The sequence below is a fragment of the Durio zibethinus genome, chromosome 8, assembly GCF_047325235.1.
Source record: "Durio zibethinus cultivar Kanyao isolate XHJ-2024 chromosome 8, ASM4732523v1, whole genome shotgun sequence".
In the NCBI taxonomy this organism is placed as follows: domain Eukaryota; kingdom Viridiplantae; phylum Streptophyta; class Magnoliopsida; order Malvales; family Malvaceae; genus Durio; species Durio zibethinus.
Genome location: NC_143169.1, coordinates 535,024 through 664,992, shown reverse-complemented (window position 1 = coordinate 664,992; position 129,969 = coordinate 535,024). Strand labels below are relative to the sequence as shown.

The 129,969-nt window shown below is 32.2% G+C and overlaps 8 protein-coding genes, 1 long non-coding RNA gene and 2 pseudogenes across 19 annotated transcripts; 6 read left to right on the top strand and 5 right to left on the bottom strand.

Annotated features, from left to right (window-relative positions):
- Window positions 1-15,424: 15,424 nt before the first annotated feature.
- LOC149516947 (uncharacterized) lies at window positions 15,425-16,892 on the top strand. Its single transcript, XM_089764460.1, has one exon. It carries the CDS (start codon window positions 15,642-15,644, stop codon window positions 16,605-16,607), a length of 966 nt encoding a protein of 321 aa, XP_089620586.1. The 5' UTR covers window positions 15,425-15,641; the 3' UTR covers window positions 16,608-16,892.
- An 8,402-nt stretch (window positions 16,893-25,294) lies between these two features.
- LOC111278861 (2-oxoglutarate and iron-dependent oxygenase domain-containing protein CP2-like) lies at window positions 25,295-29,927 on the top strand. 6 transcript variants are annotated; one of them, XM_022865551.2, is made up of 10 exons: window positions 25,295-25,332; window positions 25,557-25,961; window positions 26,631-26,678; window positions 26,832-27,008; window positions 27,102-27,252; window positions 27,372-27,458; window positions 27,996-28,120; window positions 28,654-28,772; window positions 29,495-29,606; window positions 29,687-29,927. In XM_022865551.2, the coding sequence occupies exons 2-10, from the start codon at window positions 25,662-25,664 to the stop codon at window positions 29,720-29,722; spliced, it is 1,155 nt and encodes a 384-aa protein (XP_022721286.2). In that variant the 5' UTR covers window positions 25,295-25,332; window positions 25,557-25,661; the 3' UTR covers window positions 29,723-29,927. The 6 variants fall into 6 exon arrangements, with proteins under 6 accessions (XP_022721286.2, XP_089620584.1, XP_022721287.2 ...); XM_089764458.1 differs by having other exon boundaries at window positions 25,315-25,332; window positions 29,384-29,606; XM_022865552.2 differs by lacking the exon at window positions 25,295-25,332 and adding an exon at window positions 25,335-25,441.
- Window positions 29,928-30,716: 789 nt separating this feature from the next.
- On the top strand, window positions 30,717-33,990 carry LOC111278860 (tubulin beta-5 chain). Its single transcript, XM_022865550.2, has 3 exons — window positions 30,717-31,252; window positions 32,293-32,562; window positions 33,069-33,990. Exons 1-3 carry the CDS (start codon window positions 30,859-30,861, stop codon window positions 33,743-33,745), a joined length of 1,341 nt encoding a protein of 446 aa, XP_022721285.1. The 5' UTR covers window positions 30,717-30,858; the 3' UTR covers window positions 33,746-33,990.
- Window positions 33,991-39,588: 5,598 nt separating this feature from the next.
- On the bottom strand, window positions 39,589-52,673 carry LOC111278859 (histidinol dehydrogenase, chloroplastic). 4 transcript variants are annotated; one of them, XM_089764454.1, is made up of 15 exons: window positions 45,594-45,858; window positions 45,385-45,496; window positions 44,808-44,929; window positions 44,649-44,701; window positions 44,466-44,538; window positions 44,254-44,355; window positions 44,076-44,177; window positions 43,912-43,983; window positions 43,780-43,842; window positions 43,630-43,671; window positions 42,803-42,862; window positions 42,570-42,680; window positions 41,199-41,369; window positions 40,809-40,899; window positions 39,589-40,087 (listed from the first exon to the last, which is right to left on the bottom strand). In XM_089764454.1, the coding sequence occupies exons 3-15, from the start codon at window positions 44,898-44,900 to the stop codon at window positions 39,804-39,806; spliced, it is 1,317 nt and encodes a 438-aa protein (XP_089620580.1). In that variant the 5' UTR covers window positions 44,901-44,929; window positions 45,385-45,496; window positions 45,594-45,858; the 3' UTR covers window positions 39,589-39,803. The 4 variants fall into 4 exon arrangements, with proteins under 4 accessions (XP_089620580.1, XP_022721283.2, XP_089620581.1 ...); XM_022865548.2 differs by having other exon boundaries at window positions 45,385-45,514; window positions 45,594-45,777; XM_089764455.1 differs by lacking the exons at window positions 45,385-45,496; window positions 45,594-45,858 and adding an exon at window positions 50,988-51,673 and having other exon boundaries at window positions 39,596-40,087; window positions 44,808-44,913.
- Window positions 52,674-53,553: 880 nt separating this feature from the next.
- On the bottom strand, window positions 53,554-70,983 carry LOC111278857 (obg-like ATPase 1). Its single transcript, XM_022865546.2, has 12 exons — window positions 70,681-70,983; window positions 70,436-70,603; window positions 69,989-70,112; window positions 69,395-69,486; window positions 61,198-61,296; window positions 57,915-58,028; window positions 56,149-56,213; window positions 55,375-55,491; window positions 55,132-55,207; window positions 54,563-54,655; window positions 54,199-54,249; window positions 53,554-53,855 (listed from the first exon to the last, which is right to left on the bottom strand). Exons 1-12 carry the CDS (start codon window positions 70,765-70,767, stop codon window positions 53,757-53,759), a joined length of 1,185 nt encoding a protein of 394 aa, XP_022721281.2. The 5' UTR covers window positions 70,768-70,983; the 3' UTR covers window positions 53,554-53,756.
- Window positions 70,984-74,761: 3,778 nt separating this feature from the next.
- On the top strand, window positions 74,762-77,792 carry LOC111291631 (protein LOL3-like; annotated as a pseudogene). The gene is made up of 5 exons (XR_016344250.1): window positions 74,762-75,166; window positions 76,282-76,398; window positions 77,218-77,375; window positions 77,486-77,539; window positions 77,663-77,792. The product of XR_016344250.1 is annotated as a protein LOL3-like (transcript).
- Window positions 77,793-78,795: 1,003 nt separating this feature from the next.
- LOC111278401 (fasciclin-like arabinogalactan protein 19) lies at window positions 78,796-79,997 on the bottom strand. Its single transcript, XM_022865046.2, has one exon. It carries the CDS (start codon window positions 79,813-79,815, stop codon window positions 79,081-79,083), a length of 735 nt encoding a protein of 244 aa, XP_022720781.2. The 5' UTR covers window positions 79,816-79,997; the 3' UTR covers window positions 78,796-79,080.
- A 2,991-nt stretch (window positions 79,998-82,988) lies between these two features.
- Window positions 82,989-84,852, top strand: LOC111291628 (uncharacterized protein At4g14342-like). Its single transcript, XM_022883423.2, has 4 exons — window positions 82,989-83,174; window positions 83,306-83,391; window positions 83,480-83,603; window positions 84,589-84,852. Exons 1-4 carry the CDS (start codon window positions 83,169-83,171, stop codon window positions 84,634-84,636), a joined length of 264 nt encoding a protein of 87 aa, XP_022739158.1. The 5' UTR covers window positions 82,989-83,168; the 3' UTR covers window positions 84,637-84,852.
- A 1,089-nt stretch (window positions 84,853-85,941) lies between these two features.
- LOC111291629 (uncharacterized) lies at window positions 85,942-88,966 on the bottom strand. The gene is made up of 3 exons (XR_016343904.1): window positions 88,527-88,966; window positions 87,984-88,062; window positions 85,942-86,128 (listed from the first exon to the last, which is right to left on the bottom strand). It is a non-coding gene; the product is annotated as an uncharacterized LOC111291629 (long non-coding RNA).
- A 14,991-nt stretch (window positions 88,967-103,957) lies between these two features.
- On the top strand, window positions 103,958-106,017 carry LOC111278701 (beta-amyrin 28-monooxygenase-like). Its single transcript, XM_022865327.2, has 3 exons — window positions 103,958-104,947; window positions 105,035-105,222; window positions 105,306-106,017. The coding sequence occupies exons 1-3, from the start codon at window positions 104,005-104,007 to the stop codon at window positions 105,603-105,605; spliced, it is 1,431 nt and encodes a 476-aa protein (XP_022721062.1). The 5' UTR covers window positions 103,958-104,004; the 3' UTR covers window positions 105,606-106,017.
- A 20,357-nt stretch (window positions 106,018-126,374) lies between these two features.
- Window positions 126,375-127,692, bottom strand: LOC111278855 (uncharacterized; annotated as a pseudogene). Its single transcript, XR_016343903.1, has one exon. The product of XR_016343903.1 is annotated as an uncharacterized LOC111278855 (transcript).
- Between the last annotated feature and the right edge of the window lie 2,277 nt (window positions 127,693-129,969).

Sequence of the window (129,969 nt, the reverse complement as noted above, 5' to 3'; positions counted from 1 at the left end):
CCTCACCTAGAAATTGCTATTGCAACTTTTTGATAATTTCATCATCGAAAGATTCAAAACAAAATTTTATTTTTAAAATTTCAAAAAAAATTAATCATAAAGAAAATTTTGATATTTCAATTTTTTCCTTAATATCTTCAAAAGCCATTTTATTCTAAAGAAAGATTGATATTTCAACTCTTTCTTTTGTGCTAATTAATTTCAAGGGAAGATTGATATTTCAATTCTTTCCTTATTTTTCAAAGCAAATTCAATTTTAACGAAAAATTGATATTTCTACTTTTTTCATAATTTTTCAAAATCAAATCTAATTCCAAATTTTATTACTCCAAACAAATCAATAATAATCAAATAAAATAATTAATAATTAAGCAAAAATCAACAACTAGGCCATAGGTCAAAGGCTTGATTAGTAACTCAGTCAATTGCTTAGGACTAAAAAAGCGGCTCAGTCAAACGGATTGAATGTGTGAGTCAATGAAATAGTTCAAGTTAATGGGCAGATCTCTCTATGTCTGTTAACACAAAACGATGATGTATAAGGTAAATATAAAAGCCAAAATTTTTTTGTTTCTTTTCACTCTTCTCATCTTTTTCTTTTTCTTCCTTTAGATTTCTTTCCTTTCTCATTAGAAGTATTTGAACGCCTATAAAAAGACTCACCAAATCCCAATTTTTGACAAAAAAAACATAATCTGGCAATGAAAAATTCAAGTAATTGACTGAAAATTTTAAACTTCTATCAAAATATTTTGTCGAAATATTCAAAAAACCTAGATTTTTCAAAAAAATTTTAAAAAATAAAAACATTATTCCTTAAACTCATATTTTGACTTTTTCTTATTTTTCAAATCTAAATCTTCCCAAACCAACCTAAATATGAAAATTTAACCAAGAATTTTCCTAAAAAAAAAAAACTACTCAAAAGAATTGCCATAATTTTTTTTTTATTGTCTAATCGCCACATGATTATTTTTGCTCTCATTCTGTAATTGCTGATTGATTTTTCTTTGTGTTTGATTGTGTGTTCTAGAACGGGCAATTAAATCTTGATTAAGATATAACTCCAAATCAAAATAAAATTTCTAGTTCAATCTTATAGGATTTCAATCTTAAAATTCAACTCCAACTCTTACTAGGCTTTCTCTTAAAAATTAGGCTAGATGCATACAATCTTCATCAACACCACAATTTCAATCCAAAATAATATTAAGGATTTTAATCCTTCCTCAAATCCAATTCCTTATTTCAACCAGACTCCTTTTTCTTTTTTGAGTCAATAAAAATCAAATAACTAGAATAAAAATAAAAAATCAATTAAATAATAATCATACAAAAATAAAAATTTTAGACAAACTAAACCCCAAACTAAATGGAGTGTCTTCACTCTTCTTTTTTTTTTATTTAATGTTTAACATTTTATTTATTTATTATCAAATGAGATTTACTTTTTATACAGAACTTTATATAAATTTCAAAATCTTTGCTTCTTTTGATCGTATTATAATATATTAGATGATTGATTATTTAGTTAAATTATTTGTTAATTTAATTCATGTGAAAGCATTGAGTTAGTATAAGTTATTTATCATACATCTAAAAAGTGATATAATGTCTTTATTACATTAAGAAATCGTTACATGCCTTTAAAGGTACTTCAAGTGATTCCTGGATTGTCAGCTGCAAATTTAGAAGCTAACACTTATTTTTTTTTTTCAGAGTTAAACCCTATTATAGAACTCAAATATAAGAAATCAATCAGTAATCATCGAATAAAAAAATAAAAAACTTAGCAGTAGAAAAAATTTTAGGAAATGCTAGTTTCTTGTTTTTTTGGGTGAAGATCTTGAGTTGATGTTAAGTTTAGAACTAGTTTAGATTTGGAAAAGATAGTGAAATCAAAATTTAGGCTTTTGGGGTTTTGTTTTTTAGAATTATTTTTTTTTTAAATTCTAAATTTTAGTAATTTTTCAACAAGTTTTTGAATTTTTTGATCCATTTCTCAGCAAACTCTTTAAGATTTTAATGACCTTTTTAAATAATCTGGCTATAACTAAGCAAATGTTGGTTTCAACTAACAAAACCGATCAAAACTGATATTATTAGTTTAATCGAGATGGGTTAATCAATTTTGATAGGCATTTTGGTTAAGGCTTTGGTTTAGACGATTTATATGGTCAATTTTCAGTGAAAGTTTTAAAAGCCTGAACCGATTAAAAAAATCGATCTTGTTTACCTTTTCACATTTTTACTTTTTATTTTCACTTATTTTATCAAATTGACAAAACTAAAAACAAACAACCCTAGCCACTCTATAAATTCTCAACATTTTGAGACATTTCTTCAGCCCTAACACCTCTAGTTGTTACCCTCTCCCTTAACCTATTTTCGGCTCTCTGCCAAACACCAATCTGCCTCTTGTTAGTTGACTTTTCTTACACTCTGCCTCTCGATCTTTTCTTACACTCTGCCTCTCGATCTTTTCAATGTTTCGTTTCACACTTCGCCTACCCCTAGTTCACCTCATCTCTATAAGTCTAATACAACCATTGATGACTTCACCACTCCAGCAAAACTTCAAGGCTTAAAAATTTATCAAAGGTCTGTTGTTTTTGCTTTTTATATTTCTTGTGAACAACAAAACAAGAAATAGGTTTTTGTTTCCTTTGTTTATTTGATGATCATGGTGATATCTAAGCCAAAGAATTTGTGGTCCTAATAAGTTGAATTCAAAGTTTAGCTCTTTTGTACATGAATAGTGGACCAATCACGAAAGTAAGTTCATGAAACATGAGAAAAAGTGTGGTATTTTATTTGTTTTATTGGGATTTTCTTATTATTACTATAATTTTTTATTTTTTTTAGATTTTTTTTATAATGAGTAAATGGTTCGTGTGTATCACGCAAGTTAACTATATGCTGGAAGTCTAGTAATGGCTGTCATATGGTTTTCGAATTGAAAGTATTCTTTAGTATAGTTTGATAAGAATAGGAAAAAAACTAAAAAATTCCAAAAAAAAAACAACTAAACCGACTAAACCGACTGACTTAAGTCCATTTGGTTAATTTTGGTTTTTATCTCATTAAGCGATTGGTTTGGTTTTTTTTATAAATTAAATCAGTTTAGTCGATTTTTTATTTTTATAACCGAATAAACCAAACTAACTGAATGCTCTCCTTTAACATTCAAATTTTTCTAGAGAATGGAGAGAATTCAAATGAAAAGAGAGAAAGTAAAAGAAAAAGTGAGGTGATTGAGAATCTATAAGTGCACAGGTCATACAAGTAATAAGTAAAGATTATTCCGACAATAATTGTAAATAGAGTTAATACTAAGTACCAACATTATATCACCTTAATTATATTCAAACAAATTAAAGCTAATATGTGATAATTAAATTAAACTACTTACTTAATCAAACCAGAAAATTTGCTTATGCAATAAACTAAATTAAACAAGCTTAAACTGAAATTAACCTGTAATAACTAAAATAACAACTTAACTAAAGAATTAGAATGCAATTGAATGATTAAATTGAAAAACAGCAAATGAAAATAACTTATATAACTATGTAGCAACCAATTAACAATTAAACATGCAAAATTAAACAATTTAATAAGAACCGAAAGTAATATAAATCAATTAAACAAAATATAATATTATCTAAGCTAACTAAACTCAATAACATGCAATTAGATACAAATATCATGCAAGATTACTGAATTTAAACTTACCAAACCGAATTGATGCTAATTAAATTAAACAACAAAGGATTGAAACAAACTGAAACTTAACCTATCTAACCCTAATTAATTCTTAAAACATGCACGTAAACTGTTTTGTTAACTTAAAAACATTCAACAAAATCTAAGATACAACAAGGCAATTTGAAATCAACCTCATGAATAAAAACCAAAATTATTTTGAAAGTTAAAAGTGTGCAAATCAAAATTATCATGCAATTGTACATGTGATTTAAACAAATTTAAACCTAAGGCATGCATATCATGCAATAACGCAACAAGATGAACCAATATTAACTTAAGTGCAATAATCGAATGTAATAACAAAGACTAATCATGCAATTAAGAACAATGAAAACAGAATATGAATCACATAAATAAAGCAAAGAAAATTACAAATGTCATTAGAACTTAATAAGAATTAAGAACAAATTTGCAATAACTAGAAAACTAAACTAATTGCACTAAGATATTAAGTAAGCAAGTAATTAAATTACAACCATTAAAACTAAATTGAAAAAACTTTAAAATAGAAGTTTATTAAGTTGAAAACTTAAAAGAAACTGTGTATAAACTAAATTAAAAAAAAAAGTAAAAACTTAAAAAACAAAAAAGCTTTAAAAAATAGAAGAAAAAAAACTATAGAGATTGATCTGTCACCCTAACCATACTCATTTCTAATACCTAAAACAAGTTATTTCTAGACCAAGAACTTCTAAGGTATTCGGCCAAGTTGAACTCTAAATTTGCAGACTTATTTCTTTGATTGAGTCGAACTTCTTGAGTAAAAGAGTCTTTCTTGAATCAAATCTTGATTGGCTAAATTAGAACCTTTTAAAAAAAATTTTCTAAATCGAATCTTGTCTTATAGATAGTGAGTATCTTCTAGCAACTTATTTTCTTGATATATAACAACTTCTAAAATAAAAGAAAAGAAAGAGAATTCAAAATCTTGCAAACTAGAAAATGATTTTGGTTTAAGCATTACAAATTTTTTTTAAAAAATCCTCAAATTGTATGATCTTGAAACTCTTTTTACATGGTGCAACTTGAGCTTCTAGTAGCATTCTTAAAGAGTTTTCATTCAATTACGACTCTTAAAATCTTTATTAAGAATCTCTCATGCCATCCATTTTTCATTCAGCTTTTATATATTCATACAAATCTTATTCTAATTAGGAATAAGTGTAATCCTAATAAATATAGGAATTCCAATTCAAAGTAAGAATAGCAAGAGTTATTTGATCTTTTCCAACGTGGACAAATTTGCAAAGTCATTATGCCATATAAGTCACCAAGTCATCTTTCTTAGCTAATCAGAAAATACTTGTTGCCATATCATCCACTAGTAATCGCATGCATTACCCACTATATAAGCTACCATGAACATGTATTCAACTTGAAATTATCAATCTACCTTTATTATAGCCAAACATGCCTAGCTTGATTCTTATGTCACGGATCGAGACTTAAGCTCCAATCTGTGTGACTCCAAAACTCGGGCATCCACTCATCCGAGGTTTCGAATCAGCCTCCCTATCACTGTTCACATCTTTGTGAGGTATTATTCACTCTAACCCCCTTAACCTCACGATTTTATCTTACAAAAAGTTTCTCATAAAGAAGAGATAGTATAAACCCTTTTATACCCCAATGACCCTCTTTTTATATTCGATGTGGGATTCAGGACTTTTCTTTAGATCCGTGACATTCTCTCACACCCAACCTCACGATGTCCTCGTCACGGAGGCCTGTCACCCTGCATACCTCCCTCGAGACGTTTGGTGTGGATCGAATGGTTTAGGGCTAGCTCTGATACCACTTGTTACGAGTCGAGACTTAAGCTTCGAACCCGTGCGACTCTGAGACCTGAGCATCCACTCATTCGACATCTCAGATCAGCCTACTTACCACGGCTCACACTTTTGTGAGATATTATCTGGTCTGGCCCCTCTGACCTCACGATTTTATCTTACAAAAGACGTCTCATAAGGTAGAGGTGTGTGAACACTTATATACCCCAATGACCTTCCTTTTATGTTTGATGTGTGATTAGGACTCCTCCTTAGATCTGCGACACTTGTAAGAATTTTTTAAATTTTCTACCAAGATTAAACAATTCTAACTCTTCTAAGTTAGGCAAAACAGATCTTGCACATTTTTCACTTCAAGATTTTCAAGAACTTTAAGAACTTCAAGAATCATCAAAAACATACCAAGAACAATCTAAGATTGATAAAAAATTATCAAAATTCTTCAAGATTTAACAAGATTCAATCTTTTATTCAAGATTTCTTACAAAATAGAAAATTGAGCACTTTAGGAGTAAATTAAACCTTATTTCACCAAGAACCAAGCAAAAAAAACTCATTTAAGTACTAAAAATAATTCTATTTCATAAAGTTATCAAACCCTCAAACTTGAACTTTTGCTTGTCATCAAGCAAAATAAAACTAAGCTAGATAAAACATAACATGCTAGGTATCATAATAAATACATGCAATAATCAAACTTTCATAAATTCCTAAAAAATTACACGATAATTATAACTTAAAGAAAATCATAAGCATAGATTAAACATAAGAATCCTTCAAGAATAAGCTTGCATTTCAATTGTAAATTTTCGTGTGTGTGAATAATCTATCACAAATCAATGCAAGACATTTTAATTAAAGCTATGCAAACATTAAATTAACAAATCACCTCAAAGTATGCACAAATTTCATAAGCTTGCTTTTCATATACTCTCTCCACTGGTATAGCCACACTTAACCAAAGATCAATAGGTCTTTATTAAACTTGTAATGTCAGGCAAGGTCAAGGAAGGATAAAGAGAAATTTATGCTCATAACTTTACGCATGCATTACATAAGATCTTTTTATTTGTGATAAAAGAGTTTTGGAGAGAATTGTAATACCCTTAAACTTAAAATCTTCTTTCTTTTCTTTTCAAATAGAATTTTCTTTTGATTTTCATGAATTACTTTGCTGTTTTTCATGTTTTCACCATTCCTTTTCTCTTTTTACTTATAACATTCTATATTACTTCCTTTGAAGCTATTTTTAGCTTTTATTTTATTTGTTTGTAAATAGAATTTTGCACACTACTTTCTTTTCATACTTTACCCACTACTTTCTTTTCATACTCCACCATTTCATCTCTATATAACATAGCTCTCATATTTAACTATGATTGATCCATCTGCATATAAGGTAAGATAAAAAGATAAAGATAGTAAATGAAAGGGTAGCTAAATCATGTAGGTGAAACAAAAAGAAAGAATATATATATATATATATGGCTCACAATGGGTGATAAGGGATAAACATACAATGTTAGTTTGAAAAATTCAAACGATTTAATGATAGCCTAAATCATCTCCTTAGTTAAATGTAGTCTATGATTTTGCCTTAGGAGATGCTTAAACAAATTCTAAAATCAGAACATAACTTTAAAAAACCAATATAATTCCATAACTACATAAACCTTAACTAAACATGTTTACACTTTAATGATTAAGACTAAATGCTCAAAAATGTGAAAACATCACAGTTATAAGGAAACAAATTCCAAAATTCATCTAATGCTTTCATTACAATCATTCTTTTCTAATAAGCTATATTCAAAGTCAATCAAAGTTACTATCATTGAATTGTGACAAAATAACCAAAAAAAGTGATATTCTAATTTTAAACATGATAATTTAAGCTTTTAATAGAATATTTGCAAATTTTTGAAAAGTTTTACTCAAAAATTTCTTTCCCACAACTTAAACAACACATTGTCCTCAATGTGTGAAAACATAATAATAGAGCATAAAAGGAAAAAAGATACTCAGCCTAGGTTCTTTCAAAATTGAATCTAAAAATTTGAAGAAAATTTTCAAGTACTACTATTTATCTTATCTTTTTGTTCCTTGTTCCTATAAAAACAAAAATAAATAAACCACGCATTACTTATTCCTAATGAAAATTGAATTAAAGAAATCTAATCCTGGGTATGCAAAACTTCAAAACTAAAACTTGGATTACCTCTTAAAAAGCATTAAGTCATAGTCACAGCTTGACTATCTTAAAATCCTCCTTCAAAATGGTTTGAATGGCTTAAAGATAGATTGATGCACATAGTGTACCACTTTAGCAGGAACTTCAGTGCAGTTCTTGTTCATAAATCCCACAATCAATGGTTAATTTCAAAACATAATGAATATCAATTACTTATGGTTTAAAAATATTAAAGAATGCCACTTGTTGGTGTTTGTCAATCTTTTGAATTTGAACTTCCATAATAAGCTCTCATTCCTTAACTTTTTCTTTTTCTTGATACTTTTCATTTACTACAATCTTTTCTTCAATAAAATCAAGTGGTGTAGGCTTTTCAATATCCTTTTCACTTCTAAGATCTTCAACCACACTTTCTTCTTTAATTGACTACGGTGGTAAAGATTCTCTCTCTTGGATTTGTTCTTAATTTTCTACCATAATTTCTCTTTCAATGAACTTTGATGGTGTAGTCTCTTCAACATGTTCTTCTTCCATCATATGGGTGATTGCCTTAAAATTTTTTTTGCTTTCATTCAACATAACAAATTCAGTATCAATAGGCAAAGTCTCGTAAGGGAGGTTGTTGATAGCTCTTGTAATCTAACCCATTCGATCTTTAAGTTTCTTGATTGAAGCCTTTTGGTTATGAAACAATGTCTTTTGATCGTGAACGATAGAATAAAACATTGCTTTCAAATATGGTTTTTTCTCTTTAAATTGAGCATGATAAACAAAATAACCTAAATGCATAAACTCTAAAGAAGATAATGGCAACTCATGATTATTATTCCAAGAAAAATTTTAATAACTATTACAAGTTGAATTGTATAGAATAGGACATCTCTCATTAGCATGACTACCTCCATATATTTCATAATAAACAAAGGAACTTTGAATGGCATTTGCTGTAAAAGTGTTAAATGCTTTATATCGTCATGGATACTTATTGGAAGCTATTACTTCTAAAAGTTCATAAACTTTATCAATAGATTTCCCCATTAAAGCTACTCTAGTTGTAGCATCAACAACATTCTAGTTAAATCAACCAAATAAAAAGTATGTACTTGAACCCACAATGGAATCCCATGGTAAGAACATCTCTGGAGCAATCTTTATATCTTTCTCACGTTTCATAAAGAGATTTAGAGTTATGTTGCCTAAAAGATATGATGTTATTCCTCATATTCATTGCTTTTACTATTTGAAAAAACACCGCTAAGAACTTATGAGCTAATTCATCTCATGTAGTAATAAAATTTCATGGAAGTGACTGCAACCAATTTTTTGCTTTGTCTCAGAGTGAAAATGGAAAGAGTTTAAGGCAAACGGCATCTTTAATAACACCATCATATCTGAATATATATATGAATGTATCACAAATCTTTAAAAAGTTAACAATATGTGTTTTTGGATTTTTATCAGGCAAACCTCTAAATTGGATTGGCTTCAAGATCATTAGAATAATGTTTGGATCGATCTCAATGCTATTAACTTCAATTTCAGGCCTCTTAATGCTTGATTAGATGTCAACTACTTTAGGTATGGCATAATCTCCAAGGATTATTGGCTCCCAAGGATATGTCGTACCATCTTACATTAAGAAAACAACAAATTAAAAATAAAGAAAAATAAAAAGGTCTGAATTACAAATAGGCATAGCAATAGTGCCAAAAATTTGATTAAGAATCTGCAAGCGCACAGATTGTATAAGTAGTAAGTAAAGATCGTTCCCACGAGAATTGTAAATAGAGTTAATACTAAGTATCAAAATTATAACGTCTTAATTATATTCAGATAAATTGAAGCTAATATGTAAAAACTAAATTAAACTAATTAGTTAATCAAAACAAAAAAATAACTTACGCAATAAATTGAATTAAACAAGCTTAAACTAAAATTAACTTGTAATAACTAAACCAATAACTTAATTAAACAAATTAGAATGTAATTGAATGATTAAATTGAAAATCAGCAAATGAAGATAACTTATATAACTATTTAGCAACAAATTAACCAATTAAACATGCAAAACTAAACAATTTAACAAGAACCAAAAGCAATATAAATCAATTAAACAAAAACAGAATATTATCTAAGCTAAATAAACTCAATAACATGCAATTACGTATAAATATCATGCAATTACGTATAAATATCATGCAAGACTACTAAATTTAAATTTACCAAACCAAATTGATGCTAATTAAATTAAACAATAAAAGATTGAAACAAATTGAAAATTAACCTAACTTATCTAACCCTAATTAACTTTTAAAATATGTACGCAAACTGGTATGAGCACAAATTAACCTAAAAACATGCAATAAAATCTAATATACAACAAAGCAATTCAAAAATCAATCTCATGAATAAGAACCAAAACTATTTTGAAAGCTAAAAGTATGCAAACCAAAATATCATGCAATTGAACATGTGATTTAAACAAATTTAAACCTAAAGCATGCAATTCATGCAATAATACAACAAGATGAACCAATATTAACTTCAGCGCAATAACCGAATACAATTAAGAAAGTAAGATGAAAACAAAACATTAATTGCATAAATAAAGCAAGGGGAATTATGAATGCAATTAGAACTTAACAAAAATTGAGAATGAATTTGCAATAATCAAAAAATTAAAATGATTACACTAAGATATTAAATCAACAAGTAATTAAATTAAAACCAATAAAACCAAATTGAAAGAACTTTAAAACGAAAGTTTATTAAGCTAAAAACTTAAAAGAAATTTGTATAAATTGAACTAAAAAGAAGCAGAAACTTAAAGAGGATAAAAGCTTAAAAAAAATCAAGAAGAAGAAAAAATTATAGAGATTGGTTTATCACCCCAACCATACTCTTTTCTAAGACCTAAAACAAGTTATTTATAGACCAAGAACTCCCAATATATATTCAGCCAAGTTAAACTCTAAATTTGCTAACTTTTTTTTTTGATTGAGTTGAGCTTTTTGAGTGGAAAAGTCCTTGTTGAATCAAATCTTGGTTGATTGAATTAAAACTTTTTAAAAGAATTCTTCTAAACCGAATCTTATCTTTTAGATGGTAAGTATCTTTTAGCAACTTCTTTTCTCGATATATAGCAATTTCTAAAATAGTAGAAAAGAAAAAAAAATTTGAAATCTTGCAAACCAGAAACTAATTTTTGTGTAAGCTCTACAAACCTTCTAAAAAGAATCTTCAGGTTGTATGATCTTTAAACTTTTCTTGCATGGTGCGACTTGAGCTTCTTGGAGAGTTTTCTTTCAATTAGGACTCTTAAAATCTTCATTAAGAATTTGTTATGCCACCCCTCATCATTCAACTTTTATATATTCATGCAAATCCTACTTTAATTAGGAATAAGTGTAATCTTAATAAAGATAAGAATTCCAATTCAATATGAGACTACCAAGGGCTATTTGATCTTTTTTCAATGTGGATAAATTTACCAAGTCATCAAGCTATATAAGCCTCTGAGTCATCTCTCTTAGCTAATAAGAAAATACTTGCTGTCATGTCATCCACTAGTAATTTCACGCATTACACACTACATAAGCTATCATAGATTTACATTCAACTTGAAATTACCAATCTACCCTCATTATAGCTAAGCATGCTTAGCTTGATTCTTGCATGAATTTTTTGAATCTTTCACTAAAATTGAACAATTTTAACTCTTCTAAGTTGGACAAAATAGATCTTGCACACTTTTCACTTTAAAATTTCAAAAAACACCAAGAACTTTAAGAATCATTAAGAACATACCAAGAACAATCCAAGATTGGTTAAGAATTATCAAGATTTTTCAAGATTCAATAATATTCAATCTTTCATTCAAGATTTCTTACAAAATAGAAAATTAAGCATTTCAAGAGTAAAGTGAAGCTTATTTTACCAAGAATTAAGCAAAAATAACTCATTTAAGTACTGAAAATAACTCTATTTCAAAGAGTTATCATGAGGAAAAAGAAAAAATATTTTTTACATGCCTTAAATTATGTCACATAGATCAAAGAGGATTCACACATAAACTCGCGCATCAACCCAAGATGAACACTGAGTCATCAAGTCATTTTTTATATCTAGAGTCAAGTTGAGCCCTATCTTTCTTAAGCTAAGCCGATCCCTTTTGGCAATTTTTTATTTTTAATTTAATTTTTATTTTGTTTATTTAAATTAAATATTTTTTAGATATAAAATTTTAAAATAATTTATTAATTTTACCAAATTATTAGAGAATTTAAATTTTGTAATTAAATCTTACTAAACTATTGGAAGGTTTAATGATCCTTGTTTAAAAAAATAAAATTTTTTAAATTAATCCAATCAAACTATTAAAAGATTTAAATATTGTAATTAACTCATATTAAACTATTGGAAGGTTTAATGATTTTTTTAAAAAGTAAAAATTCTTAAATTAATCCTACCAAATTATTGAAGAATTTAAATCTTGTAAGTAAATCTTTTTAAACTATTGAAAGGTTTAATAATTCTTTAAAAATTATGGAAATTAATGCTACCTAATTATTGAAAATTTTAAATTTTAAAATAATATCTTATTAAACTATTGAAATATTTTATTAATTTTTTAAAAAATAATTTTTTTGAAAATCTTAATGAATCCGACGACAGAGTTTTTTTTTTAAAGAGTGATAGTAATATTCTTGAATACTTATAATGTGAGAAACTATTCTTTAATTACTACCAAACTATTAAAGTAACTTTAAGAATAATTTCCAGCATTAATTTATTTGATAAGATTTTTAACATATTTTGAGGCTGAATGAATAATATGAAATTAACTAGTACTATTTTTTGTATGGAAGTTATAAGGTGTTATAATATTCTTTGCACGTAAATGTACTCCTAAACTTTATCTGATTTCATAGATGAGAATTTACTTTTTTAAAGAACTTGAGTCAAACTTAGCATCTATTGAAGAAAATAGATTCAATTAAGTGATCATTATTATCTAAACAAAAAAAAAATAATAATAACTCTATATTTATATTTAATGATTGAATTTTCATTTAGACAAGTGTATTTGATAATTTTAAATATAAAATCTTATATTATTTAAATCAATTAATAGTATAGAAATAAAATTGAGTAAATCTAGTTAAAATGAAATATATATATATATATATAAGAGAAAGCATCATGAATACCATGTGACGTGCTTCTCTTTTTAATGTCCTAGCCAAACAAAATAATTTTGGCCCATTTCCTGTGACTTTGCTTTCCCTTGTCTTGGCAATTCTTTTTTAAACACATCTTTATCAAAGAAATCTAGCATTCACACTGCAAGTGTAAATGAGTTAACTTACTGAGTCAAATTAGTCAGATTCAATTTGAAAAAAATTTGAATTTGTTTCATTTATTATCAAGTTAAGTTTGAGTTTAAATTATTTGAGTAATGAGTGGAGTCAAGTTTGAATAATTTAATACTCAATTTGATAAACTCGTAAATCTAATTAAATTTTTATTTTTTAATATATAAGTAAATGGTAAAAATATAATGTTTAATATCAATATTTACAATCTAATCAAATTTATCAAGTCAAATTCATAAGGATCAATTAAATTATGAGTCAAGTTTGAACATAAAAAATAAAACTCGATTAAATTTTTTCCAAATTTCAAATTTTAAATTTTTGAATGGAATCAAACTCAAACCTAATAAAATATCAACTCAATTTGACTTGATGACCCATGTTACTCATTTACGCTATTTTTTCTCTACGATTTGTTGAACTTTATAGTTTTAACTAAAACCACAACCACATTGGCATTTGCCTAACTCTTTGAATTCGGTAATTAATATGAATAAAAAAATGCCATTTTGGAAAGTGACTTGGCAAAGTAAGAAACATGCTATAATTTGGTAAGATGTAAAGCACTGTCAAATGAGTTGAGTAGCTTATGACACGATACGATTCAATATAATATGAGATGTGTTTAGCATGATTCATTGCTATAACCACAGACTTTGCCAAGTACAACTCATATACTTGTGTCATGTTGATCTAGAGATTTTGAATCTATTGGATTGGCACGACATGACCCATTAAGGGTCACTGCTAGCTTGAGGCACATAGGTTGGCCCAGCATGATACACAAGCACTAATGTACCATATTGTGCAGCCTCATAAATATTATAAATGAGTTTAATCCATTAGTCTTTAGTTTAATTTTATATTACTTTTATTACATAATGAACGTTCTTTTATCTTTTTTATACTTTATATTAGCGGTTTATAAAAATTAAATTATATCATTAAATCTACTTATAAAATATTTAAACTATTGATAGATAAAATTAAAATTTTTTTCACTTGATTTATCATTTTCAAAAGAAAACTATGAAATATATATTACTTAAAGATTAATTATGAAAAAGCCAAGAATAAGACAAAACACATTATATAAATGAATCGTCATACGATGAAAATGACAAATAAAATAATAACATGATATCCATTTTTTTTAATTTAGAGATATAACATTAGTATTTGTTAATTTTCATATATTATTTTAGTGAATTCTTTTAATCTTTACTAATAATATATATATTTTTTTGAACTATATAAATTATGTGCCTCACATATTAATTTCATATTTTATTTTTTAAAAAATAATTAGAAAAAACAAAGAACAAAATTTTCGTAAAAATAAATTATAAAAATTTAAGAAACTATTAATCAACGGTGCTTGACCCAAAACAGCATAAAGGATAATACCGTGTTAGACACAACACGACCCATAAAGATTATGGGTCATACATTGTACTAGACTATACTTTTAATTTTCAAGAGCCGTGTCAACATAACACATTAAATAATAGTGTCGGGTTGATACAATACATTAACACATAGGTTAAATTTTTAAAAGGTTGACCAGCCCAATATAGCTCATTTAACACCATTTGATGTAATAGACTAATTACAGCTATCAAGGACAGAGAGCATATCATTTATAATTTTTTAATTATAAAATTATAATTATTCAATCAAAATAAATATTTATGTAGAGATTTATAACTTATAAATGTGAGTTTTATATAAAATTTTAGTAGATATTACATAATTTTAAATTATAATTAATTAATTATACTATAATTATTATACGTGATATAATCTCAAAAACACGCATTATGTTATTAATTATGGGATGGACTTTGCAATTGAAATAAAATTGGTATTCAAAAACAATTTTTTGATATTTAAAGATAAAATTATGATTTTTTTGTTATTTAAAGATTAAAAAAATTACGATTTTTTTGGTATATAAAGACAAAAAAAATTTTGGTATTTAAAGACAAAAAATTATGATATATATTAAAAGTAAAATTTTAAAATTTCACCAAGAATTGCCGGCTTATTATATATACATTAGGCAATAATTAAAAAAATTAATAAATTAACATGATTATTAAATAAATATGTATCAATTATATAAATCGATTTACTAAATTAAAAAGCTTCATTACTTATAAAATAGTGATCTATAAAGTAAATAAAAGACGAAGAAAAATAAAAAGGATTGAAAAAGTAATCTTAATAAGAGGAGTGCAAACAACTGAAAGGATCAAATTTACTAAAGATAAATCATTTTTAAAACTAATACTCCTACAACAACTAAAAATACTAGAATTTCCTCTTGCTTTTAGGAAACAAATACCAAATATTAGATTTAAGAAAATAATCCAAAAAAATAAAATAAAAATTGACGGACAAAGAGAGAAAAAAACCATAACAACTTCCCCCCACTTTTGTCTGAAACCAAGCCATCTCCTTCACGCGTCTACTACTTTCTTGTTTTTCTGGGTTTTAATACAGGCATCATGTGATATGCTCATTTGCATTTCTTCCTCAGCCAATTTTATTTTTAATTCAATCCACTTTCCCTTTAACCAAACAAGCAACACAAGAACCACAAGAAAGACCAAAAAAAGAATAAAAACCCAGTTTGTTTTTTTTTTTACCATGCCTTTTCCATGGAAGAAAGCCAAAATAACTCGTATCTCCCGGCTGGTTTCCGACCTCCGTCAATCCCCCAAACGCGGCAGATCCCTTGTGGTGCAGACTGGGTTCCCAACGTCCCTCGTCGATCTCTTCGTCAAGAACCGTGATCGCTTGAGAAAATCCCCCAAAAGAAGATCTAGTCCCCAGAGCCAAACAGCTCCCACCAATCCACCCTCATCGCCTCCCCAATCATTCCCTGCCCCTCACTGCAATACAAAGCTACAACATGGAACTGATTCTTGTGGGTTGATTGAATTGGAAGATGATTGCGTCGAGGAAATTCAGATTGCGGAATCGAAATTCGATTGCGTTGGTGTTGGTAAGGGGTGTGAAAGTTCGGAGATGGAGACAAGAAGGGAAATCTTGACAGGTAAGAGTGAGCGTAGTCGGAGTGCCAGAATTAATAGAAATTTTATCAAGAAATTTGTTCCAAAGAAGTTGCGCCATGGAAAGAAGCAGGGGAAGAGCAATAACAAGAATCAATGGGGAGTAGATATACATAAAATGGACGAGATTGAAGAGGAAAAGCCAGAAGAGCTGGCTGACGATGATGATAATGGAGAAGATGAATCACAAAGAGAAGAAGAAAGTTGCAAAGAATTCGAGGAACTTTTATGGGTGGAATCAGAAATGGGAATAGTTAAAGACAAGGTGGAAAATGTCAGAAAAGGGAAATCAGGGTATCTGATTCTGTTTGTGATTGTTCTTGCTGGACTTGTAGGAGGGCGAGGTGTTGCACTATTGCTTACACTTGTATGGTGTTTGATACTAAGATATATCGGGAGATGTTGAAATGGGCACATGATCTTTGTCTGTTCTCTTGTCTGAATCTCAAACCAGATTCCTGGGATGGCTGGCCTGTCTGTCTGGTTGAAATGGGCACATGTGCAGTTTGGGTTATGGTTGAATCTGCTCCTTCAAGCCTGGGCATGATATGGAGTCCAACGTTTTTGCTGGCAAGGGAACTTGAGTTTGTTGTAATCTGAATTGTAAATTTACATATACAATTCTAAATCTACTATGTTCGTTGACTTAACTTTGAAATTCAAGTGTTACAATGCAGTTTGATTAGTCTCATTAATTTATGTAATGGAATATTTGATAATTTATATATTTATTTCGAGTAAATTAATTATAATTTATGTATTTGAATCATATTTTACACAAAATTATATATCATAATTAATGTTAACATAAAAAATATAAAATATATTTTTTCATTTTTTTTAATTTATATAAGATTTTTGTTAAAATTTTAAATCATACTAGTTTTGCTTTAACATATGAAGATCAAAACTTCATTTCAGAGAGATCTTATGGTTGTCTAACATAATTACAAGTTTTTATTGTTTAAAGAATTACGAGATTTGGAATTTAAGATTGCACTTAATATGATATTGATAGAGGCCAAATGAATTATTTGTGAACTTGTATAATTGGTAATTTGTGTATTTATAACGTATAAATCAATGATAATTTATGTACTCATATTATGTTTTATATAAAAATTACGTATTATAATTCATATCAATACAAAAAATACAGAATATGTTTTTTTTTATTAAACTTATATATGATTTCTGTTAAAATTTTAAATCATATTACTTTTATATTTTTTTAATACCATGTCCATATTGTTTAAATTGTGAGGTCTAAGTTTGTCATATATATATTGAAAATCTCAAGTAATGTGTTACATTTGCCATTTGCAAGCAAAATGCATATGGGGAGCGAATAGTGACGAAGCGTTAAGCTTAAGATAATTTAAGACAAATGAAAAGCTTTTCATCAAAGATGTTGTCTATCATGGAATTCAAAAATGGGAAACATTTGAGCTTAATTTATTATTGGGTTAATATTTTGAGATTCTATGATGAAAAAAATTTGTAAAAGCAAAATCAAGTAAATCAAAAAAAAAAAAATTGAGGTTGATAATATCATAGAAAATTTATAATTTATAATTATTTTATTTATGCAATGTGTTTGGTAACTCGTATTGAGACCTATTAATGGAAACTTTTAATAAAAAAAATATGTTCAAAATGTTAACTAAGAAATTAAAATTACTTATTTAATTCAGTACATCAATGATATTTGAAGTTTTTTTTTTATCATTTTAATTTGTACAACTTATCTGCTAGAAAATCGGCTAACAAGTTTTGATTGATTTTGTTCTCCATACATGTCACCTTGTGAGCTTCATGGAACAAACAAGAATTTTTGTCCTTGTTAATGGTGTTTCGAGTGCTGATACGATGAGTGGAGACTTGGAGGTTGCCTGACGGAAGAGCAAATTCGAAAAATGCAAAACCAATTAGGCAATTTTCTCGTGAACAAGTCTTATAATAAGGCTCTAAACTTCATAATCATAAATATTATCCTTTCAAAAAACATTAGCAATCCAGCCTCTATATAGGAAAAGATTTAGCTAAAGTTTTTATGTAAAATTCGTAAAAATTTTTATTAGAAATCATTAAATAAAAATTAAAATAAAAAATTAAAGTTGATAGATTAAAAGATCTCGTTTCATAAATCAAGTATATAAAATTTAAAAAAATTTAATAAATTTTGATATATTTTTATATGCATATTTTTAGTAAAAATACTGATAAAATTTTTATCATTAAATAAGTATAAAAAATTTAAATCATAAATAATTTTTTTAATAATTTTTTTATATATTATTAATATTCACATTGAACTGTATTAATCTATTGATTTAGATTTTTTATTAAAATATTTATTAAATTATTTTTAAGAAAGAACAATGTAAATTTAAAAAATTTCATATAAAATTTATCTTTATTTTATGACGTTGGTGCAAAAGACATACTTTAGATGCGACTTCGCTATTAATCCTTTTTAATCATAAAACAAACTTGTGGTATTAATACTTATAATCGACTCTTGATTTTCAATTAAAAAATTGGGTGATAACTCTCAATTGCTTTAAATGGCATGTCTTGAATCTAATTAAAGTTTGGCCTTATAATAAAAATCTAATGGAGTGATACCTGTGCCGCTTATAGCAACTATACTACCACAAAACAATTCACTTGTATTTCTTTTTTTACAAAAAAAAAAAATTATAATAATAAGATGATGGAGGTTTCTTTAGTTCAAGGTCACAGCAGACCATAGGTCTTAGACTTATATTAAATCTACAGATTGTCTATAAAAGAAAATTATTAATAACAAAAATAATTTAACAATGTATAAATGAATGAATATGCATCATCAAACTTGTAATCTTTTTTCAAGAACTCATTTAATATTGATTTAGATTGTAGACTAAGTTTCGGCCTCCACATTGAACAAAGCAACTTGGATAATGAAAAGCCCATATTCATGGCCCAAAAATATAAAAAACCTAAAAACAAATTTGGGAGATTTTATATACACGACAAAATATACTTTATATAACTCAATATTTGGTTCCAAAAATACCAAAACATGAAATAACCTTATATCCTTTAGTAAAATATATTTTTAACCCATTATGCTTTTTTTACATTTTGTTTGTTCTCTTTTTTGTCTTCTCCTTTATTTTCCTTCTTTTCTTTTTTTTTTTTTCCTGATATCAAAAACCCTAAATCTTTAAAACAAATCATAAATCTTTTAAACAATTATTAAATCTTGTAAAAATAGATAGCCAAATGGGAAACAAAATTGGAGGGGATGATATGCAACTTGATGAAGTAATTCGTTTAAAACTCATTTTAAATTGAAAATTTAATGTTTATGAAAATAAATATCTTAAATAAATATTGCATTACTGAATATGTATATTTTGTACGTTTCTTATGTTATCGTAAATGCATATCCAAAAATATAATATGATTTTTGAGTATGCATTTCCAGTAATATTTATGCGTTATTGGATTTACATTTACGGTAATACAATATTTCATTTTGGATATACATATCCAAAAATCATATGCATATGCGTTAAAGTAAAAAATGTCTCTTATATGCATATCCAATAATGCAAAATTAGTTCCTATTTTCACTTTCTAATAGTATTATTATAATTTTTTAATATCTTGTAATAAGCAAATCAATTTGAGAACTACACTAATAGAGTGAAATCAATCAACAAAAAATTTAGATATCAGATATAATTATATGGATTCATTTACTACAAAAGAGGTAAGATTATATTTTTTAGGTTAGTTTGTTATAAAGCCATAAAATGTTAGTTTGTATAAATGTAATAAATTAAATATGTTGTGCATGTGTTTTGTAATAGAGAAGTCTTGATTTCACGGGCTAGGCAAGTTAGAAAAGATAATGATTTTATAATTGTGATTAAAAATTTTGCATTGAAAAGTGTAACGAAGAAACCTATAATAAGATTGACGAAGTGGAAAATACTTGTAGCAAAAGAATATGGGTAAGGTAAAAAAAATGCAACGTAAGAAAATGAGAACAAAAAAGTGTTCTTGCCCATTTGATTTACATAGGATTAAGTTGGCAATGGATAATAAGTGAGGCGTGAAAGTATTCTACGGGTTTCACATTCATTTACAAATCGATTATTGAAAAAAAAAAAGAATAGTGGCTGATAGTTAGACGATATAGTCAAACCCAAAAACATACCATTGATTATAAAATAACATAATGAAAAGAATGTCAACACTATAAAGATAATATACAATGAACATAAAAAATACATATATGTTAATAAAGCTAGTAGATAACAAATACAACAACTCATAAAGAAGTTAACCAATTGTAAATACTTGGAGTGGCATGAAACTAATAAGTCAAGTGATCGTATGAGAGACTTGTTTTGGGCTCATCCTATTGATATAAATTTGTTAAAACCTTCATAAGTGTCATGATTATGAATTACTGTTGGCCTTGAATTGATCCTTATTTTGAAATGACAAAACATTAAAGCTAAATAAACTTGATTAAGCTTTTGAAAAAGATTTATTTAGTACATGCTCTTAAGTTTTACATTTTGGTACTAAATAAATAATATGATTTTCAAAGCTTAAACAAACCTTTCTTTGTTTTCATATTTCTCAAACCAAATCTATCTTTAAAGATTATTTATTTAAGCTAAATGAAAGTTCAATTGTTGTTTTTAAAGTGAACTTATTCATTTTGGACTTAATACAATTTTGACAATATTGATTTTGAGAAATAGATTAACTTAAGAAAGCTGTTTTACAAGAACACAATTTTCCAATATTGAATTTGTTTTATTTTTCTGTATTAATTCACAAAGTTTTAATATTTGAATTTTATATGGTTGGAAAGCTCTTTGAGTCTACTTTCTAATGGATCAAACAAAATTAAAATCCAATTTTTTTAAGAAAAGATTTTGAATTTTTACTAGACACTCTGTAGTTGTAAAAAAAACTGCACAATGGATAACTTTGAAAATTCACTATAATTCTTACACGGTGAATTAGGTGATGTACTTTACATGGATAGAAGATCCTTTAAGTATAGTTTCTAAATCTTCAAACGGTTTGTAATTTGTATTTGTATAACTCAAGTTATGATTAAATTAATGAGTAGAGTACAAAACATGAAACTACCACCCAGCATGGATAGGATCGATCCCCTCTAGAAAAGATTGATTGGTTTTCAACCAGAATGCCCCAAGACTGAATTTCCAAAAAGGGATCGATCCCCCCACATAGGAGATCGATCGGTTAGGCAATTTTCAAGTGAAAAATGGTTCAAAACATGAACCAATCGATCCCTCATGGAAGGGATCGATCGGTTCTTGCCCAAAATGCTCCAACGGCTACTTTTTCATGCTTTCAACGAGCATTTCTTCACTCCAAACTTTCCCAACGGTTAGTTCATCAATTTATCTATAAAGGGGGCACTCCAACACACTAAGAAAATAGAAGAATCAAGAAAGCAAAAGTTAAGAAGCAATATTTTTATTCTCTCAAATAATCAAGAGTTTTTAGAGCTTCAAAGTCTATATCTTTGTATTTATTGTATCCAAACTATTTTTATTGTTCATTCATCATTCTCTTGTCTATACCTTTGTGTACTTCAACTTAGCAAACACCCAACCTTTGTGAGGTTCTTAGAGTTTGCAAAACACTTTATTTTTCTGTTTTATGAGTTTATAAGCTTAAGGAGGAGGATAACCCTTAAGAGTATATTGTGTTGAGTTTGTAAAGCTTAGAGAAGCTTGGTTGTAATCTTCAACACTTATAGTGGATTGAACTTCTTGGCACGAAAGGCTAAGGGAGAGGACGTAGGTGCCTAAGAAAGGACTGAACCTTTTATAAATCGCGATGTTATTATCTCTATCTCTATCTCTATCTCTATCTTTTATTTACTTTCAATTATTATGTTTAATTGTTTAGCAAAATTTGTGCTTATTGAATATTGTTTTTGAAAACTTCATTAAAACTAATTCACCCCCCTCTTAGTTTATTCTAAATCTTTGAGCTAACAATTACATATATAAAACAAATAGATAATATCTCCCATTGCTTGAAATTGTTGGTGTGACTTCCATTCAGATGACATTGCTTGAAATTATCCTGATTATGGACAATATAACGTTGTGCTAGTCCACATCAGTTTGAGACAATACCTAATATATTTCTCTATTAGATCTGTACCATTTTTGTCATTGGAGCACAGAGTCATTGCGATTAGATTTGTTAATAATTATCATTTTATGCAAGTAATGGTAATTAGAATTGATACCTATCGTTTATATTATTGATAATCACATTACTTATCATTTTTATTTTGTGCAGATGTTAATGAAACCAATCTCACTAATACATCCAATTGCATGTAACTATCATAAGATTCATATAATTGTGCTCGATGGTGAAAGATTCCATATTACCTCGCATTGAGGATTTCAAGTTATTGTTTAGTACAAATTCTGATGATGTCATTTAAAAAACAATAAATATTGATTGATTATTTAGAATACTTGTTTAGTAAATTAATCTATATGTTAACAGTTTATATTAATATTGTATATATATTGAACATATTAGCTAATGGGATATGTTATATTGATCAGTTAATCTAATGAATGTGCTATATTGAACAGGTTATCTAATAGATGTGTTATATTAAACATATTATCTAATGATGTTTTATAAATACAACATAATCTAATAAATGTTTTATAAACATACTTTATTAAGTAAAAATAATAAAGTTACAAAATCACTATCCTACTCCATAGTGTTAATACCTTGCTCTCTCTCCCTCGACCTTTTAAATCAAATATATATATACACACTATGGATGAACAGGTTGTGCTGCTGTCAATGTAGTAGGTGTGGAGCTCTCAAGTAGGGCTAATATTATCATCAATGTAATGGGAAAAAGCTTGCAAGCAAGGTCAATGTTGTCGTTGCTACTACGGGAGGGACAAAGCAAGCACAGGCAACCTAGGTAGTGCATATGTTGATAATGGAATTAGGGATGGAGTAGGCACGGGCAGCTTCGTCAATGCATGTCTCAATGCTGATGATCTAGACTGAATGAGCAAAGGTGGTTTGAACGCTTGAAAAATGGTGCAGGAGTTGATGTTTGATGTAGTACTACCAATCTAGATTGACTACTATTAGTTGTTGCAATTAATAACCTAAACAATATAGTATGTGCTATGATAACTATGTCTCTTAATACATCAACATTCTTCTGTAATCCACTAAATAAAATATTCTCAAAAACATACAAAACAATCGAGCTCTATTTGTATAAATATGCCAGGTAAGCTGTCTCTTAAACATATTTACCAATGGCATTGAAGTTGCTCAGTAAGGTTAAGTACGCTATCGATACTTTTGTCATGCTCTTATAAAGAAACAATATACACCCTAGCAAATAGAGTAAAAAAATCCTAAATGCATACTCTATTACCTGATCATCTGATGTATCTATTACATTTTTAAGAGTATTCCATAGCCACTGCAGCCTTAGAATAGGTCAGCAAACCCAATTAGTCTTTGTTGCTCTTCAAATGCAGAAACTCTAACGAACCTGATCAATAGTGTGTTTGCCTCGTCAATCGTCAAATAATTAACTAAAATCATGGCCATGATGATTGAAATGTGTAGAATTGCGAACACATCATCTCACATGATAGCATTTCTTTAAATGGTAAAGGAAATGTGTTGGTTTTAAGTTATCATCTTTCAACAAAAACTAATACTATCGTATTATTCATCAAACGATAGGTACAATCAATACATAAATCCAACCTTAACTCGATTACATTGGCTCATATATGTTTACGTGCATCGTCTAATTGCCATTATTGTAATTTAAGTCAATAATTAATCGATTTCAATGAATTTTGCTCATGTAACAATAACAATAATAAGATCAGCAACAACATAAACAATATTAACAACAACAATCAACTAATTCACTTTAAAAACACAAACTAATACTATCATAGTATATGATTTAAGTGATTAACTAGCCATTCCATATTTACAATGCAACATGAGATTCAAAACTCTAAATGATAGACATATCAATCGGACGTTCTAGGAAAAGGTTAAGAAACTTGCTTTGCATTGTCATTTCCACCTTTATCATAATGCTCGTGGGTGATAGGTTCTTCGTAAAAAGTTGAACTTATGGAATATCATCCCATGCATGGTCTTTCACCAACTCGCTATCATCTTCTTGGATTTAATGTCTCTTCTTAAAGGCAATAAGACGCACCTGACTTAGACTAGGATCTGCTGTTATACGTCTAACACCTCTATTAATGCCCTTACCTCTTGTTTGAACACATCAAACTCTCGTTCAAGCCATATCTATTGTGACATAGTACAAAATGCAACATTTCAATAAACCCATATAACTTAAACAAAATTCATTTCAACTTTGTACTTATGAAAATAGATTTTCACAAGCTTTGAAAAGCTTACGGATATTCAAATTCTTCAATTTTTGTAAGCTTTAAAAGACTTACAGATTTAAATATCCGTAAGCATTTCAAAGCTCATGAAAATGAATATCTAAAAGCTATGAAAGGCTTACAATTATTCACATCCACAAGTCTTATAAAACTTAAGAAAATGGATTTTCGTAACTTTTTAAAGGTTTCATAATACTCAATTTTACCAAAAAAATCTCGTAAACTTAAATTATAAACTTTAAAAAATTTATCAAATAAATCAACAACAACAACTAAATCTTACATTAAATAGATCAAATAATAAAAAAACTTGTAATTTAAAGGTTTGTTTGATGGTTTTAAGTTGAGTTTAAAAGAAAAAATTAAGAGAATGAAAAAAAGGATAAGTGTTAAACATATGAATGAAAATATAAAATGTTAAGATAAAATGTTATAACTAAAAATATTAATTTATATTTTAAATTTTAGGTATATATAATTATGAGATTGAAGAATACTTTTATCAATATATTTTATAAGTGTATTTAAAATTTTTTGAAAACTTTTTGTTTTATTTTTAATACAATAAAATTATTAAAATATCCTCTAACTTACTCTTGGATAAAGGGTAGGATACCTATCACAATTCAGGTGCCAACTTAATTCCTTAAAACCCTAACTCTGAGCAGACCCTTGTAGAAGTTAATTCAGGCTTTCAGCAGCTTCCTTTATCCTTTTATTTTTTTTTTCTTTGGCTACTGTTAGTCTTTTCTTCATTGTGACTGCATTCTTTCGTTTCTTTGATAGAAATGGTTGGGAAATATTGGTAGGGTAAATGTGTTTGATTTGATTTTTTTTTTCTTCTTTTTGGTCAGATAGAAAATTCGTTTTTTAGGGGCTTCCGAACGAGCCTGTTTATGAGCTCGATAACGAGCCGATTCCTCCTTCTCCCAAATCTTGAAATAAGGATATAAAAAATCATGTCTTTAGATGTGTCTGGAAAAGAGACCCAACAACCAACGCCACCAAGTGCTGGTCATAACGGAAACGGCGTGGCGGTGTTGCCGAGCATGGCGACTACGCACCGGTTACGGCTGAACCCTAACACGGAGCACAAGCCGGAGAGTTACGAGGGTTTGCAGTTGGAGTTCAGTCCGCTTCTGTTCAGCTCCCTGGAACGTTACTTGCCTCCTCCGATGCTCTCACACTCTCGGGACTCCAAGCTCCATTACATGCGCGATATTATCCTTCGTTACTCTCCTGAAGGCGAACGCACTCGCGTAATCTTCTTTTCTTTTTTAATTGCCTTAATTTTTGCATTTTATTAGTTTATGTTTGAATTTCTTGTTCGAATGTTTCTTTGCTTAAGAATGTTGTTATGAAATGATAATGTAATTTCTTGATATTATTTACGTTAATCAGGTGAATTTTTATAATAAAATATAGGCAATATATTTTTTCTTTTAAAAGTTTTCTCTGGAAACTAAATACGATTGGTCTGTGACAAATTTTAAGTTAAAGGAATGCTAAGAAGTATTATTGTTTTTAACTCCATTTTTGATTGATTGATTGAGAAATAGTGGAGAACATATACTTTGAACAACGGAAAAACAAAAAGGGAATTTTAATGTCTTAATGCGGATTTATCACCTGCTGAGTGTTGTTAATGTTTGAATTGGGATGAATTGATGTATTAATTGATCTGTAAAGGGCTTTTGTGTTTCCTAATTGTCATTGGACCAATTTTAAGTTTCAATCTATATCATTATGCTTATATCATTTCTGAACATTGAGACTTTTTTCTGAACCACTAATTTATGCTAGCTATCTGGTCTGTGGATAACTATCTCTCTTAATTTTCCTTTTCTATTTAGATGTACCTTTTTTTTCACTATTTTAAAACTGTTTTGAACATTTGATCCAAAAAAAAAAAAAAACTTTTTGAACAGGTTCAAAGGCATCGAGAATACAGGCAAAAGATTATATCACACTATCAGGTACCAAGTGTAATTACTATTTTACTAGGATTACTTTACTCAAGCTGGTCTGGAATAATTAATTTATGTCTGGCACAGTGTAATTTGGTATATTATCTTCATAAGGTTTATATATAAACAACTTTTTGCTTAAGTGATCTCTACATTTTGCAGCCTCTGCATAGGGAATTGTATGCCATGCATGCCTCAAACTTCTTTGTCCCCTCATTTCTCAAAGCAATTAATGAGAATAAAGAGGAAAGTTTTAGAAGTATAATGGCTGAACCTACTCTAGGGGTTTTTACATTTGAAATGCTTCAGCCCTGTTTCTGTGAATTGTTGTTATCTGAGGTATTATCATTGCCTTCTTCTCTTTGGTATTTTTTACTTTAACTTTCTTTTTTTTAGTTTTTATATTTTTCTTATCAGGTTCTGATTGCTTAGGTAGAAAACTTCGAAAAATGGGTCCATGAAACAAAATTCAGAATCATGCGACCAAACACAATGAACAAATTTGGTGCTGTTTTAGATGACTTTGGTCTGGAGACCATGCTTGACAAGTTGATGGAGGACTTTATCCGACCTATATCCAAAAGTATTTAATTTTCCATCTGCCTTGAGATTGTAAATGGATGTTACTATATATATATATATATATTTAGAGTTAAAGCCTAGACCTTTTTTTTTTTTAATATCATGGGAAATGTTCTGCAGTTTTCTTTTCTGACGTGGGTGGATCTACACTGGATTCTCATCATGGTTTTGTTGTTGAATATGGAATTGACAGGGATGTTGAGCTTGGTAGGTTCTAACTTCTTTCTTTTTTCATTTTAATTAAATCCATTATATTAGTTCTCTGAATGATGAAAGTTTATAGTTTGTGATATAAGCTGTGATATTTATCATCCACTACACTTAGGAGATTAAAGTGTTAGCTACGATAGATGAAAACTGATGATTCTTTGGATTTTAGAATTTAAGTGTTCAGAAGGTATTGCACAATTTAATTTTCTGAAATTCCTGACTTTGCTTTGTGCATTGCTTGGTACTTCTTTCCTTATTAAATGATGGCATCATCTATTTTCTTAAATTTCATGCTCATTAACTCTTTTCTCATGATTACTACAATTTTGGCATGTTGGCTATCTTTTCTTGCAAGTATTTTTAGTTTGGTGCACGTTAAAATTATAATCATTGATGCTTGTTCCATTAATCTGCTTGTTTATAAAACCTTTGTATTATCTTTTCTTCTATTGGTAGTACTCTTAGAGTTGTGTAGCTTAAAATCTTCTTGTTAAAGTTGTAGCTTCACAAACTTCTGTAGCTTTGTGTTTGTAGGTTTCCACGTGGATGATTCAGAAGTCACCTTAAATGTTTGCTTGGGTAAACAATTTTCTGGTGGAGACTTGTTCTTTCGAGGTGTTCGTTGTGATAAACATGTCAACACGGAAACCCAGTCCGATGTATGCTAATCCTTCTGATTAATTCTTCCTTTATGCTGTTCATTTTAAGTCACAGGAACTGAAGCTTTCCTTTGGCTTAACCATTTAGCTGTAATTGCATGCACTACAAAGTGTTAGGATGAAGTTTAGTGTCAGTTTGATAAAAAGTTCCTTGTAGTAGCAAGTTAACAAGGAGAACCACCCCATCTCTGATGCAGCACCATCTCTCTCCCCTCCCCTATATATTTTTACTTCTCTATTAAAGCGAAATATCAAGATAACCTATTATGCTTCTTTGAATCCAATATCAGACTACTTTCTTTTGTAAGTGAGAACATGAGATTACAAATAATTTAAACAAAATGGCTGCAGGTGTCCCTTTCATTTTGTAATTTTCCTAGACAACATGGGGTAGGCATATGGTATTTAAATTGGTTAGCAGATATTGGTTCATTGAAGAAAAGATGTAGGCCATGGTACCTTTTCTGGTGTTAATTTGTTAGTCATTGTAACAAAATGCCCATTTAATGTGTTCTCTTTATTGTGCTTTATAGGAAATTTTGGATTATTTCCATGTTCCTGGACATGCAGTTCTTCATCGTGGGCGCCATAGGCATGGTGCAAGAGCCACAACATCTGGTCATCGGGTCAACTTACTTTTGTGGTGCAGAAGGTATCTTTTTCTTACACTTCTTAGTATAAATACACCAAACCCATAATACACTAGGTCAGGTTGTAATGTAGCAGGTTGGAAAGAGATTACCACTTGATTAAACTTACTCATTGGTTTGCATTTGAATACCTTAATATAATATTTAATACTGAAATATGATGAACAGTATAGAAGAATTCTTAGAGGAAGCCAAAGAATTTAGAATATTGATGTATTTATTGGACTAGATTTAAAATTTAGACTTGTTTATGGAGTTGAAATGTAACAAAATATCAATGGATGACTGATTTTAATCCTTGGGGCATTGTACCACCTGAATTCTCTATCTTGTTTTTGTTGGAAAGAAAATTATAATGGAGTTGTCTAGGACTTATTTTCCATATTTCCTGACAAAAGTATGAATAAAGGTTTTGTTCAGAAATAGTTGAGGCTGTGTCGTCCTTGTGTTGTTCAAAACTTGTCAAGGAAGTCAAATAAGATGAATTAATCTAGTATTTAATGGTGTTATTTTCATGGTTTCTTTGATGTTACTATCAATTTTGAACAATTTCATGGTTCAATGTGTAAGACATAGGATGCTGTCTGGTTTCTTAATTGAGTAACTGTTGCAGTTCATGTTGGTGCACATTCCTTAAATTGAATGATGAGGTTGAGAACTGGTGCAAAAAAATTTTATTTTATTTTGGCCAACTGTTTAAAGTGCATGCAAAATTTTATTATAGTTCGGTGTTCCGTGAGCTGAGGAAATATCAGAAAGATTTCTCAAGCTGGTGTGGAGAGTGCCAACGTGAGAAAAAAGAAAGGCAGCGTGTCTCAATTGCCGCTACCAAACAGGTAGGTATTATAAAGTCGGTATCAATTGCTTTTGTAAAAAATAATAAAAAAATATTAATTCTGACATATACTTTAATCAGGAATTACTGAAGAGGGAAGGGAAACCTGCGACTTGAACTCAGTATTAGCTTTGTGGATTATTGCAAAATTTGTTTTTCTTATTTTGTTGTTAGTGGTGCACTTATGATGGTGTTGTGTATCTTCATTGTTTTGTACTTCAATGCTGTAAATTCGCATCATCTTGTTTGACCGAGTGTGAAGGCCAACTAGAACCATAACCAAACTCCTCTTTTGTAGTAACAGTTGAATGTGTTTTTTCCATTTTAGAATGGCAGTTGTTTGCTTCTGTTTCAGACTTCAAAATATTTTTCACGATTATTCTTTTTAAATTTTGGAATAAAAATTTATCAATTTTGTAAAACATTTTAAAACTCCTAGTATAAAAATACATTAAAACCAACGTTTACAAATCAAGCATGGCAAGGCAAAATAATCATATTAAAAGAAAACCAATTATCTGATGTTACAACGTGGGTAGATAAATTTTTGGAACAAAAATTTATGTAATAAGCCCAAAACAGAAAAAGGTTATCGAAGGCCGAAGATACGGAGACTGGAGAGGAACCGAATCCAAAAGCAAGCAATTTGCAATCCAAATCATCTAAACGACTCACTCAACTCACTCAAATTTTGCATTAAGATTTAAGAAAAAAAACGATAAAAAGATTTATCCACTTTATTATTTATATAAATTTATCACATATTTTTTATTTAAACAAAAATACTAACAACAGTCCATTTAAATAAATGCAATTCAGTTTTTTTTTTTTTTTTAAGAAAAAATTTATGAGTAGATAAATTATTTATTTTTTTAAATTAAAATAAAATGTGTCATATTTATAATTTAAAATAAATAATTATAAATTATGTATTCGATATAATTTTAATAAATGATTACGTACTCAAATATAAGAATTTTTCTTAAAAGAAAAAATTTAACCCATTAAGTCAATTATTTGCTGGTATTCAAATTAGTTTATTACACAAAAAAAGAATTGTTATTACAACTCACAAACGCTTTAAATAGAAGCATTTTTCCAACAAAAGTCTGTGTTGACTTTCTATTTTCATCGTCATCTATCGAAAGCAAATTTTACTGGCCATCCTTCACTCCCAACCTTCCGTTTCCCATCAAAAAGCAAAGCAACCCAATTTCCCTCTCCCATCACATTCCCGAGGACAAAGCAAAAAAATGAGAGAAATCTTGCACATCCAAGGAGGTCAGTGTGGGAACCAGATCGGCGCTAAGTTCTGGGAAGTCATATGCGACGAGCATGGTATTGACAACACTGGAAGGTATAGCGGTGACTCCGATCTACAGATCGAGCGTATCAATGTCTACTACAATGAAGCCAGTGGTGGAAGGTATGTCCCACGTGCTGTTCTCATGGATCTCGAACCTGGTACTATGGACTCCGTCAGATCTGGTCTTTTTGGACAGATCTTCCGCCCCGATAACTTCGTCTTCGGCCAGTCTGGTGCTGGGAACAACTGGGCCAAGGGTCATTACACCGAAGGAGCTGAGCTTATTGATTCTGTTCTTGACGTTGTCAGAAAAGAGGCTGAGAATTGTGATTGTTTGCAGGGTACAAACTTTTTTTTCATGCATTTTTGGCATATGGGTTTAGTTCATTTTGTTGAGATCTGAGTTTTTTTAATCAATTTTCATGTTTTATTGGTTTTTATGTTAAATTTATCTTTTATTTTTCCTCAATTTTAGCTTTCGTAAAATATGGTTTGTTCTTTAATCATGGGTTCAGTGAGGCATTTTGGGTCTTTTCCAAGCGCGTATCTTTTATTTTCATTTTTTTCACTTTTGGGGCTTTTAAGGATATTTTTGTTTTTTAGTTCAGATTCATTGTCTGTTTCAGTCCGGGCTATGTCTTCTTGTCTGTTATGCCTATTGAAAATTTCTATTTTGAAGTAAAATTGTTATATATATAAAGGAATTTGCTAAGCCATTGAGGCTAAGTGTTTATTTCTTTCATTGTTTAGGAGGAAATGATATTTGTTTTCACCTCTTGCTTTGAAATGATTGTGGTTGCATTATGGTCTGATTTTGCATTTAGCTTTTTTGTAATTAGTATTTTATTTATTTATTTATTCCCTCAAAGTTGGAAAACAAGCCTTTCCTTTTTCTTTTCTTACAATTCCCATCAAAGCTGTACTGGTTGGTTTGTTTGTATAGAGACCATATGTTGTAAGCTTGTCCTCAATTTGATTTAAAGAGATTATTTGAGCCATTTGTTTATGTTTTCTGTAATCATGTGTGAGAGTGATTAGTGTATCTTGATTTATTGTGGCTTGGTTCCTTCCTACACTCTTAACTTCTAATTTTGAACTTGTTCTTTTTTTTTTTTAATTTGGTCAATAACCTTTGTACTTGTTCTTGCTTTCGTATTTGATATCATATTTAGTGCTTTTTTGCTACCAATAGATGGTCAAATCCCTGCATGGATAACCCTTTCTAATTGCTCATATTGGCCAGTGTCTTATCTATTCATTCATTTTCTTTTGTGATCCTGTTAAATTTACTTTGGTTTTCTCAACTTGCATTTGCCTTGCAAACCCACAAAATAAAAAGCCTGTCTATCTTCAAATCTCACTTTACGTGCCTTTGGGACAGGATTCCAAGTCTGTCATTCTTTGGGTGGAGGTACTGGATCTGGAATGGGAACCCTTCTTATTTCCAAGATTAGGGAAGAGTATCCAGATCGCATGATGTTGACATTTTCGGTCTTCCCATCTCCTAAGGTGTCTGATACAGTTGTTGAGCCATACAATGCTACCCTTTCTGTTCATCAGCTTGTCGAGAATGCTGATGAATGTATGGTGTTGGACAATGAGGCTCTGTATGACATCTGCTTCCGCACTCTCAAGCTTGCCACTCCAACTTGTAAGTTCTGATCTATCATCCTAAATGCCTACTGTATGCAACATAGGGTTTTAGCTTTGCGTAACAAGCTGCAAGTTTTTCCTTCAACAATTTAAAAATAAAACATGTAATGGCATTAATTTGATAATGCTGCTTTACCTTCCTGTTCTGGGTCTTTATGAACAAGAATTGACAAAGTTATTATTTATTGGTTGCTAGCTTGCTCAATTATTAAGGAATTGCTGGCATATTAGCTCCTAACTGTGTTACTAAGTCTTAGTCGGGTTGGTCATAAGTTTCTTTCTTACCCAAAGATTCACCCACCTTTTGTCCCCACAAACATAAAAGAATGTGACGTGACAGGAATTAATGTCTTAATATTTGTTTCAATGAATTGGGATAATAACTAGTATTTTCTTGTGTTTCTTCTTGAAAAATATTAAGTGGCTTCTTGTAATGGAATTAATTTCCAGAGTATACATGCTGTGATCTCTGCTTATGTTCTTCTTCTTTTTAACTTGACTCAGTTGGTGATCTTAACCACCTCATATCTGCTACAATGAGTGGTGTGACATGCTGTCTGCGGTTCCCTGGACAGCTGAACTCTGATCTCCGCAAGCTGGCAGTTAACCTTATCCCTTTCCCACGACTACACTTCTTCATGGTTGGATTTGCACCCTTGACATCCAGAGGATCACAACAGTACCGGGCCCTGACTGTGCCTGAACTGACCCAGCAGATGTGGGATGCCAAAAACATGATGTGTGCTGCTGACCCACGCCATGGCCGTTACCTAACTGCTTCTGCAATGTTTCGTGGTAAGATGAGCACGAAGGAGGTTGATGAACAAATGATTAATGTCCAGAATAAGAATTCATCATACTTTGTCGAGTGGATCCCTAACAATGTCAAGTCTAGCGTGTGTGACATCCCACCTAAGGGTCTGAAAATGGCAGCCACTTTCGTTGGAAATTCAACCTCAATACAGGAGATGTTTAGGAGGGTTAGTGAGCAGTTTACGGCGATGTTCAGGAGGAAGGCTTTCTTGCACTGGTACACTGGTGAGGGAATGGATGAGATGGAGTTTACTGAAGCTGAGAGTAACATGAATGATTTAGTTGCCGAGTACCAGCAATACCAGGATGCAACCGCGGAGGATGAGTATGAGGAGGAGGAAGAAATAGAAGAGGAAGTCGTCGCTTGAGGGAGGAGTCTTTTTATTGTTTCTTCAGGTGGGTCTGAAATTTGCATTTTCCTAGGGTTTGGCTATCGTTGAGGGGTCAAATTTAGATTAAAATCATGTGTATGGTTGTGGGTCCTTGGATCTAGGATGTGATTTTTCTTTTTAAAGCCTGATGAATGATGTGTGTTTGTATTTCGTAGAATACTTAGCATTCTATTATATTTGGATGTAATATTATCCGTCTGATGAGTATTTCTTTTATAGAATTAATGCCAAGCAGCCTCTTGTGGCCATAAATGTATATATATATACACACACGCTAAAATAAACACTTTCCGATATTAAATTTAAAATCTTTTTTATCAGATAAATTTAAAAAAAAAAACACGCACAAATTCAACTCGGAAACCAGAAACTGAAGCATAATTTCAACATCCTCATTTTCCAACATTGCCACGTGTATTCAATCTTGTAAATTGATACTAAACTCAAAGCCTAAAAACTTGTTATTGACAACACAAAATCAAGTAAAACAAGCTAAGTGTCACGGTCCGCGCGTTGTTCGTTCTGAAATTACGCGTATGTGCAGCACCAAAATTACTCTTAGTCAAAGTCAATCTTCACATAGTTCATATTTTTTTGGACAGATCAATTTTCGATCTTTTAAGTAGCATGCCATCAAGTTTTTTTTGGCTTCGACCCGTAGGATCGTTCATTCCGAACTCTATAAAGAGGAACCCAACTCTTATTGCGCATCAATTCACGATTCTCAAAGTAGCTCCGAGTATTCAGCTCTGTCTGCAGGGCTTTAGATCTCGAGCATCGATCCTCGAGTGCTCGTAGGGACACCCAGTCCCGGTTCTCATGATATTATTACTTTTTGATATTGTGAGAACCCAATACCATACCCGCCCGTATCGTACGTAAGCTCCCGTATCAAGTTTACGCAAGACCACATTTAAGCTGGTCAGCAGTCAGCTCTGAGCCTTTAGGCTCTTTTTGTCCCATGGGACTCGATTCTTAGGGCTTAGGCTCTTAGCATCAGTATCGGCTGTCCGCACGCATAATTGACACCCAACATCATGCTAGTCCTACAAGAAGAACTAGGGTGGACTGTCCCAGCTGCAGCCCACCTATACCGATTAGCGGCAGGGGTCTAGCAGCGTACCTGCCTGCCAGCCCGCGCATCCCTCAGGCTCGATGGTATCCCTCCTACGCAAACACCATCACATGATCCTTCCGGCTCAAGGAAGGGAAACCGAGGGGCATAACGATCTCTACCGTGTAACCCCATGGCTCAACGCAAAGGCGCGATACGAGGCCCGCCAACCCCAACCGCCCTTGGGTTTATCGTGACCCGAGAAAACACCTTGTCACGAGTTGAGACTTAAGCTTCGAATCCGCACAACTCTGGGACCCGGGCATCCACTCATCTGACGTCTCAGATCAACCTAACTGTCACGGTTCATACCCTTGTGAGGTATTATCCGCTCTGACCCCTCTGGCCTCACGATTTTGTCTTACAAAAGACACTTCACACTTACCTGCGTATCTTGAGGTTTATGCTCAAACCATCCACACACAATATCCCCAACATATTCTCATGCTCAGAATGCCCGCACACTGCTTCCACTGATAGCACCCGCCAGACGACTTCGCTTGAGGGTGCTTGACCACTGTCCCGAACTTCCTCGCGTATCTTGCGGTCCAGGGCTCCCACTGCCCACACAACATGTTAGTAACATATTTCAAAGCTCCAAATGCACGCCCGCATCTTTTAGAACCACTTTCCCGCCAGCTTGGTCTCGACAGCTACTCGATTCAGGATCAGTCATGGCAGGACCAAGGCTTGGCCATGACACTCTCCCCCACTTACTATGTCGATGCCCTCATCGATGCCAAGACCACACCCAACTCTCTTGTTGCACACAGCTGACATTTGCTCATATGTCTCTCATTTGTGCCTTTAAGGATTGGATCGAGGCCTCGTCACATGGGGCACCGTCTACAGTACTCGTCCATTGTTGATGTAGATTGGTCACGTTGCCGCACTCATGCCATTCTGCTCTATTCCAGCTCGAACTGTCTAACCTTATCTTGGTTGTTTCACACGGGCCATACCATTGTTTCATCTCTTGATCATGTCATGTTGCGACCTCGAGGCACCCTCATTGATCAATGACCCTTAGTAGAATGAATGACCACCCACTTTGCCACTCATCGGTGCATCCCACTGGACGTGACCCCTTACACCTACTGCACTCTTGCAGCATCAACTCTTGATGCGCCCCTCTGGACGTGGTGCTTAGGTCAACCACACTCATACGGCACCCCACATGATAGACCTTAGCACAGTGGTATTCAGACACTTTGGTCATCTCTCAACTTGGGTCCTCTTGACCCTTCCAAGGTCACCCCTTTAGATGTGGCCCTCTAGCCAACCGCCCTCAAGATGGCACCTTAGCGCATTCTGATTCGGTCTTTGCTCCTAGCTCGAACACTAAGCTCCATCAGCTTGAGCTCCTCTGTCTTGACTCCGTCCCACAGGGAAATCGTGTCTCCCTCACTTTTACTCGAAAGTTGGTTTAGCATTATACGCAACCATGTCTCCTCGATGGATCTACTGCTTATCTGCCTTGACTCTAGCATGGCTCCTACGACATCTCAAAATTCGCTCATACTCGAAGATCCACTGATCCAACTAAACGCCTAGTCCATTGATTTGCTCGACTCGGGGATTCACCAACCCACTCAATTCTCAAGGTCCACCAACCCACACCATCTGAAGGCCTTGTCAACTGGCCATTTCCCAATTGTCTGTTTTACTAGATTACCGTCTGTCGTGGTTCACTGACCACTACTACATATGAAGCCTTCCCTCCCGACCAACACAGACTCTACTCATTGATTCACACACTCTCGTGATCTTCTGACCACGAGAACTCATGGTCCACTGACCAACGCAGCTCATGGTCCACCGGCCATTCCATTTGTGGCTTCAATCTTTATCCACTCTATACTCCTTTATGTAAGGACTCCATGCTTGGACCCGAATACTTCGGCTTGCACCCCCGTTGGGGCACCTGCACCATGCAGCAAGTGCACACATTAGTAATTAATCTTGAAACTCAATACCTTTTGCCCCTCATGACAAGATTCACTCGGCCCACATGGCCTTACGCAACACCATTTCATGGTGTAAGCCCTTTTTCGCATCTTGGTCTCATTATGATTCCTTCCACCGTGAAGGCATCACATGCCCCAACATATGCCAACACCTTTTTCTAGGTGAAGGTAGACTTCGGTGCCCTTTTGCTTGGCATCCAAGAGCCTACTTGAGAGTCTTTTTACATAGGCCCAATTTTTCCCACAGCACGCATCGTTGGCTCCCTTTCGAGCCCTCACAGCCACAAAACCGCATTTACGTCTTAATAGCTCCTCTTGAGCTTGGCACTACCTTGATTTCACGTCACTCGACCAGCACAAAGGGGTCATGTAAATCTCACCACTAAGCCAAACCAAGGCTCTAATACCACTTGTCACGGGTCGAGATTTAAGCTCCGAACCCACGCGACTCCGGGACCCGAGCATCCACTCATTCGACGTCCCAGATCAGCCCAACTGCCACAGTTCATACCCTTGTGAGGTATTATTTGCTCTGGCCCCCCTGACCTCACGGTTTTATCTTACAAAAGGTACCTTACACTTACCTACGTATCTTGGGGTTTATGGCTCAGACCATCCACGCACAATATCCATAATATATTTCCATGCTCAGAATGCCGCACATTGCTTCCACTGATAGCACCCGTCAGGCTACTTGGCTTGAAGGTGCTTGACCACTGTCCTGAACTTTCTCGCATATCTTGCGATCCAGGGCTCTCATTGCCCGCACAACATGTTAGTAACATGTTTCAAAGCTCCAAATGCACACCCGCGTCTTTTAGAACCACTTTTTCGTCAGCTTGGTCTCGACCATTGCTCGGTTCAGAATCAGTCATGGCAAGACCAAGGAGCGACCAAGAGGAAGGTTATAAGGCCCTGAGATAGCCGAAGAGAAAAGTGTCCTCATTTCGGACAATCTTACGGTCACTAGTAGGAGACTGAGAAAATCTCTTACGCTCTTTATAAGGGGATGACTGGTGTCAACTTTTCACCACCCCCTTGGCTAGTGGACAGGCGGGGACTTGGCTAGTCTAAAATGAGCTACTCCTAGTCACTGGTGGTGGCTAGGTGGGCGGGCATCGTAAAGTCACGAGTGTGGCACGATTTTCCTCGGGTCACGATAAACCCAAGGTCGATTGGGGCCAACGGGCCTCATATCGCGCCTTTGCATTGAGTCATGGGGTTACATGGTAGAGATCGTTATGCCCTTCGATTTTCCCTCCTTGAGCCGAAAGGATCATGTGATGGTGTTTGCGTATGAGGGATACCATCGAGCCTGAAGGATGTGTGGGCTGATAGGCAGGCACGTTGCTAGACCCTTGCGGCTAATCGGTAGAGGTAGGCTGCAGCTGGGACAGTCCACCTAAGTCCCCCTTGCGGGACTAGCATGATGTTGGGTGTCAATTATGCTTGCGGGCGATCGATACTGATGCTAAGGGCCTAAGCCCTAAAAACCGAGTCCCGTGAGACAAGATGAGCCTAGAGGCTCCGAGTTGGCTGCTGACCAGCTTAAATGTGGCGCTTGCATAAACTTGATATGAAAGCTTGCGTATGATACGAACGGGCATGGTGTTGGGTTCTCATCATGTCAAGAAGTAATAATATCATGAGAACCGGGACTGGGTGTCCTTATGGGCACCCGAGGATCGGTGCTCGAGATCTAAAGCCCTGCGGGTAGAGCTGGGTGCTCGGGGCTACTTTGAAAATCGTGGGCTGGTGCACAATGAGAGTTTGGGTTCCTTTCTATAGAGTTCGGAATGAACGACCCTACAGGGTCGAAGCCAGAAAAGGCTCGTGGGTATGCGACTTGAAGGATCAAAAATTGATCTATCCAAGGAAATATGGACTAGGTAAAGGCTGACCTTGACTAAGAGTAATCTTGGTGCCGCACAGACGCGTAGTTTCAGAATAAGAAACGCGCGGACTATGACAGATTTGGTATCAGAGCAGAACGGCATGTGTGCGACAACGTGACCAATCTACATCAACAATGGACGAGTACTGTGGGCGGTGCCCCATGTGACAGGACCTCGATCCAATCCTTGAAGGCACAAGTGAGAGACATATGAACAAATGTCAACTGTGTGCAACAAGAGAGTTGGGTGTGGTCTTGGCATCGACATAGTAAGTGGGGGAGAGTGTCATGGCCAGGCCTTGGTCCTGCCATGACTGATCCTGAACCGAGCAGCGATCGAGATCAAGCTGGCGGGAAAGTGATTTTAAGATACACGGGCGTGCATTTAGAGCTTTGAAACATGTTACTAACATGTTATGCGAGCAGTGAGAGCCCTAGACTGCAAGATACACGAGGAAGTTCGAAACAGTGATCAAACACCCTCAAGCCAAGTAACCTGACGAGTGCTATCAGTGGAAGCAGTGTGCAAGCGTTCTGAGCATGAGAATATGTTAGAGATATTGTGCGTGGATGATCTGAGCTATAAACCCCAAGATACATAGGTAAATGTAAGACGCTTTTTATAAGACAAAATCGTAAAATCAAGAGAACCGGAACAAATAATACCTTATAAAAATATGAACTGTAACAGTTAGACTGATCTAAAACGTCGGATGATTGAATATCCGAATCCTAAAATCACACGAATTCAACACTTAAGTCTCGACCCGTGACACTAAGCTTGAAAACTTCCAATTAGAGTCATGATTTTTGTCCATTCATGAGTTTCTTTAGTGACGTCCACTGAAATGGAAATTAAACTCCATTCATTAGTTTAGTTTCTTTGGAATCATTCAATGAAATGGAAAATTAAACTATATCTAAATCTCTAGACCACCTTCATAGCTAGCAGTGAAGGGGATTATCTGTTACAATATAACAATCAAACTCCATTGCAAAGACAACTTTTTGCTCTATCATACAAGATAAAACAGCACCCAATATGATTGACATTCATCATCATCTCACACTAGAAGCATGCTTGGCCTCAATATCTTCAAGTCTGAGAGTCACGGCTCGTTTGTGAGCATCAAGCCCCTCAACTTCAGCCATGGTGGCCACATATGGGCCAAGATTTCTTAGGCCTTCCTCTGTCAGAGATTGTACAGTAATGTACTTAAGGAAAGAGTCAAGTGACACCCCACCATACATCCTTGCATAGCCATATGTTGGAAGAACATGGTTTGTCCCACTTGCATAGTCTCCCACACTCTCTGGTGTCCACTGCCCTAGGAACACTGAACCTGCAGGAGCAAAGACAAAGCATTTAATGAAAATGGCCATCATGCAAAACAAATATAGTTTGGCAGCAGAAAACTTGTTATGTAGATTACATGTAGACCCAACAAATGTGGATGTAGGACATTAAACATTAATGTCAGCATAAAACAGCCTAAAACTTAACAGTAATTACTGTCAAATTTATATAAATGGGATACATGTTTACAGGTCAATTTTAACATTGTGTTTTCTTTGGCTCAAGGTGACGGTAAGAAGGAAACATAACGCATGATAATACACAAATATTGCATTCAGAACAGCTATCAAAAGCTTTCTAACAAATCTGTATCATTCAGACATCCTGATCAAAGCATGAGAATACATGTATATTGCATTAAGAATTCCTATCAACAGCTTTCCAACAAATGTATGACATTAAGACTTCCTAATTGAAGCATGAAAATACATATATATTGAATGTTCTCTACTTGGATCTCAAAACAATTTCATAATGCATGTATAAAACAAGTAGGAAAATTTTAAAGATGCAAATGAGAAACCAGCAGGAGCATATGTAAAACACATTCAAATAATTGACCAAAATAATGTTGTAGTGACATAGCAACAAACTAAAAAGGGGAATTATCAAGGTAGAAACTAACAGCCATCACAATGGTTATTGTGACAAGAAGAAAAAAACTATAATAAAACAATATAGCCAAAAGATGCAGTTTAGAAAAATACCAGCATTCTCAACAAAACCATCCCATTTTTCTGCATCCTTCACATTCATGATCAGGTGCTCTGGTGCATATAAATTCGAGAAGGAGATTGCCTAAAGGAAAATGATCATGAAATTCCATAAAACAGAATACAAGATATTTTCTATACTTGAATTGTATAATTGCAAGATCCAAATCAGAAATAAACCCAAATTTGGAAAAAGTTGGAACTTCTAGCTTTTAGACATTTTTGGTGAAAGCAGGGTTACACATTATCCAAGTCTTGATGCAATAAAAGCTTGTCCTGAAAACTTTGATAAATTTTCACCATCTGAAGATATTGCATGCAAGTAGGGGATCAAAATAGATTAGTGTGAGCTCTGGGCACCAAGACAGGAAAATGAAAACTAACCTCAACCATATCACGAGCAAAAACAGTGAAACTATGGCTTAGTGCTTTTGAAGCAAAATCTCCCCTTGGAAGGCTTTGGCACTGTTTACTAATTTCATCCTCAATAGCTTTAAGATCCACACCCTCACCAGCCATTACAAGAACAACCTGGCTATCAGGGCCATGCTCAGCCTGAAAATAGCAGATTTTATCAATTAATACATCAGGTCCAAGAGAAGCAGGATTTTTTTAATGTTTTGTACAGATTAAGTCAAACTGGACCTTGGGCTGTAGAAAGGAAGACAACCATGTTCTATTCCCCATAGTCCTACCCTCCCTTCCCCAGGTTCAAATTTGATGGTTGTGAACTGAAAATCCCAAGTTTAACCAGTGACACATCCCTTGGGGGCATAAAAGCAGCAAGTTAGTTATCAAGACTATGCTTTACTCTCCAATTTAGTATAGAATATTTTCTAACAACAATCGAACAAAAGAAGTGTCTAACGTGGGTGTCACTAGACAAGGGATTGAACAGTCTACTTTGCAAGTTCTGGGTTTCAAATAATCCTCCATTTTAAAATGAAAATTAAAACTCAGGAAATTTGAAAAGTAGGAAACAAGGGATAATTATAAAAACACATGCACATGTGACTCGGAATGTCACTGAAAATTACAACACAAACAAAAAGTCTACTAAAAGGTCAAATTCTGAGATTAGTCCATGTACTCTGGCCAAAATCAAGATTTAGTCCCTGTACAATAATTTGATCAAATCAAGTCCCTCTACTTTTCAGAGTGTGAAATTCAGTCCAAATTTTAAGAGTTAACACTCCACCATCATGTTGCTGATGTGGTCCTTCTTTTTTTTTGCCTACATGGACTGCAGATGTGGGATTTTCATGCTCGAAAATGCCAGCTTGGAAATTACAAGCTAGCATTTCGCTTTAATTTCTCTTTCATTTTTCTTTCTCTTTCAACCGGAGACCAAGCAACCATTTTCTTTCAACCCAATCAAGCAACCCTTTAAACTCAATCGAGCGATAACAACACTAAAGGTCATAAATGCAAAAACAACCTTGAACTTGTGAGGTTCTATTATCTTGATTTGCAGAAAGAAAGTCATCATACCCCTTACAAGTTCATGATAAAGGCCAAAAGAAAGTCCTATGAAGGATATAAGTCTATAAAGCCATCAACTTCACCATGCATTATGAATCATCTAAATTACAAACCTTTGCTGTCCTGATGGAGAATTTCATGGAACAGCAGAAAACTTGAGATCGGTAATTTCACCACTCACCAATATAGTAAAGACAAATGATCACAAACGCCTCAAGATAAGATTTAAGTAAAAAAGTAGCTAATTAGAACTAAGAAGAAAAAAGTGAAAACCTGGGAGAGCAAATCTGCAGCTATATGTGCAGGACTGGCATGTTTGTCAGCAATAACCAGAACTTCTGAAGGGCCAGCTGGCATGTCAATTGAAATCATAGCCTCACTATTCTATGAGGAAATAGAAACAGAAGATAGAATCAAATCAAAATCGAGGAAAATGCGTTTCTACAACTTTCTTCGATTGGATCAAACTGATGTACAAGTTCTAAGAGCTAGTAAACTGAACTTACTTGGAGAATCATTTTGGCAGCTGTTACATACTGATTTCCGGGTCCAAAAATTTTCTCAACCTGCAACAAAGGCAAAACCATTAACACCAATAAAAAGCTGAAAAAGATCCAATCATGATAAATCAAATCTCATCTTTCTTCCTAAAATCAAATCTTGTCTGAGTTATCTTGCCTTCAACAACTAATCATATTTGAAGTCTTGAACAACTCATCAAGACTTTGTTTAGTCTGGTATACATGCTCAACGGTAACAAACTGGACCATAAACCTCCTGTATAGCTTTCTGATCATATACAAGTTATTACATTGATTTTAAATGAGCTTTCTGATCATCATTATGATTTTCTAATGGCATTTCAACATCCTTCATTTAAAATCAATATTTTGTCATAACTAACTATGTTATTTACATCAGCATGCTATTATCCACACACAGGCAAATAGAGAAAGATGTGAAAGGGAAATTGACTTTGCATGATGAGTCTTGCTGAAGATTTGCATTTTTTAAAGGATTAATTAAATTACACTCAACACAAATAACTGAAGGCTTCTAGTGCAATTCCCCAGCCAGTTGGCATGACATCATACATAAAACACAGATTCGTCACAGAGAAACACAATGCATAAAACTCAGTTAGAGATAGCTTAGTAAGAACATATAAAAGAATTTGATAAATCACTTAAGCTCAAAAGAAAAGCCTCTTAGTTTCTGATTAATAAATTACTGACAGGAAACACAAGAGAAATCACTACTCATTCAGCTTCAAAAAATTGCCGTAGATATCTAAAACCCAATAACTGAGAAAAAGTTGATGAGGAATCATTACCTTTGGGCAAGATTCTGTTCCCCAGGCCATTGCAGAAATGGCCTGTAAAATTCAGTTTTTTTTAGAAAAAAAAGGTTAAGATCTGATAGGAATGTAAAAAAAATACTAAAAACAATAGTTCAAATGCAGAATGTGAGCATATCTTCAGACCTGAGCTCCGCCAGCTTTAAGAATGTGAGTTACACCGGCCTTCTTAGCACAATATAGTACCTCCTATAGCAAAATCCTGATCAGCTCTCTCTCTTTATATGCTATTTCTATAAAAGAAAAAAACAAAAATACCTTACATATACTGCCATCTTGGCCTGGAGGAGTTGCTAGAACAACAGTTTTACATCCGGCAATCTGTGCAGGCTGGAGTGAGGAATAAACCAAATGTCAAATAAACCGTTAAAACAGACAGAGAACTAGAGATATAATTAATGTAATTCATTTGATCAACTTACAACAGAAAGCATTAGAGCAGTTGAAGGCAAAACAGCAGTTCCCCCTGGTACGTAAAGACCAACAGAACCAATACTCCTAGCCACCCTTTTGCATGTAACACCCTATCAGAGTATGAAAATATTTATTATGTTGAAAATAAATGAAAGATACAATAACAAAGCAGTAATACTAACTTACTTTCATGTTCTCAACACTTTTCTCAGCAGACTTTTGGGCAAGATGAAATGCATATATGTTGTCGTATGCCACATCAAATGCCTCTTTAATAGTTGGGTCAAGCTGAGACATGGCAGCATAGCAAAAAAAAAGCAATGGAGATAAAATAAACTGAAGAAACAAATTAGAGGTTTGATGAGATTTCAAGAAGAATAATTTTTCAAAAAGAATACCTCAGGATAAGGAAGGTCCGAGACATTTTCAACAATTTTCTGTAGCTTAACTTTATCAAACTTTTCAGTATAACTGCAAAAGAAATATACTTGCAAATAACCACATGCATAACCACATTACTGAAAATGCTCACAGGAAAAAAAAAAAAAAAAGAGCAAGTAAAGATTGACAGCAGCACCAACGCTATAACTGCAGCATCGCCTCTGCTGCGGACATCATCAACTATTGGTTGGATCTGAGAGGTATATCATATATGAACATTAAAAACTGGCAGGGATTGAATAAAGATAATGTATCAGCAAAGAGGAAAAGATGACACAGGAAAGAAAAGATAGGCCCACCATGCCGAATATAGAAGAAAAATCAATGCGAGGACGAGCCTTCAAGCTTTCTAACTCAGCATGACTAAGTTCTGATAACTTATAAGACTTCATTGCACACCTTATTCTCTTACAAGCCAATCCTGTAATAGTGGTCCATTATAGAAAAAAATTAAATGTTTTGCAAAGTGTCCTAAATTCGGTGCGTAGACTAGTGAACAAGTTTTTTTTTTTTTTGGGATAAATGGCAATTTTATTTATCCAAGAAGCAGCGAAAAAGAAACCTGCTATCAAAATACAAACATTCATCAGCTGTAATGAATGGATACCATCTATACTACGAATTACATATATACCAATTTTGACATAAACTTGTATTTACAGCAGTATATACTTGAATCAAACCATACAACCGGAACCTAACAGTCTCTTGAACACAATGAACACGTCTTTTTATCAAGTACAAGTACAAAAAATTTTAGAATAAAAGAGATTCATGAAACAACTAATGAGCCAAATGCAACAAACACCAATCATTTTCATATCAACTAAGCAACTGAAATATCATTTAAGAAATTCAAAAAGGAAAAGTAAGTACCTGTAGGAAAAGTGATTGATGAAAGACGGATCAAATTAGGGGCAGTGAAAGAACGAAAATGGGAAGAGTGTGTTGGTTTAATAGAAAGATTGGTTCCGTTAAATCGTAGAAGCTGAGAATCCATAACCACCTTCAACTCAAATTAATGTATCAATATCAACTGATTATATAAAAATATTTGTAGAATTTATTTATGATGATAAGATTACCCGGTGGGTGACGATGGCGGCGGCAGCTGCTGCAGTTCACTGAGCCACACAAGTGAGCCCTGGCTGTTGAGGAAGCCAAAAAATGAGTTTTCTTTTTTTTTTTTTTTTCAAAAAAAGGTAACTGAAAAATCTTAATTTCCAAACTAAGTAGTTTGATTCTTATTTCCTAAACCACTGTATTAGCGTCAAATAAGTCAACATCACATCAGGTATATGCTCTAGGGTTTAGTGTTTTTTATCAGAGTGAAAAGGTTGGTGTACAAACGTTAGCTTCGATCTCATCATTTATAATATATATATATATATTTTTTAAGAATTTGAACTTTTTATAAAAATTAAATAATTTTTATTTATTGTTGATCTAACCTTAACTTTGGATTATTTATTTCGCTTCACCATTAAGTTGGGATCATAATTTTCGCTTTATAATCCTGAAATCTAATTTGAAAATTATTGTTTATTGTCTCATTTCTTTATTAATTATTATTTGAAGAAATTTGAATTGCCACATTTGTTATATTCTTAATGAGCAAATTTATTTTCCTCAATTGCACTTAAGATATTTAAAAAAAAAAAAACATTAATTTGAAAAAAAAAATTACAAGCTTTAAATATGAATATTAAATCTGTCAGATAATAATTTTTAAAAATAATTATACAAACCAATTAAATTACGCTTTACATTTAATTACAAATTACAGTGCTTCTTTACAAGGAACAAAGAATAGAAACTCAAGATATAGGTGGGCTCGGAAAGGCAAATCAATGAAAATATAACAAATAACGTTAATGCTCATATATATATATATATATTTATATTTATATAACAAATAAAGTTCTTCAGACAATTTATACAAATAGACTAATCAAATTTTTTTCTCATTTAATTCAATGAATGACTAACATTTGAAATCAAATAACTTGAAATAATCAATGGCCCAAACTTAAACTTGATTAACATCTGAAACTTAAAAAAAAAAAAATTCAAGATTATGATATATGAATGAAAGAGGAGCATCCAAAATAAGTGTGTTTTTGAGCTCATTCGCTGACACCAACTGGCTGCTAGTTGACAACTTGAGGACTTTTATATTTGCCAGACTTTGAGCTCATTGTCCAGAAACTCATGCTGAAAGCAAAAGGGCTTAACAGCTCTAGTGTGAGTGCAAATCTTGCCTCAAAAACATAATTTCAGTGGATATAATAAGGTTCTTCATACAACTTATAGTAAATCTGAAACTCATTTGAAGATCAAACTGAATTTTATTATTGAAAGCCTTAAAAGAAGGCCATTATGGGAACCAGCACTGAGTTGAAACTTTTCTATCCATTCATATCGTGCTTCATTTTTACAACAAATTTTGAATGGAAATCAGCTGTTTGATATGCCAAATGAAAATACTCAAAAAGGGAGGCCAATGAGATATTAAATTCCCTGAATATTAAATTTAGATATAAAAAATGGATTATATAGAAGAAAGATCTTCATATATAGTCTTGATACCTGGCCTCTCGGAAACAGATCGTACACATCTTAATGCTATTCCAAGGACCTCCTTCATTCCCTTCTCAGTAGCCGGATTCCCCATCTCTTGCGCCAAGGCAGAATCAAAGCAATCTGAGCCACAGCCTTCTGCTACCCTCAACTGCACCCATTCTGTCAATTCAATCCCTTCCTCTTCCCCGGGAATTACATCACCAGCACATTTGCCTGTTAGAAGTTCCAACAGAATCACTCCAAATGCAAAAACATCTGACTTAAAGGAAAGCAGCGGTTTCTTGCTGTCAGCTAACTCTGGTGCGCGATAACCCTGGAGACCAGCATCAAGAATTTGTTCCATGGTGCCAGCTTGTGTCATGAGGCGGTGTAGGCAGTAATCAGCAACACGTGCATTAAGATCAGGCCCATCTAATAGTATGTTTGTTGCTTTTAGGTTACCGTGTGGAACAGCACGGTCAAAATGGAGATAGTTTAGGCCTCGTGCAACATCAACAGCTATTTTCAGCCTCGGTGCCCAGGATAAAGGTGGGCCTTTTCTTCCTGGTCGATCTGAAAATATTATATTAGATGTGATCATTAGTAACGAGAATGAAAGTAAGCCAAATCTATAGAAGTTACAAATATTATAATTTTATCATCATCATGTTCAAAAACATGCAATAACTAAATGATGTCTCTCATATGAATATATTGTTTGTCACTTTTACATACTATTTTGCTAAGATATAAAAAGTGACATGATCAAAATCTATTTTACATAAAAGCTAGGAAAAGAGTATCAAAAAGGGAAGCATGAAAGACAATCTCATATCATATCATAAATAATCTATTCCTTCAATCATCAATGAAAGAAGAAAAACAAATGGAGGAGGCAATAGTAAGAGAGTAGAAGAACTCGTCTATCCATGCAGAAGTTTCTTAAGATATAGGAACAGAGAAGAAAACAACTTTACCACTTGAAACCCAACTAGTGAACCATTTTTCTATTGGCTACAACTGAAAAAACTAGACAGGATTAATGAACAGTACTAATTCATAGCACATTAACTCAACTGTGCCAACTGCAATGCATCAATAAAAAAGATTGTAAGAAGCAAGCAAACACATTTGAATTTTCAAAAAAAAAAAATTAAAACAAACACATTTGTATCCAACAAAGATACATCTCTTCTGATATGGCCCCAAAAAAATAAAGTAGAGAACTAACTGCTTTAATGGTTTTGTTTTAATTGTTTTCATCTATGCTACACCCATATACCCCTGGTAAACATGCCCTGCAAGACAAGTTATCTAAATCAGAAATTTTGGTATAAAAGTTTAGAAGCCTTGTAAGTAGTAAAGCCGCTACATTTATTTTGTGCTAAACTACCAGCAACCTAAACAGTTTGATTTTGCAAAAATAATGTTGTTCCAGACCAGTCTTCTCAGAAGCATGGGACTAAGCCCCTCCATTTTCAAGTAGCAGTAATTAAAGGTCTATATATGGATCTGGATTTTATGCTGAAACCTTCACAAAGAGGTACCACACTGAAAGGAGAAAAGGGCCAAGCATATGAAAGTACCCGCATATGACAGTGAAGGTGAAATAAAAGTTAGATCAAACAATAAGATTTCCACTATCCCCCCTTCACTCTTATGTTTTTTGATAAGCAGTGTTCTAATAAGAGAAGTGCAAATAATTTGTTGAAAAGCTAGAGGGTAAACAATTACCATAAAGAAAGCTTGCAAGACTTCCAGGTGAGATATAATCAGAAAGAATCAGCTTCTCATGCTGGGTGGGCCCCCAATAGTATCCTTTCAAACCCACCACATTAGGATGCCTAATGTTTGCAAATTTTTTAGCCTCCTTAGCAAATTCTTTTCTCTGTTTTGCCACCCCTTCTCTGAGCCACTTCACAGTCAAGAAGACTCCATTATCCAATGTTGCCCTGTAAGAAGTCCCATGACTGCTCCTTCCTAAAACTTCTGCTGGAGCCCTTGACAGCTCCTCAGGTGTCAATGTGATTGTATCATCAAGAAAATGCAGCTCACCAACCAATCGATCTGGCGTTCTTACATCCAGTTTTACAAGGTGCTCAGCAGTTAATGAATCTCCAGACTCTGGTGACCAAGATAAATGGCCGGTCTTTGAAGAAGAGTAGCCAGTCACAGCTGCCATTTTCTCACTGGGACTGATAATTTCAGATGATGATCCTTTCCTTGAAGTCACAAGATCCTCTGCTGAAACAACCAAAGCACCCCCACTCTCAGTCCCAACAATGCTAGAATTTGTCGGTGCTTGCTTGTGAACATCTTTACTTGTAAAATGCACCGGAGGAGTTCTCCTTGATATACGGATGTAATGTATGAATATAGCAAGCAGGATGAGAATGATGAGAGCAACCACACATGACACCACAATCACCCATTTCACAAATGTGTTAATCGGTTTCTTCTTGGAATGTTCAGCAGGGGCATTGTTCAATCCAGAAGGACCACTAGGAAAAAGCAACTTAGAATTTCCAGGGTAGAAGGAGGAAGTAGGGAACTTCCTCAGATTTTCTGGGACAACTCCAGAGAGATCGTTGTAGGAAACATTAAAGCTTTGAAGCCCGTTAGGGGTCTTGTTTGGTAAAGATCCAGTAAAATGATTCTGGGATATATCTAATGAGCTTAGCGAGTTCATGTCAGCCATGGAAGTTGGCAGAGAACCAGATAAGTTATTGCCCGCAAGATTGAGCACTTGAAGTCCAGCCAATGACCCAAATTGGTTGGGAAAATAGCCATTAAGCCAATTATGAGAGAGATCAAGAACATGGAGGTTGGACTCACTTGGAGGAGATAACTCAATAGAACCAGAAATTAAATTATTCCCAAGATGAAGTTCTTCCAAAGTAGCCAAGTTTAGTATGTCATTTAAAAGAGGTCCATCCAATTGGTTGAAACTAAGATCAAGGACTCTAAGCTTTGGGTACTGCATTATCACTTTTGGTAGAGGGCTACTAAGGGAATTATGTGAGAGGTTGAGATGATTTAAACGCAAAAATTGGGGAGTTACCTCAGGAATCAACCCTGTCAAAAGATTATGGCTAAGATCAAGGTATTCAATATCCCCCCATTTCAACATTCTCGTTAAATTTCCTTCTAATTTGTTATTTGATAGATCAAGTACAGCACAACTTCCAGTCAGTAAAGGAAGTTCCCCTGTGAGCACATTTGAAGAAAGATTGAGAATCTGCAGATTTGTTGACATGATAATGGATACTGGCCCTGAAAAATAAACCAGGAAGTATAAGGAATGGTAGAATGCAGAAAACCGGACAAAGCAACTAAGTTCAATTCATAAGTTGGCAAAAAAATTCACATATTCAAGCTTTTTAGCATTCCTCTGTAGGATGAAGTAGCAAACTAGCAATATCATTAAAAAGCTACCTGAGAGATTGTTCCCACTTAAATCAAGCTCAGTTAAAAGCAGAGAATCTCCTTTCAGCAGGACATTAGGAATGAAGCCTGAGAATCTGTTGTTGCTCAGCTTAAGGACTTGAAGATCATATGCAAAATTAAATCCAGGCAATTCTCCAGACAGCTGATTGTAGCTTAGATCCAACACCTTCAAACTTCCAAACAACTGAAGCTCAGCTTCCCCAACCAATGATCCAGTAAGTTGGTTGTGGCTAAGATTTAAAAACTTGATACTCTCAGAAATGCCGGGGAGCAATTTCAGCGAACTGGAGCTCTGCAGCATATTCCTACTAAAGTCAACATGGCTGGCATTTGATAGAAGGAAAAACTCCCCATCTAAGCTGCCATCTAGCATATTCCCATGCAAGTCTAGCACCTTAAGACCAGATATGAGCTCAAACCCTTTTGGGATTCTCTTGGTAAACTGATTGGAAGATAGATTTAGATACAACAGCTCATTCAGTTTTGTTAATGAGGTCGGCAGTGAACTGGACAGGGAATTGCGACTCAAGTCCAAAGATTGGATTGAAACAAGCCCTGAAATTGTATCTGGAATTGAGCCTGAGATGTTATTCCCAGCCAGTGAAAGATTCCGTAAGCTCCCTAACTTACCAACTCCCGGAGGTAATGATGAATAAAAGAGATTATTTGACACATCCAGAAACTCAAGACTTTTGAAGTCACCTATATTGTCAGGAATGACACCCGCAATAGAGTTGTTTGACATGGACAGTTTCACAAGCTTCGTAAGTTTTGAAAAAACACTCAAATCTGCATCAGCAGAGAGACTTAAGTTATCAAGGATAACACCAGCAACATTTCCACCATTACAGACAATCCCATTCCAAGAAGAAGGGCAGCCATTGAAATCGATGGACTCCTCATTCCATGAATCAAGGACATAACCCGTAGGGTCATGCTTAATACCCTTCTTGAATTCAAGCAATGCCAGAATGTCCTGTGAAGGAAGCTGCCCCATGGCAGAAAGGAAAAATATGGATAACACTAAAATTTTAAAGAGCATCATATTAATCCTATCAATCCCAAGTTAGCTAAAAGCTAAAAACCAGAAATAAACGGAGGGTTCCTCTCCCTAATGCAGAGATTGGATTACAACAAACTGAATTTCAGAGAAGTTAAGATTAAAACACAAAATAGAAGCCCAAAATCCCCCTCAATCTCTGCAGTAATAATCCTTTTACATAAAGAACAAGGATATTGCACGATACTACAGAGAGTCATCAATCTCTTAAATCCACAGATTCAACGAGTTTAGAACCATTTCACTAAAAGCAGGCGTAACTCTAAAAGCCCTCTCTTCAGTACGAGCAGCATTCACCTTCAGAGGAGATGGAATGAACAACATTCACGAGTTCAACGCAAAACCGAAAATGTGATGAGTAACACAGCAATGTACCTGATACAAGAGCACATTATGACAAAGACAAGCCTCAAAAGAGCCGATTCTGACTCCAACAGGAATGAGTGATGGAGATAACTTTCAACAAGGAACTATCTTTAACTACACAAACTAAGCTAAAGCATTAAATGACTGAAAATCAACTGCAAAAACACTGGGCCCCATTGAGAGATCTAACCGACAATGCAGCATTTTTCTTACCAAGACCCCTACATCCATCAACAATGTAGGCTCAAAGGAAAAGGTTATGTGAGAAGCCCAAGACTTTTAAGCAAACTAGACCATTTCCTAGCAAAAAAGTAAGAGCTTCACACTGGTAAGAGCTCACTCAAACAAGAAACAGGTCTCGAAATGAGGAGCTAAAAGGGAAATAGTAAACAAAATAGACCACATATACTTTATTAGGCATGAAATTATATAACCTTTTCAAAGCAATATAGATTTTAGTTGTTCAACTTTAAAAGGGCCAAAACCCTAATTTCTTTTATAACAATGACCAGAAACTCCCCCAAAAAAGGCTTTCCTGTGTCTCTTTTACTATTCTCCTTTGTCTCTTTTGTTTGTTTAAAACTTCTAACCATTAGTCTAATTAATTAGGGATTTATCCGCCAAAGAAAAAGAGAGGGAAGGGACTAATTAATTATTGTTGGTTTTGAACTGTGTTGACATGGTGGACGTCAAAGGGTTTATCAAATCCAGTTTAAAGGTTGTCTTCAGCATTGAGGTCAGATCACCAATGCCCCTTTAACCAGGGTTTTCTTTTTTTTTATTCTCTTCTCCGATTTGGTTTGGTTTGGTTTCGTTTTTTTCCTTTACCTAAGTTCCAATAAACACACAGAAACAAGGCTAGGCTAGGCGAGGTGAGTTGGGTGGGAGCATTATTAGAGGGATGTACATTGGTGTGGAAAGTGGGACCACTGTCACCCACTTTGTCCACCACTACCACCGTTAGTTGCTGACACGTGGAGAGGATGTCCCTAGAGTTAATAGAATGTGGACTTGATGATGGTGAATGAGTGAGAGGAGAGGAATGTTGTTTATTCCTTGTCAACTCCCCATGTCCTCCCAACAATGAATGTCAAAGAATCCTAAATACAAAAATAATATTTAAAAAAGAATAAAGAATAAAGCTAAAGTATAAGAACTGCTGTCCTTTAATGCGTGGTAAAGGAGATGATAATTTCGTACTAGCGTTGCCTGCACCAATCGGCGTGTTTACTTAGTTTAATATAAAAAAAATCAACATTTTCAAATATATACATATATTTTTTGAAAACAAATGGAGTCGGGGTTTTTTTTGTTTTCCTGGTCGGACCGGGCTTTGGCCGATGGATCAAAGGAAGGCTTTTCTATGCCTCATCATTAGAAGCAAGCTGTCAGGAAAATGCATTTTCAGTTTGCATTCGGATTTCATGCATGACTAAGTAAAAAATATAAAAATAAAATATACAAAAATAACGTCTTAAAATTTTTTAAAAATTATAAATAAAATTTAATAAAATTAAAAAATTATAATTTATATTTTTATATTGATGCGAATTATAATATGTGATTTTCATATAAAATATAATACAAATATAATATTTTACACAATACGATAACATGAATTATTATATTTAAATTATATATTGTAAGTGATGGATGCAAATAAGTTTCTTCTACAAAACAGCTAGTGCTCAAATAAGGAGGTATGGTATATATTAATCCTTCTTCCTATTGATATGCCACAAAAGCAGCTCATACATCAAAAGAATGGGTGCTCACACTCGACTATTGACTCCTGTCTCAAGTAAACACTCTTTCACTTCTTCCCACCTCCAGAAACATTAAACTTGAAAAATATTACGTCTCCATCTTGGACCATATAAGTTTTCCCCTCCTGCCTATATTTTCCAGCAGCCTGATCAAAAAGGAAAAAGGTGAGATTATATATGTGTGTGTCATATACACATGTCATGCACCTAGAACCAGCCAACATTTCACAAATTCAATCACAACATATAAACTTGTATATGAACCAGAGACCAGCCACAGCTCAAGATGCAATGAGCTTGCCCACCAGGACTGTGGCTTATGCAACACCTCATACCTCAATCTTGCATGCGAACTTAAATCCTAGTCTTAGCAGTTCATCTCTCATCACATGTTATTTATTCTCTACTACTTCTAATTATGAACCTTCAACTTACGTTTGTGGAGTAAGTAATAGAAGCAAAGCAAAAATTGTTCATAAAAATAATAACCTTAACAGCTCCTTCACTGCCAAGCTCCTTCAGATCTTCAAATTTCATGACCTGGACACCATCAAGATATCAAAGTCACTAACAGAACTTTGACATGTATATGTTACTATAAAAGCTAGTGAAAAAATATATCAAATGCACCGAAGCTTCAATATCCAAACTTAAAACAGTAGAAAACTGTAATCAATAAATTCCGAGCAGATAAAAGAAATTGATTATGGGAAAGGGGAAAATAGTTCCAGCTTAGAGATTTGAAAGCATAATCATTGTCATAGTTTATACCAGAAGCTAATGCCAGAGCAAATTTAAATTTTCTTTCAATGAATTGATATGGTAAGACAGAAAGTCATGATCTAAGAACAACCTCAGCACAAATAAATCCTCTCTCAAAATCAGAATGAATGGCTCCTGCAGCTTGAGGAGCCTTTGTTTGCCATCTAATTTGCCAGCATTTCACCTGGAAAAGACAAAAGCAAATCATTGTATCGTACAGCCATCATTGGATTAACCAACACCAAAGAAACTAAACTGCAAGAAAATCTCCAAGAAGCTATCAATTTAAGAGAAGAGCTTCAAAACTTGCAACTGCATGGACCTTAGGGGAATTCAAAACCAGAGGACAGTCACTTAGATTACAACACTGCAATATCAGTCAGTGTGTAATGTACCCAATGTGGGCTGATATGAATTCTAAAGACATTATCTTAATGCTGAGATAGCATGCTCATTAAAAAAAGTCTAATTGAAATGAATAATCGATATCACAACATAGAATAAGGTAAGAGAAAGGTCTACAAAATCAATATCATGATCTAAGATCATTTTTAGAAGCATTAAATACTCTTCAGATCCTTCATTCAACTTGTTAATATAAAAATAAAACCACGCATTCCCATAAAAAAATAAATAAATAAGATCCAAAGGATTAGATACCTCATCAGGGCCAGCTGTGAAAAAGTATATGAGATTAATTGCTGAGAAACCAGTCTTGATGATCTTTGGAAGAGCACTGTAACAAAGAAAGATTGCTCACAATTATACAGACCGAATAAAAAAATGAAAAAAAAAAAAAAAAGTCAGTTCAAACACTGAAGACTATCTGCCATGAGACTTAGACTTCTCAAACAAAAAGCAATTAAACCATCATTACAATAGACAAATCCAGTCTCAACTAACCTTTGTACCTTGTTTTCCTCGCAATACTGTGCTGCTTCTTTAGGTTCCATATCAACAAGGTTTCTCTCAAACACTCCACTGAAAGGAATGATTGGTTCACCTCCATGTTCTTGCACCCTATAAAGGATAAAACAATTCTCATTATAATTGAGTAAATGAAAACCTTGATAGGATTTTTAAAAGTAAGATAAATCTAACAAGCAAAAATATATTTTCCCAACACCAATAATCAAGAATTGCTTAAACAAAATTTAACCCTTTTGGTTAAATATATTTTTTCAACACCCTAATAAATCTAACAGCTTCTGCATTATTAGGGTTTATTTTTACTCAGGATACTTTTGGATATTTGAGTTTATGTTAGGGTTTTATGGCTTGTGGCTATAAATACTTAGGTGATTTTTTTAAGTAGCTTCTAAATTATAAAATACGAAGATCTTGCAATATTAATTTTGAGATTTCTCCCACTGATTCTCTTTGGTCGTCTCTCCATAATTCTTCTACTTCCTTACCAATTTCCTATGTTTCTTCCCCATTCCCTCTAATTTTCCTAGTGATCTATAGCTTCTCTCTATTTCCCCTCCTGTCCACAGCCTATATTCAACTTAAACATTGGAATATAGACTCAAGGGGATAAACTTTCAAGACAAATAAGAAGTGCCAACATGTTACTCAAACACAAATCTGTCTCACTTTTTTTCCTGCCATCATACAGAACAAGCACAAGTGACCCCACCTCCATCACACACAAACAGAAAGAGCAAGAGAGCATACCAAGCATGAATCTTTGGCAAAAACTTGTTCTTTTTTCTTTGGTAGTCTTTCTCAGTCATGTTAACCTGTGCATTGAATACAATAATATTATAATAAAATCTCTAGCCACATTATTTAAACCATGAAAGATAAAAGGACACTACTTTCTCTAAAAAAATACATTTGTAACACATCTGAAGCTCTCTCCTATTATAACAAGCAGCAATGTCATACAAATTAATGGAGAATATTCTGTTGGCTTTTTTATGTTTAACAACTATAAAAAAGAAGAAATTGTGAAAAGACCAAGCAGCTAGAAATAACAATGGTGTGTTGAGCCAAAGATACTTCAGATCACTTTGTGTCTTTTTCAATTTTAAAAAAAAAAAAAGAAAAAAGCAATCTAACAAGCACCGCACAATAACACAACTCAACACAAAAAATCCCGCTGGCAAAACAGAGAAATCACTTTCGAATTCAAGCATAAAAATGCTAGGAAGAACCAAGGATGACTCTGTAACCAACCACGACTTAACTAACTCTCGTCGCAAGTAATTCTGTTTCATTCAGTTAGATAAACCCCAACCCCCTTATTTTTCCTTCCTTCATCCAGCAAAAGAAAAAGCAAGAATATTGTTTAGCATTTAGAGCTGGGTATTCAAAAGCTCTACCGATGGCTGATCTGAAGGTGAAGACATCATTTTATTGGATCTTTCTAAAAATTTTTGTAGTTATGAAACATTTTGTCATTTCAAAATCTATAGTAAGTATGCAAGATTTTGTCTGTTACCCCATAATAAACCCTGCTTTGCTGCAAATTTGGTCAAATGTAATAATATAACTTGCTTTATTTGCAGTTTGACTCATTCTTGTAATAACACAAACACTTTTAAGAATTTAAAACATAAGAAAGCCTTTGCAGATTGCAAAGACTATGTTTTTCCAATATGAGTTATGATCAATAAGTAATATTCAAGAAATATGATTAGGCAAATATGTGCTATGATAAAAAGTAATAATCCAATCATTAGGCAAATATGATTAGGCAACACTTTTAAGAATTCATTCAGGAAACATGTGCTATGATCAATAAGTAGTATTCCAATCATCACTTCCAGAAATATGATTAGGCAAATATGCCTATATTTTTCCAACATGGAAATATTGATCTCAAAAGCATATTAAACAATATATAATGGTAGGGCTACAGTTTGAGTAGTTTAATTTCTATGATGCTCAAACTTGGAAGTCAATATTAGACATGGGTAAGCATCCGACATGGCTGCACCTTTGTTTATGTCTTTTCTTTTATTTGGAGGGTCAAGACCACATACCAATCTCTATGTTGAGGTGTCAGATATGTGCCCAAGACAGGTTCTTCAGGAAAAACAAAGAGTTGGAACAACATAGGTTTATTTCATTAATTATTTATAACATATTACCGGTGATCAGCCAAGTCAAACAAGTCCAAATTGGTACTAATATGTGAAAATAGTATCCACACAACTGCAATCCAATTTAAGATTAGAATAAATGGCCATACCATTTACCTTGACTTCATCAAAATCATTCAGGTACTTACAGGAAAATCTTGCAGCAGGTTGTTATATATAAATCATAGATGCAGCATGCAACAAAAACTGATGATGAAACATAATAGATAGATTTAGCACATACAAGCACACCTTACTTAACAGACAACAAGAAAGTATTACACATTTAACAATAAGAAAAGAAAAAAAAAAAAAAAACAGGAATAGAAAATGAAAAAGAAGGAACATGCTCACCAAATAAACAACAGGCTTGGCACTAAGCAATTGAAAAGTATTCAATATCTCAATATCAGCTGCTTTCCAGTCCCCTAGGCGAACATCTTTTCCATCTTCAACCCATTCCTTGACCTGTAATTTAACAAGCACTATCACTTTTTGGTATTACTATAACCCACCATAAACAAATTCAGCTCTATAGCATAAGCTCATGAAACGATGAACCTGAAAACTTGATTAAATGCATCATTGACTGCTATAAGAGAGAGTATCAGGTGGATTATTAGAATAAGAAGACATGTTTGAAGCTACCTTCATTAAAAGCTTAAAGGTTCATTTTCATAAATACAAACCACATGCTTCTAAGCCTATAATCTCTGTTATTAATGAATACTATGAACTGTGAAGTACATTTGCAAACGATATTTTATCATTTAAAGACAGCAATATGCAACGGCAAATGACGAGCATATACACGATCAAAGAGAAAAGATAAGGCAGAAAAGTTGCAATTCTACGTGGAAGTAGCAAAGGCCATCACATACAACAAAGCAGATAGAAACTATTTAATACATAATATTTGAATCACTTTTTTGAAACCTTGCCTATTAAACACAATTTAACACTTTCAGCCCCCCCCCCCCCCCCCAACAAAGAAAAAAAAATTAACTCAATGTACCCAGGTAATAGCATTCCTATTTAAGACTCAATGTTGATTTCTTTTTATTTATTTTTGGGTTAATGTCATGAATGACTCTTAAACTATATAAAATGTTCGATGTGGTATCTGAACTTTAAAATTTTTAATATGGTCCCTGAACTATGAATTTGTTAACCATGGGGTACTCCTAATGTGGCTAACTTCAAATGATGACACATGGCAGACAAACAACCCTTCAAGTACCGCATTAGTTAATAGATTCATAGTTCAAATATTATATTAGAGATTTTTAAAGTTCAAGTGTCATGTTGAACATTTCACTATAGTTTATGAGCCATTCATGATATTAACCCCTTTTTTTTAAGGAAAAAGAAGAAAGAACCAACCTAAATGAGATCCAAAAGTCAGCCTAGCCAACCCATCTAAGACTGGTCAGAATGAAAGTTAAAAATAATAAGAAAAACATGTAACTTCTTAGGTTCACCTTAAACTCACTCAAAACTCGAAACAATCTTATATAAAAAGACACAAATTTATTAAAAAAAAACAAGTGAGGTCAAACGAAGGTCCCATTCTCAAAACAACCTAAAATTATTTAAACAAATAAATTAAAAACAACAATGACAACAACTCAAACCCAAAGAACATAACATTCCACTATATAATACAAACAACTCAAAATGGATTTAATTCAAAATAAACCCCAAAAACCTACCTAATTGCAATCCATATATAGAGGGGAAGAGATGGTTTACCAAAGAAAAAACCTTTTTCTCGGCAAATAAAAATTATACTCGCTACAAGAATTATGATTTACGTGTTCTGTTTTCACATATTAGTACCTAATTGCCATCTATGGCAATGATTATACGAGGATGTTGCCCTACATGTTCTGTACGACATTAGTTAGTCATGGTTGAATAAATTAATCAAGAACTTTTAACAACATGAATCATTTATCTTGGTAAAAGACTATTATATGTTTGGAAAAAGTCTGAAAAGTTAAAAGGCATTGGCTCAATACAGCACATAGGGAAATTTAGCCTAAGAAAGCTAAATAAAAAATTGGAGATTCTCTCAAAATTTTTTGTCACTCTTTCAAGAGGGGCAAAACCATGTATTCTCTCCATCTCACTCTGGATTTCACTTAGAAACAAAACCTCCTTTTGCATTTTCCATTTTGATTCATTTTTCTTTTTCTCAGCAATCAAAACACTATATTATCCTGCTATTTATCTCTGATTCTGGATCTCAAAGTATAATTCACAAAATATACTTCCTCTTTTATCTCAAAACCCAACTCCTTTCAAGTTAACAATGTCTCAAACCCTAATCTTTGCAATCTGATTTGGCTTCACAAAGTTAATAATACAATTTCTTATTCTAATCTCAGAATCCTTCTCACAAAGGATATAAATTTTCATCTAAAACTTCTAATTTTTTTTTAATTATGTTTGCTAGTTTCCTAATTGATCTTCTCTTGTTTGCTAGGAAAGTGAATTATATATGATTCAAGTATTCTTTTTTTTCCCTCATTTTCTCATTGTTCTTATTTTATTTGCAATTAGACAAGAGTCAAGGTTTTTTTTTTTTCTTTTTTTTTTTTTGCTTTTGAATCATAACCATGATTTTTTAGAGTCGTGAGATAGGTGCTTTTCCTTTATCTCAACTTTGAGCTAATTTATTTCTTTGTATTTTTTAATCTTGAAATGGATCTTAGATTAGGGTTTTTCTTTTATTCAGACAAAGAAGAATATTATTTTTGGATTTTTGAATTTTGAACTTGAACATTTTGCATTCCAATTAAACTTGAATTTCAAATCTTCAAGTGCAACTTCTTGCTAGAATCTCATTCACCTAATTAAGCCTTGTTAAATCTATTGTGTTGAGATTTTTCATGATTGGGTTAACTGATGAAATTTTAATTTGAACTTCTACTGCTAAACAACTGTGGCCAAGACCTTAAAAAATATTTGAATAGTTTTGTTAAAGGAACAAGCATCAAAAAAAAAAAAGTTACAGTCAATGCATTTAACATTTTATTCAAATTACAAATTACTATTAAAAATAAAAAATAGATAAATGAAGACTTTCTTTATATTTGGTGACAACTAGTCTTCACCAATGTTTGAACTTTTGACCACGACCAAAGTCCTAGTCTTAGGTATTTGAACGTCTGACCACAATCTTTTAAGTCATGGTCTTAGGTGTTTAAACTTTTAGTAACGACTTTTAGGTCATGGGCCTAAGACCACAAGGTCTATGGTGAGGGGCTGGCCACAACTTTTGGGTCGTGGTTTTAAGTTACGGTGTCAAAAGTTGTTGTCAAAGCCCAAATGTAGGAAATCTTACATTAAAACACGAAAATCAGTACAGGGCAGAAGTGGGTATCCTACATTTTGTACCAAACAAAACTGCTAAATTTGGTAAACAAGATAGAAACCGAAAATAAATAAATAAATGTCCACAGACTAAGGGCTGCCACCTAGGAGAATCATGAGATGTCCCCTCCATTTACAACACATTAGTAGGGCATCAACAGAAAAGGAACCAATAGAAAAAGAATAAGACCATCAAAGAATGCGGGAGATAAGATGAGACATGCAGCTAAAAGAAAAGATTGCATGTTCAAAACCCTACCTTTTGACACAATTCAAGCTCTATTTTTAACTGCTTGTCATTACTCCTCTTCATGCTCTTTGCAAGATCCTCTATCTTCTTTTCAATAAATTCAACATCCTAAAGAAAATAAAGTTTAGAATAAGTCCTCAGAATACAAAGATCCTGCTAGGTTCATCAATGTTGAAGTGAAAATACAATAATATAAAAAATTATCAAAGAGATAAAGGAATTCATGATGAAGCAAAGACGGGATTGCATTTGTAACAAGCTGGATACAATAACACCAAGTGAAACATCATTTAGATGCCATAATTGAATTTCAAAAAATTTATAGTTAACTTTCTCCAAATTCCAATTTCATCTTCAGGCTTGTGAAATCTGCTGCTTAATCTTTCTTTGTATGGTGAACAAACCAACAGCTTTACAGCAAGGCATTTGTTAAATTGTCACACACCTACAAAAGCTTTTCTGAATGTGACTCAACAATAGCACATCCATTAGTAGGTATCAAAATATTCCTTTGTTGCACTTACTTACCATGAAGAGCTAGACTAAAAGTTGGTTTCCATGAAAGTAGAATCTAAGAGCAAAAAACAGCTTTGTAGTATCAGAGATTGTACAAAGTTGTCATACAAGATGAGGAGGTTACTTAAGCCAAAATAGTAGACAGATGTCAAGGGTCATGTGTCAAGCCTGAAATTTTATTGAAAAACACCTACAGGTTCATATTTTTTAAACTAGAACTATCAATCAAGAAATTAGATACATTTTATCAACTGACCTCGAAAAGTTAATGAAAGGCAATAAAGAGTAATGTCCATTACCATTATCAATGAAAAAGCAGCCTGTTCACCATAAACTAAAACTGTAAGCTTTCAGATTACTATTAACATAAAAAATATTCAAATCAAAGCCTAGAACCTTTGAACATAAAAGCACCACTCTTTGACAGCTTTTACCAATGAAACTAGTGACCATAATGTTCTCCCATATGCTTCAACCTTTCAACAATCAGGCAATTTAGAAGGGGGGGGGGGGGGGAACCTACTTGCAACTTGATAACCCTAGTTCAGTAAAATGTTCACAGCACTTGGAGACAACAAAGACACCACCAGTAAAGCAACCATCCTACCACTGCCAATCACCCTGCTTTCATTGTATTTGTGGGAAAACATTTAGTTACAAGTGGTTGTATTTTGTAATCTGTAATTTGCTGATTGTAATCTGTATATATCTGTATCCCTAAAATTGAGAATTTGTATCTCTAGAATTAAGGACAGAATATCAGGATAGACAATTCCTTGATTATAGGGATTAGATTTAGGAATATTTAGTTTCCTAGTTTACTCTCTAGCTAGTTGTATTTAAATCTATGGTGTTTGTATGATTCAATACACAAGTTTTTCAATATACTCTCAATTTTCCACATGGTATCAGAGCTTTAGACTCTTCTTGGGAAGAAAATTTCTCAGCCTTCATTGCTGAATTTTTTTTTTTTTGGCCTTCATAGCCAAATTTTGTTAAGTCTGTCATACTTTTATTTTGTTCCTTTTTGGCCTTCATTGCCTATACTTGTTTCAGTCCTGAGAAAGGTAATCATGTCAGAAATAGCAGAATCTGCCGCTACTACTCGATTTGGAGAAGTAACAACTGGTCAAACCACAGCGGAATTACAGAATATCCAAGCTGCATACAGGTTGAATGGAAAGAATTACTTGAAGTGGTCTCAGTTGGTTCAAACCTTTCTAAAAGGGAAAGGAAAATTGAGCCATCTTCTTGGCACTGGTCCTGAGAAAGGAGATCCAAAATTTGAGGCTTGGGATGAAGAGGATTCTATGGTTATGTCATGGCTGTGGAATTCTATGACGCCAGATATTAGTGACACTTGTATGTTTTTGTCCACGGCCAAAGACATTTGGGAATCAATTCGTCAAACCTATTCCAAAGTTAAAGATGCTGCTCAAGTCTATGAAGTCAAGATCAAGACTGCAGCTCTCAAACAAGGGAATAAGTCAGTCACAGAGTATGCTATTCTTCTTAAAAATCTTTGGCAAGAGATGGATCACTACCGGTGCATAGAAATGAAGTGCAGTGAAGATGCAACAACTTTGAAGAAATTTATTGAAAAAGATCGAGTCTATGATTTTCTTGCTGGACTGAATGTTGAGTTTGATCAAGTCAGAGTTCAAATTCTGGGAAAACAGGATCTGCCTTCTTTAAATGAAGTGATATCCATGGTTAGAGCAGAAGAGAGCAGAAGAGGAGTGATGCTTGACAGTGTGCATGTAGAAGGATCTGCTATGGTCTCTAATGGTGGGAAGAACCAAAGCTTAGAACAATTACCAGTCAGTGAGAATGGGAAAGGTGATTCAGCTAAAACTTCAAATCGCGACAATCTTTGGTGCACCTATTGCAAGAAGCCAAGGCACACCAGAGATCGTTGCTGGAAACTACATGGAAAACCTTCAACTTCAAGCAAAGAATGGGGTTATAAAGGAGGACAGCCAAGAAATCAAGGACAAGCTCACATGACTGCAATGGAGTCAAACCAGGAGAAGTCTCAGGAACAAAGAGAGTTGGATAAAAAAGAGATTGAGAAACTGAGAAGCCTATTGGGAACTCTTGAAAAGGCTACTGGTGTATGCTCCTTGGCACACTCAGGTAAGGACTCTGGTGCAGGTAAAGTCTCTAATTCTCATGGATTAAATGTCTCAGATAAGTCCATTAAGAGTTCTTGGGTCATTGACTCAGGAGCCACAGACCACATGACACATTGTTCACAAAAGTTTAGTACATATACCCTATGTCCTGGTACTAAGAAAATTACTGTTGCAGATGGTTCACTTACTACAGTGGCAGGATTAGGAGATGTTCAAATTAATCCCTCATTCATTCTTAAAAATGTTCTTCATGTTCCTAGATTGTCTACTAATCTGATATCTATACAAAGACTTACTAGAGACATGAACTGCAATGTGACTTTTTATCCCTCTTACTGTGAATTTCAGGACCAGGGTTCGGGGAAGAGGATTGGACTTGCTAAGGAGAAGGATGGACTATACTATCTTGAGACATCCAACAACATAAGTAATATCAAGAATAGTTTACCTTTGTCATTTCTTTCTGAACAATCTTCCAATAAAGACAAAATCTGGCTTTATCATTTTCGTTTTGGACACCCTTTTTTTGGAACTTTGAAAAACATGTTTCCTTCCTTGTTCAAAGGATTAAACGTTGAAGAGTTTCATTGTGATGTTTGTGAACTTGCAAAACACAGACGTGTATCTTTTTCAATTAGCAACAAAAGAAGTTCTACTCCCTTTTACTTGATTCATAGTGACATTTGGGGTCCCTCTACAGTTCCTAATATTTCTGGGACAAGATGGTTTGTGTCATTCATAGATGATTGTACCAGGGTTTCTTGGGTTTTTTTACTTAAATCCAAATCAGATGTGAATAGTGTGTTTTTTAGCTTCCAAAACATGATCCAAAATCAATTTGGAGTGAAAATCAAGAGATTTAGGTCTGATAATGCAAGAGACTATTTCAACCAGAGTCTATCCACCTATTTCCAAAATGAGGGGATTATCCATGAGTCATCTTGTGTTAATACTCCACAGCAAAATGGAGTGGCAGAGAGAAAAAACAGCCACTTACTAGCCACAACCCGAGCCTTCCTTTTTCAAGCAAATGTGCCCAAATCTTACTGGGGGGAAGCTGTTCTCACTGCTACACACATTATAAATAGGTTACCTTCAAGGGTTTTGGGATTTAAAACTCCTATGGAACTACTCTCACAATTCTATCCCAACCTTAATACCACAAACAACCTCACACCTAGGATATTCGGTTGTACATCATTTGTTCATGTTCACAGTCATAATAGGGGAAAGTTGGATCCGAGAGCAATTAGGTGTATTTTTGTGGGGTATTCATCAACTCAGAAAGGGTATAAGTGCTATCATCCTCCTACCAAAAAGTTTTATGTGTCTGCAGATGTCACTTTTGAAGAAAGTAAACCATTTTTTACTCAACCTTATCTTCAGGGGGAGACATCATTTATAGAAGATAAGGATAAAGACTTCTTTTTGCTTGACTTGTCATCCTCCTCCAAAACAGTTTCACCCATTAATTCTTTTGAGCCTAAACCCATTTCTTCAGAGTCCAAGTCAAACACTGATTCTAAATTTGAACCCATTCCAAACACAGAAGTTGTGACTAAAGATAATACTATTCTTGATTCTGTGAAAGAATTACAGGTGTACTCAAGAAAGAAAGTTCCAGCTCCTGAACCGGTGCAAATCCAAGAACCCGATCCTAACTCTGGAAATGAGGTAATTACAGTCTCTGATTCTATTTCTCAAAATGAGCATGAGTCTCTTAAAATTAGTGATTATGATCCACCTATTGCCACTAGGAAAGGAACTAGAGAATGTACTAAACATCCATTATACCCAATCTCTAATTTTGTGTCATTTGAAAAGTTTTCACCATCTCATAAAAATTTTCTTGTGAGCCTAGACACTATTTCTATTCCAACTACATTATCTGAGGCATTATCCAATGAGAAATGGAGGCAGGCGATGAAAACAGAAATGGAGGCCTTAGAGAAAAATAAGACATGGGAACTGGTAGAGTTGCCTGCAGGAAAACATCCAGTTGGGTGTAAATGGGTTTTCACTGTAAAGTATAAGGCAGATGGTACTATCGAAAGATACAAGGCCAGGCTGGTGGCTAAGGGCTACACTCAAACTTATGGAGTGGATTATCAAGAAACTTTTGCTCCAGTTGCCAAGATGAATACAGTTAGAATTTTATTATCCTTGGCGGCAAATTACAATTGGCAGCTTCAACAATTTGATGTAAAGAATGCTTTTTTACATGGTGATTTGGAAGAAGAAATATATATGAAAGTTCCACCAGGATTTGGGGGTCATCTAGAAGTACAAAAAGTATGCAAGCTGAAAAAGGCTTTATATGGCCTTAAACAGTCTCCTAGGGCCTGGTTCGGGAGATTTGCCAAAGTGATGCTAGGAATGAAATATAAACAGAGTCAAGGGGATCACACACTGTTTATCAAGCACTCAGATTCAGGTAAGGTCACAATTCTATTAGTATATGTTGATGATATAATTGTAACTGGAGATGATGAAAAAGAAAGAGAGTCTCTAAAACAGTGTTTGGCCAGAGAATTCGAGATAAAAGAGCTAGGGAGATTGAAGTACTTCCTAGGAATTGAAGTAGCCCACTCACGTCATGGTATTTTTATCTCACAACAGAAATATGTGATGGATCTGTTGAAGGAAACTGGGAAGCTCGCATGTAAACCTGCAAGTACCCCTATAGATCCTAATCATAAGCTTGGAGAAGCTAATGAAGATACTGCTGTAGATAGGGAGATGTACCAGAGATTAGTTGGAAGACTTATTTATCTCTCACATACTAGACCTGACATAGCATATGCTGTGAGTGTGATAAGTCAATTTATGCATAGCCCTAAAGAAGTACACCTACAGGCTGTCTACCGTGTACTACACTATTTGAAGGCTAATCCTGGGAGAGGTATCTTGTTTAAAAGAAATTCAGGGTTGGTACTAGAGGCATATACAGATGCTGATTATGCAGGTTCAGTAACTGACAGAAGATCTACCTCAGGCTACTGCACTTTTCTAGGTGGTAATCTTGTAACTTGGAGGAGTAAAAAACAGAATGTGGTGGCAAGATCAAGTGCTGAAGCAGAGTTTAGGGCAATGGCTCAAGGAATTTGTGAATTACTATGGTTAAAGATTATTCTAGAAGACTTAAAGATCAAATGGGATGGACCAATGAGACTTTACTGTGATAATAAATCTGCAATAAGCATTGCACACAATCCTGTGCAACATGACAGAACAAAACACATTGAAGTAGACCGGCACTTCATAAAAGAAAAGCTAGACAGTGGATTGATTTGCACCCCATATGTATCAACCAAGGGTCAACTTGCAGATGTGTTGACTAAAGGCCTCAACAGTGCGACATTTCAGGAAATTATTTCCAAGCTGGGAATGGAAAACACCTATTCACCAGCTTGAGAGGAAGTGTGGGAAAACATTTAGTTACAAGTGGTTGTATTTTGTAATCTGTAATTTGCTGATTGTAATCTGTATATATCTGTATCCCTAAAATTGAGAATTTGTATCTCTAGAATTAAGGACAGAATATCAGGATAGACAATTCCTTGATTATAGGGATTAGATTTAGGAATATTTAGTTTCCTAGTTTACTCTCTAGCTAGTTGTATTTAAATCTATGGTGTTTGTATGATTCAATACACAAGTTTTTCAATATACTCTCATTTTTCCACAGTATTGCTACCAAAAAGCATCACCATCTACATTACTCATCAGCTACTATCAGCACTCCTTGATTCTTACAGACATCAATACACAATAACAAGTATATTATACTCCATGAGATTTTTTTAACCTCTACCAACATCACTTCTCACCATCCCCCTCTGCTACAAGACATTTTGCTCTCTAGCACCTTATCAAAATCCTTTTAATTAAACTTAATCATTGTTTAGATTTTCCTATCATCTTCAGTAAACAACCTAAAGCTACAACTCATTCTTATCAAGTAATCAAAATCCTACTTTTAGCATCTGAAGTCGCCCTCATTTAATTAGCAGCAATATCTCAGTAAATCATGATAAGCAGAGCCCCCATCAACATCATGGTTTTATATTCACTTCATGGAACTTTAACCTTCAACCTACTTTGTAGTGCTTTAACCTTAGTCCCCAATGGCCTGCAACCATTTGCCAGCACATAACCCTCTATTGTTAGCCCTTCTTTGATATTAGAGTAAACTACACCATTAGCCACTTTAAGTTTCTTAAATTTTCCATTTAGGTCACTGACATTGTTGGTTTGTTTAAGTTTGTGGCCACCCTCTGTTAATTCCTAAGGAATGATTAATAGCAGCCAACTCATCAAAAGTAGTCCCATGTGGACCAATGATATGCAAACCAAGCAAATAAGGGAAAATAGAAAGAAAAAAAAAATTGACTTGAAATCGAAATCTTTGTTCACTAACTTCTGCATACTAATCTCCCCAATCCCCAAATGCCCAAGCATAATCCAAGTACTAGGGCTCCTGTTGACTCTTCTCTGATCCTTAGTAAATTCTTCACTCTTTTCATTTTTAATTTTTTGATTTATTCTTTTAAATGTTGATATTTATTTAATCATTGTTTTTTACAATTCCCCAGTTCTCTTGCATGTTTCAAAAAGCACAAACGTAATGACAGTATGACACCCACAATTTAACTTATTTTCATTTGATTTTCGTCTAATATTTGTAAAGCTCCAGATTTTGCCTGGAGAGTGTCCACAATTTCAATTTTTTTCTATTATTTATTTATTTGACATGTCAGCAGTCCACATGAGAAAATTTTTGATAAGTTGGCTGCCTATTATGCATTATGTTAGGGATTAATGGATAATGACTACAATTTGAAACAAACCAGTAACAATTAAGTAAAATAGAAATTTTGTAACTATGGTGACTAAAATATAAATTTTAACAAACTTTTAAGTGACTAATAGTGTAGTTTACCCTTGATATTAAATAACTTGAACTATTCTTATATGAGTAACATATTACATATGCTGAACTACTTTATTAAACCACAAAGGCTCTCTAAAATTGACTTGAATTGAGAAGTCAAACTACTCAAATGTAAGTACAACATCAATTTCTTTCAGAGATGAGAAATCAACAAAATTTACAGGGGCATAACCAAGGTACAACTGTACAGGACATAAACAATCAGACCCAAACAAAAAACAAAATTTACTTTCTAAAATCTAGTTAAATGATAATCCAAAACATTGATCCCTGCCTTGCCCATATCATTTTACGAAGAGGCTCAACACTCAAACGTAAAATACATTAATAAAATGAAAAAAGTTGCATATATTGATTACAGGAGGCCAAGGCAAAGCCTAGAATCAAGCTTGTGGCTCTACAAATAGACCTAAAACTAACTCAACCTAAGCAAAGCATGTGCATGCATATCAAAGCAATCTTCCAATTCTCATGTATAAGGAGGATATATATCCAATATCATCCAATGAAAAACAAGCCAGTTTAGCATTTGAATTGTATTATAGAAATCAGAGCTCCAAATATGTATTGCAAGTACATTAGAATTCAAGAATAACCAAACCTTTAACCGTAACTCTGCACTAATAGTCTCTAAATCCCTTACAGGATCTACAGAGTCATCAACATGGATGATGTCTGAATCTTCAAACGCACCTGTGGGGTTGAGTATAAAATAAGAATTCCAAAGAAATTTTTTTCCATCAAAAGCAAAAAGTAACAACTATCAAACCTCGAACTCATTAATAACTGATACCAGCATAACTTTTTTGATAGCTCTTAACAAGCCTTTGCCGTAAGATGCATATGGAAAGCAAGCTTACGTAATTCAAAGCATACCAAATGATCTACCAATCCTTCAACAGGAGTTAGAACACCATGATTGACCATAGCATTAGTTACACAATACAAAATGTTGTTATTTTTTAACATTATCAAACTTAATTCATCAAAATGATCCTAGAAAGTATACCAGATTAGAACAGCAAGCTACTCATAAGACAACAATTGAAAGGAAAAAATTAACAGTCAACAAGGTATGGATTGACTTAAAAATTTATGTTTCATCATATTAAACAAACACCAATGCCTGTCAACGCAAGAGTAAAATAAACACAGAAAATAGAGATATTTCCAGCCCAAAGCGCAGGCATCTTACGTAAAACATGAAAAATGCCATCAACTGCACGGATGTGAGACAAGAAGCTATTGCCCAACCCTTGCCCTTGATGGGCACCTCTGACCAGTCCCGCAATGTCATGAATTTCTAAGAAAGCTGATACCTGTTGCATCAGAATACCTCAAAGTTTTATGTATAAACAAGTTAAAGAAGCAATAATAGGTTACAATCTGAAGATTAGAACTTCTGCAAGAAACAAGGGACAACTATTACAATAGATAAACAAAATATCTGGATCATTTCCAATTCACAGCGACTTAAACCACCAAACCAGAAGCATGCATTTATGTATTAGAAAAGCTTGGCCAGCAATTTTAGCATTACGCTATTGTCCCCCGCAATCTAGAAATGGCTTGCAATAGTAGTCGTCTAGAAGTGCAATTAACGCTAATTTTTAGGGAAGAAGAGAAGACAAAAGAGTTATACCTCACTTTTGGGCCTGTACAATTGGCAAAGCCAGTCGAAGCGGTCGTCAGGGACATTAACTCGGGCTTCATTAGGTTCGATTGTACAAAAGGGAAAGTTCTCAGCAGGAATTGAAAGCTTCGTGAGGGTGTTGAAAAGGGTAGACTTGCCCACATTTGGCAATCCCACCTGCAAAAGAAGAACCGATTCAGCACTGAAAATATAGAAATGAAATGGGAAAGGAATAAGTTGAAGAAGAAAGATACGATTCCGATCTTCAGGTGAGAAGAGAATCGGCCAAGGACGGGCCTCTCGGATGCTACTTCCTTGGATTTAGCAGCTTTTGGAGGCATGCTTGGAGTTGTAGCTTGTAGGGTTTAGCGCACAGCGGTGAGAAGAAGCGGGGCGGTGGAGAGTGCCGAGCCGGGCTTTTGGGAAAGAAGGCTACCGCCAGTTGGAAACACCTTTTATACCCAACGGCTCCAAACCTAGCACTCGTGCTTGCCTCAAACGTCAAAGCACGCCTGCTTTTTTCGTCAATGGACTTCACTCTCACAAGTACCTTTTTTTTTTGAGTGAAAAATTACGTTTGGAAGGCCTAATATTGCATTCTTCGCGGCGGAAAACGTTTGTTTTTTTTTTTTTTTTTAAATGCATTTAAAAAATATTGTGATAATTTGTGGTTTAAGATATGTGAGTATTTGGCATTATTATAAAAAATTGTTGTGAAAAGTTAAAATATATAAAGAAGATATGATATTGAAACGTAAAGAATAAATTGTTTTTATATTATTCAATTAATTAATATTAAAATGTATAAAAAAATAAATTTCAAATATTTTTTAAGTAATTAATATAAATTATTGTGAAATTTAATTTAAAGTTATTAAAAAAATACACTTGTTAGTTGAAGATATTTTTGTTAATAATAAACGATTAAGTTTATTTTATCTAAAATCGTAAATTTTAAATTAAAAGTTTACTATTTGCATCACATTTTTTTTCAATACACCTTATTATTAAAGAGACATTTGGTTCATAGAATTTTAAATTTTAAAGAAAAATATGATATCTAGGTTTGTTTTATCATTTTAAGAGATTTCATATTCAGATTTACTCGTTTGATTAAAAAAATTTACTTATATTAATTTTTATATAATTATCATAATTTCTTTGACATATATGATAGTAACTTATTATTTTATTTTATAAATAATAAATACTCAAATTACAAACGATACCTTTAACAATAAATGAAGATAAATATTTTATTTAATTGTTATTTTTATTTATAAAATATCATTAATCGAGGCATTTAACACTTGTTTTAGTAATAGAAATTGGTAGGAAAATTTGTTAGAAAAAAGATTAGTTAATGCAGTTATCACTTTTTTATATCATGAAAAAAAATAAAAAATGTTCTTTTAATTTATTTATAAAATGATCATTTAAGGTATTTTTGTATAAAAAAAGTCTTACAGTTATTTTTTTATATTATAGGTCATCTAATAATTGTCTTTTAATTTAAAAAAAGATTATTTAAAGCATTTCTATTTAGAAAATGCCTTAAATAATATTTTTATAAAAATATTAACCTCAAAATATAAAGAATTATTTAAGGTATTTTTTATACAAAAACATCTTAATTAAAATGCCTTCATTAATACTTTTTTATTTTTATAAAAGCATTATTCAAGATATTTTCTATACAGAAACGCATTAAATAATCTTTTTATAAAAATATTAACCCTAAACCCTAAAATATAAAAGAACTATTTAAGATGTTTTTTCATGTAAAACACATTAATTACAATATAAAAAAATATTTTTATGTACAAAAACCTACAACTGAGTTATAGTCACTTTCAGACATATTTTTTAAAAGGGTAACAGCTATTTTAACACTTCTATTCAGATCAAATTTAGAAATAAGACAACTTTCCTCTTAGAAATCTTAAAATACCACAAGAAAAGGTGGGTTTCTTATTCGAAAACTTTGGGTACTATTAAAAACTTGACATTTTCTCCTATAATTAGATTAACCACCATTAAGATTTCAAAAAAAAATTTATGGATTCCCTCGAATCAAACGCCCCTTAATTTTTACTCAATATATCACAAATCCAAAACACAAATTTACTAAAATCTTAACATCTCATATCTCTTCTAACTAAAAACCCTAAAAATCTTAAAGGATTAAACCATAAATCAAATCCCAATCACCAATTTGACATCAGATAGCTTAGAATCATAGGTAAATCATTTGTTCTTTCTATTTTTTGTTTGATTTCGTGTTTAATTTCGTAAAATTTAGGATTTTAAATTTTTGGGTGTGATTCGAACATTCCGAAAATGAATTTCTAAAAATAATTGAAGGTTTTCAAAAATAAATGTCTGGAATTGTTCAAGATTTTTCAAAAATTCGTTTTTAAAATCCTTTACAGACTTTTGAACATCTATTTTCGAAAACCTTTAAAAATTTTCAGAAGTAGATTTTCAAAATTTCTTATGGTTTCTAGACATCCATTTCCAGAAACCTTTAAAAACTTTCAAAAATGGAATTTGGGTACATTGAAAATGTTTGTGGAAGCCATTGCTCCTGGCACAATAACTTGGCATAGTAAGAAACATTGACCTTAATAATATCATCAGTAGACTGACAAATCCATCAATAGGGACCTCTAATCTTTTGGTCATTTTATTGAACAGATAGTGCTTGATTGAAAGATTAGAGATCTCTATTACTAGATTTAAACAGCTTATACCTCAGATAAATTATTAGAGACCCATTTGGAGATCTCAATAAGGGACATCTAATATTCTTGTGCTAGACACTAATTAAAATATTGAAATTTACTTTCTCGTACATAATGCAACAAAAAAACAAAAGTAAAAGATTATTTTTGGAATTGCATTTTTCAAAAAATTGTATTACTTTTCGAAAATGCATTTTCAATATATTGAAGAAGTATTGAAAATAAATTTTAGGTAACTTTTGTTCAATTCCGAAAATCAATTTTCGATGAATAATTGCTTTTTCAAAAATGAATTTTCAAAACTTATTGAGAAAAAGAAAAGGGTGTAAAGGATAAAAAGGTAATTGATTAATGGGTATTTAAGTAATTTTATTAAAAGTTAATTTTGTAATAAAAATTTTAAAGTGTATCAAGTAGTTTTAAGGTTTCAAATAGAAGTATTTTTCAAATTATAACTACAATTTCCAATCAACTTTTGTAGTTGACTCATTTTTACTGTATAAAAATGCTTTTAATATAATAATATTGTGTTTAGCATTGCATTTGCTAAACCATAATGTGTTTAACATTATCTGTCTAATATTACATTTGTGTTCAAAAATACTTTGAATACATGATTAAAAGTACTTTTAATGTAAATTATAGTGTGTTTAGCATTATGTTTGCAATTAAAAGCTACATTTTGAAATTTAAACGCAGCACTAAACAAGGTTTTAGTCAAATTAAAGAAAAAGAAAAAGATGTATGAAAATTTTAGTTACCAATTCTGTAATTTATCTAAAATTAGATACTTATAATTCATAATAAACTATTATCCTTTTTATAAATTGTGATATGCTTATATAATATTCTAAAGACATCTATCAATATATTAACTTTATTTACAGATTGCTGCTATTATTTATCAATAATAAAAACGATAAGTATAAAATGTTTATCAATAATATAAACGTATAAAATCAAATTATCAATACCTGCACAAAATGATAATTATTAACAAATCCAATTATAATGACCCAGTGCTCTAATGGTGTAGGTGGTACAACTCTAATAAAAAAATATGTTAGGCATTATTTTAAACCGATGTTGACTAACATAATGTTATATCATGAGATAGACAATCTGTTAGTGAGAACTTACTGCTATTTGTTTTAGAGATTTTGATGTTATGCTCTTGTCTGATTGTTGAATGTATTTTTAATTATGGATAAGTTCTTTTAATTGTAGATTTTCATTCTTTTATAGTTACTTCTTTTTGTGAACCTGATTGTGTATAGCTAGATAACAACTGAGTTCAAATTATACAAGCATTCCAAACAATCTCAAACACTTTTTATGCTCGCTAAACCGTGCTCCATTGGAATCACTGGAAGTATAACCCCATCTTGTCCAGCTGCTTAAATCTACTATTCAACTTGGCTTGATTTGTGCATCTTGGCAACATTAACTTTCTTTTATCTGGTACTTGGATATCAATGTGCGACTTTGGACCATAATATCTTTAAGTTTTAGTTATTAGAGCACCTTGGCAAGATTAGTAATGGCTTTCATTAATTGCAGGGTTGATAGTCTGCCAACTAGAATGGTAACAGACATCTGATTGCAATGCCACTCTATTGTATATTTAGATGAGTTTTTCTTTTTCTTTTTCCTTTCTCATGTTGGTTTCCTTGTTGATATATAGTTTGAAACTGTCTGGTAATGCTAATAATGGTTGTGTTGTTATTTAGAGTGTTCTACAGAAACAAGAGATATAATTTATGGCGAAAGAAACAATAATGTGGAGTGGCCTGTAACATTCCTCTTATTTAGATATGTAAATAATTTAAATATCTGATAAGAATCTTATGGCATTATAACCAAAGTTTGTAAATTAACCCTGCAGGGATGGAAATGGCTTGACTCATATGTGGAGATTGTCGAACATTGCTAATGTATACACGTGGAGCAACAAGTGTAAGATGCTCTTGCTGTCACACTATTAACCTTGCACCAGGTACAATATAATGAGTCTATGCATGTGATGTAAATTTTTCGTTGCAATGTTTGGAATTGCAGAACTGTTGGAATTAAAGAAGAATGGAAAATCATTTTTGGTCTTTGAGGAAAATTTATTGCGTGGATTGAATCTTTGTTTCTTACTTCAACTTTTTCTGCACTGAAAACAAGTTTAAGGAGTGTGGTTAAGTTTTCTGAAAAAAAAAAAAAGGGTATTGTTTTCTGTTTGCTGATTATTGCTTCTCCGTTCCATATTTTGTTTTCAAGTGTCACAATGCATTCCTCATGGATGCCTTTCCTTAAAAAAAAGGTAGTGTGTTCTGTTTGCTGTTTATTGCTTCTTTGTTCCGTATTTTGTTTTCAAGTGTCACAATGCATTCCTCATGGAAGTCTTTCCTTACCATTGTATTCTTCATTGTCATTGTCAGTTATCTTCTTTTAGAAGCAGTCTGAGCTATTTTGACTAGTTAAAGATCTTAGTATGCTTCTAAACTTTGTCTGCTATGTGAATAATGGCTGTTCTGATCAAATTAAGAACACTTCTTTTTCATCTTTTAGCATGCACTTGCAGTTTTGTGTGGCTGTAGCTCTTCTTTTTCGAGTTGTCGCATGCACTTTCTGCCTGTGTTTATGGTTGTTAATCAGAGCTTTGTTGCAGCAATTTAAGCTATTTCAGTAACTAAATGATCTTAAATATACTTCTTTACTGAAAGCAGCTTGATCATTTCAGACTCTAGCTCTGTTAAAAATTTTTGAAGTGGAAGGTTTTTTTTTTTTTAAAGAATTTCTGCCTAGCAGTTAATTAAGTTTTGAAGTTTTAAGAACCAAATCAACCATTCTCCCTTTGTTGATTAGGATACTTAAGATGGTTTTTTCATGAAGTTATATACCTCTACTATGAACTTTGGGTAGTGAATACAAATCATACAGTATTTTCTTCTTTGGTTCCTCAATCAACTTTTAACCATTGCATTTCTGGAGGTTGCCTTGGAGTACTGTTAGTAGTTTATTCTATATGTTGGTTCATTTTCCTTCCTCCTCTCTTTCAATTTCATGGTCCCCAGTTTGCTTACTGATTTTTTTCTTTCTTGGATCTCATTACCATGAAAAAAGCATCCAACCAGGTTGCTCACATCAATTGTGGACACTGCCATATAACATTAATGTATCCATATGGAGCTCCATCAGTTAAATGTGCTGTCTGTCAATAAGTTACTAATGTTGGTGTAAGTATGATGAATTGATACAACTTTTCATTAGTGCTACTATTAAGATTTGCAGACTTAATTTGCTTGATGGTAGTCATTCTTTTTCTTCGTATCTTGTTGCTTGTTTTCTGATATACTAAGTCACATGATAAAAAGTTTCAGTTTTCAAAATCTTTAAATTCTTTAGCAATATTTCTGTATGTATTTGGTCCGTTTCTAAATGTCTTCATTTATTTGGTTTGTTCGAGGTTGCTGCAAGCTTCTTTCTGTTCTGATGTACAGAACATAATTATTTTTTCTTGTTTTTGTGTCTTCTGTCTATGCCTTCTCTCTCTTCTCTCTCTAAGAGAATTGAACTTTGGGGCAATATATCTCAAACTTGGTCTTACTTCCCAGCTTAACTAGTAGCAGTTGGTAGATTCAGGGCTGGATCAGTTTTAGCGGCAATCGGATCAGGTTCCTTTCCTGAAACAGGCTTTGGGGTGAATTTAGGTGTTGGGTCTCTTAGGCAAATTTAGGAATGGATAGGGCAATTTTTGTTGGTACCCCTTTCATTGCCACCCTGTTAATGGCCATTTACTTCTCAAATATGCAGAATTTGCAAATCCCTTCAGCCTGCTGAATATTTTTATTTATTTATTTATTTTTACAAACCGATATTTTAAACATATTAATATTTTCAAGAAATTGAATGCCCCTGGAGTAATATTCATATATTCTTAGAAAGCTTTGTCTTTGCTATTTCCCTTTGGAAGTGAATTAAATTATATTTAATCATAAGGATAAGTATTTATTCTTTGCTTATGTCCATGCAATAAATATTTTTGAGCACGTTTATGAGATACTGTTTATACATTTTTGTCTAGAGAAAATCTATTTAGTGCTCTACCTATTCTCACTCTCTATTTCTCATCTATCTTTCAGATAGGGAGGTTTTCACTTCCCGTAAACAGAACTATTGGGTTAACTGCAGCTGGGACTATGCCATCTACTTCAACAGTAAGTTCTTGAAGTTTGTTATTGTTTTCTATAATGAGAAAATATAGATGGTTTTGAATTATTAACTGTTTACTGAATCTAACATTTTGCATCTAATGCCACGTTCTCAGAGCCAATCAGTTGTAGTTGAGAACCCTATGTCTGTTGACGAGAGTGGCAAATTGGTAAGCGTTTTGGTTTTAACTGCATATCTTTATTATTTGTGCTTTTCATTTTCTTTAGCTTTTATAAAAGTTGAAAAGGGGTTGGAGGAGGAAAAAATTGCTGATAAAATTGTGATATTGCAGGTGAGCAATGTCATGGTTGGTGTAACAACCGGAAAAAGTTGATCCAATGAGATCTTTTAGTTTGGCTGGTCTTTGCTTGAGGAGAATGTAAACAAACATTGGTTATAATTGCCAGAAAATTGGTTTTGTACGTTATGGTGAAAATGGAAATTCCATTAACACTAACTTTTAATGAATTGTTTCTGTGTCCATGTCCATGATGAGGTAGGGAAAATGTGTGATGTACATTTTGCGTCTTAGAAAGATGGATAGTGTCATTTATATGATTTGAGAAAGTGAAATAATGTTTGCTCCATTTGCAGTTTAGCTTAGTGAATATGTTTATCTACTAACATATTTTCTCTGCTTCTATTCAACCTCTCTTCCCTTAACTATATGCCTTTTTATGTATATATATAAATATATATATATATATATATGTTGGCGAGTTTGTGTCACTTGAAGTTGCACTTAAAGGTAAATCTGAGATTTCTATTATGAAAACAATAAGAAAGGCTTAAACCTTATTCAAGTATAGGAGCAAATTAAAGAATAAGGCTGACAAAGTTATGAGTTATATTTTTTAAATTGTGATTGGTTAATTGTAATACAATGCTTGTAGGTGATATATTATTGAATTATATGCTATCTTTTGCCCTACTTGTAGAAATATAGGTAAAAAAAGAAGGCTATAATCAAATTGCAACAAAATGCAAACATCAAGTTTAATGTTACTAAAGCTTCTTTAACAAAAGAAAAAAGTTACTAGAGTTTTAGTTTCTTGCTATGCTTGGCTTGGGGAGGTTGAATTAAACACTACCCTTACATGTAAGCCAAAATTTTTATCCTCCTCAATGTTGCAATCCATACAGGTGCAACTTAACATTATTATAAAAACAGAAGCAATACCATACCGTTCTAATTCCTTCACCATTCATACAAAACCACATGACAAGTGACAAATGAAAGTAAAAACGACAAACAGTTTACAAAAAGTAACAGCAAAGCGACAAACAGTTGAACAAACGTATAAAAAGATCATAGCATTTCAGATTTGAAGTTTGGTGTTTGAGTTTGAACTTTTAGGTTTAAGGTTCTAGGTTTTTTTTTTTTTTTTTTTTTTTTTAAGTTTTTTGGTTGATTAGGAGGTAGAGGTGGTCGTTCTAAGAGGATTTTCAGAAAGGCAAGTTCTGAAGAGTTGAAAATAATGCGTAGGAATCTCCGCAGCGAGGCACGAAGTGCTGATTGGAGAGTGGCATATGAAACATATTGACACAGTAGATCCATAGAACATATGTGTATAAGCATAGGGAAATAGAAATTAAGCAAAATTCTGATTCTTCTTCATTCACACAACACAATGAATACAATATTATCTCATTTCTCACCAGCACTCAGCAGTTGTTTGTTATCTCAAAACAACAGAATTAAGCAACCCATCAGAAGCCAAGAGGAATCCCATAAATCTTTATGCCCCAAACCACCCAAGGAATCAGCAACAAAACAAAAGCAAACTCCCTACACAAGCAACCCGCATCCGACCTCCGCCTATCACCCTTCACCTCCCCCACCGGCTCAAACATTGGAGGTGGCGGCGGTGGCGGTGGCGGTGGGGCAATGCCATGGACAAGGCCAGCGTCACCACCGTAGACAGTGTAGTTGAGGAGTGCGGCAATGCCGTGGACAGCAATGGCTGATGTGAGGTAAAGATCGGGGTAGGAAATCCGCGAGGCATCAAGAGTGAAGTTGGAGAGGGACCTGTTGGTTATGAGGATGGATTTGGAAGGAAGCAAAGTAGGCAACCGAGAGAAAGGCTTGAAGAGGGTGAGTTGTGAGAAAGTGAGGCGTTGCGGAACAATGTGGTAAGGGACGACAAAAGGGTCAAAGGAGGCGGCGGTGGTGGAGGAAGTTGGGACTGGGAATGGGAAGAAAGAATCATCAGAAGGGACAAAAAGGGTAGCTGAAAGTGGAAGCATGAGGAGGTCGTAGGCCGAAAGCATGTTTGCCCAGTTGTTGAAGTCGCCAGCTCCAATGAGAGCGTCGATTATGTTGTTAAGTTGATGCTGATGTAGCGGAGGAGGTGGTGGTGGAAGAGGCCGCCGATGGTGGTGTTCGGCAGCAAAAGCAGAAATGGAAAAGAGAAAGAGGAGAAAGAAGAGAGGGTAGTTAGTCATGACTCGTGAGATAAAGAAAGACACGGAGTGGTTTTGGTTTTTGTGATAAACGAAGATTGTGGTATCCAATACTAACTGACTCCCTCACTCATAACTAACTCTTCCCGCCAAAACTCCTATGCTGGAGTGGCATTATTGTAATTATGGGATTATGATGGGGGCCCTCTAGGTTGCATATTCCTAACAGCATTTTGAATACCATGCACAATACACTCCACTCTCCTTTGATTTCCGTTTTTTTTTTTTTCAACTAATTATTGTATATAATTAATATCATAATCGGCCTTTGTATTTTAAGAAAATATTTTAATGTGATACCTCTATTTTTAAAATATATAATATGATATCTATATAATTATTTTATATGTCAATTTAATATTTAAAATTAATAACGTTGAACGAAGATAATGACATAATTTTTAATCAATGATATAACGACGTATAACATAATATTTGACACAACATTAACAAAATTATCTCAATTTACTTATATGGTATGTACATGACAAAAATTTAAAATTTTTTTTTCTTGTTCCTTTTTCTTTTATTTTTCTTCTTCTTCCTTACTCTCTTTCCATTCCTTTTTAATGGTTCAATTCAATCAAGATTAATTAGATCTAAGCGTACGAGGTCAGATTTGGTGTTGCTAAGCTGAGAACGGCTTAAAATGAGTCGAAATTAGCCTAAGCCAAGTCTAATCCACCTCAAAGGAGCAATGGAGGATCAATGGATTCGACCTAATTTAAAACAATTTTGATTTGTTTTAGGTTGTTACCAATATAAATATAACACAAAGGAATTTAAAAATTTTCAATTTTCAAAACTAAGGATCATAACTTGATATCATTGAATACAAACATACAAGGCATTTAGCAATGAAAAAAATTGTTTTACACAAATTCACCAAGAACATCAAGTTAGATTGTAGCAAATTATCAACTGTCTAAGTATCTAGTGTATAATAGTAGTCCACACCAATAAGAGTGATAACAAGAAGCTTGCCAATTTCCATATATGTTAGTAGAAATATTGATTGCCTTTATAGTTTTCTAGATTTTGCTTGACTCATGAGATTGAATGAATTGTATAAGGAAAGTGGTGGTCAAGCCTTTTTAAGTGGAGGAACTGTTGATCTAAGCTTACTCAAAATAGGTCTTGGATCTTTTACTATTTTCCTTAGAATTTTAATTAATTTAATTTAATTATATATTCAAGTTTCTAATTTCTTTTAATTAGGTAAAGCTTAATGTTACTCAATTTAATTTTTTACAAGTCACATCTTTCATTTGTGTGATCCGTTAAATTTTTTAACATGTTAATAATAAATATAAGGATTGTAATTCTCAATTGATTTGGATTAGATGAATCAAACCATTTGAGTTCATCATTAATTCTTCAATTAATCAATTTTATATTTATAAATTATGATTGTAATCTAATAATGAGTTAAGATTATAGTTGTTAATTTTATTTTGGTATTGATCGTATCGGTCGATACGCTATAGTTATACCAAAATATAACACACTTAAAGATAATTTTTCATACTGAATTTAGTATCGGGTAATATCAGTTGTTCCCGTTAATTTTACCCTATTTCGGTAAATTTTGATGGAATAACATATTTCGATCGATACGTAAATGTAAAATATATTTTATAATATTTAACTTATTTTTTGTTATTTAATTATTTTTAACCTAATAAAAATAAAATTAATTTATAAAATAACTCTTAAAAATTGAGTTTCTTTATCTTTTAAAATTTTTTTATATTTTATTTTTTCAAACTTAAGTTTATAAGTATTTCAATTTTTTTCAAGAAAAGCAATTATACTCTTTTATAAAGTTTAACAATTATAAAGTCTCGGTTAATTTTTTTCATTTCTTTGTTTTTATCTTAATATTTATATAAAAAAATACTTATTTAAATATCATATGATTAGATTAATTATTTAAAAATATAATGAAAATTATATGATATTATTTTTTGTATTTTTAAATTTATTTATTTGATTTTTGAATATATTGCATTTTTATTTTGTATATTATTAATAATATTATAATGTGTAAGTTTATGAATATTTATAAATATATTTGTATTAAATTAAAAAATCTGAAATAATATATTGAAATAATTAATATCGATAAATATTGTATTTTTTAAAAAATTAAAACGTTATTTGGTACGATATTAAAAATCTTGGTTAATACCACTTAATTGTTAAGAAAAACCAATAAAATTTGATTAATCTACTTGTGTTTAGTTAATTTTTTAATATAATTATTATCTTTTTTCATTACTTAATATCTCAATTTAATATTTAGTTTGAATTAATGTCTACCCAATTAGTTTAACCCTTTTAAGTTTGGAGTTGAACAATTAACTTCCTTGAATAAGCATATTACAACTTTCTATAAATTATTGTAATTTCCTTCTAAAGCATATATATTCTATGAGTTTTATCTAAAAAGTAAATAATATAAAATAATATAAAATAATATACTAACTTGAATGTAAAGAATACCTTAGCTAATAAAAGTAATATTTAACGATAAGTGGTTGATTCAATCGGTTATACTCATCCTCTTCGATGAAGAGATTTTGAGTTCGAATTCTATCGGTGGTCACTTGTTAAGATCATCTTGAATGCATAATTTACAGTCACTTATCTTAGACTGTCAGGTATAATATATTTTACTCTGAATTAAGAAATTGAGTAACTTATTTATCTCTGAATTTTTTTTATAAAAAAAAAATTTAGCATGATATACATAAAAGAACTAGTTCAATTAATTTTAGGGCATACATCCCAAATAAGCATATATCCTATTGATGCGAGGGAGAGAGAGAGAAAGGAAGGGAGGGAAGAAGAAAAGAAAGAAAATGAAAAATAAAAATAAAAACTTTTTAAATTTTGTTTTAAAAAAATAAAAATGTAATTTTTTTTAAAAAAATTATTCTTTTCAAAAATAGAAAATAATTTTTTAGACATTTTGAAAATTTCAAACAATGAAATTTAAAATGATGAGAAATTAAGGAAAAAGAAAAATTTTTAAAATTTGTAAAATCTTAAAAAATAAAATTATCCTTGGATAATTTTGGGGTTAATTTTTTGAGTATTCAAATTTAATTTCTTTCCCCCAAGTCAGCTTTATGAGTTGTGTAATTGGATATCCTGATCTTACTTACTCGGGTCGGGTGGCGTAGGTATCCAATTATAAGATACGAATCGCAAATGCTATCTCTGACTTTCACTCAGGGCTGAGCTGCGCCATCACAGACCCAAACCAATCCGGCGTACGTCTTTACTCTCTCATTTCTTTAGTTTCCGTTCTCAACAGCTTTGAAAAGAAGATGCAGGTAATTCTCCCCAATCCAAACCCTAGTTTCCCTTCTTGATTAATAAAAAGATCCATTCATAATCTCCCCTAAACTCTAAACCCTAAACTTGTTTATATGTTTACCTCTTACTCTTTGATAGTTGTTGTCAGGCAAGCGATAGGTTTAACATCAATTCCCAGCTCGAACATCTCCAAGCAAAATACGTTGGAACCGGCCATGCTGATTTGAATAGATTGTCAGTTTCTATCCATTTTTCTTTCCTTCTAATTTCTGTAAAAGAAATGTTGCTAAGACATATTTTGGTTGGTTGAATTTGATGGCAGTGAATGGGCGGTGAATATTCAACGCGATAGCTACGCATCGTATGTAGGGCATTATCCAATGTTGGCTTACTTTGCTGTGGCTGAAAATGAATCCATTGGCAGAGAACGCTACAACTTCATGCAGGTTAAGCATATATTGGCTCTTTTTGTTTGGTATTTTTTGAATTTATGAGATTAATGATTCTTTCCTTTGTGTCTATTTGTTTCTGGGTTTGGAAATTCACGGGATATAGAGGTATGGGTGCTTTTTAGTTATTGGGATTGACTAAACAAAATGGTTTTTTTTTTTTTTGTTCCAAAAGACTAATAGCTTTTACGACTTTAAAGATATTTATTTGGTTAAATCTGTAAGTTCTCCAAGGATGGGGTATATGGGTTGAAGGTTTGCCTTACGTGGAACTAAATCATAGGACTTCATTCTTGTTGTTGAGTGCAAATAGTTGGGATGGTGTTTCGTTGAGTTTCTTTTTAGTGTTTTCTGGGGTAGTTCCATTTCTAACCGGTATGCTTAGAGGAGATTGCACATCTTGAAATGCACACCACGTTGCCTTTCACTAGTTACCCTTACTAACGAACATTACTAGGTACATCCTATGCCGTAGACGGGATTCTTCGATGCATTCTGGAGTTACTAATGGCTGTTCTGAGTGGTATCCTCAAAATTTGCATTTATCAAGTGTGCGGAGTAATTAGTCCCTTTTGGGTATTGATCCTGAGCTCCTGTCATTCGCTATTAGTTGTAGGGATGATTCTAATTTATATAGTCTTTACTAAATGATGAACTAAAATTCAACATCTTGGTTTGATAAAGGAGTTTCGTTCTATTTGTTATGTTTAGTGACATTACATACAGTATGAGAGCAAAGTCTTCTCTCTCTTTTAATGTGCGTTTGTGCATGTGCAGAACCACAAGTTCTCCATTAGTACTTCTTCTAAGATACGGACTTTATTTTTTCTTGATGTCACTGATGAATATTGTATTGTTAGAGGTTGCGTGGTGCGGATGGCTTGACGGCCTTCTTCTTCTTCTTCTTCTTCTTTTTTTTTTTTTACCTTTTCTGGTTTGAACTTTAGTTTAAGGTATAATTGTTTGTGATCTTTATGTACAGAAAATGCTTCTGCCTTGTGGTCTGCCTCCGGAAAGAGAAGATGATTAAAAACTGCTGCTTAGGATATGAAGTGAAATGTTAGGAAGTCCAAGCTCTTCCGAGCTTTTCCGATGAGGCTGGGGATTTTCCTAATTGAATATCCATAGATATTATGTTTGTCTTGAAGTATGAAGTTACGTAATCACAGATTTTGGTGAACAATGACCTAACATTGTAGCCTCTATTTTATCCCTTAAACAAGCTGCGTCTGTTCCTTGCATTGCATCTCAGTTTACCACGTTCTAAGTAACAGATGTACCTATGGAAAGAGTAGCATGAAAGTAAGAAAGATCGAGTCAAACTATGGCAAGAGGCATTGCAAACCAATAATTCATCGGTTTCTTTAAGATGGATGTGATTAAAAAAAAGAAGGGCATCATGACATGAATAGGTAGAGTCTCCCTCCCATAATAATAGCTGTTTACAAGATGAAAACACCATCTAAGTTTGCAAAAAACCACATGTTTAAACCAAAGAAGTTTCTATGCATGTGCACGCAAAGATCCATTATGCAAACAGTGAGACAATTCTCATTCATGTGAGGTCATTTTCATCCAGTGCTTCTTTATCTTTACCAGCATCAGTCTTAAACGGGCCAACATCACCATTAGGCAGCTTTCTTGCAAGCTTTATGATCTGCGTCCAATTTCATTTCAGTCATGTGTGAAATTCAATGAATTGCAAGTCAGAAGACCCTCTTAACCACAATGTAAGGACTCTACTTTGTAAAGAAATCATAGCAGAGGAAAATTGTTCAGCCGGGTCTTTATCCGTCTTCGTTGCATAAAAGAACAACTGATATTCACACATGTGAGTTGAGACACAAAGATGTGTTGAGTCCAACATCACATACAGTGCCAGGTTGTCTGAAAAAGTTAAAGCCTATATTCTGGCATAGATATAAGAATGAGACACTCGATCTGAATCTGATAGACATGTGAAACATCATTATAAACCTTTTAGGTGCGTGAAGAACACAATGATGTCAAGGAGAAAAAAAATTTTTGAATGAAAGGAACAACAGGACTGTTTGCAACAGTTTCATTGGCATTGCATGCCTATTTCTAAAAGAGTTGCTCAAAATAAGATCCAACAGTCACCCACAAGCACATTTAGGTCATTTAAGAGAAGGCCAAAGCTATAAATGTTATTCAATTCTTGGCCTTAGAGGCTTTAAGTATCACCAAAGATGCACAGTTTTAGGCATGTTAGAACCATCCATGATTGCATAAGTCAGATCTATCTTAGATATGTGATTTAACCCACTGTAGCATTCAGAAGATGAAATGTCCTAACAATATCATTCACATTGTTACAAAAGGGGAACATGCATTTCCAAAAACAAAGGTGCAAATAGTAAAAAAGATTTACCACATTGTCAAGATTGGAAATAGTACTCGACTGAGCTATACGTTTGATTTCTTCTACATAACCTTCTGTACAAGCAGAAAGAAGTTTACTAGCACAGGGGTTCTCATCACTTCTTAAGAAAGCATCAATTCTGAAAAGAACCAAAGACAATACTATTTTAGATCACCTTTTGTCAACAGAAAAGTTATTATACGGTATAAAGATAGACCCCAAAAAATCATAATTGTGTATTATCGAAATATATTATCGAAAAGAAACGGGAAGAAATAATTGTGTGAGTTTGACAAATCGAGAAACAAGTTGATATCTGATTACATTAGCAGTAAGTTTCACTATTGTAATTCTATTGCTTTACTTATTTCCTATGCAAACTATACGTTAACCAAAACACTGAATGACATCCATGGAGGACAGAGAGAGAGAGAGAGATAGAGAAAAAGAAATAAGGATAGAATGTGCACCACCATAATTTGGTAATAGTAAACACAAAAGTTTCCTAAGTCATCACTAATAAGTGAATGGCTATTTGCTAATTGGTTCCAGAAATTATTTTTTCTTCGGGGGTAAAGGAAAGAACCGTTTAACAAGAAAAGCAATTTACAATTCACTAAAGTTGCAGGGCAGACAATCAATGCTAATGGTTAGATGCATTTGATAGACTATAGATGAGATTCACGTTGAGAATAATCTCAGATAGAAAACAAACACCCAACATGCCTTTAAGATAATTTTATCTTAGTGTTGAAGACATTATGGCAAGGTTTTTTTCAGTTGCTGGGAAGTAACTCTTACTTGCAATGCCTCGTATGATAATGATGAGTACCTATATATTTATCAAAAGATTGTTTTGCTAACAAGATCAGCTACTTGAGAGCCATTCATCACATCCCAAAATTAGTAGATGTATGAGTACTACAAATGCATCAATACAAGAGGTTCAAAAGGTTGCTGAGAGAGAACTGCACTTACTGAGAACAGTCATTGTAGCACTTTTCTGCTTGTTTCAAGTCATGAGCATAAAGATACACAATAATTGCACTAAGGTACGCCTGAAATTAAAAAAAATTATACATTAGAGTTTATATACTGTTATCATAAAAGCTTCCCTTCAATGAAAAAAATTGGTGCAAAAAAAGTAAAAAGAACAGTAGCCACATCTGCACCAGACGCAAGAAAGTGAGATTTATTAAACCGCATGGTCCCCCAAATCTATAATGCCTCATTGGATTAAATTTTTATCACACATATACAAGGGTATAGTTTGTTAGAGGTAGCACTGAAACAAAAAAAAAATCCAAGTAGAACTGTGCACTACACACCACTTAATTGAAGTAGGAACCACTATATTAGGTTATTATTTTGCTCCAGGATGTAAGTTTCAAAGTACTTAAAATCTGATTAAGATGTCAGTTTCTTGGTGAAACAACTCTCAGTTTGTACAGAAAAATAGGTATTATGCCAAATCCTCAAGGATCAACAAAAAATAATTGGGAAATTTGATTTAGAAAGAGTTTTCTTAATCTGCATACTAAGTCAAACATAGACATTCATTAGACAAAGACAGACAGAGAGTATTGTAAACAGTCTTAGTATACAGCATTAAAAAATTTTATTTAATTCTGAATTTATATAAGACATTGGCCCCCAAAACTAAAAATCCTGCTTTCATCCTTGCTAAGAAGTTAACAAAAACATAAAATAATTCTTTTATCTCCTACTAGCAACATTAATGAAGAGAGAAAGAGTTGGGCTCATGAAATATTCTGAATAAAGAACCAAAAAGATGTGTAATTGAACTAAACTGTCAGTTAATGAAGTCATAAAGCATTTTAACACCGCAGACTCCTAAAGGCATGCAGGGATGTAGAGAGAAGTCAGCGATATTAGGAGCATCAGCGAAATGCAAAACAAGGGGAAAGGAATGGGAAATGAATGGATATCTAGTAATACTGGAAATAGTTTGGGTGCAAAATATGAAGTCAAACCTTAAACTGACTATTTTTAGCATTGCACTTGTCAGCTGCTAGGTCCAATCTCAAAAGGAAAGTTGCAGCATCTGTGTACCTGAGGATAATAAAACCATAAACTATGCCTATTCATATAAGGTTTGCATACACATATAAACAAGGTAATTGCCTATGACAGATCCTTCAATTAAACAAAGGCCAAAAATTGGCTTGAAAGCTAATAACATCACAATTCACAAGCTTCAGTCTAATCAACCTGAACTCCCTAGTTCCAGGCATGAGAACAAAGCAGCAGAAATGAATTTAAAAATCCTTTAGCAATAAAGATATGTAAATTTAACTATGAATTAATGATTATATGCTCGCAAAAACAAATTCTATGGTCCATTTTTTGTTCTTTTTCATCTTTTATTCTAAGTAACAGCACTATTATAATTTTACGAATATATCAGAGCATATGATGTACAAAGGTGTCACTTTCATTTGCTCAATTGTATAAATAAGGATTTAATATAAGTATTGTATTGTATCTCAAACTATTAAGAAGAAGCAAACCCATACTTTTCAAGTCTTACGTAAATACTAGTGGCAGCACGATATAGATCAAAGGCCATTTGTTCCTTTCCATCGTCTTCGAGAATAGCACAAGCATCAGTGTATAGTTGAATGGCATCGTCAGGCAAAGCATCCTCCAAAGAACTACAAAAGAACAAATACTAAAAGAATTAAAAAGAAATTGTGGTTGTGATACAGTTTGTGATATGGCAGGTAAGATATATTGATGCATGAGAAACAAAGACAGAATTAGAAAAAAAAAAATAAAAAGGTTTCTTCAAGTGATAATTGATTACACCAATTAATTTACAACTATTAAGCAGAAAGGCACCATGAAATAAATACACATATAACACAAACAAAAACAACTCACATCCTTGCATGAATATTCATTTGAATGCATATTCGCATAGGTGATTTATCTTCTTCTAGTTACCAATAATAGTTACATATTCATGTATCTCCATTCCCTCTCTGCATCTTAACAATAAGGAGCAGGTTTTATAAACTTGAAAGAAGAGAAAAACTAGGAGTGAAGCACAATTCTTTGCTGGAATCTGTGAATTCTAAAATTTAGAAAATTCCACATCCACGATGTTTGGGCTATGCTTCTTCAGAAGCAAGGCTTTTAGAGACAATTAAAAGATTGAGTACTGCAATTTATTTAAATTCGTTGATTTTTAATTGAGAGACCCAAAATGAGATTCTAATGTTTCCTCACTGTTTTCTCTTCCTCCAACTCTTCTTGTTTCTACTGCTTCATCCTCCTCTTCACCATCCAATTCTTAGATTTTGTGCCTTTTAATGGCGAGTCTCAAAATGAACGCTACTGTTGTTGCGCCTGAAGCAATAATCACAACAATACAAAAGCAATAGACAACAATTAATAATAAAAAACGCAGAAAAAATAAAGCACACCAAGATTTACGTGGAAAACCCTCTAGTGTAGAGGGAAAAAATCACTGACCACCAGAAAAAATCTTTACTATCAAATAATAAGTATACAAAGTTGTTTTCTAGCTAAAACTAGAGCTAATCAACAACTAGAGAAACAATTAGAGAAATCTCATCAAATAAATGACTCAACAAATACACCATGAATTTGTTCCTAGAGAGCTAAAAACCCGATTTTCACCATTCAGAATGAGAATGTAGAACTCTGAATCATAAACCTCTTGACAAGGTTCCAACTCAATCGGACCACAGATCGACTTCCGTTCAACCAACTCTCCCTTCTCCTTTTTCTCTCTGCTTTTTCTGGTTTTTCTTCTTTCTCTACTTGGTTTTTGACACCCACCTAAAACAACCCCACCTCTTTTTTATTAAGTAGCTAGGGCTCTGTGTAAAATGAAAGATCAAGGCCCATGACCTTTACTTGATCTAAAACCACTTACATGAGGCTGGACCCTATTTTTTTAACAATCTCTCCCTCCAGCCCCATTAGGAGAAGATTCATCATCATAACAGTTTCATTTGGAACTTACATTGGCCAGGGAACTCATTCTGGCCAAGTAACTGTAAAGCTCAAGCTTTTCCCTGAAAAGTATCTTAGTCAACATATCTGCTACATTCTTATCAGTATGAACTTTTTTCAATAGCATCTGCTGTTCTTCAATCACTGAACGTAACCAATGATATCTAACATCAATGTATTTTGTTTTAGTATGGTACATGGTATTCTTACTCAAATCTAAAACACTCTAGCTATCACAAAATATCACATACTCTTTCTGATTCAACCTCAATTCAAGAAGAAAACATTTCATCCAAAGCATTTCTTTACATGCTTCGGTTGCCGCAATAAACTCAGCCTCTGTAGTTGACAAAGCAACACACTTCTGCAACTTAGATTGTCAAGATACAGCTTCTCCTGTAAAATTGAACAAATACCCTGAAGTAGATTTCCTACCATCAAGATCGCCTGTCATATCAGCATCAATAAACCCTTCTAGAACTAGTTGTAAATCTCCATAAGTCAAGCACATTTTTGAGGTACCCCTCAAATATCTAAAAATCTATTTCACCGCTTTCCAGTAAACTTTTCTCGGATTAGAAAGAAATTTGCTCATTACACCAACTATATGAGCAATGTCAGGCCTTGTACAAACCATAAGATACATTAAAGAATCGACTGCAGAAGAATAAGGAATACTAGACATAGCTAGTTGCTTTTCCTTAGACACTGGACAAGATTTCTTACTTAGATGAAAATGGTTGGCAAGTGAACTGTTAACTGACTTAACATGTTGCATGTTGAATCTACTAAGCACTCGTTCAACATTTTTTTTTGTGACAACCATAGCTTTTCAGCTCTCCTATCCCGGATAATGTTCATACCAAAAATTTACTTTGCTGGACCTAAATCCTTCATATCAAAGGACTTAGACAATTGTTCTTTCAACCTGTAAACCATACTAGCATCTTGTCTTACAATCAACATATCATCAACATATAATAATAGGATAATGAAGTTACCATTAGAAAATTGTTTAACATACACACAAGAATCATCTGCTATTCTTTTATAGCTATGACTCACCATAAAAGAATCAAACTTCTTGTACCACTGTCGCGGAGCTTGTTTCAAGCCATACAAGCTTTTCTTCAATTTGCAAACTAAGTGCTCTTTTTCTTTCATTTCAAAACCTTCAGGCTGATTCATATAAATGCCCTCTTGTAAATCACCATGCAAAAATATAGTTTTAACATCAAGTTGCTCAAGCTCAAGATTCAAATTAGCTGCTAATTTCAGTACCACTCGAATAGAACTCATCTTTACAATTGGAGCAAAAATCTCATCAAAATCGATGCCTGATTTCTGAGAAAAATCTTTTACTACTAATTGAGCTTTGTACCTCACTAGTTTGTCATCATCTTTTTTCAACTTGAACACCCATTTATTCTTTAATGGCCTTTTCCCTGTTGAAAGTTTAACAAGATCATAAGTACCATTCTTTCGCAATAACTCAATCTCTTCTTTCATTGCTTTTAACCAGTGCTCTTTATCCGAAGTAGCCTGTATATCTTGGAAGCTTTTTGACTCCCTTTCATTGGTAACTAAAATAAAATCTGAACTTGAATACCTGGTAGATGGCTTGCGCTCTCTAGTAGATCTCCTGGGTTGAGACTCTACATCACTTGATGCCAAAGGTAGCTCCCTTTGCTTAACACTCTCAGGTAGAGAGGATTGCTCTCCCTGCTCAAAACTAATTGCATCTGGCTCATCACCAATTGTGGCTGGCTCATTCATATTCTCAAGTCATGTTTCTTGCTCATTTTCACCATCTGTGGCTCTTTATTGTGGAATCTCTGTCGGTGTTGAAACATCACACTCAACAGTAACTCGTGTAGTCTTCTCATTTTTCTCAAGATCTATTATGATTTTTTTTTATGAAAGACCACATTTCTATTTTTAACTGTCTTTTTCTTTACTGGATCCCATACCCTGTAACCAAATTCTTCATCACCATATCTTACAAACACATACTGTGTGGTTTTACTGTCAAGCTTTGATCTTTGCTCTTTTGATAATGCATGAATACTTTACGCCCAAAAATTTTTAAGTGAGAGTATGAAGTATCTTTTTCTGTCCATACTCTTTCTGGAATGTCAAAGCCCAAAGAAACTGATAGTGATCTGTTAAGTAAATAACAAACCGTGTTAACTGCTTCACCCCAGAATGACTTTGATAATTTTACCATCCTCAACATACATCTGACTTTTTCTATAATGGTACGATTCATTCTTTTAGTTATATCATTATGCTACGGTATTTCAGGTTCTGTCATCTTATGCCTGATCTCATGCTTTGAACAATACTCTTTAAAGCCTTTAGATGTGTATTCTTCATCATTATTAGTTCGAATACATTTCAAGGATAATCCTGTTATCCTTTCAACCATGGCATGAAATTTTTAAAAATACCGCAGTACCTGACTTTTGTATTTCAACACATATACCCAAGTCTTACGTGAAGCATCATTAATAAAAGTAATAAAATATCTGCTACCATCTAATGATTCAACCTCAATGGGACCACATATGTCAGAATAAATTAATTTTAATCTATTTTTTTCTCTGAAACTTTTACGAAAAGAAATTCTATGATGCTTACCAAACAAATAATAATCACATGAATCGAGAGACATATATTTGGTCAAGGGAATAAGAAACTGTCTTGCCAAAACTTGTAACCTATTTTCACTCATGTGTACCAGCCTTCTGTGCCACAAGTTTGCTGAAGCATGATTTTCAACGACATTTACCTGGTTACCATTCAATTGCATCCATGTCTTATACATTGTCTTGCATAGTTTTCCCCTTGTAACTATCATAGATCCTTTGAGAAGCTTTCACTATCCATTCTTTTTTCAGCTTTCATATCCCTCCTTATCAAAGACATTAATAGTAAGCAAGTTCATTCTCATATTTAAAATGTGTCTGACATCTCTCAAAGTCAACATACAGCCTGTACTAGTTTGTACAATAATATCACCAATCCTAACAGTCTACGACACACTCTTATTTTTCATCTTGGTACAACCAAAATCTCTTACTTTGTAACTTGTAAACAACTCTCTCTTAGGAACACAATGATATGTCACTCTTATGTTAACTATCTACTCAATATCGGGATCACTAAAATGATTACAATCACTATGTGTATAAATCAGAGTAACTGAATCACTATCTGAATTCACTGCTGCAACATTTCTATCATTTAAACTCTTACCTTTCTCATATTTTCGCTCTTGCTTTAAGATTTTACAGTTTCATTTTATATGACCTGCCTTATCACAATAGAAACATTCCACTTTACCTCTAGACTTGGATCTATGTTTAGACTTATCGCGGTCTTTTAAGTCCCGACTTCTGTCGATGTTTTTACCCCTGTTCTCTGTGACTAGAGCTTGATTTTCAGGGTTTACATCTTTTCGCCTTGCTTTTTCATTAAGCATACTATCCTTTATCATTTCCAATATCACCTTATAATCAGGAGCTAAATTAAGAACAGTCACAACTAGAGTATTTCAACTGTCTGGCAATGAACCCAAAAAAAATAACGCCTTCATTTCATCATCTATCTTAAGCTCCATAGTAGTCATCCGATTAAATATATATTGAAAATCACTCAAGTGCTCTGTAACAGATCGTCCATCCCTGTATTGTAAAGTTGCAAGCTTTTTAATAGGCATAGTTTTATTCATACCTATTTTTCTCTCATACAATGTTGTCAATTTTTCTCAAACAATGTGAGCATCTGACTCCTGCGTTACATGGTGAAACATACTGATATCAACCTATTTTCTGATTATAGCTAGTGTCTTTCTACCTAGCTTCTTCCAGCTTTCATCTTTCATATTTGCTGGTTTAGCCGAATCACCCAATACTGGCTCATACAAATCTTTGCAGTATAGATTATCTTCCATCATAGGCTTCCAAATTGAATAATTCGATACTGTCAATTTTATCATGGAACCTGTATTACCCTCCATGATCTCAAATAAAATTTACTTCTATCCTGGGTTGCTTCTGTATCGATGTCTCAAAATAACCCTCGTTCTGATACCACTTGTTGCGCCTGAAGCAATAATCACAACAATACATAAGCAATAAATAACAATCAATAATAAAAAACGTAAGAAAAATAAAGCACACTAAGATTTACGTGAAAAACCCTCTAGTGTAGAGAAAAAAATCACGGACCACCAGAAAAAATTTTCACTATCAAATAATAGGTATACAAAGTTCTTCTCTAGCTAAAACTAGAGCTAATCAATAACTAGAGAAACAATTGGAGAAATCTCACCAAATAAGTGACTTAACAAATGCACCCTGAATTTGTTCATAGAGAGCTCCAAACCCGATCTTCACCGTTCAGAATGTAAAACTCTGAATCATAAACCTCCTGATAAGGTTTCAACTCAATCGGACCACGGATCGACTTTCGTTCAACCAACTCTCCCTTCTCTTTTTTTTCTCTGCTTTTTCTGGCTTTTCTTCTTTCTCTACTTGATTTTCGACACCCACTTAAAACAACCACATCTCTTTTTTATTAAGTAGTTAGGGCTCTGTGTAAAATAAAAGATCAAGGCCCATAATCTTTACTTGGTCCAAAACCATTTATATGAAGCTAGACCTCATTTTTCTAACAACTATTTCCTATTTATTTCCATTTTGAAGGCTATTAAAACTCTTAATTTGTAGCCTTCAAGGAGCCCTACTCTTAATTTGTAGCCTTCAAGGAGCCCTATTCATCTTAAAACCCACTTTACTTCAACATAACCCAGTGCCTATAGATTTTTTATAAAATTTTTATTAAAAAAATCCAGTTTTGCTCCGTAGTTTTCATGAACTTGCTTTTTGGTGCATAAACCTCAAAATGTTACTAATGCCATAATAACCTGGAAAAAGATGAAGATTCAACTATATTATTTACAATAAGCAAGAAAATATCGTGAAACAATCTGAAACACATGAATGTGGTTCTAACTATTAATTACTAGTGTTTGACAGACCATTCAAATCAAATAGCATATTCGTACATTCATAATGAGGCACTAAAAGAAAACCCATAATGGAATTGGAAAGCTTTAACGATTTGACTTCAATTGACCATATAAGATCAAGAAAAAAAAACTTTTAAATTAATATATATTTAAAAAGTCAAATTAATATATTTATGTTATTTATAATAATTTTTTATACATTATAATATGATTAAAATAAATTACATTTTTAATTATCATATTTTTATAGTATACCCATATACATATGATCTAGAATAAATTATTTAATTTCTTATAATTATATATGGGTATCATATGATGCAATTTAGATTTAGAATAAAATATATAAAACAAGTTATTAAAATGAGTATATACATTATCTTATATTAATACTTTATCAAGTGATATAGAAATATAAATTACATAATCTTTTATTATTATAAATGCTATTTAGAATAAATATGTCATTTTTAATTTCAACTATATAATCTCTTATCATGTGATCTAGAATAAAGCATAAGTCATCGAGATGTATATTTACAATAATAATTTATAAGTTACGTTTTAATAATATCATATTATGTAATATAAAATAAATTATATAATTTTGTATCATTACACATATTATTTAGAATATGTATTATTTTTAATTTCAAATATATAATATCTTATTTTAATTCTTATAATTTAAAATAGTCGCATATCATTATTCATGTTATTAAGATTATCAAATAATTTCATATTATTATAAATGTTTTTTATTATCGTTGTAATATATTATGATATCATGTGATTTGGATTTACTTTACTTGATCAATGACCATATTATTGGTTGTTGGATGTTATTTGTTATTAACAATTAAGTGTATATTATCATTTTAATTTTTTTAAAAGAAAATTATTTTTTAATCTTATTATATAAAGTTACAAAGAATAATATATATTTAATATGTTAAGATTTACATATGTAATGTATACATTACTAATATAAAAAATACTTGCATATTTTGAATGTATAAAAAAAATTGATACACATTTAATATGCATTTAACATATATATATATATATATTTTAATATATGCATTTAATATAAATGTGCACATAACTATATTAGTTTTTAATATCAAATCCAATATGATAAACTATTAAAGATTAAAAAATAAAATAATGATGTATCATGCTAATTTATATTATATTTATATTATTAATATAAAAATAATTTTATAATAATTATTAAATGAGTATCATAATTAAATGTTTAAAATAATCTTTATATAGTTTATTAAATAACTAATTAAGTATCATAATTAAAAGATTAAAAATTAAAATAATTTTTATATGTTTATATTAAATTAAAATAAATATAAAAATATGTTATACGTCTTTTCGTAACATGTCATGAGTAAAACGTATATTAGTGTGACACATTTTTATTTAAATGTGTTTTTGTATTGTGTCACGTGCTAAATGTGTATCTGTGTGATACATTTTTTGTAAATGTGTTTTTTATATCTTGCATGTGCTTAGACGTATCAACACATATAAGACACGAATTGTGTCATGTTGAAATTCGTGTTGACACGAATAAACACGAAACACAGCTTTTCAAAACACATGTACGTTTTTTTTGTGTCATTTTTATATTGTATCATTGTGTCTGTTTGAAATTGTCAGTTCTAGTCACAATTGTAACTTTGCCCCATGGTTGATCGATTTTAACGTACCTTGCCCTTATAATAACAACAATAACAAATAAAAATTAGTTATTAACTTTACATACATTAAGTAATAAGAATAACTCATAAGCATAATTATGATTTAATTTATTACTTGACATTTTATATACTTGTTGCAACATGAGTTCGGAAGCTCTTAAGGATAGATGTATCCATCGATTCTTTAGAAAAAAAAAAAAAAACTCAGTCACCTCTTTCGCATCATTTTCATCCTTATCATCATGAGGCTAGATAGGAGGTCATCCTTAATAGGTCAACAACCAATTTATTTGCATGTTGACGAATTTGTCATCTCCTCTTAGAGACAATCAGACATATTTGAGTGTCAGTTACTATAATATGCCTCCCGCCTTTATCCATGCCACCTCCTCTTGTTCGTGCCATATCTAGTGTTATATAAAGCAAATGAAAAAAAATTATCTTTGAAAAAAATTTACAGAGTAACCCTAAACCCAAAGCTTTTAAAGTTTTTTGGATTTGTAAATCCAAATTTGCACTTTCAAAAGTTTTTGAAAGTTTTAAAATTCACAATTTTGTAAACTTTAAAATGTTTTCAAAATTGTAAATCCCAAAACCTTTGAAAATTTTCAAAAATGCAAATCTGGAAGCTACAAATTCCACATGAATTTAACCTAAATTTACAAAATCAAATGCACAAAATCAAACAGTATCAAAGGAGATTACCTTTAAATTGAAGATTTGTAACATGATTAACTCCAAATCCTTTATGATTTTAGAGTGATATTTGAGTTAGAAACTGAGAAATTTGATTTTAGTTTGAAAGGGTTTCGAGAGTAAGGTGATTTAGGGACGAGAGGGTTTTATGGGAAATTAAGGTTTTGGGGTTTTCAGGTGTAATGAGCAAAATTTTGTTTTAAGCACTCTTAATTCTGAGGTATATTTTTTATACATATGATCAAGTTTGTTGAAAGGTAAAAGATTAAGTAAAGTGAGTCAAATCAAGAAATTAGTTCGTATATTCCAATTAAAATCAGAACTTAATGCAAATATACTAATTTGAATAAATCAAGTCTTTTTTTTTTTTTTACATTTGAAATTTTGATATAACATAGTTAACATTCAACTATTAAGTTGCTTATTTTAACTATTTTTGCTTACATGGATTGTTATTGAGAGATTTTCATGTTTTTAAGTGATGCTGGGAATTGATGTTTGAAATATGAAGATTAACTGCAAATAGAAAAACTTACAAAAAAAATAACTCATAAGGATTTGAAAATGACAGAATATGATTATTGGATTAAAAGAGATAAAAGTTGACCACCAAGATTAGAAACTAAGAGATACAGAAACACTACCCTAAGAATTCTAATAAAGAATATAGAACAATAAAAGTTCACCACTCTAGGAAATCCACCTAAGAGATACATAACTTGAAAAATAATCTAAAAAATTGTTTAATGACAAAGAAAACTCTATTTTGCCTTTTACCAAAGAATAATAGAAATATATAGGCTAGAAACATACCTCCAAGCATGAAAACTTTTAGATTGCATTACTAGAATCATGCCTAAAATCATGAGATTTGCATGTGAACATAATCTGCTTATTTACTCTTGAACCTGACCACAATCCCACTCATATTCATGATTTTTTTTTTTAGCTAGTGTGAACGTAATCTCTCTACTTCTGCCCACCTTATTTATGTGTGAATTTGGACCAAAGATAGGCCCATCTTATTTTTGAATAAATCTGCCTTAGTCTCAACCCAAGTTGTATGATGTGTAAACACTTTGGTATCAATCTCATCTGGTTAGAAAAGACTTATCCTCAAGTCTGAACTAGTATTCTCGTCATCGTAAAGTGATAAATCAACAACATTGAAGGTGAAAGATACTCCATAAGTGTCAAAAAGCTTTATCTTGTAGGCATTTTCCCAAATGCGTTAGAGAATTTTGAATAGTCTATCTACCTTAGGTTGTAATTTGTCAAACTTTCCTAGAAAAAATCTCTTTTCATAAGTTAGTCCACACCAAATCACGTTCTTTGAACTTTACATGTCTTCGATACATGACTATTACCCTTTTATATTTCTCATTTTTATGCAAAATTTTATTTTGAATCTGTTCATGAAATATTTTGATACTATTGGCTTTTTTTTCTACATCTCATCAAAATACTGGTTAGTATAAAATTAAATTAAATCCAAAGGATATATTGCATTCTTATCAAGAATAATTTCAAAAGGGCTATCTTCTCCTCAACATGCACATCACTCAAGCTATATTGTATAACAAGTGAAGACTCAAGATCACTATAAGTTCTCTTAACACCTTGTTTAAGATCTTGATGTACTTCAATAGGTTCTCTTTTAGCATTTTCAAGAACTTTATCTTCAACCAATGTAACTATCTTGAGATTTGGACACTTAGAATGTATATGCCCAACTCTTTGGCACTTAAAGTCTCTTTAGGTTTGAGTGTTGATAACACTAGATTGTGGTTTGTTGGGAATGGCTCATCCCTTTTTTATGTGTAGATTTGAAAAGAGTTTGGTAGAAACACTAGTCATGGACATGCTTCCTTTGTTAATGTATTATTCCACTAAAAGATTCATTTACTTCAAGTTATGGAGTCTAAGGAAGACATCTTGTCGAAAGTTGTTTGAGAGATACTTTTTCTTCAACTCTCTTTTTATCTTATCCCAGGTTACAATTTTTCTCTTACCTTCTCTTTACCTTTGCTTTTTCAGATTTTCTCACCAAAAGAATGCATGCTTTCTAAGTTTGATGGCCACTAGCTTCACATTGCGATGTTCAAGGGCATCATGGTATTCAAATATGCATTCCACCGTGTGTAGCCAATCTAAGAATTTTTTAGGTTGCATTTTCTCCTCGAACTCAAAAATTTCTATTTTCGAATTGAATATGCTAGGTTGAAGTTGGCTTCTGCATAGATAGTCTCTAACTTATAGTGGGTGAAATAAGGTCCTATCATCAGAATCACTATTGTTTTCATAGAATGGATTGGTTTCTCCTTCATCTTCTTCATTTCTCCTTCGTTGCCTCCTTATCTCCTCTTTCTCTTCTTGTATATACAGTCGATATTATAGTTGAAGGATCTATTGCTGCATCTCCTTTATGAAGGCATCCCTTAGGTCAACATTGGTAGTTACTCTAACATCGGTGTTGGCTTCAACTTCTTCTACTGATGCCTGATGATGATGATGAGATGGTAGGCTGATGAACTTTTCTTTCCTTTTCTTATCTTGTTGTTTATACAAATATGCACGGGTGGCTGAGAGCCAGCCAATTACATCACCCATAAATCCAAGTTGGTTTACTTTGTGTATAAGAGGTCCCAGGTATTAAACAGAAACATTGGGCTGATGCAGGCGGGCTTGATGAAACATCCTTATCATCATGTGTCTATTTATAAATTGTTATGATCACCATAGACAGCTTAATTTATGAGACAGGAAAAGATTGTACTGAGTGAGAATTTGAAAGTCTCATCCTGTGGTAAAAGAGGACAGGTGATCATTATAGTGATGTTAAGTGGCATGTCCACCAGTAGTATCTAATCTAATAGGTAAAGCTCAGAAGTTGTAATCAAACAATCGCTTGTTTTGAGTCCAAGTCGTCGGGCTTCAGGTGTTGAAATTTCGGTTTTAGTTCAATTATTTTGAGTTTGAAGCTATGAATCATGTATATGGCTCCAGCCTTCCTGTATTCGTCTTGTATCCATGTTGCATGCAGTCATGTACCTTCAACAAAGCTGTACGTGTCCAATTTGAATAGTTATAAATCTATTTTTATTCAATTAAATCTTCACTTGAACGGAAATAATTAATTATTTTTCTCTAACAAAAATTTAATGGATGAAAATAAATATTTGATAATTTAATTTATTAAAATAATTTAAATAAATATTAAATTTTAGTTCAAATATTTTTTTTAACCTTTTGGCATCTAATTATGTGGTTTAGAGTTGGACTACAAGTGAAAATTTGGACAATAGATGATGCGGTCAAAGGAGTGCAGCTGTTGCTGCATAGTTACCTAATAATAATATATAAAATCTAACAAATGGTTGATGGCACAACAAGCAATACGCATGTTTTGATTTCCTTTGTAATATAAAACAGGCCTGTCTATTCAATATTGGAATTTTAAAATCTCAAGTGTAAGATACTGATTTGGTAGAGTTTGAACACTTCTCGCATGGTCAATGCTTTCTGTTGTATTAGAATTTTGTTTATTTGTTGGGTTTCTGCGAAAGATCTTCTTTATTACTTAAAAAAAATTCATCAATTTTGTACAAAGGGCAGGCAGCAATTGAGTCAACCTTTTTATACGGTCCTGAAAATGTAGCCACATATATATAAAAAAAATTGATGCTCTACAATCATTGGTGAAGAAATGGACCCCCAAAGATGAAATCTAGGCTTGGTCCATGTGTAAAGTTGCTTGCAATTGCCAATTGGAACAGATCAAAGCTTTATATATGTATATACAAAGGGAAAGAGATTTGTTCTTCCTTAATTAAATTACCAATGTTACAAGTTTGATTAAGTCAAATTAAGCAGAATGGTATGAATGAACAAAATAATAATTAAAAAAAATGGTATCTGATAAAGATCGTCATTAGATTGTGATATTTCATTTACTTTAATTAATACCAATAAGTAAAATACTTTGACCATATGAATAATGATGTGGTAGATATGCAAACCAGGGACAGAGAATGGCCATAGCCGGCCCCTAGGTTTCCTTTACAGATATATAATATAAAGGTAAATTCCAACAAAAGATTTGCCATACAGTATACATGTATTTATATATATATATATATATATATATTATGCAACAAAGATCAACTTACATCAGTATAAAAAATTTTTTTGTTTTACATCTTCTTTTTAACAATTGATTTTAATTTATTCAAAAATGAGAGGGATAAGTCAAAAAATGATTTAATTTTATGTCTTGAATTTATTAAAATTAATAATTAAAAAAATATAAAATTAAAAGTTTTATATAGGTATAAATTGATCTCTCGTCGTATTACACACACACACACATATATATATATATATATATATATGTATAAGTGAAATCTTTTTACAAAAAAGGATGATCTTATGAAATAAATGAAATAATGCTAATATTTTACAAATTATTATTTTTAAATAATATTAAAATCATTAATTTGTAAAACTATCACGATATACATAATTATTTTGATACTTTATTTCAAACAAAATAACTTTTGATTTTTAATAATACGAACTATAATTATATTTAATTTTAAGAATTAATAATTATTAACAAAAAAAAATGATTCCAAATCACTAGTGATAAAATCACTTTAATAATAATATCGCTTTGCTAATTAAATTATCATAATAATTTTGAAAATATATCAAACACTAGCTTTAATAAAAAATTTTTGTTATTAAAATTAAAAAAAAAAAAAACTTCACATATTACCCCTATGATTTGCAACTTTCTCACTTACACTTTTTATGAAAATTTTTTCTTGTTTATATTCTTGTGGTTCACTTCTGTTACTAAAAAAAGTAATGACATTAAAAATCAAGCAAATTTTAGTAAAATTATAAAATTATCCTCATTTATTTTTAATGTCTATATCCCTTTTAGTAATGGGAGTAAATCACATAATTATAAGAAAAAAAATTTACAAGAATGTAATATCAAAAAGTTGTAAATCACAAGTAGTATATTTGAAGTTTATCTTAAAATAAATGGCAGACACTTTCTTTTAAGGCACAATTCCTTTAAGTGGGGCACTTGATGATTAGATTTACTTAAAGTACTTTTAGGATAAAGTCAAAAAATGGTTACGATAATTTTAATATGTTTTTAAAATTGATTTCGTGAGATTTTTTTAAAAATAATTAAATAAAAATTAATTTAAAAATTCAAAATCGTAACTTGAAAGATTCAAAATCATAAAAAAAAAAAAAAAACTTTAAAAGTACGCAATCAATCATCCGAAATATTAATTATTTTATTAAGCTTTTAAATAATTTCATTAGTTGAATTAGTTTCATACTTTTAATTTAATATTAAATTAGTATAAATAAATATTTTAATAGAAAAATCTAAAACTTTTTTTTTATTAAAAACAGAACAAATTAAGCGTGTAAATACTAGTTTTTACTTAATCAAATTCCGTCTTTACAGAAGTTGACATATAAACTTTAACCAAATTCGGTCCAAATCCAACCAAAAGTGATTGAAAAGGTCGCATTAGCGGGAAACAGACATGCCTTGAATTGAATGAATGAATAAAATTTTTTGTGTATGAAGTAATCAGCAGTTACGATAGAGTTAGAAAACCAAACCCCTCAATGGTCAAATTTTGAACACTTCATCTGTGCTGGTTCAATGCTGACGATTTGAATCCTTGCAAATTACGCTCGATTTATGTGTCTTAAATAAAGTTGAAAGACTTTCATTAATTCTTATTGTCATAATTAAACAAAGATAAATAATTAAATGATAATTTAATTGTGTATATTAATAAATATATTAAAATTTATTAATAATAAGATTATTATATAATATTTTTAAAATATGAAATCACGTTAAAGTTAATTGTAAAAATTTTTAATAATTATGACTGATATGAAAGATGTAGTTATTTTAATATTATTTGAGTTAAGTTATAGTCAGATTTTGAACAATTCATCGGTGCTTCAATGCTGACGATTTGCATCCTCCCAAATTATATATGTTTTAAATAAAGTTTAAAGATTTTCATTGGTTCAGTTTATTTATTATTAAAATTAGTATTAATTCTATTAATTATTATTATAATAATAATAAAGAGAAAATTTTTATTAATAAATATTTTGAAAATTCGTTTGTATAATTAAATGAAAAATAAATATATAGTTGAATGATAACTTAATGGTACTTATTAAAAAATATAATAAAATTATTAGTAATAAAATTATTGTATAACATTTTTAAAATATGAAATCACATAAAAATAATTGTAAAAATTTTAATAATTATGAATATGAAAGCTTTAGTCATTTTAATACTATTTGAATTAAGTGCCAATAAGGAAAATTTTTTCTTTGCACTATTAGCTCAAAATAATAATAATAATAATAAAGAATTTATTGATGTCTTACTCGGTACTAGAATAGACGGGCTTTTCAAGCTATATAAATTAAACACAATTCAATGCCGAATCACATTCATTTTCCCACTCTTCTCTAAGTGCTTACAATTAAGCAACCACCATGGAGCTCTCTCTAATTGTTTTACTTGCTCCTATTGTTCTTGTTGTTGCCATCTTTGCACTCAGACCCAGACCCAGACCCAGATCAAGTGGTGCCAAAGATCTTCCTCCAGGGAGCTTAGGATGGCCTATCATGGGTGAAACTCTTGAGTTTCTGTTTGGGAAGCCGGAGAAGTTTGTGTTTGATAGGATGAACAAATACTCTTCTGATATTTTCAAGACAAAGATTCTTGGGGAGGAAACTGCTGTCATATGTGGGCCTGAGGGACACAAGTTTCTTTTCTCCAATGAGCAAAAGCTCTTCACAGCTTTCCGACCTCATTCAATGCAAAAAGTATTTCGCTCTTACCAGGCTGCTGCACAAGTTAAAATTAGCAGGGATGCTGAGGCCAAAGTTCTGCGTTCTCCAGGATTCCTGAAGCCTGAAGCTCTGGTGAGGTATTTGGGGAAAATGGACTCTATCACTCAGCAACAGATGCAGAAATATTGGGAAGGCAAAGATGAAGTGAAGGTCTTCCCTCTTGCTAAGACCCTGACCTTGACTCTCGCATGTCGCTTCTTCTTGGGCACAGATGAGCCTGAGCGTATTTCTAGGCTTGTTAGCAACTTCGATGATATTACCTTGGGGTTGCATTCTATTCCTGTAAATTTTCCAGGGACAATATTTTACAGGGCAAACAGGGCGGCAGCTGCAATCCGTAGGGAGCTACGAGAAGTTATAAAGGAGAAGAAAACTGCCATGGCAACAGGAGCGCCTATGCAGGACATACTTTGTCATATGATTATGACAACTGACCCGTCTGGAAAATACATGCCCGAGGCTGAGATTGCGGATAAGATTATGGGATTGCTGGTTGCAGGGTACAGCACTGTGGCTACTGCTATGACTTTCTTCATGAAATACGTTGGAGAGAGGCCTGACATCTATGCCAAAATTCTAGCAGGTAAACAACTTTCATCCTCATTTACTCACATAAAACTTGAGCAGATTACTAAATAGTTTTGTTGTAAATTGTTTTTTTTAAACCCAGAGCAATCAGAAGTTGAGGCTACCAAAAAGGCAGGGGAGCTGTTGGATTGGGATGACATGCAGAAGATGAAGTACTCCTGGAATGTAATATATGAAGTAATGAGAATCACACCTCCACTTCAGGGAACTTTCAGGGAGGCCCTTACAGATTTTAGTTATGCTGGTTACACTATTCCAAAGGGGTGGAAGGTATTATAGTACTTGTTATTCTAACTCAGTTGGCATTTGACTTAATTTGTTAAGCCTAATCTCCAGTACTGTACTGTGTGCAGATATATTGGACGGTTAGCACAACAAATAAGAACCCAGAATACTTTCCAGAACCGGAGAAATTTGATCCTTCAAGATACGATGAAGGAAATAGTTTCCCAGCATTTACGTTTGTTCCATTCGGAGGTGGACCTCGAATGTGCCCTGGAAAAGAGTATGCTCGACTGGCTATACTCACATTCGTGCACAACGTTGTGAAAAGGTTCAAGTGGGAATTGCTGCATCCAAAGGAAAAGATTGTTGGAGATATGATGCCAACACCAGAAAAAGGCCTTCCCATTCGCCTAAGGCGCCATTATTAACAGCTTTATTTGAGCTGGCTGGCGTCTCAAAGCTTCTTATTTGGTTTTGTTATTATGTATTAATTAAGAGCCTGCCATTAGAGATTTTTTTTTTTTTAATTTTACCCTTAAAATGATAAAGGTGTAGTAGCTCTTTTCAAACATAGGTGGCCTTCAACTCCAATTCCAACCCAATGGCTTTTTCCCTTGTGTTGAAATCGTGGATGTCTGTCTTTCTATCTATCACAATGGTTGAGCCACAAGATCCGACAGTAATTTTCTCTTTGTAGCTTTAACAAAGTCAGAAGAATTCAGCTCTTTCACGGCCAGCATGTGCGCATGCAATAATTGTAGAGCGTTTGAGCGTTTGACTCTCTCCCAACACACCTTTCGTGCTTTATATGTATTTGGAATATATAATAGCTACTTTGTTACTCGGATTATCTTTATTTATTTAAATATGTTTATATTTATATATAAATTAATATTATTTAATTACTTATGTCATAACGTCTAGATCCGGAGATCTATTGTTAGACATTGACTTTTAGGGAGTCACCACCAATCTTTTTTATCTAGGTGCGATTGACCACCTAAAGAATCTGTCCCTTCAGGGAACACCTAAGTTTAAGAGTCCCTAAAAGAATAGGTTCAAGTCTACAAACCAGAACAGGGTTCGAGAGTTCGGTTACGTGTGAGGAAGGTTATAGCACCCTCACAACGTCCATCAAAAAATGGTACCAGCCGAAATTCGTGTTATCCAAAAGCCTTAAAATTTTATCAAGTAATTAATTATTGAAAATTTTTCTCAATTGACTCTAATACTTTTAGCAGAAAATTGAAAAAATTCCCTCACCTCAAGAGTATGCAAGAAAAACTACTGTTTCACTTGCAGAGGCTCCGTCGTCGGATTAGTCAAAGAAAAATCAAAATAAAAAATCAAAATAGAAAGGAATGAAAGAATGATTTTTTTTTTGTGTAGGGAAAATTGATACTTTCAACTTTTCCCCAAAAATATTTTTTTGAAAATTTATTATTTTTTTTTTTAAGAAAAATTGATACTTTCAACTTTTCCCTAAAAATATTTTTTTTGGAATTTTTGATCTTTATTTAAAGAAAATAGAATAATAAAAAAATAAATAAAAATAAATAAAGAAAAGTAAAACAAAAATAAAAATAAAATAAAGATAAAAAGAATATTAAATAAACCTAATCTAATAAATAAATTAATTAATTAAAAAAAAAAAACCTGGAGCGGCTCGACTATCGGCTCGGCTCGACTCAAGGCAGGGAAACGACTCGGGGGGAGCAGCTCGGAAGCTCGGCTCGGCTTGGAGGAGGGGCAGCACGCGCGGGTCAAGAAAGCGGGTCGACGCTCGGGTCGGGTCCGGTAAAACGCGTGGATCCTCTGGTTACTTAAGGCCAAAACGACGTCGTTTTGGGAGGGTATAAAAGGCAATCCCCTTCGTTTTTCGGCAGAACGCTCCTTCCCTCTCTCTCTCTTCTTCCCTTTTCCTCTCCCTTCTCTCTAAAAGCTGAAGAACACCGGTGCCGGATTCTGGAAAATATCGTCGAAATCTGGAAATTTCACCGGAAGTTGGCCGGAATATCACCGGTTTCTGGGATTATTTGTCGAAAACTGGGCAGGTCGTCGGAAACTTCAATCTTCGCCGGAATTGTTGTCGAAAAATTCAAATTTCGTCGGAATTTTCGTCGGAATCTGAAAATTTCCCAAAAATTTCTAGAAAAATTTTTCGCCAAAAATTTCTAAAAATTTTTTCTCACTCCCAGAACACTCCTAAACTTTTCCTAGCTTCCTATACGCCTCCTTTTCTCTCAAATCAGTAGCTTTGCTCACTGTTTTCTCCCCTCAGCATCTGTTCCAGGAGGTGCCTTTTATAGGGGTTGATCAGGAGTTCCTGATCAATCTCAATTCCTCCTTGGACGGGGATTCAATCTTTGAATCCAATTGGACTCTTCTGATTGAGTTCCCCTCCACAATGGGATTCTTCATCTTTTAATCCCAGCCATCCAAAATTAAGATCAAAATAAAAAAAAATACTAGATAATTAGAAAAGATAAATCAAAAGATATTATAGTATAAAAAAATTAAAAAATAATATTTGAAAATCGGGAAAAAATCAGAACAGATAATTAAAAAAAATGATAACAAATAAAATAAGATAAACCCAAAAATATATTACAAAACAAAAATAAAAAATAATAATAATAATATAATAATAATAAATATATAGCTATATACATATAAATCTAATCTAATAATAAAAAAAAATAAATATATATATTAATACATAATAATAATAATAAATAATAAAATACATAAAATACAAAAGAAACAGAAAAAAAATACAGGATAAAAATTGAATTGGGTCTTACCCATTTGGGCCAGGCCCAATTGATCTGGGCCTGGACCCAATTGGGTGTCTATAGCTGCCCCTCTTTGCACATTTTCTGTGAAACAGAAATTACGCAAAGACGTAGACACCCAATCAAGACTCAACTCAACGTTGTCACTTTTTGTTTTTTTTGTTTTTTATATATTTTTTTTATTTTTTTGACCAAAGCTCCTCTAAACAGAGGCTCAACGACTTTGAAAAATAAATTGCTCCTCTAAACAGAGGCACCACGACTTTGGAAAGTAAATTGCTCCTCTAAACAGAGGCACCACGACTTTTGAAAAGTAAATTCCTCCTCTAAACAGAGGCACCACGACTTTGGAAAGTAAATTGCTCCTCTAAACAGAGGCAACGGAACTTTGAAAAAATAAATTGCTCTTCTAAATAGAGGCACCACGACTTTGAAAAGTAAATTGCTCCTCTAAACAGAGGCACCACGACTTTGGAAAGTAAATTGCTCCTCTAAACAGAGGCAACGAACTTGGAAAGTAAATTGCTCCTCTAAACAGAGGCAACGAACTTGGAAAAGTAAATACTCCTAGACAATCAGGAGTTGAAAGTTGTGTTTGAGGGAATTTCAAGAAATCATGCCCAAAGGTCTTATAAATCAACCCTGATACCAAAAGACATCCTATTTCAAGGATTAGGAACTTACCTAACAAGTTTTTTCTCAAACTTGCAAAATCTTTTCATATCTGTCTTCTCCATGTGGGATGTTGAAACACCCCTGCTTCTTGAATTTGTACACTATACTTTCTTGAAAGTAATGTATGCTATGCAAATGCATATGAATTTCAATGCATGTTATGCAGATGTTGGCCAATTAATTCCTATTCAATGTATGGTACTCAAGTTTCTCAAGCTCTTTTTTTGGGCATCAAGCCTTTTGATTCTTCAGAGATCCAATTACACTGCTCTTCTAAGACCAAACCAGTGTAGCTCTCAATTGTCTTTTCCACTCACATTCTTCCTTGTACAGTTCCTCAATACTTTGGAATAAGCTTCATCAATCGATCATCACTTGACCATCATTCAATGAATTTCTCAGCACTAACAAGTTTCATCCACCATCACTGGGTCATTACTCATAGGTGTCTCAGCATTAACCATTCCAAAATAATTCTATCCACTGATTGTCTTCATCATTCAATCATAACTTGCAAGTCATATCGATCAATTCATCTTTGTACTCATCACTTAGTTATATCACTTTTCAAGATTTGCCCCATTATATTCTTCATTTGATCACATCATATATCATCTCTTTTAGGTTTCTACCATTTTTTCATTTTGTTACCACCATCATCTTAGATTTTTTTTCAAATGAATACAAGACTCTTTTAAGCACATATTCATTCATTCATTATCATTTCAATTCTTGACAAATACAATGCAATCAAGCATTTTCTCAATTCATTTTAGGGGTGAAATAATAAGAGACCACAAGGTGAATTATCAATGGTAAAGATAATCAATGAAGATCTATTTTGGTACAGAACAAATGGAAAAAAAAATAGATTGGATATATGTCATTGGGATGGATGGTATGTCCAAATGATGAATATTCAGACAATTCTCAACATTAAATCTAAGATTCTTTTTCAAAAACTCATTCCATTTACTGTTGAAGTCATCTTGAGCTTGGCGAACTTTACCCCAGTCTTTGAGGGATCTTCAGACGTCTTTGATCTTCCATTCATGTGAGCCATTTGACCTGGGTCTTTTTCTATCAAAATCAACCTTGTAGGTTTTCAATTTGAATCTCATTTTTTTATTTTCTCATTTTTCTTTTTTCTTTTTTTTTTCTTTTTTTTCATCTTTTTTTTCATTTTTCATCCATTGTTGATATCTTTCATGTAGCATGATTCCATTGCTTCATCATGAGCATGTCTTTGCTCAACCTATGATCATTCAAGTTGAGTATTCACATTTGATCCAAATAGACTTTTCAAGGTTGTAATGTAGGCCAAGGTGAAGGGTCATAAAAAAAAGATATAATAGGCTCAAAACATGTATTAAAAAGGTTCAAAACCAAAGGATCATTTGATACAACTTGGCATTTTGCCCCCACATCGTTTCACTACTTTTTCTTTCCTCACACAAAAGATTCTCATTACTTTACCCCAAGTCATGTGTGGCTTTTATTTTTCTTTTGCTTTTCTTCCTCTTTCCATTTTTGAGACCTTTTGTGGTGTTTTCTTTCTTTTTTTTTTTTTACAAAATTTACCCTCAGTGTAGAGGGTGATCCTTGGTTGGGGTTTTTCAAAAAAAAAATGATAAGCTCAAAGGGGTAACAATAAATGGTTTTTCAAATGGTAAAAGAAAGATGGCCATTTTTCATCTCAATTGTGAATACCTTTCTTGAACATCATCTATTGAACAAAGCTCATGAACTTGTATAAAAGATTGCACACCTTCAAGACATATCTATTTCACCTTCAGTAACAGCTTACTTTTTGCTCAAATCATCTCCTCACATTGACGTGGATGAGTTCTCAAAATTAAATCCCAGAATTATTGTTATCATTGTCTAAATATTCATCATCTGAAATCTAAGAAAGGGAGTATAAAGTTATGAAAGGTAACAAAGCATGGAGTAATGGTCAAATAAAAGAGAAAAATGTAATGAAATGCATTGACTTACCTTTATTAAAATGATAACAAGTGAAGTCATATTGCAAAAAAAAATCTAACATTGTTTGAAAAGAAATCCTAAAATGATAGAAGAAACCTTCAACCAGCCTTATCTCCATTTTTAAAATTGTCCCCCTATGCGATCAGGTGAAGAATCTCTATTGACATCTTGCCCCTCAATTCATTGTGAATCTTCGGATCCTTTCTGTTTTTGACTTTCGCTCAGTACACTAACATTAGGTGCTGTTGCTTTTCCTTGATCAAAACTTACCATTCCATCATTGATCAACCGTTGCACCTTATACTTTAAAGCAGTGCAATTTTCAGTAGAATGGCCAGTAATTCCATAGTGGTAGTCACAACGGGCTGTAGGATCATACCACTTTGGATAGGGTGGTTTAAGTGATTTCACATGGCTGGGGGCAATCAAGTGGCTATTATAGAGTTCTCGATATAACTCTATATAAGTTATAGGGATTGGATCAAATACATGTTTTTCTCGAGTAGTCCGTTGTTCTCGTGCCACTTGCTGGGTTAGTAGGATGAATTTGGGTTCTTACAAGAGCTTGAATGTTAAGACAGTAAGTGGATGAATAAGATGGTTGTGAAGCTAGCTGGTATGGGTAGGATGAGGTATTATTCACAGCAGGATAGTATGGAGAGTAACCTTGGGATGGATAGGGTTGATAACCCCTGAATTGTTGTCTATCGAAACTCACAGCTTGAGCTTCAACTTCTTTCTTTTCTGATGTCTTCTTGGTTTCTCCTCCTTTCAACTTACCATTTTTTATGGCACTTTCAATAATTTCTCCAGAGATCACCATGTCAGCAAAATTCTTTGTTGCATTCCCTATCATCTTTTCATAATAGGGAGGTTTTAAAGTACTGACAAATAACACTGTAGTTTCTTTCTCAGTCAAAGGAGGTTGTACTTGAGAAGCAATATCCCTCCACCTCTGGGCATACTTTTTAAAAGACTCATTTGACTTTTTCTCTAGATTTTGTAAAGATAAACGATCAGGGGCTAAATCGATGATGTGTCGATATTGACTGATGAAGTCATGAGCCATATCGCTCCAAGAGCGAATGTGGGTCCTATCCAACTAAACATACCACCTGGCAGCAGAACCAGTAAGGCTATCCTGGCAGACATGCATCAAGAGTTTTTCATCATGTGCATGAGCTACCATCTTTCTGCAATACATGGTGATGTGGGTTTTGGGGCACTTTGTACCGTCATATTTTTCAAACTTCGGTACTTTGAACTTATGGGGGATAACCACATCAGGAACTAGGCAGAGCCCAGCAGCATCAACTGACCCATAACAGCTAAATCCTTCCACAGCCCGTAGCCTCTACTCTAGCATGCTAATTTTAGAGCTTTCCTCGGCTTTCACCCTTATCTTTTCCTTCTTCTTCTCTTCTAGATCAGGAATTGGTTCTGCTGCTTTTTCAGTGAAGACAGGATTTATATAGTTATTATACTGCCCTGGGTTAAAAGCTGATGGCATTTCAGGATATGTTGGATATGCAAAATATTATGGTGGGACCTCTTGGGCAGACTGGGCTTGAGGTGGGCCAAAACCTGGAGGGTACAAAGGGTCAGCCACTTCTTGCTGGCTTGTACTTCCTTCAACTCCTTTTTCTTTATTCATATTATTGAGGGCCTCTAGAATCTTGCTTAGTTCACTTTCAATCTTCTCTTGAGCTTTTTTTAGCTTTTCAAATCTATGAAAACTTTCTTCTTCCATTTGCCTTGCTCTGGATCTTGTGTTGTATGGATGAGCAGGGTTTTCGCTAGATGGAGCTATCCTCGACCTTGAGTACCATACTTATGATTAGAAATGTTATGCTGTGCCTTATGTATGATGCTTTGATACACAAATGAAATGTACATTTTTTGAATGAAATCTAGTATGAAATGAATGCAAATGATTGTGTTGAGACATGATCATGAAAAGAATACATATGCATACAATCAGACAAACAACATGTTAGTTCCGTGGATGAAACGTAAGTGATGTTGATGCATAATGTTACATATGATAAAAATAATACACAAAGTTAAACAATCAAAATGATTAGACAAATACCCTTTTTGTGTCTTAATTTCAGGGTATATCTATCATTGGGTAGAAAGGGTTCTATCTTAGGTGTAGGCACTCTTAAGGTTCACTACATGCGATTTTTAGGTCAAAGTCTAAAGGTTCTCAAATTGCTCCTTACATCCCTGTCCATTACAGACTAGTAAGGCACCTTAATCCTCACCCATTATAGGCTACAAGCGGAAAAGGTTCAATTTGAGTGAGAGTATTTCGCTAGCCACTGCGGAGGCATTAGACCTCACGAAAGCAATAGGTACTTTACTCCCTCCTAAAGGGACGGAGCTTGGGTATAGAGCTCATGTTATGCATATGCACATGAATGATATAATTAACCAAGCAAATACACATAAATGAATAATAACACATATATACAAGAAGGGTTCAATTTTATTTAGCTTTTGGATAACATAAATTATTTGCTGGCCTGACTCTCAAAGTCTCCAGTGGAGTCGCCAAGCTATCATAACGTCTAGATCCGGGGATCTATCGCTAGACATTGACTTTTAAGGAGTCGCCACCAATCTTTTTTATCTAGGTACGATTGGCCACCTAAAGAATCTGTCCCTTCAGGGAACACCTAAGTTTAAGGGTCCCTAAAAGAATAGGTTCAAGTCTACAAACCAGAACAGGGTTCGGGAGTTCGGTTACGTGTGAAGAAGGTTATAGCACCCTCACAACGCCCATCAAAAGATGGTACCAACTGAAATTTGTGTTATCCAAAAGCCTTAAAATTTTACCAAGTAATTAATTATTGGAAATTTTTCTCAATTGACTCTAATACTTTTAGCAGAAAATTAAAAAAATTCCCTCACCTCAAAAGTATGCAAGAAAAATTACTGTTTCACTTGCAGAGGCTCCGTCGTCGGATTAGTCAAAGAAAAATCAAAATAAAAAATCAAAATAGAAAGGAATGAAAGAATGATTTTTTTTTTTGTGTAGGAAAAATTGATACTTTCAACTTTTTCCAAAAAAATATTTTTTGGAAATTTCGATTTTCAAGGAAAATTGATACTTTCAACTTTTCCTCAAAAATCTTTTTTTTGAAAATTTATTTCTAAGGAAAATTTATACTTTCAACTTTTTCTCAAAAATATTTCTTTGAAAATTTATTTATTTATTTTTTTTAAGGAAAATTGATACTTTCAACTTTTCCCTAAAAATATTTTTTTGGAAATTTTGATCTTTAAGGAAAATTGATACTTTCAACTTTTCCCTAAAAATATTTTTTTTGGAATTTTTTATTTTTATTTAAAGAAAATAGAATAATAAAAATAAATAAAGAAAAGTAAAACAAAAATAAAAATAAAATAAAGATAAAAAGAATATTAAATAAACCTAATTTAATAAATAAATAAATAAATTAAAAAAAAAACCTGGAGCGGCTCGGCTATCGGCTCGGCTCGGCTCAAGGCAGGGAAACGGCTCGGGGGGAGCGGCTTGGAAGCTCAACTTGGCTTGGAGGAAGGGCAGCACCCGCGGGTCAAGAAAGCGGGTCGACGCTCGGGTCGGGTCGGGTTCGGTAAAACGCGCGGATCCTCTGGTTACTTAAGGCCAAAACGATGTCGTTTTGGGAAGGTATAAAAGGTAATCCCCTTCATTTTTCGGCAGAACGCTCCTCCCCTCTCTCTCTCTTCTTCCCTTTTTCTCTCCCTTCTCTCTAAAAGCTGAAGAACACCGGTGCCGGATTCTGGAAAATGTTGCCTGAATCTGGAAATTTCGTCGAAAGTTGGCCGGAATATCATCGGTTTTTGGGATTCTTCGCCGAAAACTGGACAGGTCACCGAAAACTTCAATGTTCACCGGAATTGTTGCCGGAAAATTCAAATTTCATCGGAATCTGAAAATTTTCCAGAAATTTCCAGAAAAATTTTTCGCCAAAAATTTCTAAAAATTTTTTCTCACTCCCAGAACACTCCTAAACTTTTCCTAGCTTCCTATACGCCTCCTTTTCTCTCAAATCAGTAGCTTTGCTCACTGTTTTCTCCCCTCAGCATCTGTTCCAGGAGGTGCCTTTTATAGGGGTTGATCAGGAGTTCCTGATCAATTACAATTCCTCCTTGGACGGGGATTCAATCTTTGAATCCAATTGGACTCTTCTGATTGAGTTTCCCTCCACAGTAGGATTTTTCATCTTTTAATCCCAGCCATCCAAAATTAAGATCAAAATAAAAAAATACTAGATAATTAGAAAAGATAAATCAAAAGATATTATAGTATAAAAAAATTAAAAAATAATATCTGAAAATCGAGAAAAAATCAGAACAGATAATTAAAAAAAATGATAACAAATAAAATAATATAAACCCAAAAATATATTACAAAACAAAAACAAAAAAAAATAATAATAATATAATAATAATAAATATATAACTATATACATATAAATCTAATCTAATAATAATAAAAAATAAATATATATTAATACATAATAATAATAATAAATAATAAAATACATAAAATACAAAAGAAACAGAAAAAAAATACAGGATAAAAATTGAATTGGGTCTTACCCATTTGGGCCAGGCCCAATTGATCTGGGTCTGGACCCAATTGGGTGTCTACAACTTAAATATTTAATATATATATATATATATGTAAATTATAAATAATATAATTAAGATATCAAAATACGATAAAATTAATTTTTTAATTAAAAATTTTGAAAATTCAAAACATATAATAATATTTGAAGAAAAATAAAATATCTAAAAGATTTATATATAAATAATATTATTGAGTACACTAATAAAATATTAAATTAAAAACTAAAGTGTCATTATTTCAATTTTTTTTTTCAATTTGTGTCATTTTCATCTTTTGCAATCATTTTATACACCTACAAGTTTATATAATTTCAAGATAAATTTTATTTATTTGAAAAAAATAATGATTTTAAATATTTAAATAATATACAAGATAACTTACTCACATGTATATTTTTTATATGAGTTTTAATAATATCTTGATTTTTAATATTTATAAGATTTGTCAAATTAATTTTTATTTTTGTTTTAAACTTTGCATGTAATTCAAAATTGCCTTACTGTAAAAACTGAAATGAAAAAATTTTAAAATTTAAATAACGGTATTAAATTTTAAACAATTAATTTAAAAAATTTTTGTAAAAAAAAAAATTAACAAGAATATGTCAATTCTAGGGAGGACAAAAATATCCAAAATCGACAGGTTTCGATTCGATCGGACTCTTTAGGGTTGATTTTTTTTTTTTTTAAATTGAGTATCGGGTCAATAACATAAAAAAATTTCGGGTTCAGGTCGGATCGGGTTTTAGGCAAACCTGACCCGATATATATAAAAAAAATTATTTTTTAAAATTATTTTTTTTAATTTTATATTTAATTTTATATATTTTTATATATATTTAATTTTATATTTATATTTTAAATAATATTTTATTAATTTCGGGTTAGGTCGGATCAGATTTGATTTTATACAATGTCGGATCGGATCGGATTTGGGTATTAAAAATAAAAAATTTGTCGAGTCGAGTACGGGTACGAATTTGATATATTTAAAGTCCGATAGGATTCGAGGCGAACAAAAACCTGCCTTGACCCGACCGTTGCCATTACTAGTCAAATCCCATTCATAATATTTTATAATTAATTTCAAAGGTAAAAAAAATTGCTTTTTATTTTTATTATTTACGTTCCGCTTCTAGAAAAGAAACTAATAAGACTAAATTATAAAAAATTAATTTTAAATAAATAAATATGATTTCACTTTTACATAAAACAATTATATTACAATTAGCACTATGTTTTAGTCATTTACCTTTATTAATAAATTAAAAAAATAAAAGAAAAGCTGACTAATGTGAGTCGATCGTCCGGTCGTGAGGGTGGTGATGAACAGTGAGAACCCCCTTCGAAGGGAGAAGTGAAGATTAACTTTGATGGAGCACTAAATTCAACAGCTGGAACAGAGGGTGTGGGAGTGGTTGCCAAGAACGAAAATGGGATAGTGTTGGGTGCTGCTGCGGAAAGGGTGACTCGTGCTAATGACGCACTTGTGGTTGAGACTCTGGCTGCCTTCAAGATACAATGAAGGAAATAGTTTCCCAGCATTTACGTTTGTTCCATTCGGAGGTGGACCTCGAATGTGCCCTGGAAAAGAGTATGCTCAACTGGCTATACTCACATTCGTGCACAACGCTGTGAAAAGTTCAAGTGGGAATTGCTGCATCCAAAGGAAAAAATTGTTGGAGATATGATGCCAACACCAGAAAAAGGCCTTCCCATTCGCTTAAGGCGCCATTAGTAACGGCCTTATTTGAGCTGGCTGGCGTCTCAAAGCTTCTTATTTGGTTTTGTTGTTATATCTTAATTAAGAGCCTGCCATTGTGTAGTACCTCTTTTCAAACATAAGTGGCCTTCGACTCCAATTCCAACCCAATGGCTTTCCCTTATGTTGAAATCGTGTCTTTCTATCTATCACAATGGCTGAGCCGCAAGATCCGACAGTATTTTTCCTTTTGTGGCTTTATCAAAGTCAGAAGAATTCAGCACTTTCGGTGTCAGCATGTATGAACGCAATTATTGTAGAGTGTTTGAGCGTTTGACTCACTCCCTCAACGCACCTTTCCTGCTTTATATGTATTTGGAATATATAACAGCTACTTTGTCATTCATGCAAGGGTTATCTTTATTGATTTAAATATAAATTAATATTATTTAATTATTTAGATATTCACTATATATGTAAATTAAAAATAATAAAAGTAATATATCAAAATATGATAAAATAAATTTTTTTAATTAAATTAAAAAAATTCAAAACATATAACAATATTTGAGAAAAAATAAAATATCTAAAAGATTTATATATTAAACTGAAAACAAAATATTAAATTGAAAACTAAAAGTGTCATCACTTTAAATTAATAATTTTTTCAATTTGTATCATTTTCATCCTGTACAATCATTTTTATATATCTGTAAATTTATATAATTTTAAGATAAATTTTATTTATTTTAAAAAATTAATGATTTTAAATGTTTATATAATATCCATGATAACTTATTTGCATATACATTTTTACATGAATTTTAGTAATCTCTGGATTTTTAATATCTATAAGATTTGTTAAATTAATTTTTATACTTTTTGTAACGTTTTCATTTGATTCAAAATTACATTATCGTAAAAGCTGAAATGAAATAATTTTAAAATTTAAACAATTAATTTAAAATTTTATTATAAAAAAGGTTTTAATAAGAATGTATCAATTTTTATTCACAAGATTTTATAATCAATTTCAAAAGTAAAAAAATTTACTTTTTGCTTTTACTACTTACGTTTCACTTCTAGAAAAAAAAAAAAACTAATAAGACTAAATTACAAAAAAATTAATTTCAAATAAATAAACATGATTTTACTTTTATATAAAACAATTATATTATAATTAGTATTGTATTTTAGTCATTTGACTTTATTTATAAATTAAAAAATAAAAGAAAAGCATAATAAAATCAACAATTAAAAATAAACCTATACAATCTTTTCTAAATATATAAAACCGACAAATAACGTCTAAATAATTAAATCAATATTTTTTACCTTCAATCATCAAAATATTTTAGAAGAATCAATATTCTGTTAAACTATTCTTCTTCCTCCGATCCGATATTTATGAATTGTTAAAGAATTTCTGTAAGATCCATGCATACATTATTGAACAAACAAAATATTAAAAATTTTCATAAAAATTTTAAAAGCAAAAAAGGTATTGATTTTAATTTTTTTAATACGTGAATGCACATATTATAAAAAAAAATATAATAAAAAATTTTACATTTCATAAATCAAAAAGTTCTAAAAATATAATAAAGATTTAATGCATCTCATAAGTTAAAAACCATTTCTTCCCAAGTATAAAGGTTAAAAAAAAATCAAAGAATAAATTATAATTTTCTAATGTATGTGATATTTGATCTTTTTTAAATTTAAAATAATCAAATAATAAAAAATTATTATCAAATCTCTAAAAATAAAAGCTATATTTAAAATTTTTTAAATTTAAAATGACATATATTTAAATTATTAAAAAACCCGTTTTATAATATCACTGCATTTTAGATTTTTAAGTTTAAAAAGATATATATTTATATTATTAAGAAACTTATTTTGCAATATAATATAATATTATGTTAAAAAATTTTAAATTGAAAAAGACATATATTTAGATTATTTGAGAATACAATTTAAAAAATATATATTTAAATTAGATTTTATTGCTAGAAACTTAATAATAATTAAACTGATTTTTCATTTAAATTTGAAATTTTTAAATAATTAAATAATTTTTAATATATATTTTTTATAAATATCTTAAAATTAAAATATGCTTACGTTTCGAAAAAAAAAAAAAAACTATTCACATAAATATCTATGTAAGTAAATATTTATATTGTAATATAATATTATATATGATAAAAAAAAAAGTTTATATTTGCTGCCATCAATAATTAATAAATTTAAAAAACTAATAATTCTAATGTTAAATAAAAAGTTTTTAATCTAAAAAAAAAGTAACGATTAGATTTTCTTTTTCAACTTTTTCTTCGTTAATCAAAAAATTTTTCTTTTACTTTCCCAAGAATCAAATACTACTAACCTTTTTGATTTAATAGATGTCATTAAGAAAAGTTTGTGAATTGTGACTATCAGTTTTAGACTCCATCATTGAAATGCTGCCAAACCCCCTTTTTCCTTTAGTTTTTTTCTTTTTTTTTTTTGGCAATTTTGAGTTTAAACTAACGTAGACAAACTTTCACCATGAAACCAAAGTGCAGACAAGAAACAACACCCAAAGAAACAGCATCACCAACGGATATCATGGCAACAACTGTAGCCACTTGATAGCCACTTGAAGAGAATCCCCGTTTAGAAATCTAACCGAAATTGCGATGATTGCTTTGTATCTATCATTTCGCCAGCTTTATCCTGGTTTCATAACATGCCAATCCTTGTTGCAATTGACAGAATGCGCAAGCAGTGTCAGAATAAGACAGAACAAATATATTATTGACAGAAACTAAAGTCATACAAAAGCATTAACGTGCTGCTGCTGTCACTGCTCCTGCACAGAAAACTAAAGGTCTAAAAGCTAAGCAATATCACTAGATGCTCACTCTTAGATATCTACTTTCTATCATGTTGACCTGATCATAAGGCGCTGTGGCCCGCCTACAATTTCCCTCTAGTAAAATTCCAAATTTTATTGTCAGACTGACCGTAACCTTGAGGAAAATAGGAAACTGACATGTCAATGGACCAGCCAGTAAAGATTTTAAATCCTCACATCAAAAGTTGATTTTGATCATTGTAATCCTGCTTTCTTTCAACAAAGTTGTAATCAAACCTAGCTAGAAACATTTTAACTAAACTAGTTGAGAACCTACGTGCAATGTACCTGGACCGTTGAAACGAAAGAAAGTTTGTGATATAATGAAACCATGTCCATTGATTCAATTACAAGAATGCATTTTCTTAGCTTGCAGACCTTCCAACCCGAGAGTTGATGGAGTTTGCTGTGATAAAAGTTCTTGCTTGTTGGACTAAGTAAAGAAAGCAAATAATTTTGAATGAAAAAATATATCTAGTTAACTTAGCATGTCTTTATAGCAAATAATCATCCCTCTGTTTCAAGCAACCTCCATGCTTCACGGCAAGAGAAAAATGCCCCATCATATCGATTGGGCAACAGTAAAATAAGATTATTTCACAAGTTAATATCATTAATAATTTTTAAATTATTTAAATTTTAAAAATTTTTAATATGATATTTAAATTATAAATTTATTTATTACATATTATTATTTAAATTAATCACGTTAAATATAAATATCAAATTAATTAAAAATTTATAATTTAAATATCACGTTAAAACATCATTTATTTATAATATTAACCCTTATTTCAACTTTGACAGTATACTAGCTTTAGCTTTTTTTCTACCACTAACAAAAAGTAAACCACATTTAATGTATTAAGCACATAATTTTTAAGTACATAAGGAAAATATATGTACATAATAAGTTCAAATACAATACGTTAAGATGATACAAAAATAATATAAAAAAATTTATATGTTTTAAAAATATATATTTCGAGTTTATTTGTGTTGATATAATTATGATTTGATATAATTTGTATATTATATATATTAACACAATTAAACATGTAATACAATATAAATAACACATTTAATTTTATTTTATTATATGAATGTACGTTAACATATTTAACACGTTTAACACATTTTTTATATTTATTTTAATTTAATATAAACATATAAAAATTATTTTTAATTTTTAATTTTTTAATTATGATACTTAGTTAACTATTTAATATCATATAAAAATTATTTTAAACATTTAATTATGATATTGATTTAATAAATATTATAAAATTATTTTTTTATATTAATAATATAAGTACAAAATAAATATTAATATCAATCCTATACACTATTATTTCATTCTCTAATCTTTAATAATTTATTATTTTGAATTTTATATTAAAAATTAATATAAAATTGTAATAAATATTAAATTTTATATATATATTAAATACATATTAAATTTAAATAATTTTTTTAATATAAATAATTTATAATTATTTATTATTTTAATCATGTTTTTGTATATATTCTTATTAATCATATTTATTCATGTATATCTATGTTATTTATATTTATTCATATAGTGTCGCATATAACATATATAATAAATATATCATGTTCATATTTAAAATTTAAACATATTTTATAATTCATATCATATTCGTGTTTTAATAATTCGTATCATTACACGTGTTAAATACGATACAAGACACAATAAAAAACATGAATTGTCAAATCTAGATATATAATTGCCTAAAAATAGAATACATATCTAAGTATAGTGACAGCAAAATGCTTTTCCAAATCATAATAACAATCAACCTGCAGTTATTTAGCAGATTGACATAATGGTTAAAAACCATATGCATATTTCAAATACAAATGAATATTTGATTTTAATTATATTCACCATTTTAAGTAAAGGTGAGCAAAAGTAAATTTAAACATATTAAACCAATCAAAATCGAGTGAATTCAATTAATTCAATTTAATTTATTTTATTTTAATTATAATCGATTTTTTAAATCGAATAAATTAATTACCTCAATCAGTTTTTTATTTTTAAAATTAATAATTAAATTGATCGAATTAATCGACTTTTTAATAAGTAAAAATAACAAAATTAAGTTTTTTTTTTTGTAAAATATTATTGAAATTATTAAATTATTTAATGATTTAATTTTATTGAATTAAAATTATAATCAAATAATTATTCATAATAAAGAAAAAAATAATTAAAAAATTTGATTATTTAACTAAACTGACCGAGTTATATCGATTTGAATCAGTTCAATTATAATCGGTTATTTAAAAAATTTTAGTGCTTAGAATAGGACCTTAAGCATCAAAACCACCCAGTAAAGAGAATATGAAGATTTCTTCCAGGTTCAGTGCAATAACGGAGACTCGCGCGAGAAAAACGAAGCCCTTCCAAGTTCTCTATCTTTCCTACAGGATACGAATAGCATGCACCTAATAAACAATAAATAAAATATTTTCCTCTGCTCTGTAACTTAATAGTTAAAGCCCTAATGGCTGTGGTGTATTGACACTCTTTAGTAGAACGACCTTCCCCATGAGCCATATCCGAAGCACCTCCAAATAATGGCAATTGTAAAAAAACAAATTCCTCGCATTATAGAATATGTCCAAGTTTGGAGAATATAGGAAAAAGAGGAAACGCTCTCTAAAGTTATTTTAACACCAGAGATTCCCTTTCCAACAAAACATTCTTCCCTTCAATATTCTTCTGACTGATCTTCTGCAGAACCCTTCTAATTGAATAAAAAAATTGGAGAGATTTATTGTCACTGAAGCTACAACGATTTCAATAAGAATCCATCACACACCGAATCTATACATATGTATCACCTCACTAATTTGTATTTCAAACTGCTTCTATCTCAAGAGAGTATGTATCTAGCACTTTCATTTCACAATCCATTTTTCTTTTTCCTTTTTTTTTGTATTTTGGGAATTGGGCATTCAAGACCCACAATCTCCATTTAATATTAGCAAAGCATGTTTATGCTAACACTTAATACCATTTACAGTTAAACTAGACCAAATCAATGAAAAACAGAAGCATGATATCAGAAATGCATAAAAAAAAAAAATCCAAAAGTATCACATACTATACGAGTTACTTTATTCCTTTATTTTATTTTTAAGTACCTTGTTTTATAATCAAACAAATCCTGTGACTTAATGATACGTGTTCGCATCAATTATTTTTTGTAAATACTTGTAGCTCTTTACTGAATAAAAGGTCCAAAAGCTTTAATGTGCATTATGCCATACCAATAGGAGCATAAATTAAATAACAGCACTGCCTGAACATCTAACTTATGGAGGTGCACATACACACATAGTTTCATACATAAACACACTCTTTTTCTTAACATATACTTCTATAGAATGCTTCTATTCTACAACAACAAAATGTTGAAAAAAGAGAACAGCACACAAAGGGCCATATATTCCTATAACTAAACTAATACCACCACAAGATTAATTTAGGAGCCAAAAAATTAATAAAAGCATTAAGAACTTGCATGTTTTGAAGTAATAAAAGGCACTCTCAAACAACAAAAGCATCTTGCATATATCTCAATTAATGAAGTGGATTAACCAAACAAAAATATGAGGGAAAGCCACACAACTTACAAGGCAGGAAGAAAACCCATAGATCAAGCTTCATTCTCATTTTCCCTCCTTACTCTTTAAATCTATTTTCCTTTTCCTTTCTCCAAATTTCCCAAAGTCAACTCTATTTGGGAAAACATATGAACAAGTTTCAAGAAAAACAAAAATCACAGCAAAAAAATCTGATGCACATAAAATGTTTACCCAGCATTTCATTGTTAACATCTAGCAAATGTTGAATCTATTTCTATGTTTTCTTAGGTTACTCAAATGTTTATCCAGTTTATTTAGGTCCTCTTAAGTTTTTTGAAGTCAAGGGAAGTTTGCATGATTCTAGAAATGGCACATGTTAGCTGCAATTACCCAAGGGCCCTAGTTTAGTAGGATTAGGTTACATAGTCCTTCCACACCTAAATTAGTTCCCAACTCTGCTAGTTAGGAAGTAATTAAATGCCCACCCTTTTCTAATTTTGGACAAAGTTGGTAAAGAGTTGTCAACAGCCTACATACTCGTGTGTAAATCAAGAAGAAGTGAATAGAAACAGAGAATACACCAAGCTTATTTTAGCAATTTTTGACTTGTGTTCAAGGCATGATTGTCTCATTGCAAGCTGTACCATGTCTCCAGCACCTGATCAAACCCTCAAGCTCAAAGCACTTTTTTTATTTTTGTGCACTAAAGTTTTTGCCTCATCCTTGATGAAGTTTTAGCATCCAACCAATGCTAAAACCCTAAAATTTTGAACTCATAAAGAATTGGGGCAATCTAAAGATCCTACATCAATTGTGACAATTTAAGAAAATGAAATCATGATTGTAAGACCAGATAATGAAAAATAGACAGAAGAACAAGTTTACTGAAACTCAGAGTGGTAACATCTGGAATTTTTCTAGCAAAAGTTTTACCAAAAAAGGCATGTTGTTTTTTCTATCTCATAAAGATGGGAAAAGGTAGTGACAACCCTATTATAGCTTATAGAATATAGTGATCCTTGTTTTATAGCTAACTTACCATCAATATTCTTTTTTTTTTATTCAATCTAGACCATTTTTATATTCTACCCATATTCTATATTATTCCTAAGGGAAGAATTAATAGTTGAGCTCTGTGTAAAATTTATCCTCAAAAACAATTAATTCATTGTTTTCTGTTACTGTAACATTCAAACATTGTTAACTCGAATGCAACTAATACTGTCTTTTTCTATAATTTTGGATAGAGAGGAGCCTAAGCTCAATGGAATCAAAACTGTATATAAACAGCATGAATCTTATGACATTATGCTTCTTATAAGATCTCAGTCAGCACATTCAATTAAAGCTGGAGGAAATTTGAGCCACAATTGCATAAAGAAGCCATCTAAAATTTGGTGGCAATGAGATAAACAGGGGCTGTTGTTACTACAACTCATTTTTCATGAATAGGATAATGCTAACCTATTCCCTATTATTGGTTCTATTTACTTTCATTCTCGGAGCAATGCTAATACCTTGCAAAGCTTTCAGTACATCAATGCTCTAAAAATGGTTAAATGAGTCCATTCCACTCATTTCTACCCAGCAATTTCTAAATTGCTACCAAGCCCATGAAAATTTGCTTTTTAGTTTTCTTTTTTTTTTTTATAATCATCCCTGTCTTTTGGTTAATTTAAAAGTAGTTTGGAGCTTTGGATACAAGACCATTGGGAAAAAAGGATCCAGCAATGCTTCAACAGCTTGAATAATTAGCATTGGATCAATAAATCAAAAGTAAGTGAAATTATGCACTTTTTAAGAAATGCTTCTTTGTGTCTCCACTTCTAACAACTGTAATGCTCTTTGTATTGTCCTTTCTATATCAATCTTTTATTTATTTTTTGGGAATCATTAAGTTCATCCAACTTTCATCTTCTGTAATGAATCACTTCATAGAATGCTAAGTTGCCTAAGTATTGGTGATTATTCATTGAAGTTCTTATGTAACCGCAAAATTTTATCTGCAGACCTCCCAGATTATTTCAAGTACCATTGCTGCCTAGACATCATCATTTCTTGTTGTAGCATTGTAGATGTTGGTGACATTATTTCAGCCCTTTGCTGGTATTCAAAAACCATTTTCCAGATTCTATAAAAATATGATTCTAATTCTGTTTACTGTGAGCATTATCTTCTGAAGGTATTGTATCTGAAGCTTTATCTAAAGAAATAGTTTCTGAGAGATTAAATCCGCCTTTTCTTTGGTCGGTATTATTTTAATGTCAACTGTGATTATTCGGTCAGCTGCTACCAAGTGCTAACAGCCTCTAATTGCCGCAAGAAAAGCAGCTAGCCTTGCCTGCATGTTTATTGTTCTCCAATATTTTCTTGACATTACTTAAGAGTGTTGAATACTAATTAAAACCGGTCTCAGTTTAGAGGTTTCTTTATACTTTAAATGTTTAGGAACTATTTCACAGGTGTTACTCTGTGCTACTTTTTACTTGGTGGCATCCTGTTTCTTATTTGGTTGAGTGTGGGTTTACTTGTGTTCTGACATTACTTTTCACTAGAAACATGTTGATTTGGTGGCACCCTCATCACTTGCTGCTCTGAAGCAAACAGATGCAGCAAAAGGCCGTCCTTGCATGCTGCCAAGTTATGGGCAGTCTCATGGCTACTGCACAGGACAGCAAGCAACCACCTTTATGGTTTTTCATTTGAAAATCCATGTAGTTAGTTTCCATTTGAGCATATCATTTGATACGTATTGTACTTATAATCTGTTTAACATATGAAAAAATATTAACATTCACTTTTCCCCTCTAACACAGATTTCTATTACACAAACAACATAATACTTGAAAGAAAAATCAACATAGAGAAATACAAACACAGAATTAAAACCACTAAAACTCTGAAAAATGTGACAACAATGTTAAAGACAAAGTAACATGCAAACTCAACATAATAAACATACACAAATGAACTTTTCTCTGGAAGACTCAACTAAGGCAACAAAGGTTCAAACAAACATATCAAACGAAGAAAACCTGCATTTTAATCTCTTAAGAAGACTCACTTCATAAATTAGTTAACTAGTCCTAGTAAATCTTACACATTATTTATTACCATCAAATTGTTGTCAATCATACCATCATAATAGACAACAGAAGCTATCGGAAGCTGAAATATGCCATACCAAATCAAAATCACTACTGCTGCTGGTTTTGAGGGTTTGGTGGAGGCGGCATTCCTGGGCGTGGTGGTCCAAAAACAGGAACAGCACCAGGCGGAGGAGGCATTCCAGGCCGTGGTGGAGGTGGAGCAGGCATTCCAGGCCTTGGAGGTGGTGGAGCTGGAGGCCCTCTCATCATTGGTCCAGGAGGTTGAACCATCGGCCTCTGACCAAATTGTGGTGGTGGCAATGGGAATTGAGGAGGTGGCCTTACTCCAAAAGCAGGTGGTGGTACCTGAGGAGGCGGCCCACGTGGCATCTGAGGTGCTTGTGGCTGTCCCGGGTAAGAACCAGGCGGCATTTGGCCAGGTGGCCGAATCATGGGTGCTGCTCCACCAGCAGAAGGGTAAGCCATTGGAGGAGCCGAGAGCTGTGGAACAGGTGGGCGAGAAATCTGTGGCTGCATCATCCCAGGAGCGGGGCCTCCAACACCCCGGACAGGGCCAGCAAGACCAGGCTGGGCCTGAACGAGAGGCCCAGTGGGGATGCCACGGCCGGCAGCACGGCCAATGCCAGGGCCAGGGACGGCATTAGCGGAGGCAGCCTTGGAACGTGACTCTTCAGGAGGAGGAGGACCTTCGACGGTCATGGAAATAACCTCTTCGCCACGGAGAAGAACAAGGCCAAGGGTTCGACGGTCTTCCCGTTCCTCATTGGTGTTTTTCTTCCCTTTAGCAGGAGGTAGTTTGCGGAACTCCTCGCAGTCGCCGAGCACGAGATTCATGTGACGGTCGAAGGCCATGAATTTGCCAACCAGCTGGCGTCCGTCTTGGATGGTGACACGCATCCGGTAGTTGATGAATTGAAGCATTTTGGAACTCTTGGACATCGACATTGTTGCTGTAGAACAGAGACGACGGAAGAAGCAGAAAAAGATAAAACCCCAGCTAGGGTTTTCATTTGATTTGTCAAGTATTAGAGGGACATTTTCATTTTGATAAATAGGACAGAAAGATAGGCCCAAACGCTTCTGTTGGGCTGTTTTCTCGAGGTTTTTTATAAATAGGCTAGTTGTTAATTGTAACTGAATCGAAAATAAGAGATCAGGTAGATTTTGATTTTAGAAATTGAGGCTTTTTCGTTTTTATTTTTTGAAAAATAAAAAATAAAAGTGAAAACATTATTAGTAATTAAAAATGAAAATACAAATTTTAAAAAATTAAAATTAAAATGAAAATTAATTTAAATATAAAAACAAAAAAATTATTTTCAATTATTGAAAAAAGAGATATCCATTATTTTTTTATTTGGGTTTTGCAAGTTAATAAGTTGAACTTTATTTAAACACTCTTGGAAGCTATTAATTAATAAATATATAATATTTATAATTAGAAATCACTAATAATAATAATAATTTTATATTATTTCTTGTGTCTTTAAATATATTTGATATCATGAATTATTTATAATTTTTTTATCTTTTTTCACTCAAATTTTTTTACAAAAGTTTATGAAATTAATAAATAAAATTGAAAAGTATTGAATATTTTATTTATTTCTTCAATTATTTTTCAAAAAATTATACAATATATCGAACATATTTCATTATTTTGCATTTTTATTAAACAACTTTTGTTTTCGTTCATTAAATACATTTTTGAAAAAACAAAATATAGAAAACGAAAAATGTTTTTCCAGAAAATGAAAATAAAAAAAAAACAAAAAATATTTTCTCAATACCAAACATAGTTATTATTTGTGTTTTGTGAGAATAAAATAAACGGAAACAATTATTATTACTATGTACAATAATAAAAAGTAGTAAATCACTATTATTGAACTCAAACTTCATCTATTATGATAAAGATGACATTTAATTTCTCAAACATTATATATTATGGTAATAAATAATATTTACTTTTTAAAACATCATCATTCTTTAACTAAATAACAAATAATTTTTACTGATCGAAAATTTTTTTATCAATAGAATATAAACAATGTTTATATGATGTAAATTTTATCTATTATGTAATAGACGATTGTCATAATGATTTTAGAAATTGTTAAATAAAAAATTTAAAAGTTTCAAAAAATAAAAATAAAATTGTCATTAATATTTTTTGATTAAATATGATTAATCATATAAAATATTTATTATTTTAATAAAATCTTAAATTTGGTAAAATTTATTAAAAAAAAATAATTTTGATATTAAAAAAAAGACCAATCACAATTATTATCGGCACTGTTTCTCAAAAAATCTTAAACCAATCACAATCAGTAATCAACCAGCAGTAACATATCCAAGATTTTCACTATTCACCACTAGTACAATTTCAACAACACAATCAAACACAACAAACTCCACATAAAAACAATCAAAATAAATCAAAATAAAAAGGGTGGTGTTTTAGTTTCAAGGCTAGTTTTTGGATCTTGAAGTTTTAAAAAAATAATAATAATAAGCAAGCAGATAGGAGGGAAGCAAATTAATAAAAGAACCACCATAGGTGGCAATAATTGTGGCAGAGGAGGACGACAATAAGAGTTTTGCAAATCCTAACCCATGAAGCGGAAACGCTTGAGAAATGAGCAACATACTAAAATTTTAGGCCAATCGTACAACAACATGGTGGTTTTCCGGTAGCTTAAAGTTTTAAGCTAAATTTTAGATCTAAGATTTTCTATATGATTTTTTTTTGGAAATCTTAACAGTGAAAACCTAGTAAACGGTTAAAGGAAGACTTTATAAAAATTTGGTGGCAGTAAGAGGTGATGATAGTGATAGATCTAAGTTTTTTAGATTTAGGTTCTTTGGATTTTTTATGAAAAAAAAAACTTTTTAGAGGAATCTAAATTGTTAGATCGAAAGAGGAGCTTAAAGGAATACTTTGATACTTTTTAAAATTTTTAAATCAATGATCAATGGTTAGTCATAAGAGATAATGATCGAAATGTCTAGCAGTCGTTGAATCTAAATGAAAACTATATCAAAAATTGCCTTAAAAAGAGAAGGGAAAAGAGAGAGAAAAAAAAGAACAAAAAAGAAGATGAAAGAAAAAAAATAAAAGAATGAAAAAAGAAAAAAAAAATGGGTTAGATGTCAATGGATAAAGTAGGGTGGGTAGAGCAATTTCCATCTTTATCTTCAGATTTTTGTATTATATAACCTCACATCTTTACGTAATAGATATTTTAAATCTATCTTAAATCCTACAAATATTTAATAGGTACGAGTAATCTCGTACCCTTAGCTTTTTAAAAAATAAAAAATATATTTTAGTTTTTTTTAATTTTTATC

Coding starts and splice junctions, on each gene's coding strand:
- LOC111278860 (XM_022865550.2), top strand. CDS start 30,859: ATGAGAGAAATCTTGCACATCCAAGGAGGTCAGTGTGGGAACCAGATC. Junction 31,253..32,292: donor GAATTGTGATTGTTTGCAGG/GTACAAACTTTT, acceptor CCTTTGGGACAG/GATTCCAAGTCTGTCATTCT. Junction 32,563..33,068: donor CAAGCTTGCCACTCCAACTT/GTAAGTTCTGAT, acceptor AACTTGACTCAG/TTGGTGATCTTAACCACCTC.
- LOC149516947 (XM_089764460.1), top strand. CDS start 15,642: ATGCTCATTTGCATTTCTTCCTCAGCCAATTTTATTTTTAATTCAATC.
- LOC111291628 (XM_022883423.2), top strand. Junction 83,392..83,479: donor CATGCTGATTTGAATAGATT/GTCAGTTTCTAT, acceptor ATTTGATGGCAG/TGAATGGGCGGTGAATATTC. Junction 83,604..84,588: donor AACGCTACAACTTCATGCAG/GTTAAGCATATA, acceptor CTTTATGTACAG/AAAATGCTTCTGCCTTGTGG.
- LOC111278861 (XM_089764458.1), top strand. CDS start 25,662: ATGTCTTTAGATGTGTCTGGAAAAGAGACCCAACAACCAACGCCACCA. Junction 26,679..26,831: donor AGATTATATCACACTATCAG/GTACCAAGTGTA, acceptor TACATTTTGCAG/CCTCTGCATAGGGAATTGTA. Junction 28,121..28,653: donor ACACGGAAACCCAGTCCGAT/GTATGCTAATCC, acceptor TGTGCTTTATAG/GAAATTTTGGATTATTTCCA.
- LOC111278859 (XM_022865547.2), bottom strand. CDS start 51,562: ATGATGCTCTTTAAAATTTTAGTGTTATCCATATTTTTCCTTTCTGCC. Junction 50,344..50,505: donor AAGTGGGAACAATCTCTCAG/GTAGCTTTTTAA, acceptor TTTATTTTTCAG/GGCCAGTATCCATTATCATG. Junction 47,644..48,804: donor TCTTGCAAGCTTTCTTTATG/GTAATTGTTTAC, acceptor TAATATTTTCAG/ATCGACCAGGAAGAAAAGGC.
- LOC111278701 (XM_022865327.2), top strand. CDS start 104,005: ATGGAGCTCTCTCTAATTGTTTTACTTGCTCCTATTGTTCTTGTTGTT. Junction 104,948..105,034: donor CTATGCCAAAATTCTAGCAG/GTAAACAACTTT, acceptor TTTTAAACCCAG/AGCAATCAGAAGTTGAGGCT. Junction 105,223..105,305: donor CTATTCCAAAGGGGTGGAAG/GTATTATAGTAC, acceptor TACTGTGTGCAG/ATATATTGGACGGTTAGCAC.
- LOC111278857 (XM_022865546.2), bottom strand. CDS start 70,767: ATGCCTCCAAAAGCTGCTAAATCCAAGGAAGTAGCATCCGAGAGGCCC. Junction 61,297..69,394: donor GTGCAGAGTTACGGTTAAAG/GTTTGGTTATTC, acceptor TATTTTCTTTAG/GATGTTGAATTTATTGAAAA. Junction 55,208..55,374: donor GAGGAAAACAAGGTACAAAG/GTTAGTTGAGAC, acceptor TCTTTGTTACAG/TGCTCTTCCAAAGATCATCA.
- LOC111278401 (XM_022865046.2), bottom strand. CDS start 79,815: ATGACTAACTACCCTCTCTTCTTTCTCCTCTTTCTCTTTTCCATTTCT.